Here is a 144,179-nt window from a genome sequence, read left to right on the forward strand (position 1 = left end):
CAGCCAACAACAGCAATCTGAGGCTATCATGGGCACAGACTCACCGACACAGGACAGCTGAAGATTTAAAAAAAAATCACCTGCTCTTTTTCCAGTCTTCAACTGTCCATGTTGCTGAAGACAAAGAGAAATTTTACTCACAGCATCACACAACTTGGTCAATGTCCAAATATTTATGGATCTGGCTGTTTTTTTCCTCTCAAAATTGCATCTAAATAAATAATGTATGGTAAATGTTTTATTTTTTTCTGCTGCTGATTTACAGTGTGCATGCCTAATGGTGAACAAGGAATAAAAAGGGCCTAGATTGTACAATAAGGTTTGAATGTAATATTTTTATTTCTAGTTATAATCCATGTGTGTAATCTGCACAGCAAAGCAAAAGCACATAAAAAGCACATTGTGTGTAATGCCCGCTATAGCATATGAAGCTATGTTACTGAATTCATTTTTGTTACTGCTGACATGATAAATGTAAGCGCATAGGAGCAGGAGCTGAGTTGGGGATGGAGCATGTCGAGCTTTAGTTGAGTCCAGAGCGAGTTTTCTCACTGAATATCACTTCAGTTGCCTTCATAACACAAGCTTATGACATCTAACAGCCAGCTGTTCTTTACAAGAGACCCGAGTTTTAAAATCTCATACACAAATGATATGGTAACTGTTACAGGACGGTTCAGTGTGGACCCAATTGCAGAGTGAAAACCCCTGCTTGCTTATAAATAACTGGGCAAGCAGGGTTTATATATTGGTGAAATAAAGGGTAAGGGAAGGGTTGGGGTGTGATTGGTGCAATCTCTCTAGTCACTTCTTTCCTTTTCTAATTCTTTTAAATTCTCATTTTCCTTTCTGTCCTTTCCTTTCCTTTACCCTTACCTCAGATAAAGCTCTGGCATACAATACCAGTCACTCCTCTACAAAGGTGTGACAAAGGGCTGTCTCAAAGACTGGCCTTAAGTATCCTGCCTGGCACGTGCAGTTAATCCAGGTTAATCAGCCTGGAGAATTCTGGGTAACTGAGTTCTCCTGAATGGCTGCTCTCACTGTGCTCCACTGCTGCCCTCTGCTGGCTGCTGGTGGTGTAGCGCGGCCTCTTGAAGTAACAAAAGGGAATAAATGTTTATTTATACAGTAAAATATGCATGAAACTATTTTTCTGCTACAATTTTCCGTTGGAAGAAGTGTGTGATGTTCCTGACTGCAGACACCTACCAAAAATTATCCCCAATTGTGTAGACTGTGTTAGTGCTCATATACAACAATGCTTTAGATACAAGCTTGATTTACAAACCTCTAATCCTGACTATCTTAATCCCTCTGCCAGGACTGGGAAGAAATGCAGTTAGTAGCTTTTCATTCTGAATCACTGCCACTGCTGTAATGTTAATTTCCTGTGTTGTGTTTTGGACATTTTCAGTGTTATGTTAGTCCTGTACATCAGTGTACCAGTGTGTAGACATGCAGTAAGAGCAACAACATTTCTATTTGATTCCTCATTTACTCCTGAACTTTACTGCAGTGAGATCCTCTACTTACACTGAATAATACTGCAGGATCGAGTTTCTGCATTTAAGAGAACACTTTATTATTTGAGAAGACTACCCTGAGATCACAAGTAGGAATTTCAAGTTCAGGGGGCGTTTTCTATTGTTTTTTCTGGTCAGAGGTTTGAAATTACAAGTTATGATCTAAGTCAAATGCAGAATCTCTCAAATAGCCACTCTTTGAGCAGAAACACATCTCAGAACACACAATATGTTGAACCTTGAGGCAGATGGGCCACAGCAGCTGAAGATCACTCCTGTCAGCCAAGAAAAGGAATCTGAGTCTAGAGTGGGCACAGGCTCACCCAAACTGGCCATTGCTCCATTCCATCTCAACTGGTCCAATGCAGGTTACTTGACCATTTTTAATTTTCCTGAGTTTTTTTGAGTGATTACCTCTATGTATTGGCATTACTAAACCACCAGTGTTTTTTTTTTATATTTTTTTTAACTTAGTTTAACAAGGCCATCTTTGTGTCATGGCACACAACAAATTTTGGTTATACAGCTCTTTACAGAAACCTCAGTATCTTGTCTCAGGATGCTGCTAGCTCCTTGGAACCAAAACTGATCTCTAGAGCACTTTACAAGGTATATGTACACATATAAACATTTTGCAAATTCTTAGAACTTAGAACTTCAGTCCAATTGTAATCTTTTAGGGTCAATTTATAATGGGAGATGTTCGAGTCCCAGTCTTAATTTTTGGGGGTACCTAGGTAATTATAGTGTGCATGCAGAACATCTCAGGTTTGAGACTTCTCTTATTTATTTATTTTTTTATTGGGGGGAGAAAGTGCAATTTTTTTTTTAATTCTCCTCACTTTCAAGTTGAATATCACTGGTGGGGGACCAGATACAAACAGGAAATTTTCACAGAAATAAATCCTCTATAATAGCATTCTGCTATACAATTTTTTTAGTTTGAAATTCCACTGGTTACAGAAAAAGGGCGAGTAGAACTTTGGGGAAAAACCTACTTTATTCATACATTTTGAGAAATGAACAGATGTAATAATTATAACAAATAAAAAAATGAACAATATTTTACAGTAATTGTGTTTTTGATTGACATACAATAGCTTATGCTTCTCAATGAAGTCTATAGTGATAACAATGAAACTATCACAGGGTTCTTCAAATCTGCAGAGTTTAGCTCCAACCTCCAAACTTACCTGCCTGTAATTTTCTAGTAATCCTGAAGACCTTGGTTAGTTTGTTCAGGTGTGTTTGATTAGGGTTGGAGCTAAACTTTGGAAGACAGTGGACCTTGTCCTTGTCATCTATCATGTTGGTTCAGATGTACATTTGGTATGCATGAATAGATTTTGTCCAAATATGGAATTGAACAGTGAACAGGGCCATAAACAGAGCTGTAGTGTTGATTCTCCAGTGATAAAAGCAGTAAGTGACTGCAGCTCAGAAGACACTTACTGCTTTTATCACAGTAGAAAAAACACCACAGCTCTGTTTATGACACTGTTCATTTATAAAACACCCAATTGTACACTGTAATTCCACACAAACATATTTACTAATAACTTGGCTTTAAATGTAGACTACCTGTGGAAAGCTGCTGATTTTTGACTACCATCAACATCACTGCTTAACCTGTCTAAAATTAACAACAAACAGAATGAAAAGATATAAAATATATATGTTTTAAGGAAAATATTATTTGTATATATGGCAAGGATAACCTACATTTCATTCAGAGTTGTACATCTTTATTCATATTTTATCTAAACATTGCTGAAGTACAAAACGAGTTCTCTAACGTAAGCCTCCTCTATTGAATGTGGTGAGATGACTACCAAAGCATCAGGTCATGTGTAAAGGCATAGAAAATGTTTAGAAAAATGTAAATTATAAAGAGAAAATTTTCAAAAACAACATTATTTAAAAGGTGTGTGTGTGTGTGTGTGTGTGTGTGTGTGTGGATCAACAGATCAGATGACGGCAGCAATGATCCAGGACAGCACGTTGCAGAACCAAAAATATAAATGTTCACCCCAGCCAACTGTACTTTCATGTTAATTCATTATTTCATCAGTGAAATTTGTACATCAACAAGAATAACTCACTTTGTGTAAGAAACCAGTGACAGACTTACATACTTCACTCATGTTTCTTCTTCTTTGGTGTGTGCAGTACCAGATACCAAGTGTTCGTATCCAACCGAAAAACAACCAAAAGCACTGAAGTGCAAGTATATGAGTAAAATAATAATGTTTGTCTTATGGGCGAGTCTGGGTTTGGTGGATGCCAGGAGAACATTACCTGCCTGACTACATTGTGCCAACTGTAAAGTTTGGTGCAGGAGGGATAATGGTATGGGGCTGTTTTTCAGGGTTGGGCTAGGCCCTTTACTTCCAGTGAAGGGAAATGTTAATGCTTCAGCATAACAAGACATTTTGGACAATGCTATGCTTCCAACTTTGTGGGAACAGTTTGAGGAAAGCCCTTTTCTATTCCAGTGTGACTGTGCCCCAGTGCACAAAGCAAGGTCCATAAAGACATGATTGGATGAGTTTGGTGTGGAAGAACTTGACTGGCCTGCAAAGAACCCTGACCACAATGCCAATCAACACCTTTGGGATGAACTGGAATACATTGCGAGCCAGGCCTTCTGGTCCAAAAGCAGTGCCTGATCTCACAAATGCTCTACTGGATGAATGGGCAAAAATTCCCACAGAAACACGCAAATCTTGTGGAAAGCCTGCCCAGAAGAGTGGAAGCTGTTAGAGCTGCAAAGGGGGGACCAACTCTATATTAATGTATTTAGAATGCGATGTCATTAAAATCCCTGTTGGTATAATGGTCAGGTGTCCCAATACTTAATAATAAGTGTACAGAATAAGTAGAAAAGGAAAAGCAGTAAAAAGCATTAAAAAATAATAAGTGATGTTCCTTGGGTACAGGAAGGGGATGAGCAGACTTTACTACTCTGAGCATTTTAGCAAAAACAGAAGACAATCACAATTCACAGTTTTCCAGCGATCTGTTTGAGAACTGTAGCTTCATCAGTGGACACAGACACACGGCTCACTGCAGAGAGAAAGAAAGTGATTGCAATAAATATGTTTAGAAATACATTTCTCCTCACATTGCTATCACTGATGTTACAAACTAATTAACTTTTTGAATCAGTTACCAAAGCAAGAAATCAGTTAGTTATTTGACGTGTCAGTATTTTGCATGTTCATAGCTAACTATGTCATAACTGTCCAAGTAGAATGAGATGATGGAAAGTTATCTAGACAGCTACCAATCTAACATGGATGAACTCTGTGAGGCGGGGTTTTGTGTACATGGATACTGTAACTGCTAGATGCCAAGTTCACCCCAATGCACCTTTAAAACACTGGCCTTTTCTAGTGGGAATCAAGATATCCTGAATTAATCTCCTGAAAAATTACAAATCATCGAAAGTATTAAATAGAAAATGATCTGGATATTAAATCATTCACAAGTAAAATACATTAGGCCACAGCAGTGTTGAATTCTGGATTCTGATTGGTCAGAAGGTGTTGATTAATTTTCTATAACAGCAGCTCTGACAGTAGTGCAGCTGCAAATCACACGTTTATATTAATGCCAATTGTTCTAATATGATATCACTTCTATAGTAACAGATTACACAAATAAAGTAACAGATTACATAAATAAAGTGATAGATTATGTGAATAAACAGATTAAGGGATGTTGTTTAACAAAAAAAAAATGTAAGTGTTAATATGGATTTTTCTGTTAGAAGTTTATTTAACATTTAGGAAGGAGTCTCCAGTGTGAGTGCTGTGTAACAGTCACGAAATTTTCTGACATGGGAAAGTCTTCAAGACAGAGGACTCTAAGCTTTATCACTTTAAGAGAAAAAAGAGAAGCTGATAAAGGAACGACTGTTTATACGTGATGAAACACAAGTGATAAAAGGAACTAACTTTTGCAGAAATCTCACAACAATAAATGGATGAAAAGTATGATGTGTCTTTCTGTAATGAATTAAAAAGGGAAGTTGCTGTGGTAAAACACTTTGGGATGTGCTGTAATAGGAAAATAATCACCTCCAGGGTAGGAACTCTGAAGCAGTAACTCTGCTTCATCACACCACACTGTCATTGATTATTTTCCTATAACAGCACAACAGTGTGTTTTATTCATTACGTAAAATAAGAGTAGGGTGCAGGTGAACTATGACACAAAATAAAATGTCTTCATTTTGCTTTACCTTTTATTCTGTTTTCATTTTTCATTGGTTTTAGTTCAAGATTAGCATAAATCACATCACTAACACCGGGTTCAGCATCAGCACCTGCAGTAGCAGAGAACAAAACCATCCCAATGATCTTTAGCCTTGTAATACATCAGTCATAACTCATAAACATAAACATAAGTCATTATCAGTCTCCTGCCAAAACCTCACTGAACTCTAGCTGAGTAGATCTTTAAACTCTAGAGGTTACTTTCTTCAGCTTCTTCTATCATCAGCATGAGGCATCTGTTCGAATGTATGAGAACTTTATGATTAATGCTATGCAGAACACATCACTGACTTTTTAATGGAGCCTGTGACGGAACTGACTCGCTGATCTGGAGGAATATTGCAGCTTATGACCTCAGATACTTGGATGCAGATTGTTAATGTGACAAGTTATTGAGATTAAGATTTATTAAGATTTCAAATATTATTTGCTGATTTTGTTTTTTTAATAAATACATTAAATGTCCCAGCATTAAAAATTCTCTACCATTGTTCCTGTTTGTCTTCTTTTTCTTCGTGACCTGTGCATAAGTGGCTTCACTCTCAGCTGCAGCTTCACCTGAACACTGAACACTTCTGTACTTTACTGTATAGAGTTAATCTATAGTTAAGTCTCCTAATGCAAGAGGAAATAAAGCTACCTGTTCCACTCGTATCTGCCTGATCCACAGTACCATAAATATGTTCACTTTCTGGAGAAAACATAATAAAGAGTTCTGAATTTGTTATAAATGCTACTGTAGATTACAAAATAGATTTCAAACAAATAAAACAACTGAATTTATTAAAAGCTGTTCATGCTGTGTATTAAAGAGATGATAATTTTACAATGAATTTCAAAGAAAGATGTGAGTTTCTATTCTTCTAATAAATGTAGAAATAAAGTGATTGAGACAGTGTCTGACCAGCCTGAAGTGGTGTGTGTCCTGACTGATAGTCTTCAGCTCCTGACCGGCTCTGATTCTGCTCTGATGTCTGATTGATTTTCTTCTGCTTTTCTGTAGAGGGAAACAGATTCTACATCTGAACAGGGTGTAAATAGTTACAGAAACATTTTATTTTATACAGCCCTGATTACAGCAATATAACCAGAGAGACTACAATACAGTAGGAATAGGTACAATTATTAATTATGGATATAATTCTAATAACAATATGTAGTTAGATGAGTGTAACTACACGTCTGAACTGCAAAACCTGTAGTAAAGTTATATTTACAACTAAACCTAATGATTTCACAAAAACTCAGATTCCATTATTAAAACGGGTTCAGTATGACAGATCTCACACCCAGAATAATTTGTGAGAATTTGAAAAAATATTAACTAAAAAAAAGTAAAAAAAAATTAAATACATACATTTTCTTTAGAGTGAATTAGTCGTTAACCTTCATCACATCTTTCACCATATTTTCTGAAATAGATTTTTTTAGCTGAAAATATGACTTTACAAAAGGTTTTTGGTTTATAATATAATAATATTAATGAATAAAATGAATATGTATTAATTACAACATTACAGTTAGTATATCTATATTTAGTATGTGCAGGTGCTTTTTATTTATTTTATAATCTACATTGTATTTAAACTGTTTCTTACACTGTAATCAGGACGATATCTCAGACCATAATGATGACTTAAGTGTGAAATATTCCAAACAACACTTTTGGTTATTCAAGTAACCTTTAGTTATTTTTCCACAATTACGTGATACATCAAAATTTGCTTTATTTTTTAGAAACGCTGAGTATATTCTACATAATATAGCTAAAGCAGTTATCAGACCTTTTTTTCTTTTGTAGGACCACAGCAGGATCATTAAGATCAGTAAAGCGATGAACAAAAATCCCAAACCCACAGCCACTCCTACTGTTACACCACCGGATCTAGAACCTGAGACTGAGGAGAGAAAGAGAGCAGAATTTAAGTATTTAAACACTGTGCATATAAACTGTGTTATTAAAAAGAGAAGCAAATAAAAAGAAATTCTCACAAGGTTTCTCACCTCTGACTGAGAACCAGCTTTTCAGTGACTCTCCTCTCTCTGGGTGTTTACAGTGGTAGAAACCTTCATCTGACTTTGAGACAGTTCGGATGATCATCTCTCCTGTAGTCTGTGTCTGGAGAACTGATCCATCTTTATAGAAATCAGCTCGGAGGTTTGAGGAATTTGTGCTGCGATATAAACAGCGTAGATTCAGAGGATGTCCCTCAGTCACAGGATGGACAGGACTCTCCAGGATCACATCACCATCTAGAACACAGAAAATCACAAACAAGGAAATCTACACACTATTATTTGTGTGTAGATGATATATAAAAGTTCTCTAATTTATCTGTATATGACTTAAAACCCTATAAATCTGTGGAGTCTGCAGGTATTTAATTCACTAGCTCATGAGAAAACGTTCAACTGAATTATGGATGCATCAGTACAGATATATATGAATATCCAATACTGATTTGATTCCATGCTCATTTACTGCTACTAGTAAAACTACCATCTACTACTAGCATACACATATCCATACTCAGAATATTCTATAAACCATTTCCCTTTTCCTTTAACAATAAACACACTACATGAAGACTCACCATGCACTGTGATGTTGACAGGATTACTGTTTTCTCCAGATTCAGACTCACACCAGTAAACTCCAGTGTAGGATGTGGAGAGGAAGCTGATTTTACATGTAGATCCTGTAACTGATCCCCACCGTGAACAATCTAACATTCCCTCACTGTGTGTGTATCGTCTCACTGTCCATCCAGTAGAGTTTCTCTGGTCCTCACAGCTCAGTGAGAGAGAGTCATGAGCAAAGTGTTGAGTTCTGCTGGGATTGATGATCAGAGAGACTGGAGGAGATTCACCTTAAACAAAGAAGAAAGCCATGTAAATAAAAATTAAAGAGAAATTGTGTGATATAATGAGGAAGAACACAAGGAAATTGCTGTAAATGTACATTATTTATTTTACAGCAAAATACTGTTTTATTATTTCACAGGTTTACAGTAAAATACCAGAAAATTCATTGCATAGTGGGATATCTTTTTGCCAGGGGTAAGATTATAAAATTTCTCCTTGTATCAAGCTTGAGTTTAAAGTGTTTCAGGCTTTAAGTTACAGATCAGAAGGTCGTCTGTTCAAATCCCAGCATTGCTAAGCTGCTATGGTTGGGTCCTTGAGCAAGTATTTAACTTGCAAAATTTACAGTATATTACTGGAAATATACAATAAACATAACAGGAATTATCTATAAAGATATTAGAATACTTTACAGTAAATATGTTTATGGTTATTTCCTGTCATTTGCGATTTGTGATTTGCTAGTAAATTACTGTAAATATTACAGTAAATGTTTTACAGTGAGGAACAGGTGCACACAATCAGGGAATCACATCACCAGGGGACATTACGCCTCCTCACCACCAGATGTCACTGTCGCCTGAGTATTAGTCTAGCTCTATCACACCACCTACAGGTCACTTCCTCATTGTAGAGTATATTAGGCCAGCACATGGTCTTATACATGATGTAAAGTCTTGCCAGTTCCAGCGTTTGTGCAAGTACAGAGCAGTGTTTAGTTTGTGATTGCCATTGCCCTGTTTAGACTCTCTACCTTGTCATTTGATTAGTCTTTTGGATTTGTCCTCTGATTTCTTGTACGGTGCTTCAGCGTGTTTGACTCTTGCCTGCTTTACACCTCTGTTATCTGCATTGCGTTTATTAACAGTGTAACATAATGACATCATCTGTACCTGCATCTGTTTTTAGCTCTAAATAGCCATATTTGTATTTGGATTTGGATTTAAACAAGATGTGGGCATATTCTTGCCTTTTTGGAAAGCTTTCTAAAAACAAACAAACAAACAAACAAACCCTGAATAGTGCACCTCCTATTCAAATCTGTATCTGTTTAGAACACATTTTCTGAATAATGTATTTGTACTTGGTTATATCTGTAATGTTTACCTGCTCTACCTTTCTGGCTTTTAAAATAAAATCCTCCTGCACATAGATCCTCAACCATCTCCTGAGTCCTGTATGTTACCCAGAAAAGTTACCCAATGACAAGGGGCAGAGACATCACAAAATACAGGGAAACACAAGGGAAATCATGACAATAAGCCTCTACCAGCACTTAGAGCTCTTTAACTAATAAATAAATGTTGCATTAATCTGATCTTACATCCACACTATTCTATTCTACACTTCAACACAACAGTTATTTTTCCTCACCAGTGATCCATAGTGGCTGTGGATTGGTGTACTGTGTGTGAACGGCTGGTTCTCCTCTCTCTCCTCTGCACATATAAACTCCTGTGTGATTCAGAGCAGCAGGACTGAGAGTGTAGTTGCCTCCAGATCCTCTGCTGCTGTCTGAGAGGAGCTCCACATACATGCTATAGCCACGATTATTTTTTATTTGAGTTAAGCCATCTCTGTAGGGAACAGTTGTGTACCAGCTGAATGTCCAGTCTGTAGAGGAGTCTGTAACCTCACAGCTTAGAGTCACTGAGTCTCCTTCAGTCAGCCAGCTCTGTGGAGATACACTCAGTACTGCCCGTGGTCTCTCTGTTACACAGGAAATACAAAACAAATTTTTCTAAATTAATTTAATACACAGTACGAGGTTTTTCATGAATGAGTAATTGCACATTTCCTCAATATTAATGATTTTGTTAATATTGAGGAAATTTTTTTGTAATTAACAAAAAACAAATTTTTTTAAAGTAAACATCACATGTAAATCCAGTTAAACTGTACAGGACAGTGTAGTCTGTAGTCTTTATGGGACTGATGATCATCATTGCAATTTTACATTTGTGATTCTGTCACTGGTAGAAGCAAGCAGAACAGGGTTGTGCTAAATAAATAAATAAATGAATGAATAAATAAATAAATAAATAAATAGATAAATAAAACTTTCAATTTTACACAGCCCTGTTTAACTACAAAAGATCAACTAAGGAGTGAGTAATAGTTACAAATATTAACTATTGATAAAACACTAATAATGTGTAGTTAGATGAGTGTAACTATATGTCTGAATTGCAGCCATCTTTAGTATTCATAATCATAAATATAGTTTTTCCTACAAAAACCCAGTCTTCATTAGTAAAACAGTTTCAGTGTGACTCACACACACAATAATTTGTACAAATTTTCAGAGGCAAGCTGAAATGGAAAATTGTAATGAAGATTACAGCATGGGGTTGGTTTTGTGTCCTATTTTATGTTTTTAATTACAGTAAATTTGTGCTTAACCCTTATCACTTTACAACAGTTTGTGGAGTTCAGGTGTTTAGTTACACACATGTAACCATGTTCCCTTTCGATACTACACTCGTACTGCCTCGCTAGACGCTATGGGGAAAACTCCTTTTTCTCCGATGACTGAAGCCTTTACAATCACGCAGTGAAACTGCACGGCCATTGGTTCGTGCAGTGCAATAAAGCGAACCAATGGCTCGGCAGCGGAACTGCACGCATCTATGGCAAGGAAGCCCGCCAGAATGGGAGGAGCCATCTGGCTATATAATCGGGCATTGTGCCATAGGATCTCAGATCAATTCTCCTTCAGCGACGAAGAGCAATCTCTACGCTGAGCTACGAGACTGAAGCCGCTCGCCGTTGACACGCCTCGCTGCGGACAAGAGCTACTCGCCGGCGCCGTCCCGCTGTTCCTGCCGAGCTTGGAGCCGCCGTTCAGCGTCCGGCGCCGATACCAGCTCGTCCCCTGCCGCCATCCGGTGAGCTAAAAAAGATCTAAAAGAGCGAAAAGAGCTAAAAGATCAAAGAGAGCTAAAAGAGCCTTTTTTCTCTAAAAGAGCTTTTTTCTCTAAAAGAGCAAGCGGCGTTGATATAAATCCGCGCCGTCATTGCAGCTCATGCAGCTCCGCCCTGCACACTGATGACGGCCACTCAGAGTGTGTTTCCTGCCTGGGTCGTCCCCATGCGGAAGCCGCTCTGACGGACATGGAATGCTTGCATTGTGTGAGCATGAGTCTCTCCTCTCTGCACGCTCTGAAAAGAAAGCAATGCCGCTTCTCGCGCCCCCCCGTTTTCTTCCTCCCAGGGACCAGCGAGTAAAAAACGGCGGGGTAGAGAAGAGTGGCGCCCGGCTGTGAGCGAGCTCACGCTGGCTCAGACCCCGCGTGCGTCACTCTCGCCTTGCAGAGAGGATTCGCCCCCGTCTTCTTTGAGTGCCAGCATCCCTCAGCTGATGCGAGCGACATGGTTTAGTTTGGCGCGATAGAGGACGACCCGCTAGATGACAGCATATCTTTAGCAACGTTAGATGCGGAGGATATTTCGGGCTCTCCCTTCGACCCCGCCCCTTTGCCGTCTATAGATTACAGCGTCACCAAGACGAGTACGGATGCCGAGCACTTCCGCGTTCTCTCTAAAGCGGTGGCAGTGCTGGGTTTAGAGTGGTCCATGCCGGAGGAGCCCACTCGGAGCCGTCTGGATGGGTGGTTCCTGCCGGGGTGCCGTCAGGCTCCTCGTCAGTGAGCCGTGCCTTTTTTTCCAGAGGTCCATGATGAGCTCACTAAGTCATGGCGCGCCCCTTATTCGGCTCGCCTTCGCACGTCCGTTTCATCCGCGTTCTCCATGGTCGACGGGGCGGACGAAAAGGGCTATGAGAGGCTACCTCCACTGGATGAGGCAGTGGCCGCACACTTCTGCCCGCCCACTGCCATTGGATGGAGAGCGAATGTCACACACCCCTTGAAACTGTGCAGAACAATGTCTGCCCTTGCTGGACAAGCTTACTCTTCCGCTGGGCAGGCAGCCTCAGCTCTGCACTCAATGGCCGTGCTCCAGGTTTTTCAGGCGAAACTTCTCCAAGTTATGGACGAGTCGGGGCCCGATCCTGCGGCCTTCAAGGAGCCGCGCAGTGCGACGGACCTAGCCCTTCGAGCTACGAGGGCGACGGCTCAGGCCATCGGGCCATCGGGAGGTCAATGGCCAATTTAGTGGTGTTGGAGCGCCACTTGTGGCTAAACCTGACGGAGATCAAAGAGGCGGACAAAGTTCCTTTCCTCGATTCTCTAGTTTCTCCCACGGGGCTGTTCAGACCCGCCATCAAAGGGTTTGCTGAGTGCTTTACTGCTGCGCAGAATTCTTGCCGAAACGTTCAAGCTTTGAGAGTGCCACCAATCGCCCTAAACCCGCCACAATGCAGCAGCCGGCTAGATCTGCGCCTGCGCCCGCTCAGCCTACTCGACAGCCTGAGCTTCCGCAGCGCTCCCGCTCAGCCAGACGCCACTCATTTTTGAGACGCCAAGGACCCCGGCCCAAGTTGACACTGGATCCTGCGCCTCGGACGTCGTCCTGATTTACTGGAAAGGAAGAGGAAGGGGCAAAGTCTAGCTGTCGCCGGACCACCCCCGAAATGATCTCTGTTATGCCCCCAAGCACCCCGTTCTGTTCCGGGTGCCGGTGGCAATGTGTTTGTAAATGCTGTTGTGGATACTGGGCCCGTTCTGAAAGCACCCACAAAAGCAGCCGCTGTTATAGCAAGAACAATAAAACACAAACATTTTCAGACAGAGAGCATACTTCCTCTTCCACTTACGAGTGTCAGATCTCCTCACGGCACATCTCAATCTGTGGTCGTTGAGGGCAGCACATGTCCCTGGCGTGCTGAACCAAGGAGCAGATATGCTATCTCGGAGCAACGTCCCCTCGGAGGAGTGGATGCTCCACCCGCAGACGGTTCAGTTTGGAAGGTCTTTGGCAAGGCAGAGGTCAACAAAAGACAACTCTCATTGCCCAATATATTTTTCAAAGAGCGAGGATGCATTTGGCCCACGATTGGCCCAACCTTCTCCTGTATGCTTTCCCCCCGATCACTCTGATCCCTCAGGTAATCAGACAAATCAGGGATCACAAACGCAGAGTCCTCCTAGTGGCCCTGCTCTGGAGAAACCAACTTTGGTTCTCAGAGCTATCTCAACTGCTTACAGCAGCCCCGTGGCCCATTCCCCTGAGGCAGGATCTTCTCCCTCAGGCGAACAGGACAATTTGGCACCCCCAACCCGAGTTGTGGGCATTACATCTTTGCGCTCTCGACGGGAATCAGTAGATCTCCCCGAAAGTGTCCAAAATACTATATCACAGGCTAGAGCCCCATCCACGAGATGCCTCTATGCCCTTAAATGGTCGGTCTTCACTGCCTGGTGTGCAACCCGCGGCGAAGATTCTATTTCCTGCGACATATCAGTGATATTGTCCTTCCTACAAAAGCTGTTGGACAAGGGCCACTCCCCTTCCACGCTCAAGGTCTATGTGGCAGCTATAGCAGCTTCTCATGCTCCTATAGCAGGACAGTCTGGAGGAAGACCCAGAGTTGAGCCTTCTCTGCCCTGTCAGGGCACTGAGAATTTACATCGAGCATTCCGCTCCATTCAGGCAGTCGGAACAACTCTTTGTGTGCTTTGGCGGCCGCACCAAAGGGTCTCCGGTCACAAAGCAGAGAATTTCTCGATGGCTAGTTGACGCTATTGCGCTAGCATACTCCTCCCTGGGCCTCCATAGCCCCATAGGAGTTAGAGCCCACTCCACTCGGGGCATAGCCTTGTCTTGGGCATGGTCTAGCGGGGTGTCCATGGCAGACATTTGTGCGGCGGCTTTTATAGCCTGGATGTTCTGGCCTTACAGGCTCGGATCCTTTCTACCTAGGGGCACACACCTGTTTATGACAGGCGTATTCCTAGTGTGTTCTTGGCCCTTTCTGAAAGGTGCTGAGACGACATGGGATTATTTGGGAATGATTATCCTAGGCTGGCTCCTAGGCTGGCTCCTGCCTCCTGCGGGTTTCACCTGTCTTAACTGGTCCCTCTGAGTATTATTGCTCAAGGCCGGTTCATGCCAATTGTTCTGCGTATTTTTTTCACTTTTTTTAAGGAATAAAAAAAAGGAGCTTGTCATGTTACAGGGAAACAGCAAATCATAAACTTCTCTGACAAATATTTTTTCTTACTCCTTCTAATGAAACTGTAGTGAAAAGGGGAAAAAATCATGACATACCTCTCGCTGTAATCCTGACAGGATCACTGAACATTGTGTAGTAGTTTCTCCTGCGTGCGCGACACTGGTACACTGTTTCTCCTGCATTATTGGCTGTCACATTAAGTGTGTGTGCTTGTTCACTCTTCAGAAGCTGTAACAGCTGATTATTTTTGTACCAGAGAAACTTCCATCCAGTCGACTGCTGCAGCTCACAGCTCAGAGTGATGGTGTCTCCAGTGTAGACGGAGCTCTGAGTATTCACTCTCGCAGTCGGTTTGGGTTTTACTGTTGGTATGAAATGATGAAGGTGTCAGAGCTGCTTTTCACTTTACAACATAAGCAGTAGATTCACTGTGCTTTAACATATGTTTTGTGTTTAAAACAAACCTTTATATTTAACATTTGATAAAATATGTTACAATTGTATGTTTTCTTACACAGCTGGTTTTCAGTATATTTTCTATGTAATGTAACGGGGTGATGGTTAAAGGCATTAATCCTTGTAATGTATGAATACTCATATCTGTAGAGAATGGGGCTTTTAAGAGTCAACTGATGACATCATCTCGTATGCAAATGAAGCAACGCAAGTGAGCGGGTGATTAGGAAGTCACAAGGGCAATAGGCTGTGTGTGTAGCGGTATAGAGATTTTCAGTGATTTGGATACTGACGAAGGACATCGTGGCGTTGTGAGAGTTAGCACTGTGAGCCAAGCTAACCTGTGAGCACCTGAGAGCGAAGCGAGTTCTCGTGGTGTGATTGGCCTAACCCTAACCCTAACCCTAGGTGTTTAACGCATGCTTCAGAAGTGAATAGATTTCACACTGACATTCAAAGTGTATTTTAGTTTGAATGTATGCCAGAATAATTGTCAGTGGAATTCTAAGGTGTATGTGTTTTCTTTTAGAATTGCCACTGCCGTATTATTTCCCCCTGATTCCGCATTATTTCCTTGTTTTCTCCTGCATGATTCTCTCTTGTTTTTGCAGTTGAGTTTTCTTTCTTTCTTTTTTTTTTTAAACTGCACACCATTAAGATTCATTTAAATTATGTGACCATAAGTGTCTTTTCTTTTATTTATTTAGTCAGACCATGTTTAGCCAAGCAGAGGACATTTTGGTTCTGTATTTTATTTCACCGATCTTCCTTTCATAGGAATAATATCTTGACTAATAAATAGGAATAAAACAACCCCAAATAGTCTTAGTCGGTCCTGTGTGTATTTTCCCAGCGGCCACAGTAACAAAATTTATGATTAGTCTGAAGTGTAAAACACTGTATTTGCTTATTTTAGATTGTTATTTTATAGATCCTGTAAAATCCTGCACCACAATCTGAATATGTCTGCATTTTCTAAAAAAAATAGCAAAAGCATGACTTCCTGCAGTCCAACCATGAAAGTAGGATCAGCCTGGATTTCAGTGAAGATGAAATGTGTTTTGTATGCAGGTGTAAACAGTTAAACAGGTAAATATAAAAACTTCCTTAATTACCCTTTAGAGTAACTCTATACCTAAATGAATCTTGAAAGAAAATGTGTTTGTGTGTTAAGGGGAAGATTTCGGGTTAAGTAAAAACAATCTTTATCAGAGCATCATTTTTGCACTTGTAAGAGAGGACACACAGTTGAGAGTTCATTATTTTATTATCTCCCTTTACATTGTCACTACAAATTTCAATTCAAGTACTTGAAATTATATGGTTCAATCTTTTGTCTTTTTTTTAAATGTTATAAATATGCTAGTTACTGTACATATGTGAGGCAGTCTGGATGTCGCTACAACTGAATTCAGGAAGCCAATCATGATCAAAAGTCAAGTTTTGACCAAAATAGTTTTTTCTGCTAGTACTATGACACTTCTAATTCAAGAAACCTTTTTTTCCATAAATATATTTTACTGAAATTACTTTTTTTTTAATTTAGCTTACTTTCTAACCTTGTCTTGGAGTCTGTCTGCAAGGATCATGTTGGGCAATGAGCTACTTAACCAAACACAGCAGGAAGTGCAGTCAGTATGTCGAGTATGTCAGACATCTAAAACCTCTCGAGTTAAGTGTGCTTCTCTAAGGATTTGATAAAAACTTTGGATAGTTACATATAAACAGACAGAAGTCTAATCAATTCAGTTTGTAATCAGATAGTGGCTGTCAAAATGTCTGCGATGCTCATGTGCCATCACATCATCATTAAAACAGGGAGGAGTGTTTACACATTTTGAACAGAAGACAGCAGACAAAGTTATAAAATATTTAAATGACCTAATACAAAGACATTAATAACTAGAAATATAGTCAACAGAACAGAAGTGAATCAGGGATTATTTCCCCAGCGGTGTTAGTGTGAACAGACATCAGTCAAGTGAAGAGAAGATAATGAGGCTCGTATTTAAATGCTGTGAGTGACTTCTACCTCAGGTGATGAGACGGAGACTGATGTGGATGATGCTGATAATCAAAATCTCTCAAAATTACAGAATGCTCAGATAAAACCTTAGAATTCCAATTCCTTAAATGATCTTCTAATAAATCAGATAATGGCAGAGCCAACACAAGGTGAGATTTACTGCCTTCTTTCTTAATGTTCACTGTGTACTATTAATCAGACTGACTCACCACAATTCTACTGCAAACTTAATATAAAACCCAAATGCTACTGCAAAACACATGATGATGATTCCTGTGAAAGAAATTGGTGTCTACTAGACAGGGAAAGTCAACATTAAATAAACAGGGACTCAGTTACTGACAGCTCAAAATCTGAACCCTAAAAATAATGTCATCATATTAAATAAGAAATAAACACCCACAGACTCACCTGATACAGTCAGTGTAACAGCATCGCTGATCTCTGACCTCTGAAAGAAACTGCTCTGTCCTCTGCAGGTGTAGACACCACTGTCAGAGTCAGTAACAGACCGGATTATGAACTCCTGCATTGTGTTGTCTGTGAGTGTGTTATTATTTTTATACCAGCTGTATGTCCGCTGAGTGCTTCCTCCTCTCTGTATGTCACATCTGAGAGTAACATTCTCTCCAATGAACACATGTGTATCAGGCTTTATGGACACCACGACTTTAGGACTCCCTGTAAAACATTCTTTTGTTAATAAACCTTACATAAAGTAATTCCCAAGTGTACACTACTAATATAATTTTTTAGATTGAGTATGAGTACATGTTTTTTGTTACTTGTTGATACTGATATGTGTAACCTACATACTATTAATAAATCAGGGGCATCATGGACAATTTTATTTAGCACTATTTATGTCAGTTGCTATCATTAAACTTGCTTAAAAATGCTGCTGTCATTAAACTTGTGCTGTTTTATAATTAATATGTTAAGCAGCATAAAACTATTTATTCACATCAAAACTTTTGTTGGTCATTCTTTTCTTATATTAAAGCACTATTTATCTTAAGTGAAAGTAATTCTTGTGAAAAGGGAAACCGTAAATCAAGAGCCACACAGTGTGGGTGAATTTACCAAGATCACAAAGTGAATCTACACATGAGATGGTACGAAAAACAAAGACCGAAAATAACTGAGTTAATGTCACATCTTTTATTTAGAGCTATAAAACCTGCATTAGTAAACTAGGAAGAAATTGACAAATTTTGCACAAACTTCTCAGCCCCAAAATAAATCAAATATGCACACAATATACAGAATAAATTATATATAAATCACCTTGAGCATGGGCCACTGGTATAAGCGAAATCAGCACTAAAAAAGGAAACAGAAACAGAACATCACATGAATATAGAAAATATTCAGTCTATTAATGAAAACAGCACATTTTAGGCACACCGAACCCACAAGATTAAATCTTATTCAGGGAATCTAAACTACCATCTGTAAGAAATACATTTTAATCTCTCTTAATAATAAATAAACAAAAACGTCTCCAGGTTACGTATGTAACCATGGTTCCCCGAGGGAACGAGACGCTGCGTCACGAAACGCTATGGGAACGCCCCCGCGTGACCGCGCTCTGAATCACGTGTCTAATCCGTCCAATGGATGGGCGAGACGTAGCGACCCGGAAGCATAAAAGCCCGAGCGGCGAGCCCCGCGTTAGCTTACTGGAAAATGAAGCAAGCGCCGCAGGGACGCCGGAAGTGTGGCACCGAGACGCAGCGTCTCGTTCCCTCGGGGAACCATGGTTACATACGTAACCTGGAGATGTTCCCCTTCAGGAACTCGAGCTGCGTCACGAAACGCTATGGGAACGAGTATACCCACGCCGCCAGACTTACAAGTCCCTGCCTCCAGGAGGAGGCAAGCCTAAGGCACAAGGACAGAGGAGCCGGGAGTGGCTCGGGTATCTAGGTCATAAAACCTGGCAAAGGTCAGGGGCGTGGACCATCCCGCTGCGTTGCAGATGTCCTGTAAGGACACACCTGCCAGAAAGGCCTTAGAGGCCGCCACCGCTCGGGTAGAGTGAGCCTTGACCCCCAGGGGACTGGGGAGACCAGAGGACACGTACAATTGAGCTTCCGATGGTCGGGCTCCCTGAAGGGAGGAGGACAGAAAGCCTGCAGCACGACCGGCCGTGGTGCCAAGGAGGGGACTTTCGGTACGTACCCCGCTCGGGGGTACAAGAATGCTTTGGCCAAACCAGGCGCAAAGTCTAAATAGGAAGGGGCCACCGAGAGGGCCTGAAGATCCCCCACTCTCCTAAGAGAGGAAATTGCCAAGAGAAAGGCAGTTTTCAACGTCAGAAGACGGTCCGAAATCTCCTCTATGGGCTCGAAGTGGGGTTTGCAGAGAGTCTCTAAAACCACGGCCAGGTCCCACGAGGGGACCCGAGATCGAGCTGGAGGTCTGATCCTCAGCGCACCGCGGAGGAAACATGTCACCCAGGGGTGCCTGCCCACTGACTGGCCATCGAGAGGGGCGTGGCAGGCCACAATAGCCGCTACGTACACCTTCAGGGTGGAGTGGGTCAGCCCCGCGGAGAGGCGGGCCTGCAAGAACTCCAGCACTGTACCAACTGGGCAGTGAACAGGGTCAAGCCGGCGGTCTCCGCACCAGGAAGTGAAAAGTTTCCACTTCAGGGCGTACAGTTTCCTCGTAGAGGGAGCTCTGGACTGGAGGATGGTCTCCACAACCTCGGTTGAGAGACCGGAAGCGCGGAGTTGTGCCCCCTCAGAGGCCACACCCACAGCTTCCACATCTCCGGGCGGGGGTGAAGATGGCCCCCCGCCTGTGAGAGGAGATCCCTCCTGATCGGAATCTCCCATGGGGAGCCGTCTAGGAGGGAAATCAGGTCCGAGAACCATACTCGGCCCGGCCAGAATGGGGCTACTAACAGTAGACGAAATCCGTCCCGGCGCACTCTCTCCAGAACTCCCGGGAGCAGAGCGACCGGAGGGAAGGCGTACAGACGCAGCCTCGGCCACGGCTGTACCATGGCATCCAGTCCAAGAGGAGCTGGATGAGTCAGAGAGAACCAAAGGGGACAGTGCGACGTCTCCTGCGTCGCAAACAGATCCACCTGGGCTCTGCCGAACATACGCCATATGAGCTCCACCACCTCGGGGTGGAGTCTCCATTCCCCGGGCACCGGCCCCTGCCTCGACAGGGCGTCCGCTCCCACGTTGAGATGACCAGGGATGTAGGCCGCTCTCAATGAGAGGAGGTTCCCTTGGGACCACACAAGGATCTGGAGCGCCAGCCTGTAAAGGGGGCGCGAACGCAGACCTCCCTGGCGGTTGATGTAAGAGACCACCAACACGTGGCGGCCTCTTAGGTCTGGGAGAAAGTGTTTCAGAGCTAGAAACACGGCCAGCATCTCCAGGCGGTTAATGTGCCAAGTGAGATGGCGGCCGCTCCACAGACCACGGGCAGGACGGCCACTCATGACCGCTCCCCATCCGGTGAGGGACGCATCCGTCGCTAGCACTACACGGCGACCAGGAGCTCCCAGGGCCCGGCCCTGAGACAGGAACCCAGGTTCTCTCCACACAGCTAAGGCACGGCGGCATCGCCGCGTGACCTTGATCATGCGGAGCGGGTTTCCTCTGTTTTGGAAAAACCCCCTGGTCTTGAGCCACCACTGTAGGGGTCTCATGTGCAGCAGGCCAAACGGTATCACGTTGGACGCAGCTGCCAATAGGCCCAGCAGTCTCTGAAACTGCTTTACAGTGAGCGACCGGCCTACTTTCGCTCTCGCGACCGCTGTGAGGACCGACTCGATCCGAGCAGGAGACAAACGTGCCTGCATCGTGGTCGAATCCCACACGACGCCTAGATATGCGGTTCTCTGAGCTGGAGAAAGCACGCTTTTCTCGGCGTTTAGTTTTAACCCCAGTTCATATGGGCGAGAACGGCATCTCGATGCCGAGCCGCCATCTGCTCTGAATGAGCTAAAATCAACCAGTCGTCGATATAGTTCAGTATGCAGATGCCCTGTAGTCGCATAGGAGCCAGGGCAGCATCCACGCACTTCGTGAAGGTGCGGGGTGAGAGTGCTAGGCCGAAGGGAAGAACCCGATACTGGTAAGCTTTGCCCCCGAAAGCGAACCTCAGGAACTTCCTGTGCGGGGGAAGGATGGAGATGTGGAAATGCATCTTTTAGGTCGATCGTGACGAACCAGTTCTCGGACCTGATCTGAGACACGACCTGAGTGACCGTAAGCATCCTGAACTTCAGTCAAGCGACTGAGAGGTTCAATTGCCGCAAGTCCAAAATGGGACGCAGCTCTCCCCCCTTCTTGGGAACAATGAAGTACCGGCTGTAGAACCCTGACTCTCTGTCGTGAGGAGGGACCACCTCGATGGCCTCCTTCCTCAGGAGAGTACGTACTTCCTGCTCCAATACCAGAGCCTGCTCGGGACCCACCACAGTGGGAAGAACCCCAGAAAAACGAGGTGGAGGCGAGCCGAACTGAATTCGGTAGCCTCTTTCTACAGTACGCAGGACCCAATGAGACACATTTGGCAGAAGTTTCCACGCTGCCAGAAAGCTCACTAAGGGAATCAGTCTCTCGAGACTGACCTCAGGTGTAATAGAAGCGGTTAGCTGGGTGCCCTGAGGTGGCGAACCGACATGGGGGAAATGAGCTAACCGCTGCGAAGGCCTCAGGAGAGGCCGCGAGCCTCCCAGACCCGCTACGTTGCCGGGCGAGAACTGGGAGAGGCGCTCGCCGGAGACCGCTGCGCCCTGAAGCACCATAGGTGGCAGGGTTGGCAGATCGACCTCCTGAGGGCACTGGGGGGACCTGGGCACCGTAAGATGAGGTGTACGCCGCGTCGCCCCAGAGGGGCCCGCCCTCGGAAGCCCTGGGCCAAAACCATCAGGGCTTCTTAGCCGCGGCCCTTCTGGACATGAGGACGGTCCTCAGATCCGCCTTAGTGCCCGAAGGGCCGGGCCGGTGCTTTTGGGCCTCCCTGTAGGAGGGGGCCGTACACGGAGGGGGCTGCCCCCACCCAGCAGCCCCACGAGCTAGAGAGCGACGGGGGAGGAACCGCTAGAACGCCGCGGTGCACGGGCGGTCTCCTTGGTGGCGCGGAGGACCAGATCAACGGCCTGCCTGAGCTCAGCTACCTGCTCAGACGTACTCTCCCCCTGCTCGTCCAGCTCTTTAAGCAGGTCGGCCTGGTACGCCTGTAACACCGCCATGGTGTGCAGACACGCACCGGCCTTACCTGCTGCCGTGTACGCCTTGCCTACCAGCACTGAGGTGGTCCGCAGCGGCTTGGTAGGCAACGCCGGAGCCTTCAGGGACGATGCAGCAGCAGGGGACAGATAGCTGGCTAGCGTCTGTTCAACCCTGGGCATCGCCCTGTAACCGGAGTCCAGCCCCGCCACATTAGCGTAATGGGAAGAAGTGGGGCTGAACAACCCGGCTGAAAACGGCCTATTCCAGGACCTCGACACCTCAGTGTGGAGGTCCGGAAAAAAGGGCAGGCTCCGGGGCGGAGGTGGCGGCCTACTGCGTAAAAAGCGCTCATCCAGTCTAGAGCCCTGAGGCTCAGGCCGTGACTCAGCGGGCCAGTCAATGCTAAGCTTAGCGACTGCCCGCGTAACCACCTCGAGCAGCTCCCCGTATTGAGGAGACTGCGGCTCAGGGTCGACGCTCTCCACATCGACCTCCTCGGAGGACGATAGGTGGAGCGCCGAGTCCGCTCCCCGGGGGGAAGAAACCACAGAGCGTGCTTCCGAGCCCAGGGAGGGGACAGTGGACCTGGAGGGTGAGGAAGGAGAAAGGGACGGGCCCGTCTCCATTCCCTCCGCCAGGTCCATCTGCGAGCCCCACGAGCGCAACCGCCGCTCTGCCTCGGCAGAAGCGGGGCCGGCACCGCGAGGCACGCTAGTGAGGGCTCCCTCCTCAAAGAGAGCCCAGCGGGAGCGGAGAATGTGCAGCGGTAAATGCTCGCAATGTGCGCAGCCGGCTCCCTCGAGAGCCGACTGAACATGCTCCGCTCCCAAACAGGCAACGCACAGACTGTGTGTATCCCAGCCCGTAATATATCGCGGACAGGGAGGAACACACAGCCTGCCCGCTCTCGCCCTTTGTCTTATCCTTGGCTTTAGGCATGCCGCCGATAAAACACAAACCAGACGGAAAATAGACAAACAATCAACATAGAGCACTTGCTGAAAACAGGAAGTTAACGCAGGGCTCGCCGATCGGGCTTTTATGCTTCTGGGTTGCTACGTCACCCCGCCCGTGACGTCTCGCCCATCCATTGGACGGATTAGACACGTGATTCAGAGCGCGGTCACGCGGGGGCGTTCCCATAGCGTTTCGTGACGCAGCTCGAGTTCCTGAAGGGGAACTACAGTAACTTATACAAAGGTCACTATTCTGCTCATTAAGTTGTTTGTTTCACTTTATTTAATTTTATTGCACAAAGTAACCAAATATGCAGCAGATATTATTATTGAAGTGTGATAATCTTAGCTCTGGAACATAAAACCAATGGACTTTCACACTGTAAGGTTCTTAAAGAGAGAGAGAAAGAGAGGGAGAGACAGAGAGAGAGAGAGAGAGAGAGAGAGAGAGAGGGAGGATGAACATATGTAATTTATATTTTAGTGCAGTTTTCATATATGACATTTTCTGCAGTGTGGAAAGAGAGGGCAGAGAAGTGTGACCAGACGGGTGGCAGCCTGCAGATGTAAAGTGAAACTACAATGACTTTGACGCTACTGGTAACTGCAATAAATTTTAAATCCTGACCTTATCCACATTGTAATAGATTTAACCAGAACGGTTGAAAAATCTCTTCCAACACTTCTCGTAAGGGGGTGGGGGGATGGGGGATGGGGGAGTAGTATAGTAATAGAATAGTGTTCCTAATAAAGTGGTCAGTTAGGGTATGTTTAGAAGTCTTATCACTCTGAATAGTCATTTGAATAGTATCACTCTGAATAGTCATCCAACTGGCCCTGCTGTGGAGACTCTGGCTTCAAATGGTGATTTTCATCTTAGCCAACTTTTGGCTTTAAAAGAGCTTAGTGAGTGTCAGTGGAGTTAAATTTGCCCACCACATCAACAGTTAAACAGTCAAGTGTTAGTTACTGCTTTCACATGTTCCCCTTCACACCTCCTCCCCTTCTTCATGGCTGAATTTGCAAAACTACACTAAAATAGAAAATAAACCACATCCGCGACCTGGTCTCTGTTCTCAGGCCTCTAACACTCTCACTGCTCTGTGTGTGTACAGGACTAATGAGAAGTGTTTGTTTCTGCACAATTATTGCTCTAATTTTTTAGCACAGACAGATAAATAATTATTAGTGATTTTTTTTAAAGCACTGTGCATTTGTTATATATATATCCTATATACACAGACAGGTAATTAATGAGTAGAGTTTATTTAAAAAACAGTGCTGTGCTGTGTGACTCGTTTACACTCATTAGATTATTTAAACCCTGTGTTTTAAACTTGCTCTACTTGTACTCTTCCCTGTTGAACTATCATAGTTACTGAGAGTAGTTACGCATCAAACTAAACCCGTCCCTTAACAGATATAGATACACTGATCCACCTGAGCAGTCATGCAGAAATACACACAATGTCCTAGTCACACAATAAGCTCATCACTCAGGACATTCAGACTGCAGATGAACAACTTTATACCCCACCACTCACTCTAATGAAGACACAAAGAGAACATTTACTCACAGAGCATCACAGGGAGTGGACTGAGCTCCATCCTGTCTCTCTAATGACTGACTGACTGACAGAGCAGAGGTGTGTGTTAAAGTCTTTCCACTTCCTGTGTTCTCTCATGGGGGGTTTGTGGCATGTGGTGGATGCAAGCTTCTATTTTAGTGAACACAGACAACGGCAACTTCCTGTGTACTTACAGAGAGAGAGAGAGAGAGAGAGAGAGAAAGAGAAAGAGAGAGAGAGAGAGAGAGAGAGAAAGAATGTACATATGTCACTTCTTCTTTTTAGTTGACACGGATGTGGTTGCTCTTATTCCCTTTTTTCACATTAAGACTTTAAGACTCACACTGTAAAACCTATAATGTTTCACTTTACTAGGATTAAAATCATTTGTATTAAAGAATAACACACTGAGTAACAGGGCTGCAAATAGGCAAAATATCTAAATGTACATTATATTCTCACTGTCCACTTTATTAGGAACACCTATACACCATAATTCATAACCTCATGCAGTAACTTGTATTTCAGAAATGTCCTGGGATTTTCACACACAACAGTCTATATAGATTACACAAACAAAAAGACAGAAAGAAACAGCTTGTTGATAAGAGAGGTCAGAGGAGAATGGCCAGACTGGTTGGAGCTGACAGGAAGGCTGCAGTAGCTCAACATGTGGTGGCCAGTGATTGAAAAGTGAAACTAAAATGCCTTTGACTCCCTCTAGTGGTAACTGCAGTATAATTTTAATCCTGACCTCATCCACACTGTTATAGATTTAAACAGAACTGATTAAAATATATCTTATCACCGTTCAGTCTGCTCATGTACATTGAGAACAGTCTGTACACACCTGTATTTTGAATTCTCTCATTCAAGTTTTAATCTTTTAAAATGACATCTAACTCGGTAACCAGTGGCTTTTCCCATTATAGAGTTAAAAATGCAGTGTGTTATGGAGATGATATTTAACAGAGTTTTGTTAAACATCAAGTGATTTAATGAAATTAAAATTTGTCCTTGTGTGAGGTGAGAGATGAAAATTAATGTATTCTTTATATTAAATGCTAATGCTCATTTTATTTACATTATTAATTGCAGGTAGGTACAGAGACTTTTCGCATGTGTCGTCATAAATGAACAGTAGTGTTCCTGTTGTCACTATGAACATTGTGTAGGTGCTGAAATGCATGAGTGACTGTGAATCTGAACTGTCTATTAATGGTATATTCCAGATTAAGGTAAGCAGTTAATGACTCGCTACATTTTCCACCCTTAGATATCTAGCTAGCTAGTGTGTTTAAGTTGCATTTACTAATGAACACAATAGTGATAAACTAGTTATAGCTAGTGTTAGCATCAATCAGGACATGTTCAGGGCTCAGTGAAAATGGTCGCTTTATAATATTTTAATGTATGAGTTATCTCACTTATCTGGAGGCGAAACAGCTACATACACTGACTGTCTATTTTATTAGGAACACCTGTAAAACTGCACATTCATGCAGGTATCTAATCAGCCAATCATGTGGCAGCAGCACAATGCAAAAGAATCATGCAGCTACAGGTCAAGAGCTTCAGTTAATGTTCACATCAAACAGCAGAATGAAGAAAAAGTGGGATCTCTGTGACTTTGATCATGGCATGGATATTGGTACCAGAAGGGCTGGTTTTAGTATTTCAGAAACTGCTGATCTCCTGGGAATTTCACACATAACAGTCTCTAGAGTTTACACAGAATGGTGAGAAAAACAAAAACCACTGAGTAAGCAGCAGTTCTGTTGATAAGAGGTCAGAGGAAAATGGCCAGATTGGTTCGAGCTGCTATGAAGGATCTAGTAACTCAAATAAGCACTCTTTACAACTGTGGTGAGCAGAAAAGCATCTCAACATGCACAAAATATCGAACCTTATGTGGATGGGTGTGACACTGCGGGACCGTAGAAGGCTGCACACACACACACACACACACACAGAGGCATTAAGTGCGCGTGCTCTTTATTGTCCTTAAAAGTGAAAGTGAAACTTATGGTGCAGAGTGTGGGAAGTGAGACTGTGAGAATATAACAGCGGAGAAGTTGTGAAGCGACAGAAACTCGTCTTCCTCACTTTCGTTTACAGCTTCATCTACATTTAGAAAATACACAGAGATAGAGAATAATAATATAATAATTTACCCTTCCTTCTCCTCCGCTAGAGTGGCCGCGAGCTCCTTTTATAGCTCCTCGTCTTCTCCGGGAGGGTGAAGAGGAGCCGCGCCACTCATTGGCCGCCAGCCGTGCTGAGTTAGGTCGCTCCGCCCCACAGCCACGCGCACTCCGGCTGTCCAACACAAACGCGGTGCTGAAAGGACGCTGACTTTTCAGCAGCACGCCGTCAGTCGCGCGAGGAGCGTTTGATGTTTTACGTGCGCGGGCTGTCGGTCCGCCGTCACAATGGGCTACAACAGCAGAAGACCACATCAGGTTCCACTCCTCTCAGCCAACAACAGCAATCTGAGGCTATCATGGGCACAGACTCACCGACACAGGACAGCTGAAGATTAAAAAAAAAATCACCTGCTCTTTTTCCAGTCTTCAGCTGTCCATGTTGCTGAAGACACACAGAGAAATTTTACTCACAGCATCACACAACTTGGTCAGTGTCCAAATATTTATGGATCTCGCTGTTTTTTTTTTTCTTTCCCCAAAATTGCATCTAAATAAATAATGTGTGGTAAATGTTTTCTTTTTTACAGTGTGCCTAATGGTGAACAAGGAATAAAAAGGGCCTAGATTGCACAATAAGGTTTGAATGTAATATTTTTGTGCTTCTAGTTATAATCCATGTGTGTAATCTGCACAGCAAAGCAAAAGCACATAAAAAGCACATTGTGTGTAATGCCCGCTATAGCATATGAAGCTATGTTACTGAATTCATTTTTGTTACTGCTGACATGATAAATGTAAGCGCAGAGGAGCAGGAGCTGAGTTGGGGATGGAGCATGTCGAGCTTTAGTTGAGTCCAGAGCGAGTTTTCTCACTGAATATCACTTCAGTTGCCTTCATAACACAAGCTTATGACATCTAACAGCCAGCTGTTCTTTACAAGAGACCCGAGTTTTAAAATCTCATACACAAATGATATGGTAACTGTTACAGGACGGTTCAGTGTGGACCCAATTGCAGAGTGAAAACCCCTGCTTGCTTATAAATAACTGGGCAAGCAGGGTTTATATATTGGTGAAATAAAGGGTAAGGGAAGGGTTGGGGTGTGATTGGTGCAATCTCTCTAGTCACTTCTTTCCTTTTCTAATTCTTTTAAATTCTCATTTTCCTTTCTTTCCTTTCCTTTCCTTTACCCTTACCTCAGATAAAGCTCTGGCATACAATACCAGTCACTCCTCTACAAAGGTGTGACAAAGGGCTGTCTCAAAGACTGGCCTTAAGTATCCTGCCTGGCACGTGCAGTTAATCCAGGTTAATCAGCCTGGAGAATTCTGGGTAACTGAGTTCTCCTGAATGGCTGCTCTCACTGTGCTCCACTGCTACCCTCTGCTGGCTGCTGGTGGTGTAGCGCAGCCTCTTGAAGTAACAAAAGGGAATAAATGTTTATTTATACAGTAAAATATGCATGAAACTATTTTTCTGCTACAATTTTCCGTTGGAAGAAGTGTGTGATGTTCCTGACTGCAGACACCTACCAAAAATTATCCCCAATTGTGTAGACTGTGTTAGTGCTCATATACAACAATGCTTTAGATACAAGCTTGATTTACAAACCTCTAATCCTGACTATCTTAATCCCTCTGCCAGGACTGGGAAGAAATGCAGTTAGTAGCTTTTCATTCTGAATCACTGCCACTGCTGTAATGTTAATTTCCTGTGTTGTGTTTTGGACATTTTCAGTGTTGTGTTAGTCCTGTACATCAGTGTACCAGTGTGTAGACATGCAGTAAGAGTAATAACATTTCTATTTGATTCCTCATTTACTCCTGAACTTTACTGCACTGAGATCCTCTACTTACACTGAGTAATACTGCAGGATCGAGTTTCTGCTTTTAAGAGAACACGTCATTATTTGAGAAGACTACCCTGAGTTCACAAGTAGGAATTTCGAGTTGAGAGGGCGTTTTCTATGGCTTTTTCTGGTCAGAGGTTGGAAATTACAAGTTATGATCTAAGTCAAATGCAGAATCTCTCAAATAGCCACTCTTTGAGCAGAAGCACATCTCAGAACACACAATATGTTGAACCTTGAGGCAGATGGGCCACAGCAGCTGAAGATCACTCCTGTCAGCCAAGAAAAGGAATCTGAGTCTAGAGTGGGCACAGGCTCACCCAAACTGGCCATTGCTTCATTCCATCTCAACTGGTCCAATGCAGGTTACTTGACCATTTTTAATTTTCCTGAGTTTTTTTGAGTGATTACCTCTATGTGGTGGCATTGCAAAACTACCAGTGTTTTTTTTTTTTTTTAGTTTTTTTTTTTAATTTACTTCAATTATGACAGCCATCTTTGTGTCATGGCGCACAACAAATTTTGGTTATACAGCTCTTTACAGAAACCTCAATATCTTGTCTCAGGATGCTGCTAGCTCCTTGGAACCAAAACTGATCTCTAGAGCACTTTACAAGGTATATGTACACATATAAACATTTTGCAAATTCTTAGAACTTAGAACTTCAGTCCAATTGTAATCTTTTAGGGTCAATTTATAATGGGAGATGTTCGAGTCCCAGTCTTAATTTTGGGGGGTACCTAGGTAATTATAGTGTGCATGCAGAACATTTCAGGTTTGAGACTTCTCTTATTTATTTATTATTTTTTTATGGAGGTGAGAAAGTGCAATTTTTTAAAAATTCCCTCACTTTCAGGTTGAATATCACTGGTGGGGGATCAGATACAAACAGGTAATTTTCACAGAAATAAGTCCTCTATAGTACCATTCTGCTATACAATTTTTTTAGTTTGAAATTCCACTGGTTACAGAAAAAGGGCGAGTAGAACTTTGGGGAAAAGCCTACTTTATTAATGCATTTTGAGAAATAAACAGATGTAATAATTATAACAAATAAAAAATATTTTACAGTAATTGTGTTTTTGATTGACATACAATAGCATATTCTTGTCAATGAGGTCTATAGTGGTAACAATGAAACATGATCTATCACAGGGTTCTTCAAATCTGCAGAGTTTAGCTCCAACCTCCAAACTTACCTGCCTGTAATTTTCTAGTAATCCTGAAGACCTTAGTTAGCTTGTTCAGGTGTGTTTGATTATGGTTGGAGCTAAACTCTGCAGGACCTCAAGGGCCAGATTTGAAGAACCGGCCTGATCTATCATGCTGGTTCAGATGTACATTTGGTATGCATGAATAGATTTTGTCCAAATATGGAATTGAACAGTCAACAGGGCCATAAACAGAGCTGTGGTGTTGTTTCTCCAGTGATAAAAGCAGTAAGTGACTACAACTCAGAAGACACTTACTGCTTTTATCACAGTAGAAAAAACACCACAGCTCTGTTTATGACACTGTTCATTTATAAAACACCCAATTGTACAATGTAATTCCACACAAACATATTTACCAATAACCTGGTTTTAAATGTAGACTACCTGTGGAAAGCTGCTGATTTTTGACTACCATCAACATCACTGCTTAACCTGTCTAAAATTAACAACAAACAGAATGAAAAGATATAAAATATATATGTTTTAAGGAAAGTATTATTTGTATATATCGCAAGGATAACCTACATTTCATTCAGAGTTGTACATCTTTATTCATATTTTATCTAAACACTACTGAAGTACAAAACGAGTTCTCTAACGTAAGCCTCCTCTTGGTATTGCACCTCGTGCATGCATAAAACACTGTTTAAGCCACAAACTTAAAGTCATTTCAGGTGATGAAGTAATGTTTCTTGGGTACAGGAAGGGGATGAGCAGACTTTACTACTCTGAGCGTTTTAGGAAAAACTGAAGACAAACACAAATCACAGTTTTCCAGTGATCTGTTTGATAACTGTAGCTTCATCAGTGGACACAGACACACGGCTCACTGCAGAGAGAAAGAAAGAGATTGCAATAAATATCTTCATGAATACATTTCTCCTCATACTGCTATCACTGATGTTACAAACTAATTAACTTTTTGAATCAGTGACCAAACCAAGAAATCAGTTAGTTATTTGACGTGTCAGTATTTTGCATGTTCATAGCTAACTATGTCATAACTGTCCAAGTAGAATGAGATGATGGAAAGTTATCTAGACAGCTACCAATCTAACATGGATGAACTCTTGCAGATTCTGTGAGGCGGGGTTTTGTGTACATGGATACTGTAACTGCTAGATGCCAAGTTCTAGCCAATGCACCTTTAAAACACTGGCCTTTTCGAGTGGGAATCAAGATATCCTGAATTAATCTCCTGAAAAATTACAAATCATCGAAAGTATTAAATAGAAAATGATCTGGATATTAAATCATACACAAGTAAAATACATTAGGCCACAGCAGTGTTGAATTCTGGATTCTGATTGGTCAGAAGGTGTTGATTAATTTTCTATAACAGCAGCTCTGACAGTAGTGCAGCTGCAAATCACAGGTTTATATTAATGCCAATTGTTCTAATATGATATCACTTCTATAGTAACAGATTACACAAATAAAGTAACAGATTACATAAATAAAGTGATAGATTATGTGAATAAACAGATTAAGGGATGTTGTTTAACAAAAAAAAATGTAATTGTTAATGTGGATTTTTCTGTAAGAAGTTTATTTAACATTTATGGAAGGAGTCTCCAGTGTCAGTGCTGTGTAACAGTCAGGAAATTTTCTAATATGGGAAAGTCTTCAGGACAGAGGAGTCTAAGCTTTATCACTTTAAGAGAAAAAAAAGAAGCTGATAAAGGAACGACTGTTTATACGTGATGAAACACAAGTGATAAAAGGAACTAACATTTGCAGAAATCTCACAACAATAAACAGATGAAAAGTATGACATGTCATTCTGTAATGAATTAAATAGGGAAGTTGCTGTGGTAAAACACTTTGGGATGTGCTGTAATAGGAAAATAATCACCTTCAGGGTAGGAACTCTGAAGCAGTAACTCTGCTTCATCACACCACACTATCATTGATTATTTTCCTATAACAGCACAACAGTGTGTTTTATTATTTATGTAAAACAAGAGTAGGGTGCAGGTGATCTATGACACAAAATAAAATGTCTTCATTTTGCTTTACCTTTTATTCTCTTTTCATTTTTTCATTGGTTTTAGTTCAAGATTAGCATAAATCGCATCACTAACACCAGCTTCAGCATCAGCACCTGCAGTAGCAGAGAACAAAACCATCCCAATGATCTTTAGCCTTGTAATACATCAGTCATAACTCATAAACATAAACATAAGTCATTATCAGTCTCCTGCCAAAACCTCACTGAATTCTAGCTCATGTTTTAAAGTAGATTTTTAAACTCTAGAGTTTATTTTCTTCAGCTTCCTTTATCATTCAGCATGAGGCATCTTTTCAATGTATGATAACTTTATGATTAATGCTATGCAGAACACATCACTGACTTTTTAATGGAGCCTGTGATGGAACTGACTCGTCTGATCTGGAGGAATATTGCAGCTTATGACCTCAGATACTTGGATGCAGATAGTTAATGTGACAAATTATTGAATATGTTTAAGATTTCAAATATTATTTGCTGATTTTGTTATTTTAATAAATACATTAAATGTCCCAGCATTAAAAATTCTCTACCATTGTTCCTGTTTGTCTTCTTTTTCTTCGTGACATGTGCATAAGTGGCTTCACACTCAGCTGCAGCTTCACCTGAACACAGTGCAGTGTGTTAATCACTACAAGACACTTCTGTACTTTACTGTATAGAGTTAATCTGTAGTTAAGTCTCCTAATGCAAGAGGAAATAAAGCTACCTGTTCCACTCGTATCTGCCTGATCCACAGTATCATAAATATGTTAATTTTCCAGAGAAAACAGAATGAAGATTTCTGAATTTGTTATAAATGCTACTGTAGATTACAAAATAGATTTCAAACAAATAAAACAACTGAATTTATTAAAAGCTGTTCATGCTGTGTATTAAAGAGATGATAATTTTACAATTAATTTCAAAGAAGGATGGAAGTTTCTTTTCTTCTAATAAATATAGAAATAAAGTCATTGAGACAGTGTCTGACCAGCCTGAAGTGGTGTGTGTCCTGACTGAGAGTTTTCAGCTACTGACCTAAACCTAATGATTTCAGATTCCATTATTAAACTGAGTTCAGTATCACAGATCTCACACCCAGAATAATTTGTGAGAATTTGAAAAAATATTAACCGAAAAAAAGTAAAAATCTTTAAATTAAATACATATATTTTTTTTACAGTAAATTAGTTGTTAACCTTCATAACATCTTTCACCATAATTTCGGAAATAGATTTATTTAGCTGGAAATATGACTTTACAACAGGTTTTTGGTTTATAATATAATAATATTAATGAATAATATGAATATGTATTAATAACCACATTACAGTTAGTATATCTATATTTAGTATGTGCAGGTGCTTTTCATTTATTTTATAATCTACATTGTATTTAAACTGTTTCTTACACTGTAATCAGGACGATATCTCAGACCAGACTTGTTTGGAATATTTCACACTTAACACTTTTAGTTATTCAAGTAACCCTTAGGTATTTTTCCACAATTACGTGATACATCAAAATTTGCTTTTTTTTTTAGAATCTCTGAGTATATTCTACATAATATAGCTAAAGCAGTTATCAGACCTTTTTTTCTTTTGTAGGACCACAGCAGGATCATTACGATCAGTAAAGCGATGAACAAAATTCCCAAACCCACAGCCACTCCTACTGTTCCACCACCGGATCTAGAACCCGAGACTGAGGAGAGAAAGAGAGCAGAATTTAAGTATTTAAACACTGTGCATATAAACTGTGTTATTAAAAAGAGAATCAAATAAAGAGAAATCCTTCCAAGGTTTCTCACTTCTGACTGAGAGCCAGCTTTTATCTGTAAATAACTTAAAACCCTCTAAACCTGTGGAGTCTGCAGGTATTTCATTTAAGTCTGCAGAAAACTGCCTACACTAGCTCATGAGAAAAAAAAATCAACTGAATTATGGATACAGCAGTACAGATATATATGAATATGGAATATTGATTTGATTCCATGCTCATTTACTGGTACTAATAAAACCATTATTTATTACTAGCATACACATATCCATACTCAGAATTACAGAAATTACAGGTAATGTACTAAGAAAAAAAAAATTGCTGTTGTCCCCATTTACAAACTCAGAGTTCTGAATATTCTGTGATTAAATATTTCCCTTTTCCTTTCCCAATAAACACACTACATGAAGACTCACCATGCACTGTGATGTTGACAGGATTACTGTTTTCTCCAGATTCAGACTCACACCAGTAAACTCCAGTGTGGGATGTGGAGAGGAAGCTGATTTTACATGTAGATCCTGTAACTGATCCCCACCGTGAACAATCTAACACTCTCTCACTGTGTGTGTATCGTCTCACTGTCCATCCAGTAGAGTTACTCTGGTCCTCACAGCTCAGTGAGAGAGAGTCATTAGTAAAGTGTTGAGTTCTGCTGGGATTGATGATCAGAGATACTGGAGGAGATTCACCTTAAACACAGAAAAAAGCCACGTAAATAAAAATTAAAGAGGAATTGTGCGATATAATGAGGAAGAACACAAGTAAATTGATTTTTTTTTAAATTTTGTACTATAAATGGGGCAGCTGTAGCCTAATGGCCGAACCCCAGGCTCCCCGGGGGCAGCCAAAAAAGGCTGCCCACTGCTCCAGCTGTGTGTTCACTACTGTGTGTGCACTTGGATGGGTTAAATGTAGAGCACAAATTCTGAGTATGGGTCACCATACTTGGCTACACGTCACTTCACTTCACTTCAAATATATGTCCAAGTATTTTACTTGCACAATTTACAGTATATTACTGGAAATATACAATAAACATAACAAGAATCATCTGTGAAGGTATTAGAATACTTTACAGTAAATATATTTTAGTTATTTACTGCTATTTGCTACCAGTAAATTACTGTAAATATTACAGTAAATGTTTTACAGTGAGGAACAGGTGCACACAATCAGGGAATCACATCAGCAGGGGACAGTATGCCTCTTCACCACCAGATGTCACTGTCGCCTGAGTATTAGTCAAGCTCTATCACACCACCTACAGGTCAGTTCCTGTCTGTACCTGCATCTGTTTTTAACTCTAAATAGCCATATCTGTATATGTATTTGGATTTAAACAAGATGTGGGCATATTCTTGCCTTTTTGGAAAACTTTCTAAAAACAAACAAACAAACAAACAAACAAACCCTCAATAGTGCACCTCCTATTCGCATCTGTATCTGTTTAGAACACATTTTCTGTTCACTCTGAATAACGTATTTGTACTTAGTTACATCCGTAATGTTTACCTGCTCTACCTTTCTGGCTTTTAAAATAAAATCCTCTTGCACATACATCGTCAACCATCTCCTGAGTCCTGTATGTTACCCAGAAAAATTACCCAATGACCAAGGGCAGAGACATCACAAAATACAGAGGAACACAAGGAAAATCATGACAATAAGCCTCTACCACTTAGGGCTCTTTAACTGCCTTATACATATTAATAAATAAATGCTGCATTAATCTGATCTTACATTCACACTTTTCTATACTACACTTCAACTCAACAGTTAATTTTCCTCACCAGTGATCCATAGTGGCTGTGGATTGCTGTACTGTGTGTGAAAGGCTGGTTCTCCTCTCTCTCCTCTGCACATATAAACTCCTGTGTGATGAAGAGCAGCAGGACTGAGAGTGTAGTTGCCTCCAGATCCTCTGCTGCTGTCTGAGAGGAGCTCCACATACATGATATAGCCACGATTATTTTTTATTTGAGTTAAGCCGTCTCTGTAGGGAACAGTTGTGTACCAGCTGAATGTCCAGTCTGTAGAGGAGTCTGTAACCTCACAGCTTAGAGTCACTGAGTCTCCTTCAGTCAGCCAGCTCTGTGGAGATACACTCAGTACTGCCTGTGGTCTCTCTGTTACGCAGGAAATACAGAGTATATTTTTTCCAGATTTATTAAATACACAGTAAGAAGCTTTTCCTGAATGTCTAACTGTACATTTTCATGTGTCCCCAAAAAACCTCACACACTCACCTGATACAGTCAGTGTAACAGCATCACTGAAGTGTGAGGAGCGTGAGCCTCCTCTCTCTGCTCCTCTACAGGTGTAGTTACCTGTGTGGGTCACTTCAACACCACTGATCCTGTACACCTGTTCACTACTGACAGGACTGTGTGAATCATCTTTATACCAGCTGTACTGCCAGCTAGAGACACTTTCATCCTGTATGTCACATCTCAGAGTGACGGCGTCTCCACTGAACACCTGTTTATCAGGATTTATGGATGCCACTGGTTTAGGTCTTGCTGTATAAAAATAATAGAGCATCTAAACTGTCTTGATGATTTTGTCGTCATGGATATACAATGATGATATCAGAATAGTAGAATAGTGAATGCAACAGTTTGCTTTTATCAGTTAATTTACAAATAAACTGTTTTTTTTTTAAATGTTTTGTTTTAATGTAAAACACCACATCTAGATCCAGTTAAACTGTACTGGACAGTGTAGCCTGTAGTCTTTATGGGACTGACGATCATCGTTGCACTTCTTTTGTGATTCTGTCACTGGTAGAAGCAAGCAGAACAGCATTGTGCAAAATAAATAAATAAATAAATAAATAAACTTTTACAATTTTACACAGCCCTGTTTTACTACAAAAGACGACCTAAGGAGTGGGTAATAGTTACTTAATATTAACTAGGGATAAAATACTAATAATGTGTAGTTAGATGAGTGTAACTATATCTCTAAATTGCATAGGCACATCTTCTACTCATATTTATGAAATTTTCCCCACAAAAACCCAGTCTTCATTAGTAAAACAGTTTCAGTGTGACTCACACACACAATAATTTGTATAAATTTTCAAAGGTTAACTGAAATGGAAAATTGTAATTAAGATTACAGCATGGGGTTTTGTGTACTATTTTATGTTTTTAATTACAGTAAATTTGTGTTTAACCCTTATGACTTTACAATAGTTTGTGGAATAAGGTGTTTAGTTACACACATGTAACCATGTTATCAGTATTTACGAGATATTTTCATATATAGTATTTGTAACTACTTATTATTCTATTCCATATAGTATGTTGAGTTTAGACTGTGAAGAAGTGAAGATAATCTCTTACATTTCTCACAAATTGGAGACTTCTGGTTTCAGAGGTACTGTATTTTTTCCTTCTTTTAACAAAGTTTTAGTAAGTAATAAAACACTTTGTCTCAGACTGTTATAGAAAAATACTGAATGATGTGGTGTTAAACTTAAATGTAAAGCTTTTCCTTCTTTTTTCATTTTTCTTTGTTAAATAACATGTTTTTAAACTTTTGCATTGGATCTCACCAGCCGCAAATGACAAGTACTTTTAAAACATATGTACTTTAAGATTATTCTTTACATTCTGGAATTACAAGGAATTGCAGAAATTATGCATTATTTTTTCTTACTCCTTCTGAAAAGCTATTGATGAAAAGGGGGAAAAAAATCATGACATACCTCTCGCTGTAATCCTGACAGGATCACTGAGCTCTGTGTAGTAATCATAGTTTCTCCTGTGTGCACGACACTGGTACACTGTTTCTCCTGCATTATCGACTGTCACATTAAGTGTGTGTGCTTGTTCACTGCTCAGAATCTGTAACATAGGATTATATTTGTACCAGAGAAACTCCCATCCAGTCGACTGCTGCAGCTCACAGCTCAGAGTGATGGTGTCTCCAGTGTAGACGGAGCTCTGAGGATTCACTCTCATAGTCGGTTTGGGTTTTGCTGTTGGTATGAAATGATGAAGGTGTCAGAGCTGCTTTTCACTTTACTACATAAGCAGTAGATTCACTGTGCTTTAACATATGCTTTGTGTCTTAAACAAACATTTATATTTAACATTTGATAAAAGATGTTACAATAGTATATTTTCTTACACAGCTGGTATTCAGTATATTTTCTATGTAATATAATCGGGTGACTGCCGTATTATTTCCTCCCCGATTCCGTATTATTTACTTGTTTTCTCCTGATTCTCTTGTTTTTGCGGTTGAGTTTTCTTTAAAAAAAAAAACTGCACACCATTAAGATAGCTTTAAATTCTGTGACCATAAGAGTCTTTTCTTTTATTTATTTAGTCAGACAATGTTTAGCCAAGCAGAGTACATTTTGTTTCTGTATTTTATTTTACCGACCTTCCTTTCATAGGAATACTATCTTGATTAATAAATAGGAATAAAACAACCCCAAATAGTCTTTGTTGGTCCTGTGTGTATTTTCCCAGCAGCCACAAATTTTGGTACCATTAGTGGGGTATTCAGAGTGAGTAAAGGAAGGTTCAGTTATTCCTTTTGTGTGTGCAAGAAAAAGGGGTGAAATAATACGGTAGTGGTGAAGAGCCTCCTGGAAGTTCACGTGAATCAGAGAGAAGACTTGGTGCTGTGTGGGAAAGCTGTGTATCATCGTGGATCATCGCAGAGCCCTGGCTAGATTTCACCAGCAACGAGACTAGAAGAGACTGGATGGTAACCCTTACATCAGTTTGAAAGGACATCAAGCGTCACCCTTTTCAGAGTTTCTACAAAGACTTTTAAGGACTTGAGTTCCCACCATGTCAGAACCAGATGAGATCATATTGAAAGTAATTTGTAAACACATATTAGCGAGTTGCAAAGTAGACATAATGAAGCGATGGCAGCCATTTCTGCACTGAATCAGAGGTCTTATGTTTATGTCCCTAGAGAAAGGCACATCTCGCCATATAGTGGTGAAATTGAGAGAGATGGCAGATCTATTGATGATTTTATAGAGGAAGTCGAACGAGTGCTGTGTGCTAGGCATCAGTCTGAAACAAGACCAACATGATTTCATCATGTCTCTGTTAAAGGGGGCAGCCCTGGAAGAGGTACGTCTGCACAGTACTACTGATGATGGGGTTAGGGACCTGTTTACATATCTCAGGGAAGCATTTAGAGACAAGTTTAGTATACCTCAGCTTCTACTTTGTTTCTATAGTCGCAAACAACTAGATGGGGAAAGCATAAGAGAATTCTCCCATGCCCTGGCACAGGCGCTCATTTTGGTTCTGAAATGTTCCCTGGATGCTGTAGCTGATAAGAAGGTGGCATTAAGGGATCAGTTCATACAGGGGGTCTGGGATACCTCCCTTAAGAGGGAACTTTGTAAATTTGTATGAGACCACCCTAAGTGTACTATGGTTGATGTGCGGGATGAAGCTCAGCTGTGGTGTCTGGAGGAGTCCACAGCAAGAATAAAAGCGGTTAAGTAACAATGTAGTAGTAGCTTAGCACATTGTTCTGCTCTCCAGGTGCAGAACCAAAAAGATGTCACCTTACAGGATGTCCTTAAGTTGGTAGCCAAGCAAGGCAGAGAAATTAGTGAGCTAACCCAAGCAGTGAGGAATCTTGCTGTATGGAGTGGTAGCACAGGGGTAAATACTGTTAGGCCTAAGTCCCAGCCAAAATTCACTGAAGAAAGGCTACCCATATGTCTCAGGTGTCAGACTGCTGGATATGTGGCAAAGAATTGTCCTCAGAAGCAAGGCACTAAAGCAGCCAGGCTAGTACCCTCTGACTCTCAGGGGAAGAGGGAGACCCAAGTGGTTGTGAGTTGAGTGATTTGGGGAAGACATACTGACTCAAAAAGTGCAACACCATCTTGTGACCAGTTGATGCAACGTGCTGTTGGTACCTGTCCTGTGGTTGAGCTTTCAGTTTGTGGTGTCGCTATCCCATGTCTGTTGGACACTGGTAGTCAGGTGAGCACAATAACTGAACAGTTTTACTGTAACCATCTGTGTGGTGAAGATGACAATATGATCTCTACAGCTGGTTGGCTGAAGCTCACTGCTGCCAATGGACTTGACATACCCTATCTGGGCTACCTAGAGCTGGAGGTTGAGGCAATGGAAATCAGGATGCTGGATTGTGTGTTCCTAGTTGTTAAAGACATTTCTAGCCCGGATAAAATGGTGCCGTGTATCATAGGCATGAACATAATCAGTCGGTGTTGGCAGCTGGTCCATGCAGAATTTGATACCTCATTAAAGGGAAAATTGGATTCTTATTGGAGGGATGTTTTCCAGAGGTCACAGACATGTAATATTGACAAGAAACAGGTTGCGTGTGTAGCTAGGAAATGGTCAGAGCGCATACCTGCTGGGTCAGTGGTGACTGTCATGGCAAAAGGGTTTAATAGAGGCATCGGGACTGGACGAACTATGTTGTTAGAGCCCTTTAATACTCCAATGCCAGGAGGTCTAGTAGTCGTTCCCACACTTGTTGATGCACAGAGTCCTTGTATACCTGTTGAGATTTTGAATCTTTCTCAGGAGGACGTGTGGCTGTCCCCTGGGACCCGGCTGGGTATCCTATCGGCGGTGGACAGTGTGTGGACAGTTCGCAACATTGCGAAGTAAAATTTCGGCGGATTTCAGCTAACATTGAACACGTGACCCTAGATGTGAAGGTTGAGCATCATGGAAACATTGTACAGGCAATCTCGGATAAAATTAATGCTGGGGGAGTGAGTTCAAGCAAGCTCAGTTCAGGTCATTATTGTCAAAGTACATTGACATCTTTGCTGTAGAGGATGAAGACCTTGGTTATACAGATAAGGTGAAACATGAAATTCATTTAACGGATGATGAGCCTTTTTCACAGCCATATCAACGGATCCCACCCAACCAGTACCATGAGGTGAAGGAGCACATCTACAAGTTGTTGCGGAAAGGGGTCATACAAGAGAGTAACAGTGCCTATGCATGTGTTAGGCCAACGGAGTATCAGGCTATGTGTAGACTATCACAAACTAAACCAGAAGACAAAAAGGGAAGCATTTCCATTATCACATATTGATGAGAGCTTTGATGCTCTGCAGGGGGCACGATACTTCTCCACAATTGATCTGGCAAGCAATTATCATCAGGTGGCAGTGGAGGAAAGAGACAGGCACAAAATTGCTTTCTCCACTCCTTTCGGGTTATTTGAATGCTTACGGATGCCATTCGGGGTTTGCAAAGGTCCTGCAACCTTTCAGAGATTGGTGCAACCCATTATGAATGATCTGATATTTCACATTTTGCTTGGCTATCTAGATGATATTCTTGTGTATTCCTCAACATTCCAGGAGCACTTGGCAAGGCTCGACACTGGTCTGAAATGGCTTCAAGAGCCTGGTCAAATTGGAGAATTCAGAGGTTACATTCCTAGGGCACCACATATCGGCGAAGGGTATCGGCACAGACCCTAAAAAAGTAGCTGTTGTAGAACAGTGGCCAGTTCCCACTCATCTGAAGGATTTGCGATCGTTTCATGTGTTTTGTGGGTACTATAGGCGATTTGTTCAAGGGTTTTCCAAAATAGCCGGCCCGCTGCATGATGTGGTAAATTCATGTCTAAATGCCGGGTGTCCTAGCAGTGCTAATGACTTGCTGCAATGTCTGTGGACTGAAGACTGTCAAGTTGTTTTGACACACTCAAAGATAAACTCACAAGTGTGCCTATATTATGTTTTGCAAAATTTCACAAAACCTTTTATTGTAGATATGGATGCCAACAGCCTGGGGCTAGATGTTGTTTTATATCAGCAACAAAGAGACATGAAGCATGTGATTGCATTTGCAATTAGACGGCTAAGAGAAAAAGAATGATAGGAACTATAGCAGCATGAAACTTGAGCTTCTTGCCCTCAAGTGGCAATCACTGGAAAGTTCAAAGGGTATTTGTTGGGTTCCCAGTTTACTGTGATAACTGAAAATAATCCATTGTGCCATTTGCAAACCGCCAGGTTTGTGGCAGTAGAGCAGAGATGGATGTCACAGTTTTCTGTTTTTGATTTTCATGTCCAGTACTGTCCAGGGTATCGAAATGTAGTAGCTGATGCACTCTCTAGGCAGCCATTTTCAGGGGAGCCTGAGCCTGCCTCAGAGGATGCGGAGTATGATGGGTTTGTGGCAATCTGCAGTGTAATTAACCGTGGTACAGCCCTGAACCCAGCACTGGTCACTGCTGGGCTGCACAGTTGTAAAATGAGGCAAATACTGGCTTTGGAGTCTGAATCTAGTGACCATAGTGAACTGAGTCAGGGGAACACACCTGTTTTTCCAAGATATTCAAATGATGAGCTACGTACCTTTCAACAAGAAGATCCTGTGCTTCGTGTCTTTGGTGGGTTGTGGAAACAAAAGAGAAGATCATCTGGCAAGGAATGGAAAGCTCTGCCAAACCCTGTTCAGTCCCTATTAAAGCAGTATTCGGAAGCACAAGGGTTTACTGTATCGTGTGATTGAGACTGTCAGAAACAGGGAATTCTATCAGCTCTTGTTAGCATCCTGCTTAAAGAAGACAGTTCTGTAGTGTGTACATAATTCCGTGGGTCATCAAGGAATTTGAACGTACCTTGCACTTGTTGAGGGACAGATGCTTTTGGGTGGGTATGCACCAGGATGTAGTTCAGTGGACCAAAGGTTGACTGGTTAGAAGTCCACAAACAAAGTCTAAGTGATGCGCATGCCAGAGCGAAAGAGTATTCTGAACAGAAGACTGCCAAGTGTATTGGGTTAACAGGGTTCACATGAGACTTTGTGTGAATCCTCCTACTCCTGCACCCAAGAGAATGCACAAAACTTCAGAGCATAATCTAGTGAAGTAGAGCCAGAGGATTCAGATGAGGGTGTAGTTTTGTTGGAAGAGAGGTCTCATAGGAATGCAATTCTGGGCACAGGCACTAGATCTGCCTGTCCACAAGACCTAGGCTCAATGACTGAGGTTGAACTGAGTAAAGAATCTGTAGATTCTGACAACGTCAATGGTATATCTGAGCCTGTTAGGTCCTTGGAAACTGAGGAGATGTTGGATGTAGCTCCTAGCGTGGTAGATCTTCCTGTTGCTGCACCACGCAGAAGCAAGAGGCAGAATGCTGGAAAGCATTCAAATATGCATCATGAGCCCAAGTCAGTTCAAGACTCTACTTCTATAAGTCCCGCAGCAGTTTCACAGATATTGGCTAGTCTGAGCATTAAACTATTTAAGCATAAAACTATTTGTTCACATCAAATCCTTTGTTTGTCATCCTCCTCTTATGTTATAACACTATTTATCTTAAGTGAAAGTAATTATTGTAAAAAGGGCAGTATATGAAGAGCCACACAGTGTGGGTGAATTTACCAAGAAATGGTACAAGAACAAAGAATGAAAATAACTGAATTAATGTTACGTTCTTTGTTTAGAACTATAAAAACTGCATTAATAAACTAGGAACAAACTGACAAAGAGTGCACAAACTTCTTAGCCCCAAAACAAATCAAATATGCACACAATATAAAGGATAAATTATACATAAATCACCTTGAGCATGGGCCACTGGTATGAGTGAAATCACCACTAAAAGGAAACAGAAGCAGAACAAGATATAAATATGGGATTAAGATTAAATCTTATTCAGGAAATCTAAACAACCATCTGTAAGTAGTACATTTTAAGCTTTCTTAATAATAAATAAATAAAAACCAAAGTAACTTATACAAAGGTCACTGTTCTGCTGATTAAGGTGTTAGTTTCACTTTACTGCACAGAGTAACCAAATACGCAGCAGATATTATTATTATAAAATGACTTTGACACAGTCTACTGGTAACTGCAGAACATTTTAAATCCTGACCTTATCCACATTGTAATAGATTTAAACAGAACTGTTTATATACCGCTTCCAACACCTCTCAAAATGGGGTGGGGAATGGGGGGAGTAGTATAGTAATAGTATAGCAATGGTATAATATACTCAGTAAAAGTATTAGAAGAGTGTTCCAGTAAAAGTATATTATTCCTAATAAAGTGGTCAGTGAGGGTATGTTCAGAAATCTTATCACTCTGAATAGTCATTTTGTCTCCAACTGGCCCTGCTGTGGAGACTCTGGCTTCAAACTGTGATTTTCAGCTTGGCCAACTTTTGGCTTTAAAAGAGCTCAGTGAGTGTCAGTGGAGTTAAATTTGCCCTCCACATTAACAGTTAAAATTTTAAAAGTTATGTACTGCTTACACATGTCCAAATTCAGACCTCCTCCCATTCTTCACTGCTGAATTTGCACCACAATATTAAAATAGAAAATAAACCACGTCCGCGACCTGCTCTCTGCTCTCAGGCCTCTAACACTGTCACTGCTCTGTGTGTGTACAGGATTAATGAGAAGTGTTTGTTTCTGCACAGTTAGTGCTCTTATTTTTAGCACAGGTCAGTAAGTAATGATTAGTGATTATTTTTTTAAAAAGCGCTGTGCATTAGTTTGGTATCAGTGTGTATTAGATTGAAGTTGCTGTACTGAGATGTTTCTCCGCACAGATCATAATAGTAACAAAAATGGAAATGTAGGTTATAAGGCATTTTCTCAGTAAGTCTAGTTAATGCTAACATGGTTTTGTTAAAACCTTTTTGTGCTCAGGAAAGACCACCAGAGTCTCACCACAGCAGCTAAAGACATTTCAGTTTGTCACAACCATGACTTCCACTGGTGAAAGTACAAACACCATCCAGTCATTTTCTTTTAGCAGATCAAATGATCATGAGAGGTTGTCACTGAGCAGCAGATGACAGCAGGACACAGAAGATCAGCTACAGATTCCAACAATACAGACTCGTTTACACTCATTAGATTAATTAATCCCTGTGTTTTAAACTCTTCTCCTAACAGATATGGATACACTGATCCACCTGAGCAGTCATGCTGAAGTACACACAATGTCCTAATCACACAATAAGCTCATCACTCAGGACATTCAGACTGCAGATGAACAACTTTATACCCCACCACTCACTCTAATGAAGACACAAAGAAAACATTTACTCACAGAGCATCACAGGGAGTGGACTGAGCTCCATCCTGTCTCTCTAATGACTGACTGACTGACAGTGCAGAGGTGTGTGTTAAAGCCTTACCACTTCCTGTGTTCTTACAGACAGACAGACAGAGAGAGAGAGAGAGAGAGAGAGAGAGAGAGGATGGACATATGTATCTTCATATGTAAAGTGTATTCTCTTATCACCTTTCAGTCTGCTAGTGTACACTGAGAACAGTCTGTATACATCTGTTTTATTTTGATGATGTTAAAGCAGTGAACTTTAACTTAATAGAATTTAAAAGAGGCAGAGATTTATTTATCATACCTTTTCATTTGTTCACTGACCAGGCTATTTTGTGTAAAGCGTTTAATTTTATTAAAGTTCTGTACACTCTTGTTGGGGTAAGATTTATTTGGTCCATTTTCTCATTTAGAAGTGGTTCCCCTCCCCCATTTCTCTCCTCTTTTGGTACAGTCCTGTCCATCTGAAGCCAGGACCACGAAGGAGAAATTTCCTAAATAATTTCAGCTTGGCCAACTTTTGGCTTTAAAAGAGCTCAGTGAGTGTCAGTGGAGTTAAATTTGCCCACCATATCAACAGTTAAAAAGTTAAGTGTTAGTTACTGCTTTCACACGTTCACCTTCACACCTCCTCCCCTTCTTCACTGCTGAATTTGCACCACTACATAAAAATAGAAAATAAACCACATCCGCGACCTGGCCTCTGTTCTCAGGCCTCTAACACTGTCACTTCTCTGTGTGTGTACAGGACTAATGAGAAGTGTTTGTTTCTGCACAATTTCTGCTCTTGTTTTTGACAATAAAGGTAAATAATGATTACTCATTATTTAAAAAAAACAGCCATGGGCATTAGTTTGGTATTAATATGTATTAGAGTGAACTTAATGTACTGAAATGTTTCCCTGCACAGACCATAATACTACTAAAAATGGAAATGTAGGTTATTAGTCCTTTTCTCAGTCTAGTTAATGTTAACATGGTTTTTTGAAACCTTTTGGTGCACAGAAAAGACTACCAGAGGCTCACCACAGTGTCATGGATATGCCAGAACTAGCATTAGACTACGATTCCCATCAGCCACGGCACTGCACATTATCACATCACAAGACTGGTTGCATCTGATTCACATTTTTGGTTAATTAGCACTGGTATTTAAGTCATGTTTAGCACAGCACTTTTGTCTTGTGTTTGTCTTTCTTTGTCTTGTCATGCTTTCATGTCTCATGGTTATGTTTCTTTGTTTTGTGCTTTGTTTTTGTTTTTATTAAATGTGAATTTGCATTTGATCTGTCTAAGCCTTCATTACAAGACGACACAAGACCTACAAATGGATGCAGTGGATTTTTTTCACTGTTCAGGAAGAGTTCTTGGAGAGGACCCGTCTGCTGTGCGAGCACCAGGGGAAAGGTACGAGGGTAAAGGCCACTCAGGAATGGCTCAACGCCATACGCCCCTTCAGAAAATTTTTTCGAACTGGGGATTCCTGACTCAATCAAAACCATCTCCCACCCTCTCTGCCCCACTTCGGACGTTGCTCGGATGTTACATTATGCTGCTACAATATTTATTATACTGTACATAGACTGCTACTTCTTATGTTTACAATATTTCAGCAACTTATATTGTACTCTTTGCAGTATTGTCACTGGATTGACTTTTAAAACAGAATTGCGTACTGGTCAGCGATGCACTAGCGACTTACTGTGTCCATTGTCTATCCCAGTAGTCATTGTACTGTCTTGTGCTGTCTGCACATGCTTGCACTTGTGCACTTTATGTATAAATTTATGTAGTCCCTTGCAGTTCTGTGTTGTTCTGTGTTTGTCTTATGTATCACCTTGGTCCTGGAGAAACATTGTTTTGTTTCACTATGTTCTAACTGGCTGTATATGGTTGAAATGACAATAAACTCCACTTGACTTGACTTGCTCAGTCTGCCTGCCCAACTGAGGACATCGCCCTGCTCCCTTGCTTGGCTGAGGATGTTGCTCCACCATCCTGCTCTGCTGAGGACGTCGTTCCGCCTCCATACTCAGATGAGGACATCGCCCGCCCCCTCCCCCCCGGCTTCGCGGAGAATGTCACTCCCCTCCTTGTCGTCGCAGAGAACGTCGCTCCCTCCTGGCCTTGCGGAGAACTTTGATTCCCTCCTCTGGTCTCACAGAGAATGTAGCTCCCCCCACTGGCTGAGCAGTGGCTGATGCTCCACGGTCATGCTCGGCCTGGGACATTGCACCACCCCTCAGCTGTGCGGAGGAGACCTCCCCACCTCTGTACCAGAGGGTGGACATCACACGTCCTTCCGGCCCCCTGAGTGGTAGTGCTCAAAATAACTTTGATCAGCTAAGCAACATCTGGTCTGGGTGTCCAGGACCTCCACCTCAACTTTTTTCATCCTCCAGGAGCTGCGCATTATGGGGATTCTGTCATGGATATGCTGAAACTAGCATTAGACTACAATTCCCATGAGCTAGGGAACTGCACATGATCATGTCACATGACTGGTTACACTTGATTCATGTTTTTGCTTAATTAGCACTGGTATTTAAATCCTGTTTGGCATAGCACTTTTTTCTCGCATTTGTCTTTCTTTGTCTAATTATGCTTTCATGTCTCATGGTTATGTTTCTTTGTACTTGTATTTTTCCACGAGTTCTTAGTTCTTGTTTTGTTTTTTGTTTTCGTCTTTATTAAACTTGAATCTGCACTTGCCTCCCTCTATGCCTTCATTATGTGACACAGAGCAGCTAAAGACATTTTGGTTTATCACAACCATAACTTCCACTGGTGAAAGTACAGAGACCATTCAGTCATTTTCTTTTAGCAGATCAAATGATCATGAGAGGTTGTCACTGAGCAGCAGATGACAGCAGGACACAGAAGATCAGCTATAGATTCCAACAATACAGACGCGTTTACACTCGCTAGATTATTTAAACCCTGTGTTTTAAAGCTGGAGGGGATGGATATGTGTAACTTCTAGTTTAGTGTGATTTTTCATGCATGACATTTTCTGCAGTGTGGAAAGGGAGGGCAGAGAAGTGTGGCCAGATTGGTGGCAGCCTGCAGTTGAAAAGAGAAACTAAAATGTCTTTGATGCACGCTACTGTAACTGCAGTACATTTGTAATCCTATTATAGTAATGATGTAGTAATAATATACCCAGTAATAGTAATAGAAGAGTGATCCAGTAATAGTAGTATAGTGTTCCTAATAAAGTGGCCAGTGAGGGTATGTTCAGAAATCTTATCACTCTGAATAGTCGTTTGTTACAAACTGCCCCTGCTGTGGAGACTCTGGCTTCAAATGGTGATTTTCAGCTTGGTCAACTTTTGGCTTTAAAAGAGCTCAGTGAGTGTCAGTGGAGTTAAATTTGCCCACCATATCAACAGTTAAAAAGTTAAGTGTTAGTTACTGCTTTCACACGTTCACCTTCACACCTCCTCCCCTTCTTCACTGCTGACTTTGCACCACTACATTAAAATAGAAAATAAACCACATCCGCGACCTGCTCTCTGCTCTCAGGCCTCTAACACTGTCACTGCTCTGTGTGTGTACAGGACTAATGAGAAGTGTGTGTGTCTGCACAGTTATTGCTCTTATTTTTGAGGAAAAAAGGTAAATAATGATTAGTGATTATTTAAAAAAAAAGAAGTGCTGTACATTAGTTTGTTATTAGTGTGTATTAGATTGAACTTGCTGTCCCGAGATATTTCCCTGCACAGACCATAATAGTAACAAAGATAGAAATGTAGATTACAAGGCATTTTCTCAGTAAGTCTAGTTAATACTAACTTGTTTTTTTTAATACTATTCACAGGAAAGACCACCAGAAGCTCATCACAGAGGTTGTCACTGAGCAGCAGATGACAGCAGGACACAGAAGATCAGGTACAGATTCCAACAATACAGACTCGTTTACACTCATTAGATTATTTAGACCCTGTGTTTTAAACTTGCTCTACTTGTACTCTTACCTGTTGAACTATCATAGTTACTGAGAGTAGTTACACATCAAACTAAACCCATCTCATAACAGATATGGATACACTGATCCACCTGAGCAGTCATGCTGAAGTACACACAATGTCCTAATCACACAATAAGCTCATCACTCAGGACATTCAGACTGCAGACAAACAACTTTATACCCCACCACTCACTCTAATGAAGACACAAAGAGAACATTTACTCACAGAGCATCACAGGGAGTGGACTCAGCTCCATCCTGTCTCTCTAATGACTGACTGCCTGACAGAGCAGAGATGTGTGTTAAAGCCTTACCACTTCCTGTGTTCTCTTTAAGGGGTGGATGCACACTTCTATTTTAGTGGACACAGACCCTGCAACTTCCTGTGTTCTAACAGAGAGAGAGAGAGAGAGAGAGAGAATGTATGTATTTGTCACTTATACATTTTAATTGAAACAGATGTGGTTGCTCCTGTTCCCTTTTTTTTCACATTAAGACTGTTTTAAAACTCACACTGTAAAACCTGTAATGTTTCACTTTACTAGGATTAAAATCATTTGTATTAAAGAATAACACACTGAGTAACAGGGCTGCAAATAGGCAAAATATCTAAATGTACATTATATTCTCACTGTCCACTTTATTAGGAACACCTATACATCTGCTCATTCATGCAATTATACAATCAGCCAATCATGTAGCAGCAGCACAATTCATAACCTCATGCAGCAAGTTTTATTTCAGAAATCTCCTGGGATTTTCACACCCACAACAGTCTATACAGATTACACAAACAAAAAGACAAAAAGAAACAGCTTGCTGATGAGGTAGGTCAGAGGAGAATGGCCAGACTGGTTGGAGCTGACAGGAAGGCTGCAGTAACTCAACATGTGGTGGCCAGTGATTGAAAAGTGAAACTAAAATGCCTTTGACTCCCTCTAGTGGTAACTGCAGCATAATTTTAATCCTGACCTCATCCACACTGTAATAGATTTAAACAGAACTGATTAAAATATATCTTATCACCATTCAGTCTGCTCATGTACAGTGAGAACACAGTCTGTACACACCTGTATTTTGAATTCTCTCATTCAAGTTTTAATCTTTTAAAATGACATCTAACTCCATAACCAGAGGCTTTTCCCATTATAGAGTAAAAAATGCAGTGTGTTATCGAGATGATATTTAACACGGTTTTGATAAACATCAAGTTATTTACATTTTCCACCCTTAGCTAGCTAGCTAGTGTGTTAAGTTGCATTTGCTAATGAACACAATAGCGATAAACACATTCATGCAGGTATCTAATCAGCCAATCATGTGGCAGCAGAGCAATGCAAAAGAATCATGCAGCTACAGGTCAAGAGCTTCAGTTAATGTTCACATCAAACAGCAGGATGAAGAAAAAGTGGGATCTCTGTGACTTTGATCATGGCATGGATATTGGTACCAGAAGGGCTGGTTTGAGTATTTCAGAAACTGCTGATCTCCTGGGAATTTCACACACAACAGTCTCTAGAGTTTACACAGAATGGTGAGAAAAACAAAAACCACTGAGTAAGCAGCAGTTCTGTTGATAAGAGGTCAGAGGAAAATGGCCTGACTGATATGAAGGATCTAGTAACTCAAATAAGCACTCTTTACAACTGTGGTGAGCAGAAAAGCATCTCAACATGCACAAAATATCGAACCTTATGTGGATGGGTGTGACACTGCGGGACCGTAGAAGGCTGCACACACACACACACACACACACACACACCCAGAGGCAGTAAGTGCGGAGAGTGTTCTCATGCTCTTTATTATCCTTAACCCTTGTGTGGTGTTCATATTTTTGTTACTCAGCCAGTTTTCCTGGGTCTGGTGGACCCGCTGCATTTTTGGGTTTTTAATTCAACACAATCAAACAATTTTATGTTAAAAAACTCAACAGATGTTTACTTCATCCCAATTACAAGCAATATAAACAACATATATGGTTAATTTTTGCCCTTTACCTTTGTTAGACCACATTTATGAATTAAATTGCTACTCGTTTTTTGTTTGTTTTTTAATAAAATGTAATAAAAAAATGAAAATCAATTATAATCAAGATATGAGAAAAAAATTCACCAAATTTACGAATGAAGCAAGGTTTTTCATAACTATTGATTCTTATTTATTTGAACTTCATTAGAAATTTGACCCATTCAGGTCAGTTTACACAACACATGCTGAACACATACAGGAACCATGTCAGTCTAGACAACACATTAGCCCCACTGAACACATTGCCTTTTCATACCAGCCTATACAACACATGAGGGGGAGAGTTGTACTGTGTGTGTGTTGCATATGTACTTCTTGCACTTGATGCATGCATATTGTGAAGTGTGTGGACCCAAGATGGACAGAAAAACACAATATGGACAGAAAAACCCTACGCTGGCCGCTGTTGATATTCTTTGACATATTGGACATCTCAGCACACAATGCCTTTGTCATCTGGATGGCACTGAACCCAGAGTGGAACAGAGGGAAGCTCCATAGGAGACGCCTCTTTCTCTTCCACTTTGGGAAAGGCACTGGTGAGTTGCACCTCAAATCCAGAGATGACCACATGTTCCAAGATGTCAAAGAATATCAAGAGCAGCCAGCATAGGGTCCTCCTTTTGCAGCTGTAGGCAGTCCCCAGCTTGTCCATGTTGCATGGAAAAGTTCTCTGCCAGTTTCTGCATCCCACAGGGATTCTGTGGATTCCCCTTTGGACCTGAAAACTCCAGCAAGGAAAGAACCCCAAAGTAGGCATGTAAATGGGTTTGGTCCATCTTCTTCCACCTCTCTCTCCAAAAACACACCTTCCTTCTAAATTAGTGCAATCCAGAATAATTTTCTGGATGGACTCTGGGATGAAAAGCTCAAAAGAAGACTTGAAGTCCTGCACATCAGTAACTGCCGTGGCCCTAGCCCTGGTTGCATCCTTATCACATTGGCAGCCATGCGGGGTGGCTCATTTCTTGGGCAAGGAGACCATTCAATTTCACAATTTTTTTGACATCCATATTTCTTCATTTGCTAGCTGCTGATGGGCTTGTTCTGGTCCTGGGTCTGGCTGCTGATGGGCTTGTTCTGGTCCTGGAGCTGGCTGCTGATGGGCTGGTCCCGGGTCTGGCTGCTGATGGGCTGGTCCCGGGTCTGGCTGCTGATGGGCTGGTCCTGGGTCTGGCTGCTGATGGGCTGGTCCTGGGGCTCGTCTTCATTTTGGAACTAGCTGATGCTCAATCTCATCCTCTTCTTCAAAGTCACTGTCACACTCTGAATTTTCAGAAATGTGATCCTCACATTCTGAAACCTCTTCCTTTACATCATCCTCAAAAGCTTCTCTCTCTTCCAAAATCAATTGCAAGACCCTCTGAGCAGATAATCTTTTGGCCATCTTGATCAGTTGTGATAAGGAACCACACTGGCAAAGCTATATTTATTGTGTCACTCCCCCAATTTGCAGCTGGGATAGAGTATGAGCAAATAAAGATTTGTTCCCGCAAGACAGAGGGTAAAATGTGTGGGAATGTGAGAGCACACAGATATCAGTGCTTGAATTTTGCAAAAATGTTGCAACCTTGTGCGGGGACACACAAAACTCACACTCTCTCACACACACACACACACACACACACATACATACATACATACATACATACTAACAGCAGGTCCAGACAGAAGGAGGACAGTGTAGGTACACAGGACCTACAATTTCCACACTTTTATTAGCCCAGGGTCCGAACATCCTGTATGTAATATAAATGTGTAGGGGGGGTGTACAGTGTGTGGTCATTGAAAATGTGTTCTGATATACGTTCTTCACAGAAAATGAGCCAAGGCCAGTGAGTCTGAGTTTGAAAAAACAATTAATCGTATCATTTTTCTTTTGATAAAAAATGAAAACGGGTCCCACAGACCCGAACACCATACAAGGGTTAAAAGTGAAAGTGAAACTTACGGTGCAGGAAGAGGATGGGGGAAGTGAAACTGTGAGAATACATTAAATGTGCTCAGACAGCGGAAAAGTCTTTGAGCGACAAAAGCTCGACTTTCTCGCTTTGGCTAACATTTGTATCTGCGTTTAGGAAGACAATGTGGGAAATGAAAACCCAGAAACAAAGATTATTAAGATAATGATTTTTCACTTACGTTCCCAGCGCTAAAGTGGCCGCGAGCTCCTTTTATAGCTCCTCGTCTTCTCCGGGAGGGTGAAGAGGAGCCGCGCCACTCATTGGCCGCCAGCCGTGCTGAGTTAGGTCGCTCCGCCCCACAGCCACGCGCACTCCGGCTGTCCAACACAAACGCGGTGCTGAAAGGACGCTGACTTTTCAGCAGCACGCCGTCAGTCGCGCGAGGAGCGTTTGATGTTTTACGTGCGCGGGCTGTCGGTCCGCCGTCACAATGGGCTACAACAGCAGAAGACCACATCAGGTTCCACTCCTCTCAGCCAACAACAGCAATCTGAGGCTATCATGGGCACAGACTCACCGACACAGGACAGCTGAAGATTTAAAAAAAATCACCTGGACTTTTTCCAGCCTTCAACTGTCCATGTTGCTGAAGACACACAGAGAAATTTTACTCACAGCATCACACAACTTGGTCAGTGTCCAAATATTTATGGATCTGGCTATTTTTTTTTTTCTTCTTTCCCCAAAATTGCATCTAAATAAATAATGTATGGTAAATGTTTTCTTTTTTCTGCTGCTGATTTACAGTGTGCATGCCTAATGGTGAACAAGGAATAAAAAGGGCCTAGATTGCACAATAAGGTTTGAATGTAATATTTTTGTTTCTAGTTATAATCCATGTGTGTAATCTGCACAGCAAAGCAAAAGCACATAAAAAGCACATTGTGTGTAATGCCCGCTATAGCACACACTGTCTAAGGAAGGGGTCCAAAAGGGACTCGTGACACTTTGTCAGTAACTGTCAGTATGAAGCTATGTTACTGAATTCATTTTTGGGACTGCTGACATGATAAATGTAAGCGCAGAGGAGCAGGAGCTGAGTTGGGGATGGAGCATGTCGAGGTTTAGTTGAGTCCAGAGTGAGTTTTCTCACTGAATATCACTTCAGTTGCCTTCATAACACAAGCTTATGACATCTAACAGCCAGCTGTTCTTTACAAGAGACCCGAGTTTTAAAATCTCATACACAAATGATATGGTAACTGTTACAGGACGGTTCAGTGTGGACCCAATTGCAGAGTGAAAACCCCTGCTTGATTATAAATAACTGGGCAAGCAGGGTTTATATATTGGTGAAATAAAGGTTAAGGGAAGGGTTGGGGTGTGATTGGTGCACTCTGTCTAGTCACTTCTTTCCTCTGCTTTCTTTCTTTTCTGATTTGCTGAAATTCTCATTTTCCTTTTCTTTTATTCATTTAACCTTACCTCTGATAAAGCTCTGACATACAATACCAGTCACTCCTCTACAAAGGCGTGACAAAAGATTATGTCAAAGACTGGCCTTAAGTATCCTGCCTGGCAGGTTAATCAGCCTGGAGAATTCTGGGTAACTGAGTTCTCCTGAATGGCTGCTCTCACTGTGCTCCACTGCTGCCCTCTGCTGGCTGCTGGAGGTGTAGCACGGCCTCTTACAGTAACAAAAGGGAATAAATGCTTATTTATACAGTAAAATATGCATGAAACTATTTTTCTGCTACAAATTTCCTTTGGAAGAAGTGTGTGATGTTCCTCACTTCAGACACCTCAGTTGTGTAGACTGTGTTAGTGCTCATATACAACAATGATTTAGATACAAGCTTGATTTACAAACCTCTAATCCTGACTATCTTAATCCCTCTGCCAGGACTGGGAAGAAATGCACTTATGAGGAAGTTATCTAGCAGGGTTTAACAGTGAAACCTTGTATTTCACTTTATAAGTAGCTTCTGATTGTCTGAATCACTGCCACTGCTGTAATGTTAATTTCCTGTGTTGTGTTTTGGACATTTTCAGTGTTATGTTAGTCCTGTACATCAGTGTACCAGTGTGTAGACATGCAGTAAGAGTAATAACACTTCTGTTTGATTCTTCATTTACTCCTGAACTTTACTGCACTGAGATCCTCTACTTACACTGAATAATACTGCAGGATCGAGTTTCTGCTTTTAAGAGAACACTTTATTAATCCCATGTGGGAATTTCCAGTGTTACAGCAGGAGACAAGAGACAATATAAGACAATGAAAAGACAACAATATAGCAGCAGAAGGGGGTTTAAAATATAAATTAAAAGCAAGAGAAATAAAGTTAACATTGTCTTGGTTAAATTTTTTTATTATTTTTATTATTATATTGGCTCAATAAATGTTTTATCTCCAGTACATCATTGTATAAAAATACAAAATGCTAAAAATGCTGATATTGACAAAGACACAAGAGTTTTCTCAGTGTATTACTTGTACTTCATATGATACATTATTGCTACCAGGTGAAATAATTCAGTGAATTGATAATGATGCATTTATTTAATAGATCAAAACATTTCATCCACAAATCTCCTCACACAACTACAATTAAAATTCACACAGCTGAAAATTCAAACAAAACTATCAACAGTGTCTAACTGAGATTGGAAGTCTACTCCTCGTAATTCAACTAGAGCTAATCTCACACAGAAATAGAAGAAAACACAGCAGTACAAATACAGTAGTGGTAGAACTAATACTGAGAAGACACAAAACACAATATTAGTTCCCACCATATTTCAGACAACAGTCAATGAACTTGTTTTTTCATTGCATACATAGAAAGCTTCACATACTTTAACTCCAGTAACACTGGGCTTTTCACCAAACACTCTGACTGTAGTCATCTATACAGAAAATACAGCCTACACTGGAAAATATTACACTGCACATTTTCATTCTGAAATAATGCAGTTTATACCATATACCAGTGCTTCTCAAACTTTTTTGGTCCTGCCCCCTTTAAACCTGTATTCCCCCCTCCAATTAATTTCACTAAAAGTCACGAAAATTGAATAATTTTTTAACTGAAATTACAAATTTTAACATTTTTGAAATTACAATTGTGTTGCCGTTCAATCATTGAACAGAACAAGATCAGGTGCACATAGTGCATGAAACACACATACGCTGTTAACAAACTGTCCTTGGTACTGTCAGTGGCCTCGTTAACTTGAAGCACAAAGCTTTTCCCTTTTATTTTCTCAATAAACTGTTCCTCCAAGTCATTTGCATTATCAAAAATTAGTCTTGATATGGTATCATTAGACACGGGGATAGTCTTTAATTTCGTGACACTCGCCTCATCAAGCATAACTGACACCATATCTATGGCAGCAGGAAGAATCAACTCTTCTGCAGTCGTGTGTGATTTCTTGCATTGTGCAACGCGATACACAATTTTGTACGAAGCCAGAAGTTGTTGCTGAAGTGGCTTTTACAAAATGCCTATGCTGCCCACAATATTGATCAGGTTTTCTTTTAAAACAGTGGCTTTTGAACATAATTAGGATGTATCGTCTTAATTTTTAAGACATAGGACACACATAGGTCTCTCCTCCTCACCAACCACATTAACAATGAAGCCGAGAGTAAGATATGCCTCACAATATTTTCTGCATTTAGCTTATCAATGACCACATGACCAGCACCTGACTGGGATGTCTGTGTGACCTCATCTACGGCTTTTCTCTTCCCTTTCACAAACCGATCCATCTTCCATGCTACGTCTGTTGGCTGTGTTTTTTTTTTTTTTTTTGATATCCGGTGCCCCCCCAGCAGTACCTGTGCACTCCCTCAGGGGACGCGCCCCACACTTTGAAAACAACGATTGTGTTAACAGAGGTCCAGCAACTGACAGAGTAGAGTATCATTCTATATTTTCTGGACTTAATGCAACCATTTTGCACAGATTACTGTGCTTGCTTAAACCTCGTTACAGTTAGATCAAAAGTTTTGAGGTTTTAATGTGCAGGTCACCATGTTGGGATTAAACTCACTCCAATAGCAGACACATTTATTTCCCACATGCCAGGTGTTATTTTGCAGAAGCACAGCTCAACCCTCAGACAATGCATCAAAAACTTCTCCTGACCGATAAATATTTTTAAAGAATATTTGTTCATTTTTACTCTGTTTTGCATTAGCAGGATATAAGTGTTATTAGAAACTACACGAATGGTAACTTTCACCTCATGAGGAGGTTTGCAGGCTTTAGTTAAACAAATCCAGTCAGAACAACGAGGGTGTCTATAAGATGCAGAGCAAATAACAGCATGACATTAAAATGAAAAATCGGTATTATTTAAAATCCCCACAAAGTCCTAAAAAACAAGAAATTATGAAATTATTTTTACAGTAAATGCATCCTCTTTTGTTAGATGAACTTTGCTCACTCCTCTATGACTGCATTCTCAATTCTCTCTTCATCAGTGTGAGCTGTTAAAGAAATTAAAGTGTCATTTGTTTCATTTCAAAGTTTATTCCAGGTGTTTATGGCAGAAAAGCAACCAACCTGCATTTGATCTCATCCTAAACACAGTTTAAAGGGTGTTTGTTTTAAGGCTTCTGAATGACAGTGAAGTGACAAGTGACAGAGCTTCAGGAAAAGATGTGTTAGAAAATGAACATCATTCATTCAGTCATCTTCAGTAACTGCAAAATGTAGGTCAGAGATTCATCAATTATTACAAACAATTTATTAACATTTCCTTTTGTGTTATTAAAATGCTACCTCTTCCTTTTAAACCCTAAATTACACAGATTATCTAACACCTGTTACTATGATGGATAAGTCAGCACATCTACTTATGAAATACATTTCTGCACTATTTTTAGTATTTTTACTTAATAATGTACATTATTAGTGAAGTTAAAATGTAACTCCACTTGAAGCGTCTGTCACATGTAAATTCACCCTCAGACCTCAGCAGAAACAGATGTTGTGTTTTATATCATATCCTACTTACATTTAAATCTTACTGTAAGTGCATTTTAGAACAAGTGCTTTAACTCTCAGATGTGGATTTTTGCTTTTAAAATGAGAATAGTGAATCACGTACTTACTACTTCTTCTAAGGTGAAAATGTTTTTCTTGCGTTAAGTAAAGTTATTGTGCTCATTATGTGAAACGTAGTGAAAGAGTTCTTACCTCGAGCTCTGTAACATTTGACCAGCAGAATGATGGTCACCAGCAGATACGGAGAGGCCGTCACTACACTACTGATCAGCATGAGCACTGAGAATGGAGCGTCTACACCTGATGGACCTGACGCTGAATAAAATAATCATTATAATAACACGTTGTTAATGATGACGTGTTTGTAAGTTTTAGCTCAATCTATGTACAAATAAATTAATTTACACTTGTGTGCACATGCATAACATAGGATATTGTACACAGAGTTACATAAATTAAGGACTATAGATTACATTATGTAAAGCTACAGAGTTCAAGTCACAGTTGTATTTAAATGACTATTTAAATGATTTCTCACGTCTGACTGAGAGCCAGCTTTTCAGTGACTCTCCTCTCTCTGGGTGTTTACAGTGGTAGAAACCTTCATCTGACTTTGAGACAGTTCGGATTATCATCTCTCCTGTAGTCTGTGTCTGGAGAACTGCTCCATCTTCATAGAAATCAGCTCGGAGGTTTGAAGAATTTGTGTTGTGATATAAACAGTGTAGAGTCAGAAGATGTCCCTCACACACAGGATGGACAGGACTCTCCAGGATCACGTCACCATCTAGAACACAGAAAATCACAAACAAGGAAATCCACACACTACGATGTTTGTGAAGATAATATAAATAAAAGTTCTACTACTAGCATACATGTCTCCATACTCAGAATTATAGAAATGTACAGGTAATGTACTGAGGGAAAAAAAATAGTTATCTTTTTTCTTCCGGAACAATGTCAGAGTTCTGAATATTCTGTAATTAATCATTTCCCTTTTCCTTTAACAGTAAACACATTACATGAAGACTCACCATGCACTGTGATGTTGACAGGATTACTGTTTTCTCCAGATTCAGACTCACACCAGTAAACTCCAGTGTGGGATGTGGAGAGGAAGCTGATTTTACATGTAGATCCTGTATCTGATCCCCACCGTGAACAATCTAACACTCCCTCACTGTGTGTGTATCGTCTCACTGTCCATCCAGTAGAGTTACTCTGGTCCTCACAGCTCAGTGAGAGAGAGTCATTAGTAAAGTGTTGAGTTCTGCTGGGATTGATGATCAGAGAGACTGGAGGAGATTCACCTTAAACACAGAAAAGAGAAATTTTAATAAAAAAAAAAGAACAGCAATCATATAATATAATGTGACAGAACCCAAGTAAATTACTGTAACTTGTACAAGATTGAGGAGACTAATGAGCCAATGTACTGGATTATGTTTTATTTTATATTTACAAGTATTTTGTTTCCAGAATTTACAGTATATTACTGGAAACATACAGGAATAATAACAGGAATTATCTGTAAAGATATTAGAATACTTTACAGTAAATATGTTTATGGTTATTTACTGCCATTTGTTCTTTACTACCAGTGATTTACTGTAAATATTACAGCAAATGTTTTACAGTGAGGAACAGGTGCACACAATCAGGGAATCACATCAGTGGGGGACATTACGCCTCTTCACCACCAGATGTCACTGTCGCCTGAGTATTAGTCTAGCTCTATCCGGGTCACTTCCTCATTGTAGAGTATATTAGGCCAGCACATGGTCTTATATATGATGTAAAGTCTTGCCAGTTCCAGGGTTTGTGCAAGTTCAGAGCCATGTTTAGTTTGTGATTGCCATTGCCCTGTTTAGACTCTTTACCTTGTCTTTTGATTAGTCTTTTGGATTTGTCCTCTGATTTCTTGTACGGTGCTTCAGTGTGTTTGACTCTTGCCTGCTTTACACCTCTGTTATCTGCATTGTGTTTACTAACAGTGTAACATAATGACATCATCTGTACCTGCATCTGTTTTTGCTCTGAATAGCCATATCTGTATCTGTATTTGGATTTAAACAAGATTTGGGAATGTTCTTGCATTTTTGGCAAGCTTTCTAAGAGAAAAAATCCATAATGTTAACCTGCTCTGCCGTTCCTGCTTTTAAAATAAAATCCTCCTGCACATAGATCCTCAACCATCTCCTGAGTCCTGTATGTTACCCAGAAAAATTACCCAATGACAAGGGGCAGAAACATCACAAAATACAGAGGAACACAAGGGAAATCGTGACAATAAGCCTCTACCAGCACTTAGGGCTCTTCAACTGCCTTATAAATATAAAAAAATGTTGCATTAATCTGATCTTACATTCACACTTTTGTATTCTACACTTCAACACAACAGTTAATTTTCCCCACCAGTGATCCGTAGTGGCTGTGGATTGCTGTACTGTGTGTGAACGGCTGGTTCTCCTCTCTCTCCTCTGCACATATAAACTCCTGTGTGATGAAGAGCAGCAGGACTGAGAGTGTAGTTGCCTCCAGATCCTCTGCTGCTGTCTGAGAGGAGCTCCACATACATGCTATAGCCATGATTATTTTTTATTTGAGTTAAGCCGTCTCTGTAGGGAACAGTTGTGTACCAGCTGAATGTCCAGTCTGTAGAGGAGTCTGTAACCTCACAGCTTAGAATCACTGAGTCTCCTTCAGTCAGCCAGCTCTGTGTAGATACACTCAGTACTGCCCGTGGTCTCTCTGTTACACAGGAAATAAATTTTTTTTCTTGATTTATTTAATACATAGTAAGAAGCTTTTCATGAATGTCTAATTGCACATTTTCATGTGTCCCTAAAAACCCTCACACATTCACCTGATACAGTCAGTGTAACAGCATCACTGAAGTGTGAGGAGTCTACAGGTGTATTTACCTGTGTGGGTCACTTCAACACCACTGATCCTGTACACCTGTTCACTACTGACAGGACTGTGTGAAGCATCTTTATACCAGCTGTACTGCCAGCTAGAGACACTTTCATCCTGTATGTCACATCTCAGAGTGACGGCGTCTCCACTGAACACCTGTTTATCAAGATTTATTCATGCCACTGGTTAAGGGCTTGCTGTAGAAAAATAATAGATCATCTAAACTGTCATGAAGAATTTGTCATCATAGGTGTATGATGATGATATAGGAATAGTGGAATAGTGAATGAAACAGTTTGCTTTTATCAAATCTATCAGCTAATTTACAGCATATATATATATATATATATATATATATATATATATATATATATATATATATATATATATATATATATATATATATATATATATAGGAATTACAGCCAGTTTAAGCAAAGTACTTCCATTTTCAGGGGCTCAAAGATATTTGGACAATTGACTGACAAGATGTTAAATTGACCAGGTGCGGTCCATTCCCTTGTTACTTCAAGACAAACGAAGCAGATAAAATGTCTGGAGGTGACATCAGGTATTGAGTTGGCATTTGGCAGCTGTTCGACTGGAGCTACCAATATGAAGTCCAAGGAGATCTCAATACAAGTGAAGGAGGCCATCATTAGGATGAAAAAAACAAAAGAGCCCTATCAGAGAGATAGAAAAACCTTTAAGAGTGGCCAAATCAACAATTTGTTACATTCTTAAAAAGACGGAATGCACTGGTGAGCTCGGCAGCACCAAAAGGCCTGGAAGACCACGGAAGACAGCTAAAGTGGATGATCGCAGAATCCTTTCCTTGGTGAAGAAAAACCCCTTCACAACCTCAACAGAAGTCAAGAATACTCTGGAGAAGGTAGGCGTATCTTTGTCAAAATCTACAATCAAGAGACTCCTTCATGAATGTAAATACAGAGGGTTTACATCAAGGTCCAAACCACTGGTAACATTCAAGAACAGGAAAGCCAGATTAGACTTTGCCAGAAAACATCTAAAAAAGCTTCCCATGGTCTGGAATAAGATTCTTTGGTCTGATGAAACCAAGATTAACTTGTACCAGAATGATGGGAAGAGAAAAGTATGGCGAAAGAAAGGAACAGCTCATGATCCAAAGTATACCACATCATGTGTCAAACATGGTGGAGGCAGTGTTATGGCATGGGCATGTATGGCTGCCAATGGAACAGGCTCACTGGTGTTTATTGATGATGTGACTGCTGACAGGACTGATAGGACGCCGCTTCACAGTGCAGGTGGATAATGACCCTAAACATACTGCGAAAGCAACTCAAGACTTTTTGAAGGCAAAGAAATGGAATATTCTTCAATGGCCAAGTCAGTCGCCTGATCTCAACCCAATAGAGCATGCTTTTCACTTACTGAAGACAAGACTGAAGGCAGAATTTGAGTTTTGAGAACATGGGCTCCAGACTTCAGGCAGTCATTGACTGCAAAGGATTTTCATCCAAGTACTAAAATTATGGTTATATTTACAATGATGTCACTTTGTCCAAATACCTTTGAGCCCCTGAAAATGGAAGTACTTTGTTGAAAATGGCTGTAATTCCTAAATGGTAAATGCCATGTTTTTGTGGAACCTCTTAAAATAAAGCTGAAAGTGTACACTTTGATCACATCTTGATTGTTTTATTTCAAATCCATTGTGGTGGTCTATAAAAGCAAAATCACAAAAACTCGGTCATTGTCCAAATACTTCAGGACCTGACTGTACATATATAACAAACTGTAAGTCTACTAATATTAACTCTGATCCAGTTAAATCTAGATCCAGTTAAACTGTACTGGACAGTGTAGGCTGTAGTCTTTATGGGACTGATGATCATCATTGCACTTCAACATTTGTGATTCTGTTACAGGTAGAAGCAAGCAGAACAGGATTGTGCAAAAAAAAGGATAAATTACTAATAATATGTATTTAGATGAGTGTAACTATATGTCTAAATTGCAGTGCATATTTTCCCACAAAAACCCAGTCTTCATTAGTAAAACAGTTTCAGTATGACTCACACACACAATAATTTGTACAAATTTTCAAAGGTTAACTGAAATATATATTTAATATAATTAAGATTACAGCATGGGGCAGGTTTGTGTACTATTTTATGTTTTTAATTACAGTAAATTTGTGCTTAACCCTTATGACTTTACAACAGTTTGTGGAGTTCAGGTGTTTAGTTACACACATGTAACCATGTTATAATTATTTACAAGATATTTCCATATATAGTATTTGTAACTACTTATTATTCTATTCAATATAGTATGTTGAGTTTAGACTGTAAAGAAGTGAAGATAGTTTCTTACATTTCTCACACATTGGAGACTTCTAGCTTCAGATGTAGTGAATACATTGTGAATTTTTGCCTTCTTTTAACAAAGTTTAAATAAGTAATAAACACTCTGTCTCACACTTTTATAGAAAAACACTGAATGATGTCGTCATGGTATAAAGTGAGTTACTGTTTCCACCACAAAGTACAGATTATTTTCCTATAACAGCATGTCCTCATTTGTTTTATTCCTTTTAAACCACAACAATTTGCCAATGATTACAATGTTTAATTTATTAATGAATGACACATTGTACTTTTCATCCATTTTTAGTTACATTTATTGTTGTGGAATGTCTGCAAAACAAGTTAGTTCCTGTTCTCACTTACATTACAGCAGCTATAAACAGTCATTTCTTCACAAGCCTCACATTTTTCTGACTCTTTTAAGGAATAATAATAGTGAAAAAAAAACAGCTTGTCATGTTACAGGGGAAAAGCAAAGTATAACCTCCTCTGTCCTGAAGACTTTTCCACGTTTTCCACGTTCTTTGTTAAATAACGTTTTTAAACTTTTGTATTGGATCTCAGCAGCCACAAATGACAAATACTTTTAAAACATGCATTTCAAGATTATTTTGAACATTCTGGAATAACAAGGAATTACAATAGTTAAGCAATATTTTTTCTTACCCCTTCTAACAAAACTGTGATGAAAAGAGGAAAAAATCATGACATACCTCTCACTGTAATCCTGACGGGATCACTGAGCTCTGTGTAGTAGTAGCCGTAGTAGTAGTCATTGTAGGTGTAGTAGTAGTTTCTCCTGCGTGTGTGACACTGGTACATTGTTTCTCCTGCGTTATCGACTGTCACTTGTGTGTGTGCTTGTTCACTGTTCAGAAGCTGTAATGGCTGATTATTTTTGTACCAGAGAAACTCCCATCCAGTCGACTGCTGCAGCTCACAGCTCAGAGTGATGGTGTCTCCAGTGTAGATGGAGCTCTGAGGATTCACTCTCACAGTCAGTTTGGGTTTTGCTGTTGGTATGAAATGATGAAGGTGTCAGAGCTGCTTTTCACTTTACAACATAAGCAGTAGATTCACCATGCTTTAATATATGCTTTTTGTCTAAAACAAACATTCATATTTACCATTTGAGACAGGATGTTATAATTGTATGTTTTCTTACATGGCTGGTATTCAGTATATTTTCTATGTAACAAAAACTCTGTATTTGAAGATTTTAGATTGTTATTTTATAGATCCTGCACAAATCCTGCACCACCATCTGAACATATCTGCATTTTCTTAAAAATTAGCAAAAGCATGATTTTATTCAAGCATCTGAAAAGCATGATTTCCTGCAGTAAAGCCATGACTGACGACTTTTTTCTACAGGCATTCTGTAGCTAAACATAATCATCTAGCTGACAAACATTAATTATCATTTTCAATTCAGTCCAACCATAAAAGTAGGATCAGCCTGGCTTTTTAGTGAAGACAAAATATGTTTTGTATGCATGTGTAAACAGTTTAAAAGGTAAATATAAAAAGTACCTAAATTACCCTTTAGAGTAACTCTATACCTAAATGAGTCTTGAAAGAAAATGTGTTTGTGTGTTAAGGGGAAGATTTTGGGTTAGGAACAACCAGTCTTTATCAGAGCATCCTTTTTGCACTTGTAAAAGTTGATCTGGTTTCTTTGGGTATTATCTCACATACTGGATTCAGAGATTATCGATTGTGCATGTCTGTTTAGGGTGAGTTGTCACTCTCGTTGTGTCTCTTCTCATTCACCATAAAGATGCAGAAGAGACGACACCCAGTTGAGAGTTCATTATTTAATTATCTTCCTTTACAGAGTCACTGCACATTTCAATTCAGGTACCCGAAATTATATAGTTCAATCTGACTTTTGTCTTTTATTTTTTGAATGAATTAATGTAATAAACCTGCTATTTTCTGAACATATGTGAGGCAATATGGAAGAATTCATTAGACGTCGCTATACTGGTTTCTGGAAAACAACCAATCGTGGTCAAAAGTCAAGTTTTTACAAGTATACATATACACTGATCAAAAAAATTTAAGAAGCACTTTTTAATCAGAGTATAGTATCAAGTCAATTAAACTCCTGTGATATTGATCTGGTCAGTTAAGTAGCAGAGGGGGTTGTTAATCAGTTCAGCTGCTTTGGTGTTAACGAAATTAACAACAGGTGCACTAGATGGACAACAGTGAGACGACCCCCAAAACAGGAATGGTTTTACAGGTGGAGCCCATTGACATTTTTTCCCTACTCATCTTTTCTGACTGTTTTTCACTAGTTTTGCATTTGGCTAGGGTCAGTGTCACTACTGGTAGCATGAGGCGATACCTGAACCCTACAGAGGTTGCACAGGCAGTCCAACTCCTCCAGGATGGCACATCAATACGTGCCATTGCCAGAAGGTTTGCTGTGTCTCCCAGCACAGTCTCAAGAGCATGGAGGAGATTCCAGGAGACAGGCAGTTACTCTAGGAGAGCTGGACAGGGCCATACAAGGTCCTTAACCCATCAGCAGGACCGGTATCTGCTCCTTTGTGCAAGGAGGAACAGGATGAGCACTGCCAGAGCCCTAGAAAATTACCTCCAGCAGGCCACTGGTATGAATGTCTCTGACCAAACAATCAGAAACAGACTTCATGAGGGTGGCCTGAGGGCCCAACGTCCTCTAGTGGGCCCTGTGCTCACTGCCCAGCACCATGGAGCTCGATTGGCATTTGCCATTGAACACCAGAATTGGCAGGTCCACCACTGGTGCCCTGTGCTTTTCACAGATGAGAGCAGGTTCACCCTGAGCACATGTGACAGACGTGAAAGGGTCTGGGGAAGCCGTGGAGAACGTTATCCTGCCTGTAACATCGTTCAGCATGACCGGTTTGGTGGTGGATCAGTGATGGTCTGGGGAGGCATATCCATGGAGGGACGCACAGACCTCTACAGGCTAGACAATGGCACCCTGACTGCCATTAGGTATCGAGATGAAATCCTTGGACCCATTGTCAGACCCTACGCTGGTGCAGTGGATCCTGGGTTCCTCATGGTGCACGACAATGCCCGGCCTCATGTGGCGAGAGTATGCAGGCAGTTCCTGGAGGATGAAGGAATTGATACCATTGGCCCACACGCTCGCCTGACCTAAATCCAATAGAACACCTCTGGGACATTATGTTTCGGTCCATCCGACACCGCCAGGTTGCACCTCAGACTGTCCAGGAGCTCAGTGATGCCCTGGTCCAGATCTGGGAGGAAATACCCCAGGACACCATCCGTCGTCTCATTAGGAGCGTTGTCAGGCATGCATACAAGCACGTGGGGGCCATACAAACTACTGAGTACCATTTTGAGTTGCTGCAATGAAATTTCAGCAAAATGGACTAGCCTGCTGCATCATTTTTTCACTTTGATTTTCAGGATGTCTTTGAATTCAGCCCTCTGTAGGTTGATAATTTTCATTTCCATCAAACGATGTGGCATACTTTCGTTCCTAACACATTACCTAGTCCATATCAGTATAGATATCCAGCATGATATTTTTCCCCATTGAGATCTGATGTGTATATATAAAGTCAGGTTTTTACCAAAGATGAGGGTTTTTGTTTGTTTGTTTGTTTGTTTGTTTGCTAGTACTATACTTTGACAATTCTAATTTATGTAAAAATGTTTACATAAATATAAGTATATTTTACTGAAATGACAAATAAAACCTCTCTAGCCAAGTTTGCTTTTCTAAGGATTTGAGAAAAACTTTGGATAGTTACATATAAACAGACAGAAGTCTAATCAATTCAGTTTGTAATCAGATAGTGGCTGTCAAAATGTCTGCGATGCTCCTGTGCCATCACATCATCATTAAAACAGGGAGAAGTGATTACACATTTTGTACAGACGACAGCAGACAAAGTTATATAATATTTAAATGAACTAATACAAAGACATTAATAACTAGAAATATAGTCAACAGAACAGAAGTGAATCAGGGATTATTTCCCCAGCGGTGTTAGTGTGAACAGACATCAGTCAAGTGAAGAGAAGATAATGAGGCTCGTATTTAAATGCTGCGAGTGACTTCTACCTCAGGTGATGAGACAGAGACTGATGTTCATGATGCTGATAATCAAAATCTCTCAAAATTACAGAATTCTCAGATAAAACCTTATAATTCCAATGCCTCAAATGATCTTCTAATAAATCAGATAATGGCAGAGCCAACACAAGGTGAGATTTACTGCCTTCTTTCTTAATGTTCACTGTGTACTATTAATCAGACTGACTCACCACAATTCTACTGCAAACTTAATATAAAACCCAAATGCTACTGCAAAACACATGGTGATGATTCCTGTGAAAGAAATTGGTGTCTACTAGACAGGGAAGTGAAAGTCAACATTAAACAAATAAATATGGAATTGATTACTGACAGCTCAAAATCTGAACCCTAAAAATAATATTATCATATTAAATAAGAAATAAACACTCACAGACTCACCTGATACAGTCAGTGTAACAGCATCACTGACCTCTGAGTTTTGAAAGTAACTGCTCTGTCCTCTGCAGGTGTAGTCACCACTGTCAGAGTTTCCAACAGAATGGATTATGAACTCCTGCATTGTGCTGTCTTTGAGTCTCTTACTATTATTATACCAGCTGTATGTCCGCTGAGTCCTTCCTCCTCACATCTGAGAGTAACACCCTCTCCAATAAACACATGCGTATCAGGCCTTATGGACACCACAGCTTTAGGACTCCCTATAAAACATTCTGTTGTTAATAAACCTTACATAAACTAATTCCAAACTTACTATTAAGAAATCAGATGCATCATGGAACATTTTATTTAGCACTATTTATGTCAGTTGTTCCCATGTGCTGCTGTTATTACAATTGTGCTGTTTTATATCTCATGTGTTAAGGCATTTAAGCAGCATAAAACTGTTTATTTCTTTTGTAGGTAATCCTTTTCTTATATCATAACATTATTTATCTAAGAACTAAGATGTTGTTGACTAAGAACAAATTGATAAATTGTGTACAAACTTATTAGCCCCAAAACAAATCAAATATGCACACAATATAAATAATAAAGTATTTATAAATCACCTTGAGCCTGGGCCACTGGTATAGGTGAAATCAGCACTAAAAAGGTAACAGAAACAGACCATGACATAAATATGGAAAATATTCAGTCTATTAATGAAAACAGCACATTTTAGACACAACGAATCCATAAGATTAAACCTTATTCAGGAAATCTAAACTACCATCTGTAAGAAATACATTTTCAGCTCCCTTAATAATAAAAAAAACTACAATAACTCATAGAATGGTCACTATTCTGTTCATTAAGGTGATTGTTTCACTTTATTGCACAAAGCAACTGGAATAGAAGTCTGAGATGGATGCAGTTGTTCTTTTAATGAGAGGCAGACAAATCCAAAAATGTCAGGCAAGATCAGGGTGAAAAACAGGCTTAGGTTATGCAATCAACAAACAAAGTAAACTGGGCTAAGGCAAAACACAAATACCAGGAAGCTTGCAAAAGTCAGGTAACCAGAACAGCAAACACGGAAACAGAAGGCTTGGCAAAGTCATATGCACTAAACAAACTCAGCATTTACTTCACAACGTCTTTGTGAGCTAAAGTCACTTTTAAAGAGTGTGTTTGTGTGCGAATAGGTGCATGTGATCAAAAGTCCGATGGTTGGAAGCAGGTTAGCAGTAGCGGATTCTGGGGCATGCAGTCCGGGGCAGCCATGATTTTAGGCCGAGATCTGTTCAGGGAAGTGGAGCTTGTGGAGTTGTGGACTGATTTAACCAAATATGCAGCAGACATTAGAGAAGTGTGATAATATTAGCTCTGGGACATAAAACCAGCAAACTGTCATGCTGTAGTGTTCTTACAGAAAGAGTGAGCAAGAGAGAGAGCGGGAGAGGATTGACAGATACAACTTCTATTTTATCACAATTTTCTTGCATGATATTTTCAGCAGCGTGGAACGAGAGGGTAGAGAAGTGTGACCAGACGGGTGGCAGCCTGCAGTTGAAAAGTGAAACTAAAATGACTTTGACGCAGGCTACTGGTAACTGCAGTACATTTTTAATCCTGACCTCATCCACGCTGTAATAGATTTAAACACAACTGTTTAAATAACTCTCATCACCTTTCAGTCTGCTCGTGTACACTGAGAACAGTCTGTACACATCTGTTTTGATGAAGTTAAAGCACTGTAATATTTCCAGCATTATAATGCACCATATCACAAAGCACAAGTCATCTGAAACTCGTCTCATGAATAAGACGATGAGTTCAGTGGACTTCAGTGGCCTGCCCAGTTACCAGATCTGAATCCCACAGAGCACCTTTGGGATGTGGTAGAATGGGAAATTCACAGCATGAAGGTTCAGCTGAAAAAATCTGCAGCAATTATATGATGCAATGATGTGAGCATGGACCAGAGTGTCAAAGGATTTTTTACAACAACTTTGGTAAGGGAGTGGGGGTGGGGGGATGGGGAGTAGTATAGTAGTAGTATAGTAATAGTATAACAAATCCAGTAATTTTAATAGTATTAATGAAGTGGCCAGTGAGAGTTCTTATCACTCTGAATAGTCATTTTGTTTCCAACTGGCCCTGCTGTGGAGACTCTGGCTTCAAATGATGATTTCCATCTGGGCCAACTTTTGGCTCTAAAAGAGCTCAGTGAGTGTCAGTGGAGTTAAATTTGCCCATCATATCAACAGTTAAAAAGTTAAGTGTTAGTTACTGCTTTCACACGCCCACCTTCACACCTCCTCCCCTTCTTCACTGCTGAATTTGCACCACTACATAAAAATAGAAAATAAACCACATCCGCGACCTGCTCTCTGTTCTCAGGCCTCTAACACTGTCAGTGCTCTGTGTGTGTACAGGACTAATGAGAAGTGTTTGTTTCTGCACAGTTATTGCTCTTATTTCTAACACAGATACGTAAAGAATGATTACTGATTATTTAAAAAAAAGTGCTGTGCTGTGTGACTCATTTGTACTCATTAGATTATTTAAACCCTGCGTTTTAAACTTGCTCTACTTGTACTCTTACCTGTTGAACTATCATAGTTACTGAGAGTAGTTACACATCACACTAAACCATTCTCATAACAGATATGGATACACTGATCCACCTGAGCAGTCATGCTGAAGTACACACAATGTCCTAATCACACAATAAGCTCATCACTCAGGACATTCAGACTGCAGATGAACAACTTTATACCCCACCACTCACTCTAATGAAGACACAAAGAGAACATTTACTCACAGAGCATCACAGGGAGTGGACTGAGCTCCATCCTGTCTCTCTAATGACTGACTGACTGACAGAGCAGAGGAGTGTGTTAAAGCCTTACCACTTCCTGTGTTCTCTTTAAGGGGTGGATGCACACTTCTATTTTAGTGGACACAGACACTGCAACTTCCTGTGTTCTAACAGAGAAAGAGAAAAAAAAAGAGAGAGAGAGAGAGAGAGAGAGAGAGAGAAGAGAGAATGTACATATACGTCACTTCAACATTTTAGTGGACAGATGTGGTTCCCTTATTTTTTCACATTAAGACTGTTTTAAGACTCACACTCTAAAACCTATAATGTTTCACTTTACTAGGATTAAAATCATTTGTATTAAAGAATAACACACTGAGTAACAGGGCTGCAAATAGGCAAAATATCTATATGTACATTATATTCTCACTGTCCACTTTATTAGGAACACCTGTACACCATAATTCATAACCTCATGCAGTAAATTGTATTTCAGAAATCTCCTGGGATTTTCACACACAACAGTCTATATAGATTACACAAACAAAAAGACAGAAAGAAACAGCTTGTTGATGAGAGAGGTCAGAGGAGAATGGCCAGACTGGTTGGAGCTGGCAGGAAGGCTGCAGGAACTCAACATGTGGTGGCCAGTGATTGAAAAGTGAAACTAAAATGCCTTTGACTCCCTCTAGTGGTAACTGCAGTATAATTTTAATCCTGACCTCATCCACACTGTAATAGATTTAAACAGAACTGATTAAAATATATCTTATCACTGTTCAGTCTGCTCATGTACATTGAGAACAGTCTGTACACACCTGTATTTTGAATTCTCTCATTCAAGTTTTAATCTTTTAAAATGAAATCTAACTCCATAACCAGAGGCTTTTCTGTTATTGAGTTAAAAAAAAATGCAGTGTGCTGCGGAGATGATATTTAACTACTTTTCGCACGTGTCATCATTAATGAACAGTAGTGTTCCTGTTTTACTATGAACATTGTTTAGGTGCTGAAATGCATGAGTGACTGTGAATCTGAACTGTCTATTAATGGTATATTCCAGATTAAGGTAAGCAGTTAATAACTCACTACATTTTCCACCCTTAGCTAGCTAGCTAGTGTGTTTAAGTTGCATTTACTAATGAACACAATAGCGATAAACTAGTTATAGCTAGTGTTGGTATCAATCAGGGCATGTTCAGGGCTCAGTGAAAATGGAAACTTTATAATATTTTAGTGTATGAGTTATCTCACTTATCTGGAGGAGAAACAGCTACATACACTGACTGTCTATTTTATTAGGAACACCTGTAAAACTGCACATTCATGCAGGTATCTAATCAGCCAATCATGTGGCAGCAGCACAATGCAAAAGAATCATGCAGCTACAGGTCAAGAGCTTCAGTTAATGTTCACATCAAACAGCAGAATGAAGAAAAAGTGGGATCTCTGTGACTTTGATCATGGCATGGATATTGGTACCAGAAGGGCTGGTTTGAGTATTTCAGAAACTGCTGATCTCCTGGGAATTTCACACACAACAGTCTCTAGAGTTTACACAGAATGGTGAGAAAAACAAAAACCACTGAGTAAGCAGCAGTTCTGTTGATAAGAGGTCAGAGGAAAATGGCCAGATTGGTTCGAGCTGCTATGAAGGATCTAGTAACTCAAATAAGCACTCTTTACAACTGTGGTGAGCAGAAAAGCATCTCAACATGCACAAAATATCGAACCTTATGTGGATGGGTGTGACACTGCGGGACCGTAGAAGGCTGCACACACACACACACACACACAGAAGCAGTAAGTGCGAGGGCGAGTCGTGTTCTTTATTATCCTTGAAAGTGAAAGTGAAACTTATAGTGCAGGAGGAGAGTGGGGGAAGGGAGGCTTGGCGCGGCGAACTTGCAGTGCGGTGGTGAAACTGTGAGGATACAACAGGCCGGTTTAGGCAGCGGAGGGATCGTCCTCATTTACGTCTGCGTCTAGAAAACACACAAACACAGGGAATAGAAAAGCAATGATTTTCACTTTCCTCTCCCCCGCTAGTGATGGGTCGTTCTTGAGCGATTCGTTCATTTTGAACGAACCTTTAATGTGACTCGGGAAGAACGAGTCGTCTCGGGGAGTGATTCGTTCAATCGCGCATGCGCAACATCCTATAGGTTCTGTACTGGAATGAGTTCACCTGTTTCGAGTCTTCGAGTCTGATTCGTTCGTTCATCACGTGACAGCCCCATAAGCTTAACCAGTGCAGTCTGAGCCGGAAAGAGAATTGATTAGTTCATCTCTCGAGTCTTTCGAGTGACTTTTTGCACGTGTCGTCATATCCGGTAATTAACAGTAAGGTAAGCATTTAATAGCTCACTACATTTTCCACCCTTAGCTAGCTAGCTAGTTTGTTTAAGTTGCATTTGCTAATGGAACTAGTTATAGCTAGTGTTGGTATCAATCAGGGCATGTTCAGGGCTCAATGGAAATGTGTCAGAGTTTTGGTCCTTTTTTCTGTGCTTTTTGTTGTGTTATGTTTTTTTTCCCCACTAGATGTCGCCCAGCCTTAGTTTTTCTTTGTTGTAATTGGTTTCATTGCTTTCACCTGTGTCTTGTTCCCGTTGTGTATTTAAGCCGTCCCTTTTGCCTTTGTTCCCCGCTTGGTTATTGTTGTTTCCTAAGCCCCTGTTGTCTTTATCGGTGCCTCTCTCGAGTTAATATCTTCTGTGTTTTTTCTAGAGCCCTTGCCTTTTTTTTTTTTTTGTCTTTTTTCCTGTTTCTCTTTTTAGTTTTTGGCGGTCTTCAGTTCCCCTGCCTCGTCTTCGTTTTTGAGATCCATTGCCTTCTTGTTTCTCCCCGTTTTTGCCCTTGTGTTATTTCCTTGATTTTTTTAATAAATATTTTTGTGCGCTACCTCGGCGTTTGCATCGTGGCTTTTCTACATCCCTGTGGCTCAACGGTAAGATATCCATCCTCACGCTGGACATCCGGATTCGATCCCCGGTCCTGACAAAATCATCACTTTATAATATTTAAACTTTATCTCACTTATCTGGAGGAGATACAGCTACTGTATGTATAATATATATATATATATATATATATATATATATATATATATATATATATATATATATATATATATATATATATATATATATATATATATCAATATTATATACAATTTTTAAAAAAAAAAACTGAAACATCAATAAAGGAGAATGACACTGTAGGCTACATTTTTAATTTGCAGGGTATAATGTGGAATAACATTCACAGCCTAATACTCACTACTCATTACTCTGGAGTATTTTTAAAAGGGCTACTTTTTACTCGTACTTTAAGTAGTATTTAGGACGGGTACTTTTACTCTACTCACACTACATTTTTTGGAAAGTAACAGTACTTTTACTTGAGTATGATTTTTCAGTACACTTTCCACCATTGATTATAACCTACATTTCCATTTTTGTTACTATTATGGTTTGTGCAGGGAAACATCTCAGTACAGCAAGTTCACTCTAATACACAAATACCAAACTAATGCACAGTACTTTTAAAAAAAAAAAATAATCCCTAATCATTATTTACCTATCTGTGTTAAAAATAAGAGCAATACCAGTGCTAATTAACCAAAAACATGAATCAAGTGTAACCAGTCATGTGACATGATCATGTGCGGTGCCTTAGCTCATGGGAATTGTAGTCTAATGCTAGTTTCAGCATATCCATGACAGAATCCCCATAATGCACAGCTCCTGGAGGATGAAAAAAGTTCAGGTGGAGGTCCTGGACACCCAGACAAGATGTTGCTCAGCTGATCAAAGTCCTTTTGAGTACTACCATTCATGAGGCCAGAAGGACGTGTGATATCCTCCCTCTGAGAGGGAGGCGGGGAGGTCTCCTCTGCACAGCCGAGGGATGGTGCAATGTCCCAGGCCGAGCATGAGCGTGGAGCATCAGCCACCGCTCAGCCAGCAGGGGGAGCTACACTCTCCGTGAGACCAGAGGGGGGAATCAACGTTCTCCGCGAGCTCAGAGGGGGGAGTGACATTCTCTGCGAGGCCAAGGAGGGGAGCGACATTCTCCACGAGGCCAGAGGGGGGAGTGATGTCTTCAGCTGAGCATGGAAGTGAAACGACATCCCCAGTGGAGCAGGATGGCAGAGAGACATCCTCAGCTGAGGAAGGGAGCAGGGCGATGTCCTCAGTTGGGCAGGTAGACTGAGCAACGTCCGAAGTGGGGCAGGGAGAGTGGAAGATGGTTTCGATTGAGTCAGTAATCCCCCGTTCAAAAAATTTTCTGAAGGCGCATATAGCGTCGAGCCATTCCTGAGTGGCCTTTACCCTCGTACCTTTCCCCTGGTGCTCGCACAGTAGACGGGTCCTCTCTAAGAACTCTTCCTGAACGGTGAAAAAATCCACTGCATCCATTTGTAGGTCTTGCGATCTGTAATGTAATGAAGGCTTAGACAGATGCAAGTGCAGATTCATGTTAAAGATGAAAACAAAGCAAACATAACCATGAGACATGAAAGCATAACAAGCAAAAGAAAGACAAACACAAGACAAAAGTGCTGTGCTAAACATGACTTAAATACCAGTGCTAATGAACCAAAAACGTGAATCAGGTGTAACCAGTCATGTGATGTGATAATGTGCAGTGCCGTGGCTGATGGGAATCGTAGTCTAATGCTAGTTCCGGCATATCCATGATGGTGGATAGCCTCTGGTGGTCTTTTCTGTGCACAGAAAAGTTTAAAAATAAAACATGATAACATTAACTAGACTGAGTGTCAGCATCCTACCTCCTGTAGTTGGTCTCCGTGCCTCTAGAGGCCCCCTGTGTTCCCCTCTGCCTTAGTTCTTCCTCGTGTGTCCTTGTTAGCATTATCCAGGTCACCTGTGCCTTGTTTCCCCTAGGGTATTTTAGTTGTGTTTTTTCCCCTTGTTCCTCACTTGGTTTTTGAGTCTTGGCTGTGAGTTTCCTACTTTGTTTCACCAAGTCCTTCCAAACTACCTCAAGTAAGGTGTTCTTAGTTATTTGTTTGTTAATGTTCTCTAGTTTTGTTTTCTCCCCTCGTGGAGTTTTTATGTACTGTTATTAATACCTCTGTCTGAGAAGAACTTCTGTTGGATTTTTTTTTTTTTTTTTTTTTTTAATAAATCTACATTGCCTGGAGTACTGCCTTGAGTGTTTCGTTTGGGTCCAACATTACCACCTCTGTGGCTAAGTGGTAGATCTCTGAACCACCACACCAGAGACCCATGTTTGAGCCCGGCTTGTAATACTGAGAAAAGGATTAATAACCTACATTTCCATTTTTGTTACTGTTATGGTCTGTGCAGGGAAACATTTCAGTACAGCAAGTTCACTCTAATACACACTAATGCCCAAGGCATTTAAAAAAATAAAAACACTAATAATTATTTACTTTTTTTGTCAAAAATAAGAGCAGAAATTGTGCAGAAACAAACACTTCTCCATTAGTCCTGTACACACACAGAGGAGTGACAGTGTTAGAGGTCTGAGAACAGAGACCAGGTCGCGGATGTGGTTTATTTTCTATTTTAATGTTGTGGTGGAAATTCAGCAGTGAAGAAGGGGAGGAGGTGTGAAGGTGAACGTGTGAAAGCTGTAACTAACTTTTAGTTCTTAACTGTTGATATGGTGGGCACATTTAACTCCACTGACACTCATTAAGCTTTTTTAAATCCAAAAGTTGACCAAGCTGAAAATCACATAAAATATTACAGTGAATTATTTAGGGAATTTCTCCTTCACGTTCCCGACTTCAGGTGGAGAGGACTGTAGCAGAAGAGGAGAGAAAAAGGGGAGGGAAACCACTTCTAAATGAGAAAATGGACCAAATAAATCTTACCCCAACAAGAGTATACAGAACTTTAATAAAATTAAATGCTTTACACAAAATAGCCTCATAAATGAACAAGTGAAAAAGTAAGATAAATAAATTTCTGCCTCTTTTAAATTCAATTAAGTGAAAGTTGACCACTTTAACTTCATCAAAAAAAAAAAGATGTGTACAGAATGTTCTCAGTGTATATGAGCAAACTGAAAGGTGATAAGAGAATAGAAGTTACATATAAAAACACATGTTCATCCTCTCTCTCTCTATCTTTTTCTCTCTCTCTCTCTCTCTGTCTCTGTCTGTGAGAGAACACAGGAAGTGGTAAGGCTTTAACACACACCTCTGCTCTGTCAGTCAGTCATTAGAGAGACAGGATGGAGCTCAGTCCACTCCCTGTGATGCTCTGTGAGTAAATGTTCTCTTTGTGTCTTCATTAGAGTGAGTGGTGGGGTATAACGTTGTTCATCTGCAGTCTGAATGTCCTGAGTGATGAGCTTATTGTGTGATTAGGACATTGTGTGTACTTCAGCATGACTGCTCAGGTGGATCAGTGTATCCATATCTGTTATGAGAAGGGTTTAGTTTGATGTGTAACTACTCTCAGTAACTATGATAGTTCAACAGGTAAGAGTACAAGAAGAGCAAGTTTAAAACACAGGATTTAAATAATCTAATGAGTTTAAACGAGTCTGTATTGTTGGAATCTGTAGCTGATCTTCTGTGTCCTGCTGTCATCTGCTGCTCAGTGACAACCTCTCATGATCATCTGATCTGCTAAAAGAAAATGACTGGACGGTGTTTGTACTTTCACCAGTGGAAGTCATAGTTGTGACTAATGAAATGTCTTTAGCTGCTGTGGTGAGACTCTGGTGGTCTTTCCTGTGAACAGAAAGGTTTTAACAAAACCATGTTAGCATTAACTAGACTTACTGAGAAAATGCCTTATAACCTACATTTCCATTTTTGTTACTATTATGGTTTGTACAGGGAAACATCTCAGTACTGCAAGTTCACTATAATACACACTAATACCAAACTAACGCACAGTACTTTTTTAAAAAAAATAATCCCAAATCATTATTTATCTATCTGTGTTAAAAATTGTGCAGAAACAAACACTTCTCATTAGTCCTGTACACACAGAGCAGTGACAGTGTTAGAGGCCTGAGAGCAGAGACCAGGACGCGGATGTGGTTTATTTTCTATTTTAATGTAGTGGTGGAAATTCAGCAGTGAAGAAGGGGAGGAGGTGTGAAGGTGAACGTGTGAAAGCAGTAACTAACACTTAACTTTTTACCTGTTGATATGGTGGGCAATTTTAACTCCACTGACACTCACTGAGCTCTTTTAAAGCCAAAAGTTGACCAAGCTGAAAATCACATAAAATATTACAGTGAATTATTTAGGGAATTTCTCCTTCATGGTCCTTACTTCAGGTGGACAGGACTGTACCAAAAGAGAAGAGAAAAGGGGGAGGGAAACCACTTCTAAATGAGAAAATTGACCAAAGAAATCTTACCCCAACAAGAGTGTACAGAACTTTAATAAAATTAAGCGCTTTACACAAAAGAGCCTAGCCAATGAACAAATGAAAAAGTAAGATAAATAAATCTCTGCCTCTTTTAAATTCTATTAAGTTAAAGTTCACTACTTTAACATCATAAAAATAAAACAGATGTGTACAGACTGTTCTCAGTGTACACTAGCAGACTGAAAGCTGATAAGAGAATACACTTTACATATGAAGATACATATGTCCATCCACCCACTCTCTCTCTCTCTCTCTCTCTCTCTCTCTCTCTCTCTCTGTGAGAGAACACAGGAAGTGGTAAGGCTTTAACACACATCTCTGCTCTGTCAGTCAGTCAGTCATTAGAGAGACAGGATGGAGCTCAGTCCACTCCCTGTGATGCTCTGTGAGTAAATGTTCTCTTTGTGTCTTCATTAGAGTGAGCGGTGGGGTATAAAGTTGTTCATCTGCAGTCTGAATGTCCTGAGTGATGAGCTTATTGTGTGATTAGGACATTGTGTGTACTTCAGCATGACTGCTCAGGTGGATCAGTGTATCCATATCTGTTAGGAGAAGGGTTTAGTTTGATGTGTAACTACTCTCAGTAACTATGATAGTTCAACAGGTAAGAGTACAAGTAGAGCAAGTTTAAAACACAGGGTTTAAATAATCTAATGAGTGTAAACGAGTCTGTATTGTTGGAATCTGTAGCTGATCGTCTGTGTCCTGCTGTCATCTGCTGCTCAGTGACAACCTCTCATGATCATTTGATCTGCTAAAAGAAAATGACTGAATGGTGTTTGTACTTTCACCAGTGGAAGTCATAGTTGTGATTAAATGAAATGTTTTTAGCTGTTGTGTGTCACGTAATGAAGGCATAGATGGATGCAAGTGCAGATTCAAGTTTAATGAAGACGAAAACAAAATACAAAACAAGAATTCTGAACTTGTGGCAAAATGCAAGGACTAAAACATTACCAATGAGACATGAAAGCATAACGAGACAAAGAAAGACAAACGCAAGACAAAAGTGTTGTGCCAAATGTCACTTAAATACCAGTGCTAATTAAGCAAAAATGTGAATTAGGTGTAACCAGTCATGTGACGTGATAATGTGCAGTGGGAATCGTAGTCTAATGCTAGTTCCGGCATATCCATGACACTGTGGTGAGCCTCTGGTGGTCTTTCCTGAGCACAGAAAGGGTTAAAAAAAAAAAACGTGTTAACATTAACTAGACTGAGAACACGGCTCCTAACCTACATTTCCATTTTTCTTGCTCTAATGATCTGTGCAGGGAAACATCTCACTACAGCAAGTTCACTTTTATACACACTAATACCAAACCAATGCCCAGCACTTTTTTAAATAATCACTAACAATTATTTACCAATCTCTGTTAAAAATAAGAGCAATACTTGTGCAGAAACAAACACTTCTCATTAGTCCTGTACACACACAGAGCAGTGACAGTGTTGTAGGCGTGAGAGCAGAGACCAGGTCGCAGATGTGGTTTATTTTCTATTTTAATGTAGTGGTGCAAATTCAGCAGTGAAGAAGGGGAGGAGGTGTGAAGGTGGACGTGTGAAAGCAGTAACTAACACTTAACTTTTTAACTGTTGATATGGTGGGCAAATTTAACTCCACTGACACTCACTGAGCTCTTTTAAAGCCAAAATTTGACCAACCTGAAAATCACAATTTGAAGCCAGAGTCTCCACAGCAGGGCCAGTTGTAGACAAAATCAGAGTGATAAGATTTCTGAACATACCCTCACTGGCCACTTTATTAGGAACACTATTCTATTACTACTCCCCCATCCCCCCACCCCCTTACAGAGATGTTGGAAGAGGTATTTAAACAGTTCTGTTTAAATCTATTACAAGTCAGGATTAAAAATGTACTGCAGTTACAGTAGCATGAGTCAAAGTCATTTTAGTTTCAGTTTTCAACCCCAAGCCACCACCAGTCTGCTCACACTTCTCTGCCCTCTTTTTCCACACTGCAGAAAATGCTGTGCATGAAAATCACACTAAAATAGCAGTTACATTTGTCCATCCTCTCTCTCTCTCTCTGTGTGTGTGTAAAATGAAGCGTAGAGACTAAAACACACCTCACTCTCGATCTCTCTCTTTAAGAATGTTACAGTGTGAGAGTCCATTGGTTTTATGTCCCAGAGATAAGATTATCACACTTCAATAATAATATCTGCTGCATATTTGGTTCTTTGTGCAATAAAGTGAAATAAAGTGAAACAAACACCTTAATGAGCAGAATAGTGACCTTTGTATAAGTTACTGTAGTTTTTGTTTATTAAGAGAGCTTAAAATGTATTTCTTACAGATGGTAGTTTAGATTTCCAAGATTTAATCTTGTGGGTTTGTTGTGTCTTCAATGTGCTTTTTCATTAATAGACTGAATATTTTCCATATTTGCATGATGCTCTGTTTCTGTTTCCTTTTTAGTGCTGATTTCACTTACACCAGTGGCCCATGCTCAAGGTGATTAATATACAGTTTATCCTTTATATTGTGTGCATATTTGATTTGTTTTGCGGCTGAGAGGTTTGTGTACAATTTGTCAATTTGTTACTAGTTTATTAATGCAGTTTTTTTTTTATCTAAACAAAAGACATAACTTTTAACTCGGTTATTTTCATTCTTTGTTCTCGTACCATCTCATGTGTAGATTCACTTTGTGATCTTGGTAAATTCACCCACACTGTGTGGCTCTTCATTTACTGTTTCCCTTTTTACGAGAGTTAATTTCACTTAAGATAAATAGTATAATATAAGAAGAGGATGACCAACAAAACTTTTGATGTGAATAAATAGTTTTATGCTGCTTAAATGCCTTAACATATTAATTATAAAGGCAAGTTTAATGACAGCAGCACATGGGAACAACTGACATAAATAGTGCTAAATAAAATGTTCCATGATGCCCCTGATTTCTTAATAGTCTGTAGGTTACACATATCAGTATCAACAAAAAACATGTACTCATGCTCAGTCTAAAAAAATTATGCTAGTAGTGTACTCTTAGAAATTACTTGTGGAATTACTTTATGTAAGGTTTATTAACAACAGAATGTTTCACAGGGAGTCCTAAAGCTGTGGTGTCCATAAAGCCTGATACACATGTGTTCACTGGAGAGCGTGTTACTCTCAGATGTGACGTACAGAGAGGAGGAAGCACTCAGTGGACATACAGCTGGTATAAAAATAATAACAGACTCACAGACAGCACAATGCAGGAGTTCATAATCCGGTTTGTTACTGACTCTGACAGTGGTGACTACACCTGCAGAGGACAGAGCAGTGACTCTCAGAGATCAGAGATCAGTAATGCTGTTACAGTGACTGTATCAGGTGAGTCTGTGGGTGTTTATTTCTTATTTAATATGATAATATTATTTTTAGGGTTCAGATTTTGAGCTGTTAGTAACTGAGTCCCTGTTTTTTAATCCTGACTTTCACTTCCCTGTCTAGTAGACACCAATTTCTTTCACAGGAATCATCATCATGTGTTTTGCAGTAGCATTTGGGTTTTATATTAAGTTTGCAGTAGAATTGTGGTGAGTCAGTCTGATTAATAGTACACAGTGAACATTAAGAAAGAAGGCAGTAAATCTCACCTTGTGTTGGCTCTGCCATTATCTGATTTATTAGAAGATCATTTAAGGAATTGGAATTATAAGGTTTTATCTGAGCATTCTGTAATTTTGAGAGATTTTGATTATCAGCATCATCCACATCAGTCTCTGTCTCATCACCTGAGGTAGAAGTCACTCCCAGCATTTAAATACGAGCCTCGTTATCTTCTCTTCACTTGACTGATGTCTGATGTCTGTGAGTTACTCTAAAGGGTAATTTCGGTACTTTTTATATTTACCTGTTTAACTGTTTACACATGCATACAAAACACATTTCATCTTCACTGAAATCCAGGCTGATCCTACTTTCATGGTTGGACTGCAGGAAGTCATGCTTTTGCTATTTTTTTTTAGAAAATGCAGATATATTCAGATGTTTGTGCAGGATTTTACAGGATCTATAAAATAACAATCTAAAATAAGCAAATACAGTGTTTTACACTTCAGTCTAATCGTACATTTTGTTACTGTGGCTGCTGGGAAAATACACACAGGACCAACTAAGACTAGTTGGGGTCGTTTTATTCCTATTTATTAATCAAGATATTATTCCTATCAAAGGAAGGTCTATGAAATAAAATACAGAACCAAAATGTTCTCTGCTTGGCTAAACATGGTCTGAATAAATAAATAAAAGAAAAGACTCTCATGGTCACAGAATTTAAAGCTAACTTCATGGTGTGCAGGTTTTTTTCTTTTTTTTTTTTTTTTTAAGAAAACTCAACCACAAAAACAAGAGAGAATCATGCAGGAGAAAACAAGGAAATAATGCGGAATCGGGGGAAATAATACGGCAGTGGCAATTCTAAAAGAAAACACATACACCTTAGAATTCCACAGACAATTATTCTGGCATACATTCAAATTAAAATACACTTTGAATGTCAGTGTGAAATCTACTCACTTCTGAAGCATGCGTTAAACACCTAGGGTTAGGGTTAGGGTTAGGCCAATCACACCACGAGAACTCGCCTCACTCTCAGGTGCTGACAGGTTAGCTTGGCTCACAGTGCTAACTCTCACAATGCCACAATATCCTGTGTCTCCAAATCACTGAAAATCGCTACACCGCTACACACACAGCCTATTGCCCTCATGACTTCCTAATCACCTGCTCACTTGCGATGCTTCATTTGCATACTAGATGACGTCATCAGTTGACTCTTAAAAGCCCCATTCTCTACAGATATGTGTATTCATACATTACAAGGATTAATGCCTTTAACCATCACCCGGTTAGATTACATAGAAAATATACTGAATATCAGCCGTGTACGAAAACATACAAATGTAACATCTTGTATCAAATTATAAATATAAATGTTTGTTTTAGACACAAAGCATATGTTAAAGCACAGTGAATCTGCTGCTTATGTTGTAAAGTGAAAAGCAGCTCTGACCGCAAACCGACTGTGAGAGTGAATCCTCAGAGCTCCGTCTACACTGGAGACACCATCACTTTGAGCTGTGAGCTGCAGCAGTCGACTGGATGGGAGTTTTTCTGGTACAAAAACTTTCAGCTGTTACCGCTTCTGAACAGTGAACAAGCACACACACTTAATCTGACAGTCGATAACACAGGAGAAACAGTGTACCAGTGTCTTGCACGGAGGAGAAACTATGACTACTACACAATGCTCAGCGATTCTGTCAGGATTACAGTGAGAGGTATGTCATGATTTTTCCCCCTTTTCACGACAGGTTTGTTAGAAGGAGTAAGAAAAAATATTGCTTAACTATTGTAATTCCTTGTTATTTCAGAATGTTTAAAATAATCCTGAAACATGTTTTAAAGGTATTTTTCATTTGTGGCTGCTGAGATCCAATGCAAATGTTTAAAAACATGTTATTTAACAAAGAAAAATAAGAAAAGAGCTAAAGCTATAACTTTAAGTTTTCCATCATGGAAAAGTCTTCAGTACAGAGGAGTTTATGATTTGCTGTTTCCCTGTAACATGACAAGCTGCAATTTTTTTTAATTCATTAAAAAAAGTGAGAAAAATGCGAGGCTGGTGAGGAAATGACTGTTTATAGCTGTTATAATGTAAGTGAGAACAGGAACTAACTTGTTTTGCAGACATTCCACAACAATAAATGTAACTATAAATGGATGAAAAGTACAATCTGTCATTCATTAATAAATTAAAAATTGTAATCATTGGCAAATTGCTGTGGTTTAAATGGAATAAAACACATGAGGACTCGCTGTTATAGGAAAATAATCTGTACTTTGTGGTGGAAACAGTAACTCACTTTATACCACGACCACATCATTCAGTATTTTTCTATAAAATTGTGAGACAGAGTGTTTATTACTTATTTAAACTTTGTTAAAAGAAGGAAAAAATGCACAGTATACAGTATGTCTGAAACCAGAAGTCTCCAATGTGTGAGAAATGTAAGAAATTATCTTCACTTCCTTACAGTCTAAACTCAACATACTATATTGAATAGAATAATAAGTAGTTACAAATACTATATATGGAAATATCTTGTAAATAATTATAACATAGTTACATGTGTGTAACTAAACACCTTATTCCACAAACTGTTGTAAAGTCATATGGCTTAACCACAAATTTACTGTAATTAAAAACATAAAAAAGTACACAAAACCTGCCCCATGCTGTAATCTTAATTACAATTTTCCATTTCAGTTAACCTTTGAAAATTTGTACAAATTATTGTGGGTGTGAGTCAAACTGAAACTGTTTTACTAATGAAAACTGAAATGGAAAATGTATAATTAAGATTACAGCATGGGGCAGGTTTTGTGTACTTTTTTAATTACAGTAAATTTGTGGTTAACCCTAATGACTTTACAACAGTTTGTGGAGTTCAGGTGTTTAATTACACACATGTAACCATGTTATAATTATTTACAACATATTTCCCTATATAGTATAAGCACAAATTTATTGTAATTTAAAACATAAAATATTACACAAAACCTGTCCCATGCTGTAATCTTAATTATACATTTTCATTTCAGTTAACCTTTGAAAATTTCTACAAATTATTGTGGGTGTGAGTCACACTGAAACTGTTTTAATAATGAAGACTGGGTTTTTGTGGGAAAAAATATATTTCTAAATATGAATAGTAAAGATGACTGTAATTTAGACATATAGATAAACTCATCTAACTACACATTATTAATGTTTATCCAAAGTTACTTTTTGTAACTATTACTCAGTCCTTAGTTGGAACAGTTTAACTGGATCTAGATGTGATTCAGAGTTTTCCGATTTCAGAGTTAATATTAACAGATCTCGCAGTTTATTAAAGATAAAAAAAAGTATATTTGTAAATTAGCTGAGAGTTGATAAAAGCAAAGTGTTGCCTTCATTATTCCACTATTCCCATATTATCATTATACACCCATGATGATAAATTGACAGTTTAGATGCTCTATTATTTTTCTACAGCAAGACCTAAACCAGTGGCATCCATAAATCCTGATAAACAGGTGTTCAGTGGAGACGCCGTCACTCTGAGATGTGACATACAGGATGAAAGTGTCTCTAGCTGGCAGTACAGCTGGTATAAAGATGCTTCACACAGTCCTGTCAGTAGTGAACAGGTGTACAGGATCAGTGGTGTTGAAGTGACCCACACAGGTAACTACACCTGTAGAGCAGCAGAGAGAGGAGGCTCACACTCCTCACACTTCAGTGATGCTGTTACACTGACTGTATCAGGTGAGTGTGTGAGGGTTTTTTGGGGACACATGAAAATCTGCAGTTAGACATTCATGGAAAACGTCTTATTGTGTATTAAATAAATCAAGAAAAAAAATTATTTGTATTTCCTGTGTAACAGAGAGACCATGGGCAGCACTGAGTGTATCTCCACAGAGCTGGCTGACTGAAGGAGACTCAGTGACTCTAAGCTGTGAGGTTACAGACTCCTCTACAGACTGGACATTCAGCTGGTACACAGCTGTTCCCTACAGAGACGGCTTAACTCAAATAAAACATAATCGTGGCTATATCATGTATGTGAAGCTCCTCTCAGACAGCAGCAGAGGATCTGGAGGCTCCTACACTCTCAGTCCTGCTGCTCTGAATCACACAGGAGTTTATATGTGCAGAGGAGAGAGAGGAGAACCAGCCGTTCACACACAGTACAGCAATCCACAGCCACTATGGATCACTGGTGAGGAAAATTAACTGTTGTGTTGAAGTGTAGAATACAAAAGTGTGAATGTAAGATCAGATTAATGCAACATTTATTTATTAATATGTATAAGGCTGTTAAAGAGCCCTAAGTGCCGGTAGAGGCTGATTGTCACAATTTTCCTTGTGTTCCTCTGTATTTTGTGATGTCTCTGCCCCTTGTCATTGGGTAACATTTCTGGGTAACATACAGGACTCAGGAGATGGTTGAGGATCTATGTGCAGGAGGATTTTATTTTAAAAGCCAGAAAGGCAGAGCAGGTAAACATTACGGATGTAACCAAGTACAAATATATTATTCTGTGTGAACAGAAAATGTGTTCTAAACAGATACAGATCCGAATAGGAGGTGCACTATTGAGGGTTTGTTTGTTTGTTTGTTTGTTTGTTTGTTTGTTTTTAGAAAGCTTTCCAAAAAGGCAAGACCATGCCGACATCTTGTTAAAATCCAAATGCAGATACACATATTTAGAGCTAAAAACAGATGCAGGTACAGATGATGTCATTATGTTACACTGTTAGTAAACACAATGCAGATTACAGAGGTGTAAAGCAGGCAAGAGTCAAACACACTGAAGCACCGTACAAGAAATCAGAGGACAAACCCGAAAGACTAATCAAAAGACAAGGCAAAGAGTCTAAACAGGGCAATGACAATCACAAACTAAACACTGCTCTGTACTTGCACAAACCCTGGAACTGGCAAGACTTTACATCATGTATAAGACCATGTGCTGGCCTAATATACTCTACAATGAGGAAGTGACCTGGAGGTGGTGTGATAGAGCTAGACTAATACTCAGGCAACAGTGACATCTGGTGGTGAGGAGGCATAATGTCCCCCGCTGATGTGATTCCCTGACTGTGCACGTGTTCCTCGCTATAAAACATTTACTGTTATATTTACAGTAATTTACTGGTAGTAAAGAACAAATGGCAGTAAATAACTCTAAACATATTTACTGTAAAGTACTCTAATACCTTCACAGATGATTCTTGTTATGTTTATTGTATGTTTCCAGTAATATACTGTAAATTCTGCAAGTAAAATACTTGTAAATATATTTATGGTATAAAATAAAATATAATCCAGTATATTTGCTCATTCATTGCATGGCTGATGCAGGATGCAACTGAAATGAGGGTTAAAGTTCTTGCTCAAAGACTCAACCATAGCAGCTTAGCAATGCTGGGACTTGAACAGACGACCTTCTGATCTGTAACTTAAAGCCTGAAACACTTTAAACTCAAGCTTGATACAAGGAGAAATTTTACAATCTTACCCCTGGCAAAAACATTAGATATCCCGCTATGAAATGGATTTTCTGCTAATTTACTGTAAACCTGTGAAATAAGAAAACAGTATTTTGATGTAAAATAAATAATGTACATTTACAGCAATTTCCTTGTGTTCTTCCTCATTATATCACACAATTTCTCTTTAATTTTTATTTACGTGGCTTTTTTCTGTGTTTAAGGTGAATGTCCTCCAGTATCTCTGATCATCAATCCCAGCAGTACTCAACACTTTGCTCATGACTCTCTCTCACTGAGCTGTGAGGACCAGAGTGACTCTACTGGATGGACAGTGAGACGATACACACACAGTGAGGGAGTGTTAGATTGTTCACGGTGGGGATCAGTTACAGGATCTACATGTAAAATCAGCTTCCTCTCCACATCCCACACTGGAGTTTACTGGTGTGAGTCTGAATCTGGAGAAAACAGTAATCCTGTCAACATCACAGTGCATGGTGAGTCTTCATGTAGTGTGTTTATTGGTAAAGGAAAAGGCAAATTATTTAATTACAGAATATTCAGAACTCTGAGTTTCTAATTGAGAGACATTATTCAGGAAGAAAAAAGACAACTAGGTTTTTTATTTCTTAGCACATTACTTGTAAGTTCTATAATTCTGAGTATGGATATGTGTATGCTAGTAGTAAATAATGGTTTTATTAGTACCAGTAAATGAGCATGGAATCAAATCAATATTCCATATTCATATATATCTGTACTGCTGTATCCATAATTCAGCTGAATTTTTTTTCTCATGAGCTAGTGTAGGCAGTTTTCTGCAGACTTAAATGAAATACCTGCAGACTCCACAGGTTTAGAGGGTTTTAAGTTATATACAGATAAAAGCTGGCTCTCAGTCAGAGGTGAGAAACCTTGGAAGGATTTCTTCATATGCACAGTGTTTAAATACTTAAATTCTGCTCTCTTTCTCGCCTCAGTCTCAGGTTCTAGATCCGGTGGTGGAACAGTAGGAGTGGCTGTGGGTTTGGGAATTTTGTTCATCGCTTTACTGATCTTAATGATCCTGCTGTGGTCCTACAAAAGAAAAAAAGGTCTGACATCTGCTTTAGCTATATTATGTAGAATATACTCAGAGTTTCTAAAAAATAAAGCAAATTTTGATGTATCACGTAATTGTGGAAAAATAACTATAGGTTACTTGAGTAACTAAAAGTGTTCTTTGGAATATTTCACACTTAAGTCATTATTATGGTGTGAGATATCGTCCTGATTACAGTGTAAGAAACAGCTTAAATACAATGTAGATTACAAAATAAATAAAAAGTACTTGCACATACTAAATATAGATATACTAAGTGTAATGTGGTAATTAATACATATTCATATTATTCATTAATATTATTATATTATAAACCCAAAACCTGTTGTAAAGTCATATTTTCAGCTAAAAAAATCGATTTCAGAAAATATGGTGAAAGATGTGATGAAGGTTAACAACTAATTCACTCTAAAGAAAATATGTGTATTTAATTTAAATAAATTTAAAGTTTTTTTCAGCAATTTTTTTGGTTTTTTTTTGTAAATTCTTACAAATTATTCTGTGAGGTCTGTTGTGTCATATTGAACCCACTATAATAATGGAATCTGAGTTTTTGTGAAATCATTAGGTTTAGTTGTAAATATAACTTTACTACAGGTTGTGCAGTTCAGACGTGTAGTTACACTCATCTAACTACATATTGTTATTAGAATTATATCCATAATTAATAATTGTACCTATTCCTACTGTATTGTAGTATCTCTGGTTATATTGCTGTAATCAGTTCTGTGTAAAATAAAATGTTTCTGTAACTATTTACACCCTGTTCAGATGTAGAATCTGTCTCCCTCTACAGAAAAGCAGCAGAAAACCAATCAGACATCAGAGCAGAATCAGAGCCGGTCAGGAGCTGAAGACTCTCAGTCAGGACACACACCACTTCAGGCTGGTCAGACACTGTCTCAATCACTTTATTACTATATTTATTAGAAGAATAGAAACACATCTTTCTTTGAAATTTATTGTAAAATTAGTACATCTTTCATACATGTTGTAAACAGTTTGTAATAAACGTAGTTGTTTTGCTTTATTTGTTTGAAATCCATTTTGTAATCTACAGTAGCATTTATAACAAATTCAGTGAACACTTTTATGCCACTGTGGATCAGGCAGATACAAGTGGAGCAGGGAGCTTTATTTCCTGTTGCTTTAGGAGACTTAACTATAGATTAACTCTATACAGTAAAGTACAGAAGTGTCTTGTAGTGATTAACACACTGCACTGTGTTCAGGTGAAGCTGCAGCTGAGTGTGAAGCCACTTACACACAGGTCATGAAGAAAAAGAAGAGAAACAGGAACAATGGTAGAGAATTTTTAATGCTGGGACATTTCATGGATTTATTAAAAAACAAAATCAGCAAATAATATTTGAAATCTTCAGCACATTCAAACATTTATTACATTAACAATCTTCATCCAAGCATCTGAGTTCATAAGCTACAATTTTCCTCCAGATCAGACGAGTCAGTTCCATCACAGGCTCCATTAAAAAGTCAAAGATCTACTCTAAAAAAGCAGCTAGAGTTCAGTGAGGTTTTGGCAGGAGACTGATAATGACTTATGTTTATGTTTATGAGTTATGACTGATGTATTACAAGGCTAAATATCATTGGGATGGTTTTGTTCTCTGCTACTGCAGGTGCTGATGCTGAAGCTGGTGTTAGTAATGTGACTTATGCTGAGCTCGAACTAAAACCAATGAAAAAAGCAAAGAAAATAAAAGGTAAAGCAAAATGAAGTAATTTTATTTTGTGTCATAGATCGCTTGCACCCTACTCTTGTTTTATGTAATGAATAAAACACTCTGTCGTGCTGTTATATGAAAATAATCAATGACAGTGTGGTGTGATGAAGCAGAGCTACTGCTTCAGAGTTCCTACCCTGAAGGTGATTATTTTCCTATTACAGCACATCCCAAAGTGTTTTACCACAGCAACTTCCCTATTTAATTCATTACAGAATGATATGTCATACTTTTCATCCATTTATTGTTGTGAGATTTCTGCAAAAGTTAGTTCCTTGGGTTTCATGACTTATAAACAATCGTTCCTTTATCAGCTTCTCTTTTTTCTCTTAAAGTGTTAAAGCTTAGAGTCCTCTGTCTTGAAGTCTTTCCCATGTCAGAAAATTTCCTGACTGTTACACAGCGTTGACACTGGAGACTCCTTCCATAAATGTTAAATAAACTTCTTACAGAAAAGTCCATAATAACACTTACATGTTTCTTTTTTTTTGTTAAATAACAACAAATCCCATATTCTGTTTATCTACATAATCTGTCACTTTATTTATGTAATCTGTTACTATAGAAACGGTAGTATATTAAAACAATGGCATTAATATAAACCTGTGATTTGCAGCTGCACTACTGTCAGAGCTGCTGTTGTAGAAAATTAATCAACACCTGACCAATCAGAATCCAGAATTCAACACTGCTGTAGTCTAATGTATTTTACTTGTGTATAATTTAATATCCAAATCATTTTCTATTTAATATTTTAGATGAGTTGTAATTTTTTGGGAGATTAATTCAGGATATCTTGACTCCCACTAGAAAAGGCCAGTGTGGGTGATGATACTGTCTACTCAGAGCTTAAGCACAACATGGAGGTAAGACTCATGACATTTACAGTATAAATCTTAAAAATCAAACCAAACACCATGAAATGAGAAATAGTTTTAAAGGTGCATTGGGTAGAACTTGGCATCTAGCAGTTATAGTATCCATGTACACAAAACCCCACCTCACAGAATCTGCAAGAGTTCATCCATGTTAGATTGGTAGCTGTCTAGATAACTTTCCATCATCTCATTCTACTTGGACAGTTATGACATAGTTAGCTATGAACATGCAAAATACTGACACGCCACATAACTAACTGATTTCTTGCTACAGTCACGGATTCAAAAAGTTAATTAGTTTGTAACATCAGTGATAGCAGTATGAGGAGACATGTATTTATAAAGATATTTATTGCAATCTTTTTCTTTCTCTCTGCAGTGAGCCGTGTGTCTGTGTCCACTGATGAAGCTACAGTTATCAAACAGATCGCTGGGAAACTGTGAATTGTGTTTCTCTTCTGTTTTTCCTAAAATGCTCAGAAAGGAAAGTCTGCTCATCCCCTTCCTGTACGCAGGAACATTACTTATTATTTTTTCTTTTACTGTGTTCGTACTACTTTTATTTTTCTACTGTGCGCTTATTATTAAGTTCACAAATACAATTAATTTTATATACATGTGGCTCATTTGCATATTTTGGCACAGTAAAAAAGAAATTCATAATGTAGCTAATTTTATTATTGCACTTTCAACTGGATACATATACAATTAAAAGAAAAAAAAATGTACTTAAGGGTGAAAAAAATACTTGTTCAAAATTATAAAAATAGTTTCTTCCATTTTTAAAGCATTATTTAAGGTCAGACACAGCACTCTAAAATACTTTTTTTTTTTTACTTATTTTTTACTCATATGCTAATTCCATTGAACGTATATTAATACAAATAATTTAATATGCATGTGGTTCATTATACTCAATTTTCTTTTACTCATATACTTGCACTTCAGTGCTTTTGGTTGGTTTTTGGTTGAATATGAACACTTGGTATCTGGTACTGCACACACCAAAGAAGAAGAAACATGAATGAAGTATGTAAGTCTGTCACTGTTTTCTTACACAAAGTGAGTTATTCTCGTTGATGTACAAAATTTCACTGATGAAAGAATGAAATTAACATGAAAGTAAAGTTGGCTGGGATGAATATTTATAATTTTGGTTCTGCAACATGCTGTCCTGGATCATTGCTGCGGTCATCTGATCTGTTGATCCACACGCACACACACACACACACACCTTCTAAATAATGTTGTTTTTTGAAATTTTTTTTTTAAACATTTTTTATTGTTCATATTTATGCCTTTACAAATGACCTGATGCTTTGTTAGTCATCTCATCACGTTGAAAAATGTCACCTGAAATGACTTTGTGGCTTAAACAGTGTTTTATGCATGCACGAGGTACAAGACAAAGAGGAGGCTTACGTTAGAGAACTTGTTCATAATTCAGCAATGTTTAGATAAAATATCAATAAAGATGTACAACTCTGAATGAAATGTAGGTTATTCTTCATATGTATTTTATGTCTTTCCATTCTGTTGTTAAATTTAGACAGGTTAAGCAGTGATGTTGATGGCAGTCAAGCAAAACAGCAGCTTTCCACAGGTAATCTACATTTAAAACCAAGTTATTGGTAAATATGTTTTATAAATAGTGTCTTCTGAGCTCTAGACACTTACTGCTTTTATCACAGGAATGACTGCAGCTCAGAAGTCGCTTACTGCTTTTATCACAGGAGAAACAACACCACAGCTCTGTTTATAGCACTGATCACTGTTCAATTCCATATTTGGACAAAATCTATTCGTGCATACCAAATGTACATCTGAACCAACATGATAGATCAGGCAGGTTCTTCAAATCTGGTCCTTGAGGTCCACTGTCCTGCAGAGTTTAGCTCCAACCCTAATCAAACACACCTGAACAAGCTAACCAAGGTCTTCAGGATTACTAGAAAATTATAGGCAGTTAAGTTTGGAGGTTGCAGCTAAACTGTTGCACAGTCTGGCTGTGAGGGCCCGAATGCTTCGGTACCGTTTTCCAGATGGCAGAAGGGTGAAGATTTTATGTGAGGGGTGCGTGGGGTCATCCACAATGCTGGTGGCTTTGTGGATGCAGCGTTTGGTGTAAGTGACTGTGATGGAGGGAAGAGAGACCCCGATGATCTTCTCAGCTGTCCTCACGATCCGCTGCAAGGTCTTGCGATCTGAGTCGGTGCAATTCCTAAACCAGACAGTGATGCAGCTGCTCAGGATGCTCTTGATCCAGTTGCAGAGGTAGGTGTTCAGCAGGTTCAGCTTGTGGTTGAGCAGGTTCAACTCCAGGTTTGGGTGTCCAGCAGGTTCAGCTTTTTAATCAGGTGCTGAGGAATGATTGTGTTGAATGCTGAACTGAAGTCTATGAACAGCATTCGAACATATGTGTCTTTTTGTCCTGGTGGGTGAGGGCCAGATGAAGGGTGGTGGTGATGGCATCATCCGTTGATTGTTTGGGACGGTATGCGAATTGCAGGGGATCCAGTGAGGGGGGCAGCAGGGTCTTGATGTGCCTCATGAGGAGCCACTTGAAGCACTTCATGATGATGTGTGTGAGTGCCACAGGAGGGTAGTCATTGATGCAGGACACTGGAGACTTCTTCGGCATGGGGACAATGGTGGTGGCCTTGAAGCACGTTGGAAGGCATTGTTGAAATCTCCGGCAACAATAAACAGTCCGTCAGGGTGTGAATTCTGTAGTTCACTAATAGCCCCATACAGGTCACAGAGCGCCTCCTGAGCGTTACCACTGGGGGGAATGTATACTCCGATTATAAGGACAGTGGTGAATTCCCTTGGTAAATAAAATGGTCTGCTTCTAACAGTCACAAACTCCACCAGCGATGAGCAATAGCTAGAAACTACTACCGAGTTTGTGCGCTATTCTGTGTTGATGTAAACACACAAGCCACCGCCGCGAGCCTTACCGCACAGAGCTGTGTTTCTGTCTGTGCGAAACGAAGCTAGCCCATCTAGCTGAATGGCGGCATCCGGAATTCTGTTCCTGAGCCACGTCTCCGTGAAAACAAAGACGCAGCAGTCTCTAAACTTGTGTGCGTAATTTTCTGGAGTCGGATGTAGTCCAATTTATTGTCCAGGGAGCAGACATTGGAGAGCAGGATGGACGGCAGTGCCGGCCGGCTAGGGTTTGTTTTTAGCCTAGCACAGACTCCTGCCCTGTTGCCGCGCTTCTGCTTTCTCACACACCACTTACGGTGTCCCCTCCCCTGGCCACCGGCATCAGGCTGGGGGCTGGAGGTCTGGTCCCCGCAGCAAGACGAGATCGCATAGCAGATCATCGTGCAGGTCAGTTGTTGCCTGACTTTTGTAGCTTATTAGTGTCTGGTGATGGTATACACGAACACCGATCACTCCGATGTCCAGGTGCCATTGAAAAGTCAGGCTAAAAACAAAAATAGCACCATTTTAGATCCGGGCGGCCGCTGTGTGCCACTGCCACACCGCCATCTTGGATGTATATTTGAGAGATTCTATAGATCATAAATTGTAATTTCCAACCTCTGACCAGGAAAAGCCATAGAAAACACCCCGTCAACTTGAAATTACTACTTTTGAACCCGTGGTAGTCTTGTGAAATAATGACGTGTTCTCTTGAAAGCAGAAACTCGATCCTGCAGTATTATTCAGTGTAAGTAGAGGATCTCACTGCAGTAAAGTTCAGGAGTAAATGAAGAATCAAACTGAAGTGTTATTACTCTTACTGCATGTCTACACACTGGTACACTGATGTACAGGACTAACATAACACTGAAAATGTCTAAAACACAACACAGGAAATTAACATTACAGCAGTGACAGTGATTCACACAATCAAAAGATACTTATAAAGTGAACTACAAGGGTTCACTGTAAATTCCTGCTAAATAACTTCCTCATAAGTGCATTTCTTCCCAGTCCTGGCAGAGGGATTAAGATAGTAAGGATTAGAGGTTTGTAAATCAAGCTTGTATCTAAATCATTGTTGTATATGAGCACTAACACAGTCTACAAAACTGGAGAGAATTTTTGGTAGGTGTCTGCAGTGAGGAACATCACACACTTCTTCCAAGGGAAAATTGTAGCAGAAAAATAGTTTTACGCATATTTTACTGTATAAATAAACATTTATTCCCTTTTATTACTGTATGAGGCTGCGCTACACCACCAGCAGCCAACAGAGGGCAGCAGTGGAGCACAGTGAGAGCAGCCATTCAGAAGAACTCAGTTACCCAGAATTCTCCAGGATGATTAACCTGTATTAACTGCACGTGCCATGTAGGATACTTAAGGCCAGTCTTTGACACAGCCCTTTGTTACACCTTTGTAAAGTGACCAGTATAGTATGTCAGTGCTTTACTTAAAGTAAGATTAAAAGGGTAAAAGAAAAATAAGAATTTAAAAGAATTTTAAAAAAGGAATTTAAAAGAAAAGCAGAAAGAAAGCAGAGTAAAGAAGTGACTAGACAGAGTGAACCAGTCATGCCCCAAACCCTGCCCTTACCCTTTATTTCACCAAAATATAAACCCTGTTTGCCCAGTTATTTATAAGCAAGCAGGGGTTTTCACTCTGCAATTGGGTCCACACTGAACTGTCCTGTAACAGTTACCATATCATTTGTGTATGAGATTTTAAAACTCGGGTCTCTTGTAGAGAACAGCTGGCTGTTAGATGTCATAAGCTTGTGTTATGAAGGCAACTGAAGTGATATTCAGAAAGAAAACTCGCTCTGGACTCAACTAAAGCTCCACATGCTCCATCCCCAACTCAGCTCCTGCTCCTCTGCACTTACATTTATCATGTCAGCAGTAACAAAAATGAATTCAGTAACATAGCTTCATACTGACAGTTACTGACAAAGTGTCACGAGTCCCTTCTGAACCCCTTCCTTAGACAGTGTGTGCTATAGCGGGCATTACAGACAATGTGCTTTTTATGTGCTTTTGCTTTGCTGTGCAGATTACACACATGGATTATAACTAGAAACACGAAAATATTACATTCAAATCTTATTGTGCATTTATCTTATCTAGGCCCTTTTTATTCCTTGTTCACCATTAGGCATGCACACTGTAAATCAGCAGCAGAAAAAAGAAAACATTTACCATACATTATTTATTAAGATGCAATTTTGGGGAAAGAAAGAAAAAAAAAAAAAAAAAAAAAAAAAAAAACAGCCAGATCCATAAATATTTGGACACTGACTAGGTTGTGTGATGCTGTGAGTAAAATTTCTCTGTGTGTCTTCAGCAACATGGACAGTTGAAGACTGGAAAAAGACCAGGGGATTTTTTTTAATCTTCAGCTGTCCTGTGTCGGTGAGTCTGTGCCCATGATAGCCTCAGATTGCTGTTGTTGGCTGAGAGGAGTGGAACCTGATGTGGTCTTCTGCTGTTGTAGCCCATTGTGACGGCGGACCGACAGCCCGCGCACGTAAAACATCAAACGCTCCTCGCGCGACTGACGGCGTGCTGCTGAAGTTCACTGCCTACACCGAGTCTCACTTCCCACACTCTTCTCCTGCACCATAAGTTTCACTTTCACTTTTAAGGATAATAAAGAGCACTAAGTTTCTGAAATACTCAAACCAGCCCTTCTGGTACCAATATCCATGCCATGATCAAAGTCACAGAGATCCCACTTTTCTTCATTCTGCTGTTTGATGTGAACATTAACTGTAGCTCTTGACCTGTAGCTGCATGATTCTTTTGCATTGTGCTGCTGCCACATGATTGGCTGATTAGATACCTGCATGAATATGCAGTTTTACAGGTGTTCCTAATAAAATAGACAGTGACTGTATGTAGCTGTTTCACCTCCACCTCATAGATTAAAATATTATAAAGTGACCATTTACACTGAGCCCTAAATGCCCTGATTGATGCTAACACTAGCTATAACTAGCTTATCACTATTGTGTTCATTAGCAAATGCAACTTAACTACACTAGCTAGCTTGCTAAGGGTGGAAAATGTAGCGAGTTTACCTTACCTTACCTTACCTGCTTACCTTAATCTGGGTTATACCATTAATAGACAGTTCAGATTCACAGTCACTCATGCATTTCAGCACCTACACAATGTTCATAGTGACAACAGGAACACTACTGTTCATTACAGGATATGATGACGTGCGAAAAGTCTCTGTACCTACCTGCAATTAATAATGTAAATAAAATGAGCATTAGCATTTAATATAAAGAATACATTAATTTTCATCTCTCACCTCACACAAGGACAAATTTTAATTTCATGGATGTTTAACAAAACTCTGTTAAATATCATCTCCATAACACACTGCAATTTTAACTCTATATTGGGAAAAGCATCTGGTTATGGAGTTAGATGTCATTTTAAAAGATTAAAACTTAAATGAGATAATTCAAAATACAGGTGTGTACAGACTGTTCTCAATGTACATGAGCAGACTGAACAGTGATAAGATATATTTTAATCATTTCTGTTTAAATCTATTAGTGTGGATGAGGTCAGGATTAAAATTATACTGCAGTTACCACTAGAGGGAGTCAAAGGCATTTTAGTTTCACTTTTCAATCACTGGCCACCACATGTTGAGTTACTGCAGCCTTCCTGTCAGCTCCAACCAGTCTGGCCATTCTCTTCCGACCTCTCATCAACAAGCTGTTTCTTTCTGTCTTTTTGTTTGTGTAATCTATATAGACTGTTGTGTGTGAAAATCCCAGGAGATTTCTGAAATACAAGTTACTGCATGAGGTTATGAATTGTGCTGCTGCCACATGATTGGCTGATTGGATAATTGCATGAACGAGCATGTGCATAGGTGTTCCTAATAAAGTGGACACTGAGAATATAATGTACATTTAGATATTTTGCCTATTTGCAGCCCTGTTACTCAGTGGTTTATTCTTTAATACAAATGATTTTAATCCTAGTAAAGTGAAACATTATAGGCTTTACAGTGTGAGTCTTAAAACATTTTAATGTGAGAAAAAAGGGAACAGGAGCGACCACATCTGTGTCAACTAAAATGTAAAGGTAACATATATGTACATTCTCTCTCTCTCTCTCTCTCTCTCTCTCTCTATCTCTCTCTCTCTTTCTCTCTCTCTATAAGAACACAGGAAGTTGTAGTGTCTGTGTCCACTAAAATAGAAGCGTGCCACCCCATACCACAATCCCCCCCCTTAAAAGAGAACACAGGAAGTGTAGAAGTTTTAACACACACCTCTGCTCTGTCAGTCAGTCAGTCATTAGAGAGACAGGATGGAGCTCAGTCCACTCCCTGTGATGCTCTGTGAGTAAATGTTCTCTTTGTGTCTTCATTAGAGTGAGTGGTGGGGTATAAAGTTGCTCATCTGCAGTCTGAATGTCCTGAGTGATGAGCTTATTGTGTGATTAGGACATTGTGTGTACTTCAGCATGACTGCTCAGGTGGATCAGTGTATCCATATCTGTTAGGAGAAGGGTTTAGTTTGATGTGTAACTACTCTCAGTAACTATGATAGTTCAACACGTAAGAGTACAAGTAGAGCAAGTTTACAACACAGAGTATAAATAATCTAACAAGTGTAAACGAGTCTGTATTGTTGGAATCTGTAGCTGATCTTCTGTGTCCTGCTGTCATCTGCTGCTCAGTGACAACCTCTCATGATCATCTGATCTGCTAAAAGAAAATGACTGGATGGTGTTTGTACTTTCACCAGTGGAAGTCATGGTTGTGACTAACTGAAATGTCTTTAGCTGCTGTGGTGAGATTCTGGTGGTGTTTCCTGTGAACAGGAAGGTTTTAACAAAACAATGTTAGCATTAACTAGCACTGACTTAATGAGAAAATGCCTTATAACCTACACTTCCATTTTTGTTACTATTATGGTTAGTGCAGGGAAACATCTAAGTACAGCAAGTTTACTCTAATAGACCCTGATACCAAACCAATGCACAGCGCTTTTAAAAAAAAATAATAATAATCATTCTTTACGTATCCGTGTTAAAAATAAGAGCAATAACTGTGCAGAAACAAACACTTCTCATTAGTCCTGTACACACACAGAGCAGTGACAGTGTTAGAGGCCTGAGAGCAGAGACCAGGTCGCGGATGTGGTTTATTTTCTATTTTAATGTGGTGGTGCAAATTCAGCAGTGAACAAGGGGAGGAGGTGTGAAGGTGGACGTGTGAAAGCAAAAATAACACTTAACTTTTTAACAGAGTCTCCACAGCAGGGCCAGTTTGTAACAAATGACTATTCAGAGTGATCAGATTTCTGAACATACCCTCACTGGCCACTTTATTAGGAACACTATACTACTCTTTCTGGAACACCCTTCTATTACTATTACTGGGTATATTATTATTATATTATTACTATAATATCCCCCAGTGTGGATAAGGATCAGGATTACAAATGTACTGCAGTTACAGTAGCGTGCGTCAAAGACATTTTAGTTTCTCTTTTCAACTGCAGGCTGCCACCAATCTGGCCAGACTTCTCTGCCCTCTCTTTCCACACTGCAGAAAATGTCATGCATGAAAAATCACACTCAACTAGAAGTTACACATATCCATCCCCTCCAGGTTTAAAACACGGGGTTTAAATAATCTAATGTAGTGTAAACGAGTCTGTATTGTTGGAATCTTGTGATCTTCTGTGTCCTGCAGTCATCTGCTGCTCAGTGACAACCTATCATGATCATTTGATTTGCTAAAAGAAAATGACTGGATGGTGTTTGTACTTTCAGCAGTGGAAGTCATGGTTGTGATGAGCTGAAATGTTTTTAGCTGCTGTGTGTCACATAAGGAAGGTGTAGACGGATGTACATGAAGATTCAAGTTTAATAAAGACAAAAACAAAACACAAAACAAGAACTAAGAACTCGTGGCAAAAAAAACGTACTAAGAAACATAACCATCAGACATGAAAGCATAAGAGACAAAGAAAGACAAATGCAAGAAAAAAGTGCTAATTAAGCAAAAACATGAATCAAGTGTAACCAGTCATGTGATATGATCATGTGCGGTGCCTTAGCTCATGGGAATTGTAGTCTAATGCTAGTTTCAGCATATCCATGACAGAATCCCCATAATGCGCAGCTCCTGGCAAATGAAAAAAGTTCAGGAGGAGGTCCTGGACACCCAGACCAGATTTTGCTTAGCTGATCAAAGTCCTTTTGAACACTACCATTCACCGGGCCAGAAGGAAGCATGATGTCCTCCCTCTGGTACAGAGGCGGGGAGGTCTCCTCTGCACAGCCGAGGGGTGGAACAATGACCAAGGCTGAGCATGAGCGTGGAGCATAAGCCAACGCTCAGCCAGCGGGGGAGCTACATTCTCTGTGAGACCAGAGGGGGGAATCAACATTCTCCGCGAGGCCAGAGGGGGGAGTGATGTCCTCAGCTGAGCATGGAGGCGAAACGACCTCCCCAGCGGAGCAGGATGGTGGAGAGACATCCTCAGCTGAGGAAAGGAGCAGGGGGATGTCCTCAGTTGGGCAGGTAGACTGAGCAATGTCCGAAGTAGGGCAGGGAGGGTGGGAGATGGTTTTGATTGAGTCAGGAATCCCACGTTCAAAAAAATTTTCTGAAGGGGCGTGTGGCGTTGAGCCATTTGTGTGTGGCCTTTACCCACGCTCCTTTCCCCTGTTGCTTGCACAGCAGACGGTTCCTCTCCAAGAACTCTTCCTGAACAGTGAAAAAAATCCACTGCATCCATTTGTAGGTCTTGTGTTGTCTTGTAATGAAGGCTTAGACAGATGCAAATGCAAATTCACATTTAATAAAAACAAAAACAAAGCACAAAACAAAGAAACATAACCATGAGACATGAAAGCATAACAAGACAAAGAAAGACAAACGCAAGACAAAAGTGCTGTGCTAAACATGACTTAAATACCAGTGCTAATTAACCAAAAATGTGAATCAGGTGTAACCAGTGATGTGACGTAATAATGTGCAGTGCCGTGGCTGATGGGAATCGTAGTCTAATGCTAGTTCTGGCATATTCATGACACTGTGGTGAGCCTATGGTGGTCTTTTCTGTGCACCGAAAGGTTCCAAAAAACCGTGTTAACATTAACTAGACTGAGAAAAAGACTAATAACCTAAATTTCCATTTTTAGTAGTATTATGGTCTGTGCATTTTTAAATAATGAGTAATCATTATTTACCTTTATTGTCATAAACAAGAGCAGAAATTGTGCAGAAGCAAACACTTCTCATTAGTCCTGTACACACAGAGCAGTGACAGAGTTAGAGGCCTGAGAGCAGAGACCAGTTCATGGATGTGTTATTTTCTATTTTAATGATGTGGTGCAAATTCAGCAGTGAAGAAGGGGAGGAGGTGTGAAGGTGAACGTGTGAAAGCAGTAACTAACACTTAACATTTTAACTGTTGATAGGGTGGGCAAAATTAACTCCACTGACACTCACTGAGCTCTTTTAAAGCCAAAAGTCAGCCAAGCTGAAAATTATTTAGGAAATTTCTCCTTCATGGTCCTGGCTTCAGATGGACAGGACTGTACCAAAAGAGAAGAGAAAAGGGGGAGGGAAACCACTTCTAAATGAGAAAATGGACCAAATAAATCTTACCCCAACAAGAGTGTACAGAACTTTAATAAAATTAAATGCTTTACACAAAATAGCCTGGTCAGTGAACAAATGAAAAAGTAAGATAAATAAATCTCTGCCTCTTTTAAATTCTATTAAGTGAAAGTTCACTGCTTTAACATCAAAATAAAACAGATGTGTACAGACTGTTCTCAATGTACACTAGCAGAATAAAAGGTAATAAGAGAATACACTTTACATATGAAGATACATATGTCCATCCTCCCTCTCTCTTTCTCTCTCTCTCTCTCTCTCTCTCTCTGTCTGTGAGAACACAGGAAGTGGTAAGGCTTTAACACACTCCTCTGCTCTGTCAGTCAGTCAGTCATTAGAGAGACAGGATGGAGCTCAGTCCACTCCCTGTGATGCTCTGTGAGTAAATGTTCTCTTTGTGTCTTCATTAGAGTGAGTGGTGGGGTATAAAGTTGCTCATCTGCAGTCTGAATATCCTGAGTGATGAGCTTATTGTGTGAGTAGGACATTGTGTGTACTTCAGCATGACTGCTCAGGTGGATCAGTGTATCCATATCTGTTAGGAGAAGGGTTTAGTTTGATGTGTAACTACTCTCAGTAACTATGATAGTTCAACACGTAAGAGTACAAGTAGAGCAAGTTTACAACACAGAGTATAAATAATCTAACAAGTGTAAACGAGTGTGTATTGTTGGAATCTGTAGCTGATCTTCTGTGTCCTGCTGTCATCTGCTGCTCAGTGACAACCTCTCATGATCATTTGATCTGCTAAGAAAATGACTGGATGGTGTTTGTACTTTCACTAATGGAAGTCATGGTTGTGACAAACTGAAATGTCTTTAGCTGCTGTGGTGAGACTCTGGCGGTCTTTTCTGAGCACAGAAAGGTTTTAACAAAACCATGTTAGCATTAACTAGACTTACTGAGAAAATGCCTTATAATCTACATTTCCATTTTTGTTACTATTATGATCTGTGCAGAGAAACATCTCAGTACAGCAAGTTCAATCTAATACACACTAATACCAAACTAATGCACAGTGCTTTTTAAAAAAATAATCACTAATCATTACTTACTGACCTGTGTTAAAAATAAGAGCAATAATTGTGCAGAAACAAACACTTCTCATTAGTCCTGTACACACACAGAGCAGTGACAGTGTTAGAGGCCTGAGAGCAGAGACCAGGTCACGGATGTGGTTTATTTTCTATTTTAATGTTGTGGTGCACATTCAGTAGTGAAGAAGGGGAGGAGGTGTGAATTTGGACATGTGTAAGCAGTAACTAACACTTAACTTTTAAATTTTTAACTGTTGATATGGTGGGCAAATTTAACTCCACTGACACTCATTGAGCTCTTTTAAAGCCAAAAGTTGGCCAAGCTGAAAATCACAATTTGAAGCCAGAGTCTCCACAGCAGGGCCAGTTGGAGACAAAATGACTATTCAGAGTGATAAGATTTCTGATCCTACCCTCACTGACCACTTTATTAGGAATAATATACTTTTACTGGAACACTCTTCTAATACTATTACTGAGTATATTATACCATTGCTATACTATTACTATACTACTCCCCCATCCCCCACCCCCTTTCAAGAGGTGTTGGAAGCAGTATATAAACAGTTCTGTTTAAATCTATTACAATGTGGATAAGGTCAGGATTTAAAATGTTCTGCAGTTACCAGTAGACTGTATCAAAGTCATTTTAGTTTCACTTTTCAATCGCACTAAAATATAAATTACATATGTTCATCCCCTCTCTCTCCCTTTCTCTTTAATAATGTTACAGTGTGTCAGTCCGTTGATTTTATGTCGCAGAGATAAGGTTATCAAACGTCAATAATAATATCTGCTGCATATTTGGTTACTCTGTGCAGTAAAGTGAAACTAACACCTTATTCAGCAGAACGGTGACCTTTGTATAAGTTACTGTGGTTTTTATTTATTTATTATTAAGAAAGCTTAAAATCTACTACTTATAGATGGTTGTTTAGATTTCCTGAATAAGATTTAATCTTAATCCCATATTTATATCTTGTTCTGTGTCTGTTTCCTTTTAGTGGTGATTTCACTTATACCAGTGGCCCATGCTCAAGGTGATTTATGTATAATTTATCCTTTATATTGTGTGCATATTTGATTTGTTTTGGGGCTAAGAAGTTTGTGCACTCTTTGTCAGTTTGTTCCTAGTTTATTAATGCAGTTTTTATAGCTCTAAACAAAGAACGTAACATTAACTCAGTTATTTTCATTCTTTGTTCTTGTACCATTTCTTGGTAAATTCACCCACACTGTGTGGCTCTTCATTTACTGCCCTTTTTACAATAATTACTTTCACTTAAGATAAATAGTGTTATAATATAAGAGGAGGATGACCAACAAAAGTTTTGATGTGAACAAATAGTTTTATGCTTAAATAGTTTAATGCTCAGACTAGCCAATATATGTGAAATTGCTGCGGGACTTATAGAAGTAGAGTCTTGAACTGACTTGGGCTCATGATGCATATTTGAATGCTTTCCAGCATTCTGCCTCTTGCTTCTGCGTGGTGCAGCAACAGGAAGATCTATCACGCTAGGAGCTACATCCAACATCTCCTCAGTTTCCAAGGACCTAACAGGCTCAGATATACCATTGACATTGTCAGAATCTACAGATTCTTTACTCAGTTCAACCTCAGTCATTGAGCCTAGGTCTTGTGGACAGGCAGATCTAGTGCCTGTGCCCAGAATTGCATCCCTATGAGACCTCTCTTCCATCAAAACTACATCCTCATCTGAATCCTCTGGCTCTACTTCACTAGAGCGTATGGATTTATCCTCTGAAGTTTTGTGCATTCTCTTGGGTGCAGGAGTAGGAGGATTCACACAAAGTCTCACGTGAACCCTGTTAACCCAATACACTTGGCAGTCTTCTGTTCAGAATACTCCTTCGCTCTGGCATGCGCATCACTTAGACTTTGCTTGTGGACTTCTAACCAGTCAACCTTTGGTCCACTGAACCACATCCTGGTGCATACCCACCCAAAAGCATCTGTCCCTCAACAAGTGCAAGGTACGTTCAAATTCCTTGATGACCCACAGAATTATGTACACACTGCTCTACAACAGCTACTTTCTGAGGGTCTGTGCTGATACCCTTCACCGATATGTGGTGCCCTAGGAATGTCACCTCTGAATTCTCCAATTTGACCTTGAGACCAGGCTCTTGAAGCCATTTCAGACCAGTGTCGAGCCTAGCTAAGTGCTCCTGGAATGTTGAGGAATACACAAGAATATCATCTAGATAGCCAAGCAAAATGTGAAATATCAGATCATTCATAGTGCCTTACATTAATCTCTGATAGGTTGCAGGACCATTGCAAACCCTGAATGGCATCCGTAAGCATTCAAATAACCCAAAAGGAGTGGAGAAAGCAGTTTTGTGCCTGTCTCTTTCCTCCACTGCCACCTGATGATAATCGCTTGCCAGATCAATTGTGGAGAAGTATCGTGCCCCCTGCGGAGCATCAAAGCTCTCATCAATACGTGGTAATGGAAATGCATCCCTTTTTGTCTTCTGGTTTAGTTTGCGATAGTCTACACATAGACTGCCGTTATACTGATACTGCCGTTGCCCTAACAGATGCATAGGCACTGTTACTCTCTTGTATGACCCCTTTCTGCAACAACTTGGAAATATGCTCCTTCACCTCATGGTACTGGTTGGGTGGGATCCGTCGATATGGCTGTGAAAAAGGCTCATCATCCGTTAAATGAATTTCATGTTTGACCTTATCTGTATAACCAAGGTCTTCATCCTCTACAGCAAAGATGTCAATGTACTTTGACAATAACGACCTGAACTGAGCTTGCTTGTCCTCACTCCCCCAGCATTAATTTTATCCAAGATTGCCTGTACACTGTTTCCTTGATGCTCAACCTTCACATCTAGGGTCACGTGTTCAATGTCAGCTGAAATCCGCCGAAATTTTATGTTGCGAACTGTCCACACACTGTCCACCACCGATAGGATACCTAGCCGGGTCCTAGGGGACAGCCACACGTCCTCCTGAGAAAGATTCAAAATCTCAACAGGTATACAAGGACTGTGTGCATCAACAAGTGTGGGAACGACTACTAGACCTCCTGGCATTGGAGTATTAAAGGGCTCTAACAACATAGGACGTCCAGTCCCGATGCCTCTATTAAACCCTTTTGCCATGACAGTCACCACTGACCCAGCAGGTATGCGCTCTGACCATTTCCTAGCTACACACACAACCTGTTTCTTGTCAATATTACATGTCTGTGACCTCTGGAAAACATCCCTCCAATAAGAATCCAATTTTCCCTTTAATGAGGTATCAAATTCTGCATGGACCAGCTGCCTACACCGACTGATTATGTTCATGCCTATGATACATGTCACCATTTTATATGGGCTTGAAATGTCTTTAACAACTAGGAACACACAATCCAGCATCCTGATTCCTATTGCCTCAACCTCCAGCTCTAGGTAGCCCAGATAGGGTATGTCAAGTCCATTGGCAGCAGTGAGCTTCAGCCAACCAGCTGTAGAGATCATATTGTCATCTTCACCACACAGATGGTTACAGTAAAACTGTTCAGTTATTGTGCTCACCTGACTACCAGTGTCCAACAGACATGGGGTAGCGACACCACAAACTGAAAGCTCAACCACAGGACAGGTACCAACAGCACGTTGCATCAACTGGTCACAAGATGGTGGTGCACTTTTTGAGTGAGTATGTCTTTCCCGAATCACTCGACTCACAACGACTTGGGGCTCCCTCTTCCCCTGAGAGTCAGAGGGTACTAGCCTGGCTGCTTTAGTGCCTTGCTTCTGAGGACAATTCTTTGCCACATATCCAGCAGTCCGACACCTGAGACATATGGGTAGCCTTTCTTCAGTGAATTTTGGCTGGGACTTAGGCCTAACAGTATTTACCCCTGTGCTACCACTCCATGCAGCAAGATTCCTCACTGCTTGGGTTAGCTCACTAATTTCTCTGCCTTGCTCGGCTACCAACATAAGGACATCCTGTAAGGTGACATCTTTTTGGTTCTGCACCTGGAGAGCAAAACATTGTGCTAAGCTACTACTACATTGTTACTTAACCGCTTTCATTCTTGCTGTGGACTCCTCCAGACACCACAGCTGAGCTTCATCCCGCACATCAATCATAGTACACTTAGGGTGGTCTCGTACAAATTTACAAAGTTCCCTCTTAAGGGAGGTATCCCAGACCCCCTGTATGAACTGATCCCTTAATGCCACCCTCTTATCAGCTAGAGCATCCGGGGAACATTTCAGAACCAAACTGAGAGCCTGTGCCAGGGCATGGGAGAATTCTCTTATGCTTTCCCCATCTAGTTGTTTGCATCTATAGAAACTATGTAGAAGCTGAGGTATACTACGCTTGTCTCTAAATGCTTCCCTGAGGTATGTAAACAGGTCCCTAACTCCATCATCAGTAGTACTGGGCAGACGTACCTCTTCCAGGGCTTCCCCCTTTAACAGAGACATGATGAAATCATGTCGGTCTTGTTTCAGACTGATGCCTAGCACGTGTTTGACTTCGTTCGACTTCCTCTATAAAATCATCAACAGACCTGCCATCTCTCTCAATTTCACCACTATATGGCGAGATGTGCCTTTCTCTAGGGACATAAACATAAGACCTCTGATTCAGTGCAGAAATGGGTGCCATCGCTTCATTATGTCTACTTTGCAACTCGCTAATATGTGTTTACAAATTACTTTCAATATGATCTCATCTGGTTCTGACATGGTGGGAACTCAAGTCCTTAAAAGTCTTTGTAGAAACTAGAATATAGAATAGAATAGAACAGAATAGAATATGCCTTTATTGTCATTGTCACAGGTACAACGAAATTTAAAAGTGCTCTTCAGTCAGTGCCTAATAATTTAATATGACAACAATGCTAAAATATAATAATTTAAATACTTTAGAATTCCTAAAAATATGAATAAATAAGAATAAATATACCTTAAACTGCACATGAGCATACCCACACACATGCAATATATAAAAGTGTTACCGTTTTACAGATAAAGCAAGATACAGATTGAAATATTGTATGTTATTTTTTAGCAGCATTCAGAGCAGTTATTGCAATTGGATAAAAACTGTGCTTGAGTCTATTTGTCCTTGCATTAATTAACCTGTGCCGTCTGCCAGAAGGCAACAGTTCAAACAGGGAGTGTCCAGGATGTGAAGTGTCTTTAGCTATGTTCTGTGCTTTTTTAAGACAACTTTGTAAGTTGGAGCTGTGTAAGTTTTCTAATGTGGGGAGAGGGCAGCTGACAATCTTTTGGGCGGTGTTGATGACCCTTTGGAGAGCTTTCCTCTGGGCCACTGTACAGCTGGTGTACCAAATGCATATACAGTATGTTAGTACACTTTCGATGGAGGCTCTGTAGAAGGACACCAGCAGTCTTTGTGTGATGTTATTCTTCCTTAGTATCCTCAGGAAGTACAGTCTATGCTGGGCCTTTTTTAGTAGCACAGAGGTATTCACGCACCAGGATAGATTCTCCTCTATGTGGACTCCCAGGAAGCGGAAGTCTGCCACCCTCTCCACACAGTCCCCGTTGATGAGTAATGGTGGGATTTCTGTCTTTTTCCTCCTGTAGTCTATTATGAGTTCTTTGGTCTTTGAAGTGTTGAGGAAAAGGTTATTGGTCGTGCACCATGCCGACAGCTGCTCCACCTCCTCTCTATAGGCAGACTCGTCCCCGCCAGAAATAAGCCCCACCACTGTAGTGTCGTCTGCAAACTTTACGATGGTGTTGCTCTGATGGACGGGGTGCAGTCATGTGTGTATAGGGAGTAGAGCAGGGGACTCAGCACACAGCCCTGAGGGGAACCAGTACTGAGGCTTAAGGCCGTAGAAATATGATGGCCTACTCTAACTCTCTGCCTGCGATCAGAGAGGAAGCTGCTGATCCACGTGCAGGTTGTATGTGGGAGCCCCAGGTCCTCCAACTTGACCACCAGCTTGTGTGGGAGGATGGTATTAAATGCAGAGCTGAAATCCACAAAGAGCATCCGCACATATCTCCCTTGCTGCTCCAGGTGTGATAGTGCAGCATGGAGTGCTGTTGCTATGGCATCTTCTGTGGATCGTTCGATCTGTAGGCAAACTGGTGGGAGTCGAGGCTTGGGGGCAGGGCTGCTGTGATGTGACTGCCGACCAGTTTTTCAAAGCACTTCATGATCACTGGGGTGAGTGCCACTGGTCTGTAGTCATTGAGGCTGGATATGTGGAGCTTCTTGGGCAGGGGGACTATGGTGGAGGACTTCAGGCAGGGTGGGACAGTGGACTGTGCCAGGGATTGGTTGAAAATCCTTGTAAAGACTCCAGTCAGTTGGTCTGCACAATCCCTCAGCACACGTCCTGGGACGCCATCGGGACCAGCTGCCTTCCTCGGATTGATGGCCCGCAGGGTGCGCCTCACCTCATGTTCCTCGAAGGTGAGGATTGTGCTGCTGTGGGGCATGTGGAGTAGCTGTGCCGCCTCTGTTGCAGTGACTTCGAAGCGGGCAAAGTAGATGTTCAGCTCCTCTGCCAGCGTGAGATCACCTTCAGCAGCTCCAAGGTTGGACTTGTAGTTGGTGAGGTGCTGGACTCCCTGCCACACTTGCCGACTGTTGTTACTGTCCAGGTGTTTCTCAATCCTCCTCCTGTAGTCCGCTTTGGCCTCTCTGATGGCTCTCTTCAGGTTGGCTCGGGCTGCGCTGTAGAGATTTCTGTTGCCAGTCCTGTAGGCGGTGTTCCTCTTTCTTAGCAGCTGCTGGACCTCCCGGGTCATCCAGGGCTTCTGATTGGTGTAGATCTGGATGCATTTGTCCACTGTGACAGTGTCTATGCTGTTCTTAATATAGCACAGTACACTGTCTGTGAACATCTCCAGGTTCTGATGTTCAAAGACCTCCCCGTTGGTCCTATCAAAGCAGTCCTGTAGCTGCTGTGAGGCACCGTCTGGCCATGTGGCAACAGTCTTTCTGATGGTGGGAGCAGTTTTCTTGACGGGGGCATATGCGGGAGTTAAAAACTAGGACAGATGGTCAGACTGGTGGTAGTGGTCTGGTCGTGTAGCCCATTTTGATGTTAGAATATACCTTGTCCAAAGTGTTCTCTCCCCTAGTAGCACATTTAACATGCTGGTGGAATTTAGGGAGTGCTATTTTTAAGTCTGCATGATTAAAATCCCCTGCTATGATCTGCACAGCTTCCGGGTACATGCTCTGCTGCTTGCTAATACTACCATGTAAATGACCGATAGCCAAGCTAGCATTAACATCCGGTGGAATGTAAACAGCAGTTAGTAAAACAATGGTAAACTCCCTAGGAAGGTAAAAGGGTCTGCATTTAACAGTCAAATACTCCAGGTCTGTGGAGCAGTGTCTGTCTATAGTCACTGAGTGTGTACACCAGTTGTTATTAATGTACACACAGAGCCCCCCTCCTCTGCTCTTACTGGAGTCCATTGTCCTGTCCTGCCCCTGCATAGTGTAGCCTGCTAGCTCAGTAGCCGGGTCCGGAATAGATGGATGAAGCCAGGACTCTGTGATTAACAGCACGCAACTGTTCCTCATCAGTTGTTGTTGTTGCTGTTGTTGGTTGCTGTCTGTAGTCTCAGTTCGTCCATCTTATTTGCAAGGGATCTGGCGTTAGTGACAAACAAGCTGGGAAGCGGTGGTTTAAACAGCTGCCTCCTTAGTCTCGCTAGCGCACCAGCCCTGCAGCCCTGCTTCTGCTTCCTGTCTCTGCGCTGCCTGCGCCGCCTCACCGCTGGGATAATAATCCACGGCGAGCCGGGAATCCTCGCTATATTGTGCAAGTGGATAAACTCGGCTGTAACACTGCTTTTAAAACAAATTCCATTCTTTGGGAGGTCACTTCGGCTGTAGATGTTGTTCGCATAACAAAAAGTACCCCAGATGAAAAAAACATGTAAATACAAAGCAAAACAAAACACTGACTGTACAAGAACTTAGCCGCAGCAAGTATGTGCGCCGCCATCTTGGCTGAGAAGAAACTCTGAAAAGGGTGACACTTGATGTCCGTTCAAACTGATGTCATGGTTACCATGCAATCTCTTCTAGTCTCGTTGCTGGTGAAATCTAGCCAGGGCTCTGCGATGATCCACGATGATACACAGCTTTCCCACACAGCACCAAGTCTTCTCTCTGATTCACATGAACTTCCAGGAGGCTCTTCACCACTACCGTATTATTTTACCCCTTTTTCTTGCACACACAAAAGGAATAACTGATCCTTCCTTTACATACCCCACTCCTGGTACCAAAATTTGTGGCTGCTGGGAAAATACACACAGGACCAACAAAGACTATTTGGGGTTGTTTTATTCCTATTTATTAATCAAGATAGTATTCCTATGAAAGGAAGGTCAGAAACTAAAGAAAACTCAACCGCAAAAACAAGAGAATCATGCAAGAGAAAACAAGTAAATAATATGGAATCGGGGGAGGAAATAATACGGCCGATTACATTACATAGAAAATATACTGAATACCAGCTGTGTAAGAAAACATACAATTGTAACATCTTTTATCAAATGTTAAATATAAATGTTTGTTTTAGACACAAAGCATATGTTAAAGCACAATGAATCTACTGCTTATGTAGTAAAGTGAAAAGCAGCTCTGACACCTTCATCATTTCATACCAACAGCAAAACCCAAACCGACTGTGAGAGTGAATCCTCAGAGCTCCGTCTACACTGGAGATACCATCACTCTGAGCTGTGAGCTGCAGCAGTCGACTGGATGGGAGTTTCTCTGGTACAAAAATTATCAGCAGTTACAGCTTCTGAACAGTGAACAAGCACACACACTTAATGTGACAGTCAATAACTCAGGAGAAACAGTGTACCAATGTCGCGCACGCAGGAACTATGACTACTACACAGAGTTCGGTGATCCTGTCAGGATTGCAGCGAGAGGTATGTCATGATTTTTTTTCCCTTTTCATCAATAGCTTTTCAGAAGGAGTAAGAAAATAATGCTTAATTTCTGCAATTCCTTGCCATTCCAGAATGTTAAGAATAATCTTAAAGTATATATGTTTTAAAAGTACTTGTCATTTGCGGCTGGGGAGATCCAATGCAAAAGTTTAAAAACATGTTATTTAACAAAGAAAAATAAAAAAAGAAGGAAAAGCTATAAATTTAAGTTTAACACCACATCATTCAGGATTTTTCTATAACAGTCTGAGACAGAGTGTTTTATTACTTACTAAAACTTTGTTAAAAGAAGAAAAAAATACAGTACGTCTGAAACCAGAAGTCTCCAATGTGTGAGAAATGTAAGAGATTATCTTCACTTCTTCACAGTCTAAACTCAACATACTATATTGAATAAAATAATAAGTAGTTACAAATACTATATATGAAAGTATCTCGTAAATAATTATAACATGGTTACATGTGTGTAACTAAACACCTGAACTCCACAAACTGTTGTAAAGTCATAAGGGTTAAGCACAAATTTACTATATTTAAAAACATAAAATAGTACACAAAACCTGCCCCATGCTGTAATCTTCATTATAATTTTCCATTTCAGTTAACCTTTGAAAATTTGTACAAAGTATTGTGGGTGTGAGTCACATTGAAACTGTTTTACTAATGAAGACTGGGTTTTGTGGGGAAATTTCATAAATTTGAGTAGAAAATGTGCCTATGCAATTTAGACATATAGTTACACTCATCTAACTACACATTATTAGTATTTTATCCCTGGTTAGTATTTGTGACTAGTACTCACTCCTTAGGTGGTATTTTGTAGTTAAACAGGGCTGAGTTTATGTATTTATTTATTTATTTATTTATTTATTTATTTATTTTGCACAATGCTGTTCTGCTTGCTTCTACCAGTGACAGAATCACAAATGAAGAAGTGCAACGATGATCGTCAGTCCCATAAAGACTACAGGCTACACTGTCCAGTACAGTTTAACTGGATCTAGATGTGGTGTTTTACGTTAAAACAAAACATTTCAGAGTTAATAGTAACAGATCTAAAAAAACAGTTTATTTGTAAATTAACTGATAAAAGCAAACTGTTGCATTCACAATTCTACTATTCCGATATCATCATTGTATATCCATGACGACAAAATCATCATGACAGTTTAGATGCTCTATTATTTTTCTACAGCAAGACCTAAACCAGTGGCATCCATGAATCCTGATAAACAGGTGTTCAGTGGAGATGCCGTCACTCTGAGATGTGACATACAGGATGAAAGTGTCTCTAGCTGGCAGTACAGCTGGTATAAAGATGCTTCACACAGTCCTGTCAGTAGTGAACAGGTGTACAGGATGAGTGGTGTTGAAGTGACCCACACAGGTAAATACACCTGTAGAGGAGCAGAGAGAAGAGGCTCACGCTCCTCACACTTCAGTGATGCTGTTACACTGACTGTATCAGGTGAGTGAGTGAGGGTTTTTAGGGACACATGAAAATGTGCAATTAGACATTCATGAAAAGCTTCTTATTGTGTGTTAAATAAATCTAGAAAAAAATCGTTTTGTATTTCCTGTGTAACAGAGAGACCACAGGCAGTACTGAGTGTATCTCCACGGAGCTGGCTGACTGAAGGAGACTCAGTGACTCTAAGCTGTGAGGTTACAGACTCCTCTACAGACTGGACATTCAGCTGGTACACAACTGTTCCCTACAGAGACGGCTTAACTCAAATAAAACATAATCATGGCTATATCATGTATGTGGAGCTCCTCTCAGACAGCAGCAGAGGATCTGGAGGCAACTACACTCTCAGTCCTGCTGCTATGAATCACACAGGAGTTTATATGTGCAGAGGAGAGAGAGGAGAACCAGCCGTTCACACACAGTACAGCAATCCACAGCCACTATGGATCACTGGTGAGGAAAATTAACTGTTGTGTTGAAGTGTAGAATAGAAAAGTGTGAATGTAAGATCAGATTAATGCAGCATTTATTTATTTATATGTATAAGGCAGTTAAAGAGCCCAAAGTGCTGGTAGAGGCTTATTGTCACGATGTCCCTTGTGTTCCACTGTATTTTGTGATGTCTCTGCCCCTTGTCATTGGGTAATTTTTCTGGGTAACATACAGGACTCAGGAGATGGTTTAGGATCTATGTGCAAGAGGATTTTATTTTAAAAGCCAGAAAGGTAGAGCAGGTAAACATTACGGACGTAACCAAGTACAAATACATTATTCAGAGTGAACAGAACATTTAACCTGAAGATTGGATTTAACTTGAAGGTTGCATATTCATGTCTTCTTGGAAAGCTTGCCAAAAAGGCAACTACATGACCACTTTAGGTTTAAACCCAAATACAGTTACAGATATGGCTATTTAGAGCAAAAACAGATGAAGTTACAGATGATGTCATTATGTTACACTGTTAGTAAACACAATGCAAATTACAGAGGTGTAAAGCAGGTAAGAGTCAAACACGCTGAAGCACCGTACAAGAAACCAGAGGACAAATCCAAAAGACTAATCAAAAGACAAGGCAAAGAGTCTAAAGAGGGCAATGGCAATCACAAACTAAAAATGGCTCTGAACTTGCACAAACCCTGGGTTTGGCAAGACTTTACATCATGTATAAGACCATGTGCTGGCCTAATATACTCTAAAATGAGGAAGTGACCTGGAGGTGGTGTGATAGAGCTAGACTAATACTCAGGCGACAGTGACATCTGGTGGTGAGGAGGCATAATGTCCCCTGGTGATGTGATTCCCTGATTGTGTGCACCTTTATCTCACTGTGAAACATTTATTGTAATATTTATAGTAATTTAGTGAGAGCAAATAGCAAATGACACTTATTTACTTTTACAGTTTTTTTTTTACAGTTATTTATTTTTAGTCTAAAATAAAACATATTCCAGTACATTTTTGTCATTTGTCTCTGGTAGCAAATAACAAATGACAGTAAATCACTGAAAAGTACTCTCATACCTTCACAGATGATTCTTCTTATGTTTATTGTATATTTCCAGTAATATACTGTAAATTCTGCAAGTAAAATACTTGTAAATATATTTATGGTATAAAATAAAATATAATACAGTATATTTGCTCATTTGGCTGATGCAGGATACAACTGAAATGAGGGTTAAAGGTCTTGCTCAAGGACTCAACCATAGCAGCTTAGCAATGCTGGGATTTGAACAGACGACATTCTGATCTGTAAATTAAAGCCTGAACCACTTTAAACTCAAGCTTGATACAAGGAGAAATTTTACAATCTTACCCCTGGCAAAAACATTAGATATCCCGCTATGCAATGCATTTTCTGGTATTTTACTGTAAACCTGTGAAATAATAAAACGGTATTTTGCCATAAAATAAATACTGTACATTTACAACAATTTCCTTTTGTTCTGCCGTAATTTATTACATGATTCCAATTTTTATTTTTATTTACGTGGTTTTTTCTGTGTTTAAGGTGAATCTCCTCCAGTCTCTCTGATCATCAATCCCAGCAGAACTCAACACTTTAGTAATGACTCTCTCTCACTGAGCTGTGAGGACCAGAGTAACTCTACTGGATGGACAGTGAGACGATACAAACACAATAAAAGAGTGTTAGATTGTTCACGGTGGGGATCAGTTACAGGATCTACATGTAAAATCAGCTTCCTCTCCACAACACGCACTGGAGTTTACTGGTGTGAGTCTGAATCTGGAGAAAACAGTAATCCTGTCAACATCACAGTGCATGGTGAGTCTTCATGGAGTGTGTTTATTGTTAGGGAAATGATTTATTACAGAATATTCAGAACTCTGTGTTTGTAAATGTCGAAAAACGCTCAGGAAGACAACAACAAATTTTTTTTTCTCAGTACATTACCTGTAATTTCTATAATTCTGAGTGTAGATACATGCATGCTAGTAGTATTAACAGCTAGTAGTAGTATAATAGTTTTATTAGTACCAGTAAATGAGCATGGAATCGAATCAATATTCGATATTCAAATATCTCTGTAGCTTTACTGAGCTGTGAGGACCAGAGTAACTCTACTGGATGGACAGTGAGACGATACACACACAGTGAGGGAGTGTTAGATTGTTCACAGTGGGGATCAGTTACAGGATCTACATGTAAAATCAGCTTCCTCTCCACATCACACACTGGAGTTTACTGGTGTGAGTCTGAATCTGGACCATAATTCGGTTGAATTTTTCAGCAAGTACGAGTACATGCTTACTGATACTCATGCTGATAATGATAACAAAATGAATAATTTACTGAGGATTAATCAATCAGGGATAATTCTGAGTATGGAGACATGTATGCTAGTATGTGTCTCATGAGCTAGCGGCAGTTTTTTGCAGGCTTGAATTAAATACCTGCAGACTCCAGGTATACACATAAATTAGAGAACTTTTATTTATATTATCTACACACACATCATAGTGTTTGGATTTCCTTGTTTGTGATTTTCTGTGTTCTAGATGGTGATTTGATCCTGGAGAGTCCTGTCCATCCTGTGACTGAGGGACATCCTCTGACTCTACGCTGTTTATATCGCAACACAAATTCCTCAAACCTCCGAGCTGATTTCTATAAAGATGGAGCAGTTCTCCAGACACAGACTACAGGAGAGATGATCCTCTACAATGTCTCAAAGTCAGATGAAGGTTTCTACCACTGTAAACACCCAGAGAGAGGAAAGTCACTGAAAAGCTGGCTCTCAGTCAGACGTGAGAAACCTTGTGAGAATTTCTTTTTATTTGATTATCTTTTTAATAACACAGTTTATATGCACAGTGTTTAAATGCTTAAATTCTGCTCTCTTTCTCTCCTCAGTCTCAGGTTCTAGATCCGGTGGTGGAACAGTAGGAGTGGCTGTGGGTTTGGGATTTTTGTTCATCGCTTTACTGATCTTAATGATCCTGCTGTGGTCCTACAAAAGAAAAAAAGGTCTGATAACTGCTTCAGCTATGTTATGTAGAATATACTCAGAGTTTCTAAAAAATAAAGCAAATTTTGATGTATCACGTAATTGTGGAAAAATAACTAAAGGTTACTTGAATAACTAAAAGTGTTAAGTGTGAAATATTCCAAACAAGTCATTATTATGGTGTGAGATATCGTCCTGATTACAGTGTAAGAAACAGTTTAAATACAATGTAGATTATAAAATAAATAAAAAGTACCTGCACATACTAAATATAGATATACTATGTATACGATGTAATGTGGTAATTAATACATATTCATATTATTCATTAATATTATTATATTATAAACCCAAAACCTGTTGTAAAGTCATATTTAGAGCTAAATAAATCTATTTCAGAAATTATGGTGAAAGATGTTATGAAGGTTAACAACTAATTCACTGTAAAAAAATATATATATGTATTTAATTTAAAGATTTTTACTTTTTTTCAGTTAATATTTTTTCAAATTCTCACAAATTATTCTGGGTGTGAGATCTGTCATACTGAACCCGGTTTAATAATGGAATATGAGTTTTTGTGAAATCATTAGGTTTAGGTCAGTAGCTGAAGACTCTCAGTCAGGACACACACCACTTCCGGCTGGTCAGACACTGTCTCAATCACTTTATTTCTATATTTATTAGAAGAATAGAAACTCACATCTTTCTTTGAAATTCATTGTAATATTATCATCTCTTTAATACACAGCATGAACAGCTTTTAATAAATTCTGTTGCTTTATTTGTTTGAAATCTATTTTGTAATCTACAGTAGCATTTATAACAAATTCAGAACTCTTCATTCTGTTTTCTCTGGAAAGTGAACATATTTATGATACTGTGGATCAGGCAGATACGAGTGGAACAGGTAGCTTTATTTCCTCTTTCATTAGGAGACTTAACTATAGATTAACTCTATACAGTAAAGTACAGAAGTGTTCAGCGTTCAGGTGAAGCTGCAGCTGAGTGTGAAGCCACTTATGCACAGGTCACGAAGAAAAAGAAGACAAACAGGAACAATGGTAGAGAATTTTTAATGCTGGGACATTTCATGTATTTATTAAAAAAACAAAAGCAAATAATATCTGAAATCTTAAACATATTCAATAATTTGTCACATTAACTATCTGCATCCAAGTATCTGAGGTCATAAGCTGAAATTTTCCTCCAGATCAGCGAGTCAGTTCCATCACAGGCTCCATTAAAAAGTCAGTGATGTGTTCTGCATAGCATTAATCATAAAGTTATCATACATTGAAAAGATGCCTCATGCTGAATGATAAAGGAAGCTGAAGAAAATAAACCCTAGAGTTTAAAAATCTACTTTAAAAAACGAGTTAGAATTCAGTGAGGTTTTGGCAGGAGACTGATAATGACTTATGTTTATGTTTATGAGTTATGACTGATGTATTACAAGGCTAAAGATCATTGGGATGGTTTTGTTCTCTGCTACTGCAGGTGCTGATGCTGAAGCTGGTGTTAGTGATGCGATTTATGCTAATCTTGAAATAAAACCAATGAAAAAATGAAAAGAGAATAAAAGGTAAAGCAAAATGAAGACATTTTAATTTGTGTCATAGTTCACCTGCACCCTAATCTTGTTTTATGTAAATAATAAAACACACTGTTGTGCTGTTATAGGAAAATAATCAGTGACAGTGTGGTGTGATGAAGCAGTAACTCTGAAGGTGATTATTTTCCTATTACAGCACATCCCAAAGTGTTTTACCACAGCAACTTGCCTCTTTAATTCATTACAGAATGACATGTCATACTTTTCATCCGTTTATTGTTGTGAGATTTCTGCAAATGTTAGTTCCTTTTATCACTTGTGTTTCATCACGTATAAACAGTCGTTCCTTTATCAGCTTCTCTTTTTTCTCTTAAAGTGTTGAAGCTTAGAGTCCTCTGTCTTGAAGTCTTTCCCATGTCAGAAAATTTCCTGACTGTTACACAGCGCTGACACTGGAGACTCCTTCCATAAATGTTAAATAAACTTCTTACAGAAAAATCCATATTAACACTTACATTTTTTTTTTGTTAAACAACATCCCTTAATCTGATTATTCACATAATCTATCACTTTATTTATGTAATCTGTTACTTTATTTGTGTAATCTGTTACTATAGAAGTGATATCATATTAGAACAATTGGCATTAATATAAACCTGTGATTTGCAGCTGCACTACTGTCAGAGCTGCTGTTATAGAAAATTAATCAACACCTTCTGACCAATCAGAATCCAGAATTCAACACTGCTGTGGCCTAATGTATTTTACTTGTGAATGATTTAATATCCAGATCATTTTCTATTTAATACTTTCGATGATTTGTAATTTTTCAGGAGATTAATTCAGGATATCTTGATTCCCACTAGAAAAGGCCAGTGTTTTAAAGGTGCATTGGGTAGAACTTGGAGTTCATCCATGTTAGATTGGTAGCTATCTAGATAATTTTCCATCATCTCATTCTACTTGGACAGTTATGACATAGTTAGCTATCAACATGCAAAATACTGACACGTCATATAACTGATTTCTTGCTGCGGTCACTGATTCAAAAAGTTAATTAGTTTGTAACATAAATGAAAGCAGTATGAGGAGAAATGTATTTATAAAGATATTTATTGCAATCACTTTCTTTCTCTCTGCAGTGAGCCGTGTGTCTGTGTCCACTGATGAAGCTACAGTTATCAAACAGATCGCTGGAAAACTGTGAATTGTGATTGTCTTCTGTTTTTCCTAAAATGCTCAGAGTAGTAAAGTCTTGTACCTCGTGTCTTGTTGTGCTTTTTACTGCTTTTCCTTTTCTACTTATTCTGTACACTTATTATTAAGGGAAGAAATATACTTTTTATATATTAAAAATATAACCAATATTTTTATATATAACCAATATTTTTGGTTCTGCAACATGCTGTCCCGGATCATTACTGCCATCATCTGATCTGTTGATCTACACACACACACACACACTTTTTTAAATACATGTTGTTTTTGAAAATTTTCTCTTTATAGTTTACATTTTTCTAACCATTTTTATTGCTCATTTTTATGCCTTTACAAATGACCTGATGCTTTGTTAGTCATCTCACCATGTTCAATAATGTCACCTGGAATGACTTTGTTTGTGGCTTAAACAGTGTTTTATGCATGCACGAGGTACAAGACAAAGAGGAGGCTTACGTTAGAGAATTTGTTTTATACTTCAGCAATGTTTAGATAAAATATGAATAAAGATGTACAACTCTGAATTAAATGTAGGTTATCCTTGCCATATATACAAATAAAACCTTCAACAAATAAAAAATATGTATTTTATGTCTTTCCAATCTGTTTGTTAATTTTAGACAGGGTAAGCAGTGAGGCTGATGGCAGTCAGGCAAAACAGCAGGTTTCCACAGGTAGTCTACATTTAAAACCAAGTTATTGGTAAATATGTTTGTGTGGAATTAGTGTTCAGCTGGGTGTTTTATAAATGAACAGCGTCATAAAACTGTGGTGTCTTCTGGGCTGCAGTCACTTAACATTACAGCAGTGGCAGTGATTCAGACGATCAAAAGCTACTGAGTGCATTTCTTCCCAGTCCTGGGAGAGGGATTAAGATAGTCAGGATTAGAGGTTTGTAAATCAAGCTTGTATCTAAATCATTGTTGTATATGAGCACTAACACAGTCTACACAATTGGGGAGAATTTTTGGTAGGCTTCTGCAGTCAGGAACATCACACACTTCTTCCAAGGGAAAATTGTAGCAGAAAAATAGTTTCATGCATATTTTACTGTATAAATAAACATTTATTCCCTTTTGTTACTGTAAGAGGCCGCGCTACACCTCCAGCAGCCAGCAGAGGGCAGCAGTGGAGCACAGTGAAAGCAGCCATTCAGGAGAACTCAGTTACCCAGAATTCTCCAGGCTGATTAACCTGGATTAACTGCACCTGCCAGGCAGGCTACTTAAGGCCAGCCTTTGACACAGCCCTTTGTCACACCTTTGTAAAGTGACCAGTATAGTATGTCAGTGCTTTACTTAAAGTAAGATTAAAAGAGTAAAAGAAAAATAAGAATTTAAAAGAATTTTAAAAAAGAAATTGAAAAGAAAAGCAGAAAGAAAGCAGAGGAAAGAAGTGACTAGAGAGATTGCACCAATCATGCCCCAAACCCTGCCCTTAACCTTTATTTCACCAATATATAAACCCTGCTTGCCCAGTTATTTATAAGCAAGCAGGGGTTTTCACTCTGCAATTGGGTCCACACTGAACCGTCCTGTAACAGTTACCATATCATTTGTGTATGAGATTTTAAAACTCAGGTCTCTTGTAAAGAACAGCTGGCTGTTAGATGTCATAAGCTTGTGTTATGAAGGCAACTGAAGTGATATTCAGTGAGAAAACTCGCTCTGGACTCAACTAAAGCTCCACATGCTCCACCCCCAACTCAGCTCCTGCTCCTCTGCGCTTACATTTATCATGTCAGCAGTAACAAAAATGAATTCAGTAACATAGCTTCATACTGACAGTTACTGACAAAGTGTCACGAGTCCCTTTTGGACCCCTTCCTTAGACAGTGTGTGCTATAGCGGGCATTACACACAATGTGTTTTTTATGTGCTTTTGCTTTGCTGTGCAGATTACACACATGGATTATAACTAGAAACAAAAATATTACATTCAAAACTTATTGTGCAATCTAGGCCCTTTTTATTCCTTGTTCACCATTAGGCATGCACACTGTAAATCAGCAGCAGAAAAAAGAAAACATTTACCACACATTATTTATTTAGATGCAATTTTGGGGGAAAAAAAAAACAGCCAGATCCATAAATATTTGGACATTGACCAAGTTGTGTGATGCTGTGAGTAAAATTTCTCTGTGTGTCTTCAGCAACATGGACAGTTGAAAACTGGAAAAAGAGCAGGTGATTTTTTTTTAAATCTTCAGCTGTCCTGTGTCGGTGAGTCTGTGCCCATGATAGCCTCAGATTGCTGTTGTTGGCTGAGAGGAGTGGAACCTGATGTGGTCTTCTGCTGTTGTAGCCCATTGTGACGGCGGACCGACAGCCCGCGCACGTAAAACATCAAACGCTCCTCGCGCGACTGACGGCGTGCTGCTGAAAAGTCAGCGTCCTTTCAGCACCGCGTTTGTGTTGGACAGCCGGAGTGCGCGTGGCTGTGGGGCGGAGCGACCTAACTCAGCACGGCTGGCGGCCAATGAGTGGCGCGGCTCCTCTTCACCCTCCCGGAGAAGACGAGGAGCTATAAAAGGAGCTCGCGGCCACTCTAGTTGGGTAGAGGTAAGTGAAAATCATTACTTTTATAGTTTCTGTCTCTGTGTGTTTCCTAGATCCATACGTAAGCGAAGAAGACAAGTTTCTGCCGCTCCACGACCCCTCCGCTGCTTAAACCGGCCTGTTGTATTCTCACAGTCTCACCGCCGCGCTGCCACTGCAAGTTCACCGCTTCAAGCCCGAGAGTTCACTGCCTACACTCTCCTCAGTTTCACTTTCACTTTTAAGGATAGTAAAGAGCACGTGCCCTCCACCCACCCACCCCACTTACTGCGTGTGTGTGTGTGTGTGTGCAGCCTTCTGCGGTCCCGCTGTGTCACACCCAGGGCCTAAAATTAACACTCGCCAAGCGCCAAATGCGAGTAAAAATCGGCGTTGGCGAGTATGTAACAGTAGCTACGTTTACATGGACACTAATAATCCGATCGTAATTGGACTAGAAGCACAATCAGATCTAAAAAGTCACATGTAAACACGTCAATCGGAATGAATTGGGCAAAACCGATTAAAATTTCATTCGGATCGTAAGGGGTGGTTTAAACCTTTTCTAATCCGATGGAGAGGACATGTAAACACTTCATCGGATTGAAAATGAAACCAGATAGTTCTGCGCATGTGCAATGACGTACAAATCACGTAATGACGTATGACGCACGGCTGTCAGCGGTACTGGGGCTCTGACCGTAGCCTCACCAGGTGCCATGTTCCCCTCCACCACTGAGCATAGTGTCATAAATGACTGTCGTGTCATCCTAAAATTCTCCTTCCACTCCTCGTCTGTGAAGTGGTGCAAGACGACGTTGTCCCACCAGTCCTTGCTTCGGACCCTCATCCACAGACGCCTTGTTCTGGGCTCGGGAAGGGGCGTTTTAATTGCTTGATAAATACACGCAGCACCCCACAAACCATCACGCGCTCGTCGTCTTCTAATTAGCAGCTGAAATAGGCAAATGTTAAGTCTGCTTTTTAAAACGAAAAAAAGAAGCAATGGCAAGAGAGTGGCTGCTAGTATCTGCATGTTGGAACAGCGGGAAACGTGTATTCGTGCACTGTGCGCATGTCAGAAGATTCTGTCATGTAAACGCGCATATCAACCCGATTACTTTATTCAGCGTTCTTGTAAACACTGCGATCGGATTAATCAATCTGATTGATTTCATTCCGATTGAAACAAAAAGTGTCCATGTAAACGTAGCTAGTGTCAGTCGCCATTTGGCGCGTAAAACTTTTACGAATTTTAACAATGCAATGTAGTGAGAACAACAGCCAGTTTTTAAAGAGATTCGCTGTTTCTGATGTAAGCGAATAAAATAATCTTTTCTGAAGACGAGATCATCGTGATTGGTTAGCTGTCCTGTCATACGCATCAAGAGCGAATCAAATAACAGAATAGAAACGGACTGATAAGGTCAGAGCAGTGATTGGCTAGCTTGATTGTAGGCACGGTTCTAGTAACTTTTACCTCAGAAAATATTGCTGGTTTATTTAACTTTTCCTTTCTTTAGTCAGCGTAACCCGAGAATGTGGCGACACACACCTGGGGTTACACCGCCAAAACGGAAACATGATGAGCAAACATCAGAAAGTCCTGATGGTTCTCTGAGTTTTAGCGAGAGATGGCGTTTCACTGACGATGGATCAAAGAGAGACTGGCTTGTATTTTATATCGCGACTAACACGATGGCCTGCTCCGTTTGCCAAAAACATGCAAAGGACAAGAATCTCAAAAAATTCATCTGTTTTAGGGACAAAAAAAGAAACTTGAAAACGTTAAAGAACACGAAAAGTCCTGGTGCCACAAACACTGCGTCTTTACCTGCCTTGTCAACTCTGACAGTCCAGGCTCTGACCACACTTCAGGAGCAGACAGCCACAGAGATGAAGAATATGTTTCATGTGAGGATGAGGGGTTATGGGAATGTGTGTGAAAAAGAGAGTAGGCTGATTTGATTGTCTGGCTTTTAGTCAGTGAAATGAATTAATTCAGTATTCAAAGAAACTGAAAAAATAAAAAGTTAATAAATCAATAAATCAGTTTGTTGTTGTTGTTGTTGTTGTTGTTTTCTTGAAAGTAAAGCAAGGATAAATGAAAAACATTTTAAATATGTTTAGTCATTGTAGTAGTAATAACTGCCTGTTTTTGCAAAAAGAGTTTCATGGCAGGTAAAAAAAAATTTTGGCCGGTAAATTTTCTCACGGCACCGGCCATTGGCAGGTGTGGCAAAAAGTTAGTTTTAGGCCCTGGTCACACCGATCCACATAAGGTTCGATGTTTTGTGCATGTTGAGATGCTTTTCTGCTCACCACAGTTGTAAAGAGTGCTTATTTGAGTTACTAGATCCTTCATAGCGGCTCGAACCAATCTGGCCATTTTCCTCTGACCTCTTATCAACAGAACTGCTGCTTACTCAGTGGTTTTTGTTTTTCTCACCATTCTGTGTAAACTCTAGAGACTGTTGTGTGTGAAATTCCCAGGAGATCAGCAGTTTCTGAAATACTCAAACCAGCCCTTCTGGTACCAATATCCATGCCATGATCAAAGTCAGAGAGATCCCACTTTTTCTTCATTCTGCTGTTTGATGTGAACATTAACTGAAGCTCGTGACCTGTAGCTGCATGATTCTTTTGCATTGTGCTGCTGCCACATGATTGGCTGATTAGATACCTGCATGAATGTGCAGTTTTACAGGTGTTCCTAATAAAATAGACAGTCAGTGTATGTAGCTGTTTCGCCTCCTGATAAGTGAGATAACTCAGAGATTAAAATATTATAAAGTGACCATTTTCACTGAGCCCTGAACATGTCCTGATTGATGCTAACACTAGCTATAACTAGTTTGTCGCTATTGTGTTCATTAGCAAATGCAACTTGAACACTATCTAGCTAGCTAGCTAAGGGTGGAAAATGTAGCGAGCTACTAACTGCTTACCTTAATCTGGAATATACCATTAATAGACAGTTCAGATTCACTGTCACTCATGCATTTCAGCACCTAAACAATGTTCATAGTGACAACAGGAACACTACTGTTCATTACCGGATATGATGACACCTGCGAAATGTCGCTGTACCTACCTGCAATTAATAATGTAAAGAAAATGAGCATTAGCATTTAATATAAAAAAAATACATTCATTTTCATCTCTCACATCACACAAGGACAAATTTTAATTTCATTAAATCACTTGATGTTTAACATGTTGGATATCATCTCCATAACACACTGCATTTTTAACTCTATAATGGGAAAAGCCTCTGGTTATGGAGTTAGATGTCATTTTAAAAGATTAAAACTTGAATGAGATAATTCAAAACACAGGTGTGTACAGACTGTTCTCAATGTACACAAACAGACTGAACGGTGATAAAATATATTTTAATCAGTTCTGTTTAAATCTATTACAGTGTGGATGAGGTCAGGATTAAAATTATACTGCAGTTACCACTAGAGGGAGTCAAAGGCATTTTAGTTTCACTTTTCAATCACTGGCCACCACATGCTGAGTTACTGCAGCCTTCCTGTCAGCTCCAACCAGTCTGGCCATTCTCCTCTGACCTCTCTCATCAACAAGCTGTTTCTTTCTGTCTTTTTGTTTGTGTAATCTATATAGACTGTTGTGTGTGAAAATCCCAGGAGATTTCTGAAATACAAGTTACTGCATGAGCTGCATGTGCTGCTGCCACATGATTGGACAATTGCATGAATGAGTAGGTGTATATGTGTTCGTAATAGAGTGGACAGTGAGAATATAATGTACATTTAGATATTTTGCCTATTTGCAGCACTGTTACTCAGTGTGTTATTATTTAATGCAAATGATTTTAATCCTAGTAAAGTGAAACATTATAGGTTTTACAGTGTGAATCTTAAAACAGCCTTAATGTGAAATATAAGGGAACAGGAGGGACCACATCTGTGTCAAATAAAAGGTAGAAGTGACATATATGTACATTCTCTGTCTCTCTCTCTTTCTCTGTGTGTGTGTGTGTGTGTGTGTGTAAGAACACAGGAAGTTGCAGTGTCTGTGTCCACTAAAATAGAAGCGGGCCGCCCCAACCCCAGAGAGAACACAGGAAGTGGTAAGGCTTTAACACACACCTCTGCTCTGTCAGTCAGTCAGTCATTAGAGAGACAGGATGGAGCTCAGTCCACTCCCTGTGATGCTCTGTGAGTAAATGTTCTCTTTGTGTCTTCATTAGAGTGAGTGGTGGGGTATAAAGTTGTTCATCTGCAGTCTGAATGTCCTGAGTGATGAGCTTATTGTGTGATTAGGACATTGTGTGTACTTCAGCATGACTGCTCAGGTGGATCAGTGTATCCATATCTGTTATGAGAAGGGTTTAGTTTGATGCGTAACTTCTCTCAGTAACTATGATAGTTCAACAGGTAAGAGTACAAGTAGAGCAAGTTTAAAACATTAAATAATCTAATACGTGTAAACGAGTCTGTATTGTTGGAATCTGTAGCTGATCTTCTGTGTCCTGCTGTCGTGCTCATGACCATTTGATCATCTGCTAAAAGAAAATGACTGGATGGTGTTTGTACTTTCACCATTGGAAGTCATGGTTGTGACTAACTGAAATGTCTTTAGCTGCTGTGGTGAGACTCTGGTGGTCTTTCCTGTGAACAGAAAGGTTTTAACAAAACCATGTTAGCATTAACTAGACTTACTGAGAAAATGCCTTATAACCTACATTTCCATTTTTTTTACTATTATGATCTGTGCAGGGAAACATCTCAGTACAGAAAGTTCACTCTAATACACACTAATACCAAACTAATTCACAGCACTTCTTTTTTTTAAATAATCACTAATCATTCTTTACCTATCTGTGTTAAAAATAAGAGCAATAACTATGCAGAAACAAACACTTCTCATTAGTCCTGTACACACACAGAGCAGTGACAGTGTTAGAGGCCTGAGAACAGAGACCAGGTCGCGGATGTGGTTTATTTTCTATTTTAATGTTGTGGTGCAAATTCAGCAGTGAAGAAGGGGAGGAGGTGTGAAGGTGGACATGTGAAAGCAATAACTAACACTTAACTTTTTAACTGTTGATATGCTGGGCAAATTTAACTCCACTGACAATCATTGAGCTCTTTTAAAGCCATATGTTGGCCAAACTGAAAATCACCATTTGAGTCTCCACAGCAGGCCCAGTTGGAGACAAAATGACTATTCAGAGTGACAAGATTTCTGAACGTGCCTTCACTGGCCACTTTATTAGGAACACAATACTATTACTGGGTATATTTACTATTCCTGTACTGCCATCGAGCTGCTCCCTGGAGCCACTCCTCCTTTTTTTGACCGACGGCAGATGCTCCTCCCCTTTCCAGGTGACCGGCGGCGACTCCCCCTTTCAGGTGGATGGCAGCGACTCCTCCCCTTTTCGGCCAGATGGCAGCAACTCCTCCATCCTCCTGCAACCGCTCCAGCACCACACTTCCTCGGTGCCCCGATCCTCCTGCAGCGGCGAGGGCTCTCCAACAGCACGTCCCTCCTCCTTCCCAGGTTTTGGCACCAATGTAACAAATGTCAACAATGGGCAAGGAGGAGGCGGGAACCGAGTGAACTGAAACATAATGTTTAATCATAAACAGAACACAAACAGAACATAAAACACAAAACACAGGTGCATCTCTCTCTCTCTCTCTCACCCTTGGCATCTCCAGCCGCTCCTTTAACCCTCTCTCCCACTGATTAGCGTCTTCGCAGCCTAGCCCCTCCCTCCCGCTTGTCACATTCACCCTCTCATATTATATATGAGAAACTCATATTCAACATGTCCGTCAAGTTCTCCAGCGCCTCCTTCAGCAACAGCTGTATGTCAAAGGGGAAAAGTCTGCATTTCATCTAAACACTATCTAATTCCTTGGTTAGATCATTAGCCCCAAGGGCATATCTATGGACCAAGCCAAAGTAGCTGCAGTCATAGACTGGCCTACACCCCGAACAGTCAAGAACTTACAGCGATTCCTCAGCTTTGCCAATTTTTATCATCGCTTCATTTGGGGCTTCAGCTCCATAGCCCATCCCCTCACCACACTACTGCAAGGTGGATCCAAATGCCTAGCATGAACGCCAGTAGCAGACCAAGCTCTGCGACAGTTAAAGACTGCCTTCACCACAGCCCCTATCCTTAAACATCCTGAAGCTTCCAAACCATTTGTGGTGGAGGTCAATGCCTCAGAGACCGGGGTGGGGGCTATACTCTCTCATAGATTTGGTGAGAAGCCCAAGCTACACTCTGTCGCTTTCTATTCAAAGAAGTTAACCCCAACTGAACATAATTGTGGTATTGAAAACCGTGAACTGGTGGCCATAAAACTAGCCCTAGAGGAATGGAGGCACTGGTTGAGGGGGCCGAGCACCAGTTTACAATATACACAGATCATAAATATCTTGAATATCTCTGTACAGCCAAATGGTAATACCACGATCCTAGTGATCATTGCTTCATTCCTCTACCTACTCTGCCATCCGCCTTTATTACTGCTGAACTCTTATTTTACCATGTATTCAGGTATTTCGTAATACCAGAAGATATTGTAAGCGACAGAGGGCCGCAATTCACATCAAGAGTGTGGACCAGTTTTATGGAGAAAATGGTAACAGTAAGTCTCACATCTGGTTACCACCCCCAATCAAATGGGCAGGCAGAATAGGCTAACCAAGAAATAGGCCATTTCCTGCACACCTACTGCGCGGCCAACCCAGGAGACTAGGTCCAGTTCCTGCCCTGGGCTGAATACGCACAAAATTCTCTGCAACATGCTTCCACCCTTTCCAGTGCATGCTCATATATCAACCACTACTATTCCACTGGAATGCCGACCTCACAGACTCACCTGCCATGGAGGACTGGTTTTGGTGCAGTGAGCAGGTTTGGGAAAGCACTCATCAATGCCTTGAACAGGTAGTGCAATCTAACAAGTGTATACCTCGGTACAGGTTAATTATTATTTAATTTGCAATAAAGCCCCTGCAAATTTGATCCTATTTACATTATTTTCAATGCTTTTGATATCCAGATAATTTAGTATGATGATAAATCAAATGCATGGTTCAAAAAAAAAAAAACAACAACTGCAGGTTAAACATTTGCATTAATGTTCTGGTTATCTATAGTAATGATGGTGCCAGAAAAGCAGAAAAGCAGACATGCACATAGAGTATTAATATTGTAGTCTACAATTTCAAGTACTATCCAGCTTTACATGGGCACTGGGGATAATATACAGTATATGCATTATTCTCAGTTAAAAATTGAGGTTTCATAATTTTTTTCCCATCATCTTCAAAAACCATTTTATCCTGGTCAGGAGCCACAGTGGCAGCCTATGACAGGAATACTGTCAACACGGGGTATAATTAATTAGAATGATTTTATAAGGGGGAATGCAGGTGCAGAGGGCACTGTGGCTTAGTGGTTGTCACTGTTGCCTCGAACCTCCAGGGTTAGGGGGGTAGAATCTCGCCACTGCCCTGTGTGCGTGGACTTTCCCCATGCTTCGGGATTTTCTCCGGGTACTCTGGTTTCTTCACCCAATCCAAAGACATGCATTGTAGGCTGATTGGCATTTCCAAATTGTCCATAGTGTGGCAATGGGTGTGCAGTTGCACACTGCAATGGATTGGCATCCAGGGTGTCCCCTGCCTTGTGCTCCAAGTCCCTTGTGATAAGCTCCAGGCTCCCCACAACCCTGTGCAGGATAAGTGGAATGAAAAATGAATGGATGGAATGCTGGTGCAGCCAGTTGCATTATCTCTAGTAAAACTGTAACAAAAACATAATGGGGTGCAAATGGAAGAATACATACATATGCAGTTTTGTACAGGATCACTACTGATATTCTTCACATGAGAAGAATCTAAAAACATTGGAGCTGTGCTGTGATCGACTCATAAAATCATTAATCCATCTTCAGTGACCACTTTATGCTGTTTATGGTTGCTATGAAACTGGAGCCTATCCCAGGAACACTGTGTGACACCATGGGACCACGATGGCTACACACACACACACACACACACACACACAAAGGCAGGTCGTGCGGGGGAACGTGCTCTTTATTCACTTTGTTGTGGATAAGAAAATGAAAGTGAGGAGTGCCGGGAGTGCGGCTTGGTGCAGGCAGGAGGTCTAGTTCGAGGCACGGCGAATGGGCAGGGGCAGCTCAACGGTGAGACGTGAGGGACACAGTAAGCTAGACTAAACAGCGTTGAGATCGCAAAGCAGCAGAGGTTCTTCTTTCTCGCTTACATCGGCGTCTACGAGGCAGAGAGAGAAAAGTGTTAGTGAAATAATAACTTTCATTTATCATTCTCCCCTTAGAGTGGCCGCGAGCTCCTTTTATAGCTCCTCGTCTTCTCCGGGAGGGTGAAGAGGAGCCGCGCCACTCATTGGCCGCCAGCCGTGCTGAGTTAGGTCACTCCGCCCCACAGCCACGCGCACTCCGGCTGTCCAACACAAACGCGGTGCTGAAAGGACGCTGACTTTTCGGCAGCACGCCGTCAGTTGCGCAAGGAGCGTTTGATGTTTTATGTGCGCGGGCTGTTGGCCCGCTGTCACAACCGGGAAAAAGCACACGACATCCAGGAGCATATCCAGGACATCCACATTCAGGAAGAAAATGTGAAACTCCAAACAGAGAAAATACCTTATAACCTACAGTAGTATTTTTCTTACTATTATGGTGTGTGTTGGGAAGCAGCTCAGTGCAGTAAGTTCAGTCTCATACACACCAACACCAAACTATTGTCTAGGTTTTTTTTAAACAATAACAAAATCATTATTTACTTATTTGTGTCAAAAATAACAGATGTAATTATGCACTTAAACAATTCTCATTAGCCTTGTACACACACAAACACAGGGCAGTGACAGTTTTAGAGGCCTGAGAGCAGACACAAGTTGGCAGTTGTGGTTTAGCTTCTTTTTTTAAATTCGGTGATGTGTGTTCAGCAGTGAAGAAGGGGAGGAGGTGTGAAGCTGGATGTGTTGAAGCAATAACTGACTTGTAACTTTTCAACTGTAAATACTGATGGACAAATATAACCCCACTGACACTTTTGTGTTGTTGTAAAACCAAAAGTTTTCCAAGATGAAAATATTTGCACATTGCCTGGATTCATGTTGATGCCGATTTCTGAGCCTACCACCTGCATCATGCAGCAAAAATCAAGATGTATTTAACCAGGTGTCCTATTTTCAAATGGCCAGTTTGTCTGAGCTTGTGCCCACTTTAGGCTCAAAATCCTTTTCCCAGGCTCCTTTTCATAATTTTAAAAAAAGCAGAAGAAAAGGAGAGAAAGGTAAGGAGTGAAGTGGGGCCCAGATGATTGTTTCACAACTATTTAAATGAAATATTTAGTAGCATGTTCGTTGAACATCTGCGCTTACTTAAATAGCAAGCCAACTAGGTAAGCTAGCTCATTTTAGCTGCTGTGTATGCTCATGCTAATAATAGTAGGTACTATTAATTGTTTCAAATCTCTGTTCTTCGAGCCTGTGATGGCGTGAACTGAGAGCACACATGAGGAGTTAATGAGGAAATGGCTTTGCTGCCAAGAATCACAGAGGATTCAAAACTTTAAAATTTCTAATAATAATACATTTTCTCTATTGGATTTGCCTATATGTTTGTTTGTTTTTTTAGGCCTACTGCACTATTCTTCCAGAGGGCCCAGAATTCCTGGCTATGGCCCCACTTGTATCTGCATGATTTTATACACTGTGCTACTGTCACTTGATTGGATGACTGGATAATTGCATGAATGAGCAGGTGTTCCTAATAAATTGTTCTGAGAGTTTCTGTCTTAGCTCCCTCTGTAGTAATGATGATTGATTTGCACACCATGAGTGATCTGTGCTCATGATGTACACATGGTCATCACTCTAAAACTTCCATGTGTAATTACACAGACCTTATTACAGACATGATCATAACCTGTATGTAGGCCATACCTGTTCTAAGAACTCAGTAATCAGCAATGGCTAGTGACAGGTTTTGGTGCAACAGGATTGCATTAATAAAGACATAACCTCTCTTTTTTTATTTTGTTCCAGGCTATGACACTTATGCTCTAGGCTACTATGTAGTGAATTTTTAGAGTAACTGCATAATGGACAGTTGAGTCAACAACATCCAGTCTAGGAACTTGTATCGATTTAGAAGTACGTTTGTTCAAACCTGTTTGAGGTAATATCATTAAACAGGACTGACAGGTTTTAGCAAAATGTCCAGCCCAACTACATTTCAAAAACAACACAAAATGCCTGAAACTAGCAAGAAATTGTAAAAAAAAAAAAAATCTAAAACATAGAACAATTTTCTCCTTAGGGTAGCGAATATCTTGCTCCAATGGGCCTCTATTAGTGCTTGTAGTAGTTTTCATTTTTTACCACTAGGTGCAATAACAACTCTATGGAAGCTGAGTGGCTGCGATCGCACATCACTTAGAAAGCTGAACAAATCAATGGAACATCGGCTTATATCTGTCAAACAGTGACATTTTTTTTTTATCTTTGGTGACTCAAAATAGGTTATTAGTATTTAAATGGATCTGAAAATGTATGGAGTTGTGAATGAGGATTTTATGAAGATTAATATTTGAATAGCTTATATAAATGGTGGGCTCTGCCCTATGAACTGCCCTATGCTCTCCCCTTGCATGAGCCACCACTGTCTGTAACTTTCCCAAATACCCAGAATTATCGCTTCTCTGACACAAAATATATTTTATTATTGTGCATTTTAAACTTGACCAGCACTTTGTTTCATTTGGTTTCAGTGGAAGATCTTAAAAATGATTGAGTACTTCCTGATGTGTCTTTATAGTGAAGAAAAACTGCAAAATGTTTTTTTTTTCCCACAGGATATAATGCAATCTTTACCAACATCTCAGTTCAGATTTCATTTTATAGCAGGTAAAATATAACATAATCTTTCCAGATGTGTGCAGTCCATATAAAATTACTGACAGCACTTCTTCTGGCTAAGGTGTCTATGGCAGAACTGTCTGGTAAAAAGTTGTGAAATTTGGCACACTGATTGGGGAGGATCTAAGGAACATTCTGACCAAATATAAGCCAATAAAATGCTAAAAAATGCTTACAGCTAATTCCCTTTTTTGCTATTCCTCCTCCGAATTTTGCTCAATCTTTGCCAAATTTGGCTTACATTATATTGACACCTGTCTAAACAATGCTGCAACAATGTCACCCTGCTGCCAATTTGTTCATCTAGACCTTTCCTCCTACAGTCAGAGAATTCCACCACTGTCCGTGGTCAAAACATACACACCATGAGTGAAACTACAACTCACTCTTGAATGCCTTTGCCTAAAGTTACGGCTCTGCTTTCCGGTGAGTGCTTAGGCAACAATTGTATCATGTCTGTGAATGTGTGGCTCACCGAGTCTGGGTGCTTTGCACCTGAAAATGCTGCTTGCAGCTTTAATTAGGGGGCAAGCGCCAAAGGTGCATAGGCACCATATTGTTATTCTATGTTTTCTTCTTCTTCTTCTTCTTCTTCTTCTTCTTCTGGCTAGGGTGTCTATGGCAGCCCATAGAACCATCTGGTAAAAAATTATGAAATTTGGCACACTGATTGGGGATGGTCTAACAAACATTCTGACCAAATTTGTGCCAAGTGTATGCCAACACTCTAGTGCCACCATAATTTAAATTTGAGCCTAATTCGGAAGTGCATTTATGGTTAAAACTTTTGAACTGTGTGTCCAAGTTTTAAAAGGGGTCCCTGGATTCCTTGGGTCGAGACGAGTTCAATGCATCCTATGAAGTCAATTTCCAATTAATTAGATTTTCTGCCATCTTGGATTTTGTCAAAAACATTTTTTTCACTATTCCTCCTATAAATTTTGTCCAATCATCACCAAATTTTGCCCACATAATCTTCTGAGTTTTTGAATAGTCCAAAGGATTTGCTTGTAATGGGCTGACAAATCTGATGGCGAAGCCGTCAAACAGGATGTGAGGCTGTAGCTCAGCAAAGACTTTGGGCACTGACACAAAACCTGACAGGCCTCTTCAGGACCATGACCTGAGGCTATGCAACAAATTTCTAGATAGCACCCCCTACTGGTCAAAAGTTACATGTCAAAAATGCTTACATCTAACTGCCATTTTTGCTACTTCTCCTCCAAACTTTGTCCAATCTTCACCACATTTGGCTCACATCATCTTGAGACCTGTCTTAACAAAAACTTTCAAAGGAATTTTGATATACAAACCCTGTAACATGCTGGCAAAAAAAAAAACAGGATGTGAGGGTGTATCTCAGCAATGCATCTATGTATCATCACGAAATTTGATAAGTATCTTCAGGACCATGCCCTGAATGTACCCAAGAGGTTGTGTGACTGCACCACCCCGTGGTCAAGAACTGTAACAATTTTCATTTTTTCCCTTATATCATTTTAATAGTTTGTGATAAGTTCACAGTTCATTTTTCTTATAATTCCCTGGAGTATGCTGAAGTGAACACACACCAACGTCTGAAATTCAAGGGCACTTCCTGTCGACCATCTTGGATTTTGTTAAAAACATTTTTTTTGCTACTCCTCCTACTAAGTTTCTCTAATCATCACCAATATTTATCATCTCATCTTCAGAGTATGCCTCACGAAAGTTAACAAAAGAATTTTGAATATTCCAAGCAGTGTATTGGAATATTCTGTAAAATGTCTGTAATGGGGGAATTAATCTGATGCTCAAGCCCCCAAAGAGGAATTGAGGCTGTGTCTCAGCAATGTCTTTGTGCACTGACACAAAACTTGGTAGACATCTTCAGGACCAAGACCTGAGGCTAGGCAACAAATTTCGTGTCAGCGCCACCTACTGGTCAAAAGCTACAATAACATGCAAAAATGCTTACATCTAACTGCCTTTTTTTGCTACTCCTCCTCCTCCAAATTTTGTCCAATCTTCACCAAATTTGGCTCACATCATCTTGACATCTGTCTAAACAATGCTGCAGCAATGCCATCCTGTTGCCCCTTTGGTCATCTAGACTTTTCCTCATACAGTCAGAGAATTCCATCACTGTCCATGGTCAAAACATACACTACAAACTACAAATAAAACTACAAATCACTCTTGAACCCCTTTGCCTAAAGTTATGGCTCTGCTTTCCTGTGATTACTTAGGCAACAATTGTAGCGGGTATGTGAATGTGTGGCTCACCGAGTCTGGGTGCTTTGGCCCCCAATAAAGCTGCAAGCAGCATTTATTCTTATTCTTATTATTATTCTTATTATTATTAAAGAATCAAGGTTCAGTAATTTTGGATTCATTCATTTATTCATCTACAGTAAGCACTTCATCCTGTTCAAAGTCAGGAGTTGAAGAGATCAGGAGCCTGGGATCATTGACCACAGTGGGCATAATTAATTAGACTGACTTAATAAGGCTGGCACGATGCCATCTCAAAGCTCCATTGTATCCGGTTTGATCCTGAGCTTGGATTACTTCCTGTGGAGATTTCGTTATGTTCTCATGTCTCCTCGAGTTTCCTCCTGACAAATGCCACTAGATACCATTTTTCAACTGCTGTCTCCCTTTCTCCTCTCCTCAGCATGTGGGGCAAGACGCAGGAAAAAATGTTAACTATCCCCACTGTTGGAACTCTAAGAAAATATTATTATCGTCTCCAAGATGAGAGTACTATGACCCCTAATCAGTCACTGTCCTTTTTTGTATGTGGGTGTTGGAGTGTAATAGGAAGTTTTGAATATTTTTCTGGAAAGAAGAAGAACAGTCTGTATGTACTAAAAGATAAGTTAAAGATCTTAGATAAATTAATTGTCTCTTTCTTTCCTAGTAGTGTAAGCTGACAGCGAGAAAACACAGGAAGTGTAGAGACTGTAAAACACACCTCTGCTCTGTCAGTCAGTCAGTCATTAGAGGTAGAGGATGGAGCTGAGTCCACTCCCTGTGATGCTCTGTGAGTAAATGTTCTCTTTGTGTCTTCATTAGAGTGAGTGGTGGGGTATAAAGTTGTTCATCTGCAGTCTGAATGTTCTCAGTGATGAGGTTATTGTGTCATTAGGACATGTGCTCAATGTTACAGTGTGACAGTCTGTTGGTTTTATGTCCCAGTGCTAAGATGATCACACTTTAATAATAATATTTGCTACATATTTGGTTACTTTGTGCAATAAAGCAAAATGAATACATTATTGAGCAGAGTAATGAGTTTTGTATTTGGTAGTTTAGATTTCCTGAATAAGAATGAATCTTGTGAGTATGCTGTGTCTACAATGTGCTGTTTCCATGAATAAACTGAGTCATTTTCATATTTACGTCATGTTCTCTGTTTCTGTTCCCTTTTTAGTGTTGGTTTCACTTATACCAGTGGCCCATGCTCAAGGTAATTTATATATAGTTTATTCCTTAAGGTATAAGAAAGGTTGTGTAGAATTTGTCAATTTGTTACTCATTTATTAAATACCATTCACTTTATGCCCTTGGTTAATTCACAAGCATTATTTTCAGTTAAGATCAATAGTTGTAATAAAATATGAAAAGAATGACCAACAAAACTTAAGATGTGAATACATAATTTTACATGAGTTTCACTGTGGTTCTTTGATTAGACATAAAAAACCCTCTACTTTAGAGATGCATCAATACTGGTGCTAGTATTTGTTATTGGTCCATTACAATGCTCATTTACTCATTCTCATAAAAATGCTCCAATTCTAATATACAAAGCCATGTGATACTATGTGACATAAGCTTAGTGTATGTTGTTGTATGTTGTATGTTGCACAAATGAACAGATGATGCGAAACAACAATGATCTGGACGTATTTTACAAATTATGATCAAAGCAAAGCTGATGACTGTATATATGGGTGGACACAGAAACAAGGATTCAAAAATAAAGAAAAAATATCTCTGAGGCCTTCTAATGACTGGCTACAGTACAATTTTAACCCACCCATTCCCATGTTCCTCAATGAGAAATGTGGCAAATTTCCATTTTAAGTTACATATCACTCCAATTATTGTTTTCAGGAATAGTGTTCTGTCATTTTTGCAAGTTCAGTTGACCCTGATATCTCCCCCAAAATCTTTCCTCATGATAAATGTATTTGTATAAATGAGTTATTTGGTGATAAATAAAAGGGCATGGTTGATGAGGTGATTAACAGTTTTGAACATTACAGTCGAGCCTCATGAACACAGCATTCACTTTCCAAGGCACCCCTGATGCTTTTGACAGTTTTGTAGCAAATTCATGTCCTGTTCTGCTGTAAACTCTTCTAACAGACCCTCAGCAGGGAGTTCTTTCCGGTATGTTGCTCATTTGGATGTCTAAGCTAGCAAACCAACGTGAATGAATGAAATGATGGCTTAAACCAAGGCTAACATTAGCTAAATTTCATAACAATTTTTGATTGACCATATGACATTAGCAAAAAAACAAAAAGTAACCTGTTAAGGTCAAAAGGTCATTACAAGCCATCTGGATTTTCTAGATTAATAAATACACTATATTATAATAATAGTAATAATAATAATAATAATAATAAACTTTATTTTATATAGCGCCTTTAAAAAGGCCTCTCAAGGCCCTTTACATAAGAGTATATAACAATAACAATGATTTAATAACAAAACAAAGTAATCAAATAAAAGCAATCCTAAAAAAATAAGTTTTAAGAGAAGATTAAATGTACTAAGAGATTGGGCTTCTCTAAGTTCAGACGGAAGGGAGTTCCACAGTTTTGGAGCGTAAGATGAGAAGGCCCTATCACTCATAGTATGCAAACAAGTCTGAGGGACAGTTAAAAGACCAGAGTTGGAGGAGCAGAGATCACGTTGGACAAAAGTATGGACAAAAGTATTGGGACACCTGACCATTACACTCATTTGTGCTTGTTGAACATCCCATTCCAGATTTTGCCCAAGCTTTGCTGTTATAATAACCTCCATTCGTCTGGGAAGGGTTTCTACTAGATTTTGGAGTGTGTCTATGGGGATTTGTGTTCATTCAGCCACAAGAACATTAGTGAGGTCATACACTGATGTCAAGCGAGGAGGCCTGGTGTGCCGTCTGCATTCCTGCTCATCCCAAATGTGTTCAGTGGGGTTGAGGTCAGTGTTCTGTGCAGGTCACTCGATTTCCTCCACTCCAACCTTGGCAAACCATGTCTTTATGGACCTCACTTTGTGCACAGGGTGACTGTCATGCTGAAACGGACTAGACCCCTTAGTTCCAGTGACAGGAAATTGTAATGCTACAGCATACAAAGATATCCCATACAATTGTGTGCTTCAAACTTTGTGGCAACAGTTTGGGGAAGACCTACATATGGGTGTGATGGTCAGGTGTCCACAAACTTTTGACCATATAGTGTACTTTTGGTGTACTTTTGAATATAAGATCAGAATTTTAGATTTGAGATGCAGCTCATGACAATAATGACAGCAGCAGAAAGTTTTGTTAGAGACAGAACTCATCAGTGTGTTTAATGTCACTGTGCAAAAAAATCGCTAAACATTTTACAGTTTGACTTGGAAACCTGATGGACAGGGATGTTTTGCCTCTGATGTGCCATCTAGTGAATGTCATTTTTAAATATTCTGGATGTACATAAGATACACAATAAGTGTGCCACTGCTTCTGAGGGTGCCAAGTATAATACAGACCCCTGTGCTTCACATCAGGACATATCACACCACCCCAGAGTGGATTATTTTTTCTATAACAACAGCTCCCACTTGACTGGTAAGTCATTGCAAGGAAGATTTCTTTAGTTTTTACTCAGTTATTTTACACATACACATGTTACTGATGTAATAAATGTCAAATGTTACCATAGGTCTTTGTTATAAATTTAGATATTTAAAAAAATGTGGGTGGTCAAGGCTTGCAGGTACAGAACATTGTTGATGCCCATTTAGATTTGTTTGCCCAAAAAAAGTTTGGAAACCCCTGGCTTAATACTAAGTAGTTAATGAATTTCAATGTTTGCATCAAGAAGTACCAAAACTACGTACTCATACTCGGTCTGAAAAAAAATGGTACTGATGCATTTCTAGTTTATGTCTAATTAAATTATTCATAGTTTTGTTTAAAATGACTATGTCCACCTCTGTATACTTGGGAATTACTTTATGTACATTTGTTTTATTTTATAGGGAGTCCTAAAGCTGTGGTGTCCATAAAGCCTGATACTCACGTGTTCGTTGAAGAGCGTGTTACTCTCAGATGTGACATACAGGGAGGACGAGACACTGAGAGACCATACAGCTGGTATAAAAATAATAGAAGACTCTATGAATATGGAAACAATTCAGCCATCACAGCGCAGGAAATCATTATCCGAGCTGTCACGAACTCTGACAGTGGTGATTACACCTGCAGTGGACAGTATTCAGAGATCAGTGATGCTGTTGCACTGACTGTATCAGGTGAGTCTGTGTGTTTGTTTTTGTTCTTAAAACCTTATTAGTTTGAGGTTTTGGATTTTGAGCTGTCAGTAACTGAGGTTTGTTCAGTGTTGATTTTCACTTTCCTATGTGATTGGTGCTATTTTCTTTCACAAGAATCATCATGACTTGCAATATCATCTGAGATTTATATTATGTTTACAGTATAATTGTGGTGAGTCAGTATGAATAATTGTACACAGCAAACTGTTAATCAGACTGATACACCAGATTAATATGAAGAAAACAATTATATGAAATTATAAGAAGGTAGTAAATCTCATCTTGTCTTATCTCCGCCGTTATGCAGAACATTGGAAGATGTACCGAGACCTTGGCATTATCAAGTTTTAGCTGAGAATTCTGTAATTTTAAAAGATTAAGCCATAAGGTTTGGCGAATTTGCATTTAAAGATTTCATTCCAGTTTCACTGAAAGATGCCATGCCTCCTTCTACTCATTTATGACCTAATCTACTGACAGAAAAACATTACTACCAAATATTAAAGAATTATATGTTTACAATGGTAAATGATTTCTTACTATGATTACTAGAATCATCCATATCAGTGTCTCTCATCACCTGAGGTAAAAGTATCTCATGGCATTTAAACACAAGCCTCATCATCATCTCTTTACTCCACTGATCTCTGTTCATGCTAATATCAACAGGGAAATAATCACTGATTCATTCACTCACTGTTCTGTTGACTATATTTTTTGTTATTAATTTCTTTGTATTAGGTCATTTAAATACACTATATGGTCAAAAGTTTGTGGACACCTGACCATCGCACCCATATGTGGGTCTTCCCCAAACTGTTGCCACAAAGTTTGAAGCACACAATTGTATGGGATATCTTTGTATGCTGTAGCATTACAATTTCCTGTCACTGGAACTAAGGGGTCTAGTCCGTTTCAGCATGACAGTCACCCTGTGCACAAAGTGAGGTCCATAAAGACATGGTTTGCCAAGGTTGGAGTGGAAGAAATCGAGTGGCCTGCACAGAACCCTGACCTCAACCCCACTGAACACCTTTGGGATGAGCAGGAATGCAGACTACACACCAGGCCTCCTCGCTTGACATCAGTGCATGACCTCACTAATGCTCTTGTGGCTGAATGAACACAAATCCACACACTCCAAAATCTATTGGAAAGCCTTCCCAGAAGAGTGGAGCTTATTATAATAACAAAGCATGGACTAAATCTGGAATGGGATGTTCAACACCACATATGAGTGTAATGGTCAGGTGTCCCAATACTTTTGTCCATATAGTGTATTTTATAACTTCATCCGCTGTTGTCTGTACAGAGTGTGTAAGTGCTCTTTTCTGTTTTGATGATGATGTGACAGCACAGAAGCATCACAGACATTTTGATGGCTGGGATCTGATTACAAAGCAAATTGATTAGGCTTATGTCTGTTTCAATACAGTATGTAGCTCTCTTACTCGATCAAATCATGAAGAAATCACACTTAGCAAGGCTTTAGACACCTTTATGAAGAGTGCATTTACCACTGTGTTTGTTAAACTGGCTCAGTGTTCAACATGACCGTTGCAGAAAGATGCCAAGGCATGGTTAGAAAATAATCTAAATAAAAACATAATTTCAGAAAAACTCGTTTTTTTTCAAAATCTAATTTTTCATACATTTTGGCTGTTTTCCAGAATTCAGCTATAGTTACTTCTAACGGATTTTTGTTTGATAATGTTAATGTTTCTCAGCTAAATAATTATATCCAACTACAGAACGCCTGTAGAAATTTTGGCAAAAGTCCTCTGTCATTACTTTGCTCTAGAAAGTCATAATTTTGCTGATTTTTAGGAGAATGCAAATATGTTCAGAGGATTTTCAAAAATTTTTCAGCATCCATAATATAACACTCTAACATCAGCGAACACAGTGTTTTTACACTTCAATCCAATCATGAATTTTGTTACATAGAAAATGTACTGCATACCATCCATGCAAGAAAATATACAAATGTAATAAATGTACAACATAGATTTTGTATCAAATGTTATCTCATTTACCAGAGGCCAAAAAAATTTCTGCCTGTTTTGGCGGTGCTCATGTTCAGCATTGAATATATTTGTCATGTCAAGCTCCATTATATTTGTCCATAAGCATACAAAATTTGAAGGAGCTATCTTCAACCACTAAAATTCTGTGTAAGGTTATCCAAATAGAGATAAAATGTCTCCAAATGGCACAAATCCTTTCCCAAAGGCATAATGCCTCTAGAAATGGCACAAAGCCTCAAAAAAACAAAACAAAACAAAACAAAAAAACAAAAAAAAAAACAGACAACTTCTAGAAATATCAATCATTGCTAAAAAAATTGCACAAACACACAACAAACCGCATAGACCACCAACCAATACCACGAAAAAATGTCTCAATGGCACAAAATGAAATAACAAATTGCATTAGCATGAAACTGTTATTTACAAAATGTGCAATTTCACAAATAAAAAGTTTGAAACTTACTCATTTCTTTTAGCCTTTATTGAAATGAGCACCAGATCCCTCTTAGCACTTTCACGTATGTAATATTGGCATGCAGAAGGTACTGTTTCCATATCCTATGACATGGACATGGGGCTGGATTTTAGGAGGCAGAATTAACTATTTACAACAAATATGAAAGTGCAAAATATAAACTAGTAAATGCAAAAGTGCAAAAAAAAAAAACTGAATGAAAAAGATTCAAGACTCGGAGCCAAGTGCACATCACTGAGCTTGGCTGTCCTTGACATCATCACTACTCAGTGAAACAAAGACGGTTCACTATAATACACAAGGACACATCACAAGACCTGCATTTGTAAATAGTCTTGCTGTTCTTCTTTCTTTGAAGGCAGAGTACACAGTGTTTTCTCCCAGCTGAGAATCCACAATTCTAGACCATTCCTTCATCGATGGCTATGTTCTGATGAAGCTGGTAGTATGCTCTGCATGTCACTAAGAGCTACTTCCTGAGAGGCTTCACATGAAAGAGCCAATCATAACCATTGCTGCCTTTAACTGGTCATTCTGCTCATCGTCTTTGACATTGCTCATGTGCAGGTTCCAGAATATTGCCTCAAATCTGTAGCCTGCCATGACTGAAGCTGGGAATGGAAAATTATGAAGCTTATCCTTTCTCCACAAATCTCAAACTCTTGATGGCTTTATTAGACTTTAGTAGTAAATGACTAGGCCTAGGAATTTGCACATCTTCAGGCTAGTTTCAGGACTCCACTGTGTCTACATGCCATTCTTCTGCTCGTACTCTGAATACAGGATTGTGTTGTTGCAGAGACTCTTGACTGTGGCTTTACCAAAAAATAACTGGGACAGCTCAAGAGAAGTGTGTTGCTGGTGGCTATCAAGCTGTACCCCAGTAGTGTGGGCAGGAGAAAAGTGATATTGAATGGGAGGCACATCATCCTTGTTAATACTGTGCCACCTGTCCTGTTCAGGTTGTGTTGCAGACGCAGGAGCACTGGCTCTCCTAGTGGCTCAAATGGGTGACACACAAGTGCTACCTCTTCTCTGGCTTCTCTGTGAAAAAATGCAGTGCTATCCACATCTGAAAAAAAGCAGTGCCATGGTACATGTGAAAAATTATATTTCTATACTACCTTCAAAAAAAACATACAAGCAAAAACTGAAAATAGAAAGCAACATAGCTTCACACATTTCGAGGAGCGGGTTCCAGAAAAACTCTGAGAGCATGCAAATGCTGCAAAACATTCCAAAACTTAACTTTTGGGGGAGGACAACCCGGCCAGAACAGCCATCAAGGTTGCTTGCACACCAAACCTGACTTGTGCTACAAATTGATTGGCCTGTACCTGCTGACTGACGGCTCCAGAGCATGTGTAAAAGTGGGAAAGGGGGAGATTACACAATTCTGTTGCTCTGTCTCTCAATGGTCAGTCTTGACAAGTGAGGTCTTGTTTGAAAGCTAAAAGTTTCTACAATTGGTTCATATGGATGTCAGTCAAGTAAGACTGACCTATTAAAATTTATATCACGGTTTGTTCAGCATAGCCAAGGTAGATAGTGCTATTTTTGAATGTGTATCACTACAATGTATGGCTAATTACTAAAATCCAGAGGAGTGGGATATCAAAACACTTAATGCATTCGAAGGTGACATCTCTAACTAAATGTGGAACTTTAGTTTTTTTTCTTCAATAATGCGGATGGACTGTTGTAACAAATTCAAGGATGGGCAAGGAGGCGGCGGGAACCAAGTTAACTCAAACGTAATGTTTAGTCATAAACAGAACATAAACATAACATAAAACACAAAACACATGTGCATCTCTCTCTCCCCGTCGGCATCTCCAGCCTCTCCTTTATCCCTCTCTCCCACTGATTAGCCAACTCAGTGCCAGGCATGCATCCTCCAGCCTGACGTAAACCCCCTGCCCTCCTCTCGGGAGGAGCGGCCCATGCTGTAAATCAGCCGCAAGCTCTCTGAGCGAGAGATGAAGTACAGCATGATAGAGAAGGAGTCTCTGGCCATCAAGTGGGCGGTCCTTACCCTCCAATACGATCTGTTGGGACAGGCCTTCTCCCTCTGTTTGGACCACGCTCCTCTCCAGTGGCTCCACGGCATGAAGAATGCCAATACTCAGATCACTCTTTGGTAACTTCAGCCATTTAGGTTTGAGGTGGTCCACAGGCCGGGGGCGCAGATGGCTGTGGCAGATTTCCTCTCTCTCGTTGGGAGGGAGGATGTCAGGCTGGGTAGCTCCCCGGCCTGAGTCGGGCGGTGGGGGTATGTGGAAGTGGGGGCATGGTCGAGTGCCGATTTGTGAATGGAGGGCTGAGCCGGAGAAAGTGAGTGGGAATGCACACCTGGGGGAATTTTACTAACGAGGATTCTGTGTTGAAGTTAGCTGGGGCGAGGACAAAAAGAGAGAGAGAGAGCACGACTCAGCACAAAGCCATATGCGTGCGGACGTATGTGTGTGTGTAAATAAGAGACCGCTGAAAGTGGAGGAAAAAATTGGACAATAAGTTGCCTTTGAGTTGTTCTAAGCCTGCCTCCTGCTTCCTCATTTCCGCTCGAACTTGGGAGATTGCAGCAACTGTATACTGATGGAAATGTGATTTATAAAAC

General features: G+C 40.0%; 4 protein-coding genes, 1 long non-coding RNA gene and 1 pseudogene across 5 annotated transcripts; 1 reads left to right on the top strand and 5 right to left on the bottom strand.

Moving 5' to 3' along the window:
- Nucleotides 1-2,602: 2,602 nt before the first annotated feature.
- Nucleotides 2,603-8,539, bottom strand: LOC113547237 (high affinity immunoglobulin gamma Fc receptor I-like). Its single transcript, XM_034303813.2, has 6 exons — nucleotides 8,401-8,539; nucleotides 7,811-8,059; nucleotides 7,591-7,704; nucleotides 6,711-6,803; nucleotides 5,773-5,856; nucleotides 2,603-4,592 (listed from the first exon to the last, which is right to left on the bottom strand). The coding sequence occupies exons 1-6, from the start codon at nucleotides 8,537-8,539 to the stop codon at nucleotides 4,528-4,530; spliced, it is 744 nt and encodes a 247-aa protein (XP_034159704.2). The 3' UTR covers nucleotides 2,603-4,527.
- A 1,492-nt stretch (nucleotides 8,540-10,031) lies between these two features.
- On the bottom strand, nucleotides 10,032-18,546 carry LOC128318111 (carcinoembryonic antigen-related cell adhesion molecule 5-like). Its single transcript, XM_053233257.1, has 4 exons — nucleotides 18,517-18,546; nucleotides 17,641-17,910; nucleotides 14,843-15,109; nucleotides 10,032-10,381 (listed from the first exon to the last, which is right to left on the bottom strand). Exons 2-4 carry the CDS (start codon nucleotides 17,759-17,761, stop codon nucleotides 10,032-10,034), a joined length of 738 nt encoding a protein of 245 aa, XP_053089232.1. The 5' UTR covers nucleotides 17,762-17,910; nucleotides 18,517-18,546.
- An 11,908-nt stretch (nucleotides 18,547-30,454) lies between these two features.
- LOC128318123 (uncharacterized) lies at nucleotides 30,455-32,937 on the bottom strand. Its single transcript, XR_008301608.1, has 3 exons — nucleotides 32,713-32,937; nucleotides 32,188-32,272; nucleotides 30,455-30,997 (listed from the first exon to the last, which is right to left on the bottom strand). It is a non-coding gene; the product is annotated as an uncharacterized LOC128318123 (long non-coding RNA).
- Nucleotides 32,938-33,832: 895 nt separating this feature from the next.
- LOC128318112 (B-cell receptor CD22-like) lies at nucleotides 33,833-40,367 on the bottom strand. The gene is made up of 6 exons (XM_053233258.1): nucleotides 40,319-40,367; nucleotides 37,656-37,928; nucleotides 36,190-36,462; nucleotides 35,734-36,069; nucleotides 34,523-34,632; nucleotides 33,833-33,865 (listed from the first exon to the last, which is right to left on the bottom strand). The coding sequence occupies exons 1-6, from the start codon at nucleotides 40,365-40,367 to the stop codon at nucleotides 33,833-33,835; spliced, it is 1,074 nt and encodes a 357-aa protein (XP_053089233.1).
- Nucleotides 40,368-55,488: 15,121 nt separating this feature from the next.
- LOC113547235 (Fc receptor-like protein 5) lies at nucleotides 55,489-73,506 on the bottom strand (annotated as a pseudogene).
- Nucleotides 73,507-76,997: 3,491 nt separating this feature from the next.
- Nucleotides 76,998-121,652, top strand: LOC128318113 (B-cell receptor CD22-like). Its single transcript, XM_053233260.1, has 11 exons — nucleotides 76,998-77,012; nucleotides 78,337-78,349; nucleotides 80,998-81,267; nucleotides 82,935-83,219; nucleotides 84,980-85,252; nucleotides 111,024-111,293; nucleotides 114,798-115,073; nucleotides 115,808-116,056; nucleotides 116,163-116,276; nucleotides 121,334-121,590; nucleotides 121,641-121,652. The coding sequence occupies exons 1-11, from the start codon at nucleotides 76,998-77,000 to the stop codon at nucleotides 121,650-121,652; spliced, it is 2,034 nt and encodes a 677-aa protein (XP_053089235.1).
- Nucleotides 121,653-144,179: the final 22,527 nt, after the last annotated feature.

This window comes from Pangasianodon hypophthalmus, chromosome 4 (genome assembly GCF_027358585.1).
Source record: "Pangasianodon hypophthalmus isolate fPanHyp1 chromosome 4, fPanHyp1.pri, whole genome shotgun sequence".
Classification (NCBI taxonomy): domain Eukaryota; kingdom Metazoa; phylum Chordata; class Actinopteri; order Siluriformes; family Pangasiidae; genus Pangasianodon; species Pangasianodon hypophthalmus.

Bases quoted from the DNA above. Each gene is read 5' to 3' on its own strand.
- LOC113547237 (XM_034303813.2), bottom strand. From the start codon at position 8,539: ATGTTAGATTGTTCACGGTGGGGATCAGTTACAGGATCTACATGTAAA. The intron at 6,804-7,590 runs GTCTGATAACTG...TTCCCTCTACAG, and splicing joins GTCCTACAAAAGAAAAAAAG to AAAAGCAGAAGAAAATCAAT. The intron at 5,857-6,710 runs GTCAGACACTGT...CTGCTACTGCAG, and splicing joins ACACACACCACTTCAGGCTG to GTGCTGATGCTGAACCCGGT.
- LOC128318111 (XM_053233257.1), bottom strand. From the start codon at position 17,761: ATGCAGGAGTTCATAATCCGGTCTGTTACTGACTCTGACAGTGGTGTC. The intron at 15,110-17,640 runs GTGAGTCTGTGG...TCATACCAACAG, and splicing joins TGTTACACTGACTGTATCAG to TAAAACCCAAACCGACTGCG. The intron at 10,382-14,842 runs GTATGTCATGAT...CCTGTGTAACAG, and splicing joins TGTCAGGATTACAGCGAGAG to AGAGACCACGGGCAGTACTG.
- LOC128318112 (XM_053233258.1), bottom strand. From the start codon at position 40,367: ATGCCTCTATTAAACCCTTTTGCCATGACAGTCACCACTGACCCAGCA. The intron at 36,070-36,189 runs GTGAGTGTGTGA...CCTGCGTAACAG, and splicing joins TGTTACACTGACTGTATCAG to AGAGACCACAGGCAGTACTG. The intron at 34,633-35,733 runs GTGAGGAAAATT...TCTGTGTTTAAG, and splicing joins ACAGCCACTATGGATCACTG to GTGAATCTCCTCCAGTATCT.
- LOC128318113 (XM_053233260.1), top strand. The intron at 111,294-114,797 runs GTATGTCATGAT...TCTGTGTTTAAG, and splicing joins TGTCAGGATTGCAGCGAGAG to GTGAATCTCCTCCAGTCTCT. The intron at 116,277-121,333 runs GTCTGATAACTG...CTGCTGTTGTAG, and splicing joins GTCCTACAAAAGAAAAAAAG to CCCATTGTGACGGCGGACCG.